This window comes from Terrapene carolina, unplaced genomic scaffold, assembly GCF_002925995.2.
Source record: "Terrapene carolina triunguis isolate 2854851 unplaced genomic scaffold, T_m_triunguis-2.0 Scaffold68, whole genome shotgun sequence".
Classification (NCBI taxonomy): Eukaryota; Metazoa; Chordata; order Testudines; family Emydidae; genus Terrapene; species Terrapene triunguis.
In genome coordinates this window covers 38,540,334-38,684,512 of record NW_020664419.1, presented here as the reverse complement: position 1 = coordinate 38,684,512, position 144,179 = coordinate 38,540,334, and the positions used below count along the sequence as shown (strand labels likewise).

General features: G+C 42.3%; 2 protein-coding genes across 5 annotated transcripts in view; one reads left to right on the top strand and one right to left on the bottom strand.

Annotated features, from left to right (window-relative positions):
- KCND2 (potassium voltage-gated channel subfamily D member 2) overlaps window positions 1–68,666 on the top strand; it is a 408,108-nt gene extending 339,442 nt beyond the window's left edge. The window contains exons 2-8 of one of the 4 annotated variants that reach the window (XM_024193701.1): window positions 29,448–29,610; window positions 51,395–51,493; window positions 52,820–52,831; window positions 53,458–53,544; window positions 55,689–55,748; window positions 60,456–60,703; window positions 68,224–68,666. In XM_024193701.1, coding sequence (XP_024049469.1) covers window positions 29,448–29,610; window positions 51,395–51,493; window positions 52,820–52,831; window positions 53,458–53,544; window positions 55,689–55,748; window positions 60,456–60,703; window positions 68,224–68,401 — 847 coding nt within the window. In that variant the 3' untranslated portion in view covers window positions 68,402–68,666. Of the gene's footprint in view, window positions 1–29,447; window positions 29,611–51,394; window positions 51,494–52,819; window positions 52,832–53,448; window positions 53,545–55,688; window positions 55,749–60,455; window positions 60,704–65,571; window positions 65,600–68,211 lie in introns of all 4 variants that reach the window. The other 3 variants (XM_024193705.1, XM_024193703.1, XM_024193702.1) reach the window with 3 other exon arrangements.
- A 7,896-nt stretch (window positions 68,667–76,562) lies between these two features.
- On the bottom strand, window positions 76,563–141,144 carry TSPAN12 (tetraspanin 12). Its single transcript, XM_024193707.2, has 8 exons — window positions 140,933–141,144; window positions 140,163–140,300; window positions 122,754–122,836; window positions 118,868–119,003; window positions 98,509–98,583; window positions 91,614–91,721; window positions 87,575–87,718; window positions 76,563–78,152 (listed from the first exon to the last, which is right to left on the bottom strand). The coding sequence occupies exons 2-8, from the start codon at window positions 140,226–140,228 to the stop codon at window positions 77,847–77,849; spliced, it is 918 nt and encodes a 305-aa protein (XP_024049475.1). The 5' UTR covers window positions 140,229–140,300; window positions 140,933–141,144; the 3' UTR covers window positions 76,563–77,846.
- Between the last annotated feature and the right edge of the window lie 3,035 nt (window positions 141,145–144,179).

The window sequence follows — 144,179 nt, the reverse complement described above, 5'->3', positions numbered from 1 at the left end:
AGTGCATACTAGTATCAAATTTGAGCATGATCTGATTTACAGATAATCCTTTGGAGTGATATCATAAAAATGTATGAGCATGTAAATTGAAAAGGAAATGGGGAAAGCATGTGTCTCTTAATAGACCAAGTACAAGAAATATTAAATTATATACCCAATTGCATAACTCAGACTAATAATAAAAATTGCAATTAATAAAACAGCGGAATATATTTAGAGTAGAAGTGACCTGTGAACTTGAATAGTAAAACCAAAGTAAAGTAATCATAACTGAAAAATTATTTCAAAGTTCATATATTAGTTTTTCCCAAATGCAGGTACCAGTCTTTTTAATAAATAATAAAGTCATTATTTATTTATTGAATTGGTAGGACAGCCAATAATAAAGTTATTTATTAGCTGTCCTACCAATCCAGTCATAGATATATAGATAGATAGATAGAGAGATAATGTGGGTATAAAATTTATTTTTGTGTATGTGTAAACATATAAATCCACATACACAAAAGTAAATCATAAAAAGAAGGGACTTCTGAAATATCACACCATTCATATTTCAGAGGAAAATACTCATTTATTCATCTCAGTATTCTGGAGCTCTGTTGAGAAGAAATGGGATTTTTATGGATGACAGGCACAGAGGTTCTGGGACCTTCTACAGTTCATCACCAAAAAGCTATTGCTGGCTGATCTTTGAGCTCCTTGAATTTTGTTGCTGGGAGGTCACGCACGTGGTCTATAAAACCCCATTCCATGCTCCCCACCCTTCTGATTAACTTACTGATACTGATGTCCACATTACAAAGAAAAATATTCAGAAATCATGAAAGCAACAGGATGTGCATTCAATCATGTTTCTTTCCATTGCTCCCCTTCGGCCCTGCCCTCTTGTCTGTATACTATCTACTTAGACTCTAAGCTCTTCCGAGCATGGCATTGTCTTCATCTCTATCTGTAGGTGCACACTGTACCATACCAATAATAAATCATCATCACCAACATTTGGCAGTGTATCTGCTATCTCTGTCCAAAGAGATATGATGCACTTTAGATGACAGAGGTTTGCTTACAGGAACAAATTCAGTCTCATTTTCTCTGGTGCTGCCCCAGTGATTTCAACAGGATTTCACTGATGTAAATTAGAGAAGAATTTAGCCTACTGTGGCTATTTAAGCCTGCTTCATATAGAGGCCTTATTTCTCTATAGTTAAGATTGCAACTAGCTTTCATTATAAAACCCTGTTTTAGCTCCCCTGTAACTTTGGCTTGGGAACTTGGTTTGAACTAATAAGTGCCAGAGTTTTATTCTGGAATCAAAGGAAAATGTTACTCCAGAGTTTGAAGAAAATTCATCAAATGGATTTTGAGATGTAGGTCATTAGAAAATTACTCTGGTATGAAATTTTGACTTTTGACTCAAAAACAGTTTCTTATGTCACTTTTCAAATATTCTCTACAGTTAAATCTCATTGAAAATTCATATGCTGATTATTTTTGAAGAAAATGGATTGTTATAGTTAGTTTTAGACCTAATCCACTGCCTGTTGATTTCAAAGGGAGTTATAGGTCTAGTTCTGCTCTCACTAATGTCACTAATGAGCAGAATCAGACTCTGTTTAAGTGTGAATATGTTGACTTTATGTGAGTGTGAGCTATTGAGATACCTTTCTCTTTTTCCTAAACTGCTCTTGTAGTCCTTCAAACACTACAGATAGGATGTGGAAGTAGGGTCTGAGGCCACATCTCACAAAACTTTGATGCAAAAGGTTCTTCTAGACTTGCTTACATCATTGTTACTCCCAACTGAGAGCTTTAAAAAATGGAAATTTGAAAATAGTTTTGATAGCAGCGTAACAGCAGGATTTCTGCTCTAAATCAGATTATTAATCTGTAGGAGAAAGAGAATGAAGTCTCCACCTCCAAGGTCATTTATCTATGATGCTCCTATGGCCCTTAGCAAAAACTATTCTGCAGCCCTGCTGTCTTTCCTGTTTAACAGCTCTGCTAGATGAAGGAACTAGATATAATATGGTACGCATTATACGCTGACCTTCCACAGCTTATGAGAATAGCTTCCAATAAATATAAAAGTAATTATTTTTGACGAGTCCAAAATATTTTTAGAAAGAAAAACAGCATTTTATAATACCTGTTATTTTATGTCACATTCTAATTTATTTTCAGAGGATACATTATATGGCTTTGTAAACTTCTTAAAGTTTTTTTCAGGGGATTAAATAAATCCTCTAAATCCTTTAGCTACAAGCTAAAATGCATAAATTACTTTGACTGTCAAAAAGTTTTGATTGTCTTCACTCTTTCTCCAGTGCAGTTCAGGACTCCTGAATTGCAGCAAACACCTGCGTCGCAGATGTATCATTCCAAGTTGTATTATAATGGTCTCCATCTTTCAGCACATCAGCATAAGTCGATTGTTTCTAAAGTAAATGTGTAATTATTATGTCAGAAGGAGAAACAATCTCCCTGTAAAACATCTGAGACACAGAGTATTAATTCCATTTTATGTAGTTGTAATAGTCTATACCAGTGTCATGTAATAGTCTATACCAGTGTCTTCAAAAAATCAAAGAATTTCTCTTTATATTATTTCCCCCAGTTGTTGCTATTCTTCAGTATCGTGAATAGGATTTAATTACACAGTTTAAGTAGTGTTGGCTCCTTACCAATAACACTAGAGAAAGCAGCAAACATACTTAGTCGTGCTGGGGGTGCTGGGATTTCCTGGGATACCTCCCTTTTTCTCATCTTTATTCCATCTATTCTTCACCCTCCCACCGTTGTTGAGTAGAGCTGTCTGTGGGTCCATGAGCACCACATCATGCATCATCAGCATGAAGAGTTCTAAGAAAGCATGCTCCAGATGTTAGAAAGTCATGAGTTTATAAGCCAAATCTTGAGAGTGAATGAATGGCCGGCTGGCCAGTTGTTGCTTCCATCGGTCAGAAGTTCTTGGATTATCAGACAGTTAGTTAAGGCTATTTGAGGTTTGGGGTAGAACAAAGTAGAGTAGTAGAAAGTAAGAAAAGGGTGAATAAAGCTGTGTTCCTGCTCTGGATACAGTATTATATTTCCTCAGACAGAGGTTGCTGTTTCATTCCTTAAGAAGCTTCCATTAATAGCTACTTATATTTTTTTTCTTGGGGAAATCCACTTCCCAGGGGAGCCGCAGTGGATTTTCCCTCTGGTCAAGTCCACCCCTCCCTTTACTGGAGCAGGGATGGCAACATATTTTCTCCCCAGTTTATTAGATAAGTGATTATTAGAGAGAATTAAAGCTGGGATTTCCTAGTTCCTAACACAAACATACCCCCTGCTTAATACTGAAGAAAGGAAGGCTTAGAGAGAGAACTTAAACAGTTCCTTTACAGATGAACATGTAATAAGGATGGGAAACTTTTAAAACACTGATGATCAAAATTTGGCCTGATTTAAATTTATTGGAATTGTATATTATTATGAATTAGCTTTGTAACACCCAAAAGTGAGCTAGTCTCTTTGCAGTACATTAAGAGACAAGGTTCCTGCCTTGAAAGTTTTACAGTCTAAGTTTAGATGTGTGATAGATGGTTCAACAAACAGCAGAGAGGGAATGGGGAAGTAAGACAAGGCCTACTCAATTTAGGTGTGTGTCCAACTAGATGGGTTGTTATCACTGTTGTTGGAACGAGTCTTAAGGCGGGATCTGAAAGAGGAGAGGATAGTGGGTGGACACACCAGAATTGGGATGGCATTCTCTGAGTAGAGAATGTGATGGTAAAAGTATTGGGAACCACTGTGGGAATCCAGGGCTGACAAGTGTCACTCATCTTGCATCTCAGTCATATATTTTTGCAATCCAGTTTGCTCCTCATGCATCCAGGAGCTGTAGTTCCTCCTCCAGCCACCAGCCCCTCCTCTCTTACTCACTGTCTGACTGCAACACTTGCTGGCTCTAGGAGCCCAAGGAAGGAAGAGAGGCAGTAGTGACAGCTGGTTGGGAGCAGCCAGTGGGAGTCTGAGAAAGGACATGGGAGAAGGCAGGACTGCCTAGGAGGCTGAGAAGGTGGGGAGAGAGTAGGACAGGAGCTGAGAGATGGAGCTGGAACAGGGAAGGGTCTGAACAGGGTGGGGGAGGCGATGCAAATTATCTCATTAAAAAACATAGAAAAGAATGAAACTTGGCATCCACAATTAGTATGTGATCCTGTCCTCTGAGCCAGACTGTGAACCCCAGATATTCACAACTGGGGAAATACTAACACAAGCAGCCCTGTTGAAGTCACTGAGCCCACTGGTGTGAGTAGAGGGTCACAGTCTGGTCCTAAATAGGCGTATACTGTAAACAATCCAACTCTTTCATGGGGAAATAAATGTTTGAAAAAACAACCCTTCTGTCAGGTATGTGAAATCTCTTCATTTCACACAGGGGCCGGGATTGCAGCAGTAGCTAACTCTCTGTTGGGCCAGCACTAGCAATTAATTAACTAACTGTGTCCCCAGAGCAGTGCTAACATTGCATTGTGGGCACAAACAAGAAGTATCCAAAATAAAAAAAGAGCCACTGGGGGGAAAAATCAATGTCTGACAAACAGAAAAGGACAAACCTGGCAACAGAAAAGGACAGACGACTTGTTATTTTAAGGTTCTAAATGGATTGTTTTAATGGAATGAAAAAGAAAATTAAAACATATAAAACAGAGGGGGGTTGACAGCCTTGATTTAATGGATGCTGTCTTGGGTCAAGAACATGTTGTCACTGAGATAAAAGAAACATGGTTTGAACCAAAACACTGAATAGAAATTTAAAACCCCGAGACAGATTGTATACTGAATAAGGTAGGCAAAATAAAGGAGGAGGACTTTCAAGTATTGATAAGGGCTCCTGATTGATTCTGACAAATGAAAAGATCAATATTTTGGTTGATAGAGCTGAAGCTTAGGCAGGTAGCGGTTGTCAGAATATTCTTGCATGGTGCTACATTCCAGGGCAGCTATAGAAAATAGTGCAGGAAGTATTCCTTCAAAGATGTGCAGATCTCTGTTCATGAAGGATTTCACTTGCTTAGTTATTATTTGGGCTATTGATTCCTCAATAATTAATGAGGGGAGAACACATTTCGGAAGTACAGTGGCCACTAGTGAAAAGTCAGCATTTACCAAGTTACCACACTATAATATCTGACATACCACAGTATTACCCTGTATTTGCTATAGCTCTTGTTTTAAAAAGGGTTATTTTTATTATCCAGAAAACTACATCTTTCAATAGTGATGCTGTAATATTTAAGGTGATTATTCTAGCATACTGCACTATTTTCTTTTACTAGAGGAAATAGTTGTGGTCTCAAAGGGTATGTCTACACTGCAATTAAACACCCACAGCTGGCCTGTGTCAAATGACGCAGGCTTGGGCTACGGGGCTGTTTAATTCTGGTGTAGATGTTTGGGCTCAGGAACCCTTCTCCCTCATGGGAGTTAAACAGCCCCATAGCCCGAGTGCTGCGAGCCCAAGTCAGCCGACACAGGTCAGCCATGTGTGTTTAATTGCAGTGTAGACATACCCTTAGATGTTGTGAAAAGTGGTGACGTTTTAATGATTATCACTATATGTATAGTATAGCTTTTCCGCTCAGGCTGCATGGTCAGAGGTGTTAGTGATCGTTAAGAAATAAACCTGGCAGGATAAGAAAAGTAGAAGTTGGGTATTATCTAGGGCTTTGAGGAATAATTAGCAATGGGCAAACCTCAGAATATCTGAGGAGCATCCATTTGTTTGGGAGCTAGATGCTCAGCTGGTGTAAATCATCATAACTCTATTGACTTTAATGGAACTATGCCTATGCAGGAGATCTGGTCCCAGATATTTATGCAACCCACTGCTAGCAAACCCAAGAAAGCGAGAATTGTTAGAGTTCTTTAGCTCAAGTTGCAGCATTTTTAGGCCTGGAGGTCTCTCTAGTTCAATCTCCGGTTATCCAACCAAGAGAATGGCCATCACATAAGTGAGGGCTTGTTTGTGTTTCATACTGTAGTGGGCCTGAGATGCTTGGGAAAGTTTCCTTTGAACAGAGGAAGTATGTAACCCACTGATGAGGTGTATTACAGAGGTCTCTCTGTGCAGATCCACAGAGGATATGAGGTATTACAGCCCCCAGAAATAGAGACTGTCATCTTTAGCTCAAGATGTAGCAGTTTATGAGTTTAGCTGTAGAAGTCCGTGGTTCAATCCATGGTGTGTCAGCCACGAGGACAGCTGTCACATTTATACACAACTTGCCCAACAGAGCCCTTAGGATACAAAACTCCCTACCATGCTCTGGATTCTGTCCATTCCCATGCAGCCCAGAGAACAATCTCCCTCCATCCCCCATTCCACACCACAAATACCCTTAAAGAAGAAGATGTTTTCTGGGATGGCCAAATGGCCCACTCCCCATCTCCACTACAGGTTAGTCTTCAGGGTGCATGCAGTTTTTTCCCTCTCCAGAAACGGATCATTCTCAGAGCAGTTTGGCATACTCAAAGGAGACTTGTTTTTCTCTTCAGTGGTGGAGGCAGGAGCTGAACAGCAAGACACAGTAGCTGACTTAAGCATGTATACAGTTCACGCTGGGACTGAGGTACTGGAAAGCCAAGAGCATGTAACACAGTCTGTGCAGTAAAGAGTTGTGTCACTGTTTGCCCTGTAACCCTGGGTGCTTCTGTCTAGTACCAACTTTCCCCAAAACCATCTCCTCTGAAGTGCTCAGCCCCTTTGACGGTAGCACTCACAAAAATGTATCAAGTTCTGCTCCTTTAAAAAGATACTACACAGCCAGGGCCGGCTCCAGGGTTTTGGCCGCCCCAAGCAGCCAGCCAAACAAAAAAAAACCAAACAAACAAAAGCCGTGATCGCGATCTGCGGCGGCAATTCGGCGGGAGGTCCTTCGCTCCGAGCAGGAGTGAGGGACCATCCGCCGAATTGCCGCCGAACAGCTGGACATGCCGCCCCTCTCCGAAGTGGCCACCCCAAGCACCTGCTTGGTAAGCTGGTGTCTGGAGCCGGCCCTGTACACAGCACCAGCTTGTTAGTTTGGCTGATAATATTACTCATTTGTAATACTGTCCTGAGATTGTTGTGCAATAAAACAAGCTTAAGTTTATTAACAGAGAACAGATATTTAAATGATAACAAGTAGAAGGAATCGGGATAGAAATGGCTACAAACAAACAAAAGCAAAACTACTCATATAAGACTAAAATCTCTCTTAACTAGAGTCTTTTGTTCAAAGTAAGTTTGATATTAGCCAGGACCAATCACAGAGCTCAAAACATTGGGTTTCTTTGTCTCCTCAGGTGAAGAATAACTTAGGGGTTCTCTCCCTCTCCCACCAAAACTGGGGCTTGGTTAGCATCTGTGTTCTTAGACTCAACAGAGAACTAACCTTACATTTCTCAAGGTGTTCCATTAAGACAGGGGTGGGCAAACTTTTTGGCCTGAGGGCCACGTCTGGGAATAGAAATTGTATGGCAGGCCATGAATGCTCGTGAAATTGGGGTTGGGGTGCAGGAAGAGGTAAGGTCTCTGGCTGGGGGTGCAGGCTCTGGGGTGGGGGTGGGGATGAGGGGTTTGGGATGCAGGAGGGTGCTCCGGGCTGGTATCAAGGGGTTCAGAGGGTGGGAGGGGAATCAGGGCTGGGGCAGGGGCTTGGGGCACGGGGAGAGGCTCAGGGATGCAGGCTCTGGGTGGCGCTTACCTCAAGCAGCTCCCGGAAGCAGCGGCCATGTTCCCACTCCAGCTCCTACGCAGAACTGCGGCCAAGCAGCTCTGCGTGCTACCCTGTCCGTAGGTGTCACCCCTGCGGGTCCAATTGGCTGCAGTTCCCAGCCAATGGGAGCTGCGGGGGAGATGCTTGGGGTAGGGGCAGCATGCAGAGCGGAGCCCCCTGGCTGCCCCTACATGTAGGAGCCAAAGCGGGGCCATGGCGCTGTTTCTGGGAGCCGCGTGGAGTGGCCCCTGACCCTCTCCCCAGCGGGAGCTCAAGGGCTGGCTTAAAACGGTTGGTGGGCCAGATACGGCCCGCGGGCCGTAGTTTGCCCACCCCTGCATTAAGAACACAATGAGAGGGCACTGAGGGAAAGCTTTCATTGGCAATGCCCATGTTACACTGGTTTTATGGGGCTTAGGTGTTGTGATGCTGAGTGTTGCAATGCCTAACTTTTAGGTGCCTAGAAAATCACAGGAACAACAATGTGATCCACAAAGACTGGGATAAAATTTAATAGTGCAAAGTGCAAGGTCATGCGCTTAGAGACAAACAACAAGAATTTTTGCTAAAAGATGGGGACTTATCAGTTGGAAGGGACAGAGGAGAAAGACCTGAGGGTATTGGTTGATCACAGGATGACTATGAACTGCCAATGTGATGCAGCCATGAAAAAGGCTAATGTAGTCCTAGGATGCATCAGGCAAGGTATTTCCAGTGGAAACAAGAAAGTTTTAGTACCATTATACAAGGTACTGGTGAGACCTCATCTGGAATACTGTGTGCAATTCTGGTCTCCCATGTTTGAGAAAGATGAATTCAAACTGGAGCAGGTGCAGAGAAGGGTTAATAGGATGATCCAAGTAATGGGAAACCTCCCTTATGAGAGGAGACTCAAAGAGCTTGGCTTGTTTAGCCTACCCAAAAGAAGTCTATGGGGAGATATGATTGCTCTCTATAAATACATCAGAGGGATAAATACCAAGCAGGGAGAGGAGTTATTTAAGTTAAGCACCAATGCTGACATAAGAACAAATGGATATAAACTGGCCATCAAGAAGTTTAGGCTTGAAATTAGGCAAACCATCTGAGGAGTGAAGTCCAGGAACAGCCTTCCAAGGGGAGCAGTGGGGGCAAAAAAACCTAACAGGCTTCAAGACTGAGCTTGATAAATTTATGGAGGAGATGGTATGATGCGACTGCCTACAGTGGCATGTAGCTGATCTGAGACTGCTAGCAGCAAATATCTCCAACAGCTGGTGATGGGACACTAGATGGGGAGGGCTCTGAGTTACTAAAGAGAATTCTTTCCCAGGTGTCTGGCTGGTGGGTCTTGCTCACATGCTCTGGATCTAAATGACTGCCATGTTTGGGGTCAGGAAGGAATTTTCCTGCGTGTCAAATTAAGATCCGGGGGGAGGGCGGAGAGAGAGGTCCTTCCTCTGCAGCATGGTTCACTTGTAGGTTTAAACTAGTGTAAATAGTGGATTCTCTGTAACTTGAAGTTTTTGAATCATGATGTGAGGACTTCAGTAATTCAGCCAGAGATTAGGGGTCTATCTCAGGAGTGGGTGGGTGAGGTTCTGTGGCCTGCAATTTGCAGGAGGTCAGACTAGATGATCATGATGGTCCCTTCTGACCTTAAAGTCTATGAGTCTATGAAACAACGTTAGGCACTTAAGCTCCCTACACAAGGAATAGGCACCTAAAAATAAGAACCACAAAAAGCCAGCACGCTACTCAGGGAGCCGCCTAAACTAGCCAATGGGAGATGCCAATGAGAGGAATGTGTCCTAAGCCTCCCCCCTTCTCACAGAGTTGGATGTGTAAGTCCAGGTTACAGGGAGACACCTATCTCCTCTGGCAATCCACAGCTGGGAACCCCTATCCTGGAGTCAGAGAAAGAGAAAGGCATCTGCCCCATTCCACACAAAGCAGCTGGCAGTGGTGGCAGCAGCCACCGTCTGACTTTCAGTCCCCAGGTTAGAATACTCACCTGGGATGTAAGCGAACCCAGGTTCTATCCCCTCTGCCTGATGGGGAGAAGAGGGGAATTGAAACCTGGGTCTCCTGCTTTGCGGGTGGGTGTCCTAAAGAGCAGGTGCCACAGGACTCTTTGCTGCTTTTACAGATCCAGACTAACACGGCTACCACTTTGATACTAAAGAGCAGGCTTATTCTTATGTGCTCCCTCTCTGGTCCAGTGACTTTTTAAGTATTTATTCAAAGTGGATCAGCTTCAGCAGGAGAAAATGAGGAAGACTCACATCACACTATCCCATAAAACAGTGGTTAGTATAACCTCCTGAGAGGTGGGAGACTCTTGTTCCACTCCTTTCTTCCCCATCACATGTGGGAGAGACTGAAACCAGGTCTCCCATATCCCAGGTGCATGCTCTAACCATTGAGCTAAAAGTTATTAGGTGGGCACCACCTCCTCCTCTGGCCAGAATTTGAATGGCACCTGCTCTGGTTGGCAGCCTCTGAGCACACCTCTTGGATTGGGCCCCTCCTGGATTGGGCCCAGCTGAGATGGGCACTTCTCTGCCAGTCTGCCGCTGTTCGTGGATTGCACTGGGATGTAGGCAGCAGATGTCTAGAGTGAGGCTGAAACTTAGGCACCAAGGGAACTTTTGCAGCAAAACATTAGGCACCAAGTAAGTTTAGGTGCTTACCGGGTTAGGTGGCAGCCAAGCAGGAGTGTTGTGGATTGCAGTGGCACCTAAAACTGGGACTTTGATACCTAAGTACCTCTGTGGAATTGGCCCTTAGTCTCCCAGTTATCAAACCAGTACTTTTTGTGAGTTTATAAATTCCTTTATTCAAAATTCCCAATTTAAAATATATACATTATTTTAAGGAGCACTCTGAGTTTGTGACAGGCTGTGTAGACCCTATCCAGCAACTGGCAGGGAGAGGGTTAACTCTCTCTCCATAAGCAGAATATATCACACAAGTGTCTGCTTTTATTACAAGGAAGGGAATGTGGCTGGGCTCAGCTGGAGTGAATTACTCTGTCAGGAGGGACTATAAAAGGATTGAGCTCAGTAGCATTCCCCCTTGTTCTTTCATGGTCTGGGAGCTGACCTAGGATGAGCGGGGAGTCTGACTGTTTAGAGCACTAGTTTGTTTTCTACCGAGTGAACTCTGGCTTTTATTTTGCTAAACATGAAGCATGTGGGTTATTTCTTCTTTCTTTGGCCCTTGGCTTATCTGACCTGGCACAGAGACTGATAAAAATAAAGAGAAGAGAATGAAAAAGATAATTAGAGCAGGGTAAAAAAAAAAAAAAAAGAAACCTGAACATTGAAGCCAAGATGCTTCCTGCAATCATAATGAAAGGTTTCTCAAATATACTCACTAAAAAGAAACATAGGGGAGAGAGGTAAGCAAACAGTTGAGGTCATGAGGCAAAATAACAATAGTCATTCTCAGAAGAAATACTGTAGTGACTGTGTCAGGAATGGAAACAAAAACAGTGGACTTCTAATGAAGTTTTACATCTGAACATAGTAAATGGGGGCAGTTTGTGCACAACAGTTTATGCAAAAGGATCCACTGGCTTAACGGGGACATTCTTAATTGTTCCCTAGATTATAACACCTGTATTGAGTGACTCCAGGGAGTTTAGTAGCTTTTATTATTTTAATTCCCTTGAATATAATGGACTTAGAATTAGTGTTAGGGAACAATTTGTTTCCTGCAAAGAGTTATTCCAGCATAAATATCACTGGCACAAACCATATTGTGTTTTGACTAGTTTTGCCTGGAGGACGAGAGAGGAAAAAAACACCCTGGAAATACTATTTTCCATTGAGAGTAGTGTTAGTAAGTGACATGTTAGAGTATTTTAATATGCCAGCTGCTCAGCTTGATCTAATATTCCATTTCAAACAATATGAAAATCTTTAAAGCAAGAACACAACAAACAAGGAAAAAGTCAATGTTTTTTACCTGGTTGTTTCTTAAAGGGTGAGGAAATTCTGCTTACTATTTCAAGATTACTGATATAGTATAATTAGAAGTTAACATATAATAAGAAAGAACAATGGTGCATAACTGGGATGCATTTATGACAGTTTGTATATGATAGTTTTTAAGAAGATAGAAGAAAACCCATACTGAAATTAGGTGCGTGTTTTGGTAATTTACCCTTTTGTAGACAGCAAAACTAATCGTTACAAATCTGTTTAGAATCATTAAGATGCAAATAGTAACAAACCTGCATGAAATCATACGTAGTTGCAGTTCCAGCCATTACAGTGCTGAAATGTCATAGTGCAAGTAGAGGCAAAATCAATTTCAAGGCCTTCAAAGGCTCTCTGAGCTTTATGCAGATTTGGGATCAGTTGGATTTGGGTCAGAAGTGAAGTAACGGGGTGATCTCAGTCCAATTTCCAACAAGTATTAGTTAATATACCACAAAACAGCACAATTATAGTTGTAAACAGCCCTGTGCATGCATAGTGCTAAAGTATGTGGTATGTGATTTTTTTTAAAAAATAATAATTTGGCCTATTTGGCAATATGTGCTCTGGAGAAGTTTAGGAGAGGAGGAAATGTGTTGACCAGATCAGAACTGAGTAGGTTTGACCTTACTACCCTGTTTAATGTAGTTTAGTATACCATACTGTACCCTAAAGGAAATCTAAGGGATCAGTTGATTAATAAATGGGTTATACATGAAATTCCCATGAATATCATTGGGCCTAGACCAGAACACTGGATGGTCCCCCTACTGAATCGAGCGAGCACATCAGAAAAGAACACCCACAAACTTTGGAGAAGTTCAGTTTGGATCTGAGTCTGGATCTGAACTTCACAACTCAGGCCCATTTTTAGTTGCTGTACTTGGGAGTTGGCCTACCCAATGCATTCCCAGCTGGGAATAGACATGTGAATGTAATATTTTTAAGGTGAACAAACAGCATATAAATAAAAAACAAAATCAATCTAGGGAAAGGTCTTTTTTTAAATGTTGTAGTAGCTTGGATTTGGGATCAGCTAGTGTATGTAACAAGCCTTATTCCATAATGGGGAGACTTAGTAAAGCCTGGAACTGGCTTCTCTTGCTGTATGACCTTGGGCAAGTCAATTAATATTGAATAGTACCCGACTCAGGACCCCACTTAGATACATCTTCCCAATTTATCAGCAAACCATTGATATCTACTCTAGAATGTTTTTTCAACCAGTTTTGCACCCACTTTATAGTAATTTCATCTATTTTTTATGAGAATATCTTGAGGTGCAAAGTCAAAAGCTTTATTAAAATTGAGATAAATCATGTCTACCTCCCTATCCCCCCTAGGTCAGGAACTCTGTGAAAGAAGGAAATTAGGTTGGTTTGGCCTAAGTTATTCTTGACAAATCCATGTTGGCTATTACTTATAGACTCATAGGCTTTAAGGTCAGAAGGGACCATAGTGATCATCTAGTCTGACCTCCTGCGCATTGCAGGCCACAGAACCTCACCCACCCATTCCTGTAATGAACCCCTAACATCTGGGGGAAATTCCTTCCTGACCCCAAATATGGCAATCAGTTAGACCTTAAGCATGTGGGCAAGATGCACCAGTCAGACACCTGGGAAAGAATTCTCTGTGGTAACTCAGAGCCCGCCCCATCTAGTGTCCCAGGTGCTTACAAATTGATTGTTTAATAATTTATTCAATATCTTTCCAGGTATCAACGTTAGGATCACTGGTCTATAATTCCCTGAGTCCTCTTTGTTCCCTTTTTACAGATAAGTGCTATGGTTGCCCTTCTCCAGTCCTCTCAGACCTCACCTGTCCTCCATGAGTTTTCATAGATAATGGCTAATGGTTCAGAGATTGTTTCTGCTAGTTCCTTAAGTACCCTAGAGTGAATTTTATCAGGCCCTGCTGACTTGAATACCTCTAATTTATGTAAATATTCTTTAATCTGTTCTTTCTCTATTTTGGCTTGTGTTCCTTCCCTCTTGTTATTACTATTAATCATGTTAAGCATCCAGTAACAATTTTTTTTTTTAGTGAAAACTGAAGCCAAATAAACATTAAACATCTCAGCCTTTGTGTCATCTGTTATCAGCTCTCCTTCCCTGCTAACTAGTGGACCTATATTTTTTTTTTGCCTTTCTCTTGCTCCTAATGTATTTATAGAACTTCTTCTTATTGCCTTTTATGTCCCGTGCTAGAAGATTGTGCTAGTCCTTTTACACTGATCCTTAGCAAATCATCCATGTTTCTGCTTTTGTAGGATTCCTTTTTGGTTTTCTAGTCACTGAAGAGCTGCTGGTGCAGTCATATTGGCCTCTTACTATTTTTCCTCTATTTCCTTTGCATCTGGATAGTTTGCTGTCGTGCCTTTAATATTATCTTTTTGAGAAACTGCTGGCTGTCCTGAACTAATTTATCCCTTAGACTTTCCTCCATGGGACCTTACTTACTAATTCTCTGAGTATGTGGAAGGCTGCTTTAACTTTAACCACCTGAATAGCTCCACTGAAGTCACTCTTTTGCTCTTGGAATCAATGGTGCTGGCCACATGCCTAAGGTTAAAAATATGCATAAGTGTTTTCAGGATCAGGGCCAACAAGACATATATTTTTATTATTATTTAGACTGTGATATCTTCCAAAATGTACTAGAAGTTTTCAATGCACAAAGGAAGAGGCAGAGCCTGCCCCAAAGCCAGGGCCTAGGGTGCTAACATTTGGGGGGCGGCGACCGCGGCGGCCGGATCTTCAGCCGCCCCGGTCATCGTCGGCATTTCGGGGCCGGGACCTTCCGCCGCCTCTGTCGGGGGCGGCATTTCGAGGGCGGGACCTTCCGCCGCCTAGGGTGGCAAAAAAGCTGGCGGCGCTCCTGCCCAAAGCACTTACAATCTAGAGTGTAGATCCTACAAATGGATCTATCTGGGAGGATCCCTGCATGGAGCCCGATAAATTTCATAGTTGCATGGATCACTCTCATGAAACAGCTTATACACCCCCCCCCCCAATGGTGTTGTGAGAATAAAATCCATTAATGACTATGAAGCAGTGAAATACTATGATGATGACTATCGCCATAAGTACCAGGTAGATAGATAACTTGCAGGACATGCGGGAAGGGGGGACCTAAATAAGAAAGTGGATATAAAGGGAAAAGTATTATGTTATTATATTATACTATAGTATTAGTCATCATGTACTACTTCCAGAATGTGTGCATATTAGAAAGCCAGGTAACAATGTCCATCTCTCTCTTTCATCCTAGTTGTTCTTTCCTCATCTAATGTAAAATGTTACCTCCTTTTTTCTTAGTTCAATTTGTCTGAGAAGGAAATTTTGTAAAAGAAAACAACCAACCAAAAAATTGGTTTCCATAGAACCAAAACTGTGCAATACTTTTACCCCTCCCCTGAAACAGTGTTACAATGATATTAAGTAGGAATACTCTTTTTATGGTGAGGCTACTCTGCACCGCACTGTTCCTGAAGCATATTTTACAGAGCTATAGTATTGTAAATATTAATTTATTATCAAATGGCATGGGAGTCACAACAAAAAAACTTTATTCTCATTGTCAGCTACTTGCCAGTGATGAGGATTTCTGAGCTGCCATTGAGTACAAGATCAATATTTCCAGTTCCAACCAGTACAATGCTGAAAATGTAGTAAGGACGTTGGTGTGAAATAAGACAATGTCATTTTTAATATGTCTTCATGCACCAATGTTGTTTAACACACCTCATGACATGTTGTGGTTTCATATAGAAACAGTAGCCCTCTGTTGCAGGGTGCCACACAAAACATATACTATCTCAAACCTTGTCCATATCTCCCTTTTCAGTTCATTTCTGTATCTTGAAAGAGCTAGACAATCTAACCCTTCTGTGCATACATGTCTGTGCTGTGTGTGTGTATGTAATACACATATATATAAAATATACCTGTTGAAAAATTGTGTAATGACCATGTAAGTAGTGACTACTATGTGCAAAGCCTTGGAATATTTTCTGTTAAAGAGATAATTAACTCAGAGTTGCCACTGAAAAGATCCAACTTGTCCTCTGATCTTTTGTCATTTTTTCTTTGACTTATTTATTGTTTGCTTAATATAACAAACTGAAAAATTAATTTTCCCCACATAGTATACACACAGTATAGAGCATCTGAGCTACAGGAGAAAAATACATTGGAAGGATTGCTAACTCTTGTACTCGTTATGTATATTCTATCAATAATTATCCAACCAGGCATTTATCCCATGCTCATCACCATGGTATCAGAAAATCTGAAAGTAAACATGATAAAGGATCTAGTTTTTGAAGTTAAAAATATATTTCATAACAATCAGATATCATTTTCTTAGTACAAATAAAGATTTTAAAAAAGAAAACATTTTCCCCTACCCTTTGTTTTGAAATGGAGGGAAAAAACTTTAATTTTATATTTAATTTTCAAATACCATAGCCCAAAATCATGCCACATTAATGTATAGTATCTTTTTATTAAAATGGAAATAGTCCCCAATGACAACTTGGTTAATTTTTAAATGGTAAACTCAAACTGTTTACCAATCCTCAAGGCAACACAGTTGAAAGGCACATGCATGCTGCTTAAACTTATCACCAATGGCATTTTAAATTATCTGCTGTAGGATGCAGTGCTGAGATAGATGACTAATTAGTGTCCACTTGCCAGTGTTTAGTCACCAAGTAGCTTGGAAGCACTAGGGAACAGCTTTATAACAATTTACTGCATCCTTCTCAGACAAGGAAACCATTTTGCAATTGTCAGATATAATTTGACATCTCTATAATATTGCTTCATGTTTGGCATTTTTGTTCTGCTGTCAAAACAATTTCAGTACTTCACTAAGGGGTTTTTTTTTTAGCTGATCTCAAAAGGAAAGTATTCAACAGTGCATCTTGCTAGCACTGGAGAATTATCCTCATCTTCTACATTAATTGGGCTGTTTAGAACTGATTTGTGAATAAATGGTATCTAGACAGCATGTTTTAGAGTTAAGGTGAATGGGGAGTTCACAGTTAGGCTCTCTGCATTTGGACAGGCATTAGTTATTCTTGGTTCATGACTTCAAGTTTGTTTTTTACATGCATAAGAGCTAGAAATACGGTGTTGTGGTTTTTTTTTTAATGAAATGTGGGAGTCTGATCCATCATATGCCTCCAGGAGATGGCACCTCAGGCATGGGCCGTTAGTGCCTTTGCCTTAATCCAGCCCTGTATATAAGGATTCTGCTAATGTTGCTATTCCCAAAGTTCTGCCAGCATTGCCAGAATTGTTATTTTTAATTATCAGAACAGCCCCCTGATGAGAGCACTTTAGAAATAAAATTACTCATAAACAAGCTAGGATTATCCATTCTTCGATGCTGATTGTGCAAGCCACTCCTCTCAGACCATTTCAGTGTCTCTGTGAATTCACATGGGCACAGGATTCCATTCTCATGAAGCAGCTTGCAGGAGTGGGGACATAGATCGTAAACTCTTCAGGAAAGGCCCACATTCCTCATATGTGTAGACAATGCCTAGCACACTGTGGGCAACCCTGTACTATAAGTAATAACGATAAGACAGACTGGTAAGTGATTTTCTATCAAAACTGTTTTTTTTTCTGTGGAAAATTGGGTTTTTGACTAAAGAAATTTATTTTGTGAAAATTTGTGTGAAAAGTGCCTGCTTTCCACAGAAAAAATAGACTTTGCATCAAAAACTAAAACTCACATTTTTGAGGGTTTCAGCTGAAAATTGAAAAATTTCACTTAAGAAATGCTGCTATAGTGCCATGGAGTAGTTGCTGTTTGACTTGTCATGCCCCCCGATCTTCTCTATAGGCTGGGTTCCCCAGCTGAACTACTCCTCCCATGATGCATCACAGCAGCTCAGCAAGTTCCAAAAAAGTCAACATTTTCCACAAGGGCAAGAGGAGGAGGACAATTTCAACTGGTTTTAGCAGTGAGGTGAATCAGAGAACTACAAATCAGGTGACCTGGGTTCTTTTCCTGACTGCCACAGACTCAGTGTATAACCTAGGTCAAATCTTTTAGCCTTTCTGTGCATAATTTTCCATCTGCGAAATCAGAATACTTATACCCACTTTTACAAGTCGCTTTAAGGTTCTAGGCTGAAAGCTCTTGTATAAGTGTAAAGAATTACTATTTTATTAGAAACTTTCTATTTGAGAAATGTTTACCTCAGCCAACCTGGCAGTCCTAGAGGCAACATAGTGCACTCCCATATGGAGATGTGAGTTTGTCTGTCTTGCATTTTAGGTTAGGAAGACCTGAGCACATCAACCCTTGAGAGGAGGGAGTGCTTTCATTGTTTGAGTGATCACTCTGGCCAATGCTTGAAGCACCATTCATGGGCTCTGGAGGGAACCATGTCCATCACTATTCAGCAGAAGAGATGGTTATTGCAACATAGGGCCTCTGAAGGCCCTATGTAAAAACAAGGAGAAAAATGGTTTACAACTCCATACAGAATCTCTCTAGGTTGGAATAAAGTTTGGGATAATGCATACAATGCTCTGGACTTCGCTTCAACAACAATCTGTTGTATTATTAGAAATTTCAAAATCATTAGGCTATTTTTAAGGTCTAGGTAAGGGTGTAGATTTATCATAGCAATTGCCAGTGTCATAGAGTCCAAGAACTACTTTTCTTGCTTCCCCCATCTGCAACTACGTGTAAGTGCATGATTGGCTGGCTGGCTAAATGAATGGTCAGATGAACAACTGTATACTCTTCACTGAGAGTCTTAAGAGAACAGCCTTTGGGGCTGTGCATGAAGCTACTATTGAACATAGAATTGGCATTAATCATGATAGGAATCACGGGAACAGTTCCATGAACTGGAGATTGGAGGAGGGAAATTGTTAGACCACTTTGGCAGCTTAGGCGAACAAATAGAGCAAGAACATCCCTTATCCACTAACATTTAGGACAGTATTTGTGAAAACTAGAGATGGTCTAATTCAAAAACTCAGATCGAAACTTTGCGGATGAGTTTAACAATCCCCAGTGAAAGAAACTTGGGCCTGAAAGGAAAAAAGGGACAGGGATAAGTATACCTCCATGTCCAAACCAAACCTGGTTTTGACAAAGGCTACAATCTACATCTGATTTTTTTTGGGGGGGGGGGGGGGGGGGGAGGGGGATTTGCCATTCTCTAGTCAGAAATTACCTTGCCTTTTCAAAGGAACACTATCAAGTTCATTTTAATGGCCTGCCATTTATTTTACTACAATCTTTGTAATGCCTTTTCATAAGTTTGAAAAAAGAAACACTACTATTCCTTTTTCAGTAAATAAGGAGGAAGTTATACAAGAAATCCCCACACAATATAGGACTTATATAGAGAATGTAAGTGAATTGGAACTGTATGTTTGTACGCAACATGTATGTAGCAATATAAAAATGACAGTTTTCTAATATCAGAGGGGTAGCCGTGTAAGTCTGTATCCACAAAAACAACGAGGAGTGTGATGGCACCTTAAAGACTAACAGATTTATTTGGGCATCTGAAGAAGTGGGTTTTTTCCCACAAAAGTGTATGCCCAAATAAATGTTAGTTTTCTAATGGTGTTTTATGCCCTCTAGTGGGTTTTGAATGTATTGCACTTATTATGCCTGAAATGCTGGTTATTTTTAACTGTTTGCTTTAACAATGTTTAGTCTGTGTAAAATGCATACACTAGATTTATTCCTAAGTAGTATACCCTACACATTTAGAAGGATGCCTATTATGCCCAGTTTAATTCTTTCTGGGTGTTTTCTATCACAGCCTAACCTTTGTTTAACATTTCCTTCTGTAGCAAACGTTATGTTCCTAAGACATATTTACAGTGTTAAGCAACCACAAAAAAGATTGCTGAGTGATAGCTGCATGCAAGTGATGTTATTGCACCAAAATAAAAAATTACACTTCTGTTGCATTTTTAAAAAAAAAGACTCTTTTGACCAGATAAATAATTGTATGTGGAATATGTGGAAGTGTCTCTCTTCTCCATTTAAAATTTTGAGCATTACCCTCTCCACTCACATCATGGAAAAATGGCAAAAATGATTTTTTGAGTTGCAATGCAGAACTATGACTTCTCCATACTCGATGTAGGGATTTCCACAGCTTCCTCCTTAGACCCATCAGAGGACCAGCCTGAGAAAACAATCTGCATTAGATTCAAAATGGGTCAAAGAATGGTGCTGTTAGCCCACGATGCCACAAATATGGACAATATTGTCTGAATATTCTTGAAATGAGGCCATGTCAGTAGAAAATATGTTCCACCCATTAGGCAGAGTAACTGATGTGCAATGACCACTACTGACAGCGCTAATAGGTATTGTAGATGGATGGATACATTGATAGACAAATACTGATCTACTAATGTAAATGTTACAGAACACACATTAATAATCCCACACATTACACCAGTTGTGGGAATTCCCTAATGCCCATGTTATCCGAGATGCCACAAATTTAGTTGTTAGCTTGTAAAAGGTACAGTCCCGGCTCCCATGTTTCTCATGCAAAACCATAGGAAATCACATCCATGTTCCTCAGACCACCACTTAGAAAGGTCCAGTGGTCTATCAGCATAAGGAGACAATCCATTAACTGGATATTATCCCTTACAATGAGGAGTCAGACATGGAACAATGGTCTGTTGTTGAACACAAGATTAAAGCTAAATTTCATCCATTTCCCAAGAGGTATTCATTTGATAATGCAGTTTTGACTTCTGGTATGATATAGCTTAATTGACACACCACAAGTGCACATCTAGTTTGTCATATCCTTTTCACTTCACTTTTTTCAATAATAAAGCAGAGCACATGTGAATAATACAGGAATCAGTGGTACTATTTTTGTTCAGTCAGCTAAAGTATACAATCTTGTGATGTCCTTTTGTTATGTTACAAAATTAGGTAGAAAGTTAATACAAATAATGAGGACCAAAGCATTGACTAAGATATGTTCCACAATAATAGGTTCATATGCGTTATATGCAATTTTGATAAAGAGACTTGCAAAAATTGCAACTGAAAAAATGTGGAGAAGGAAAATGCACTCACTATTATAATTTGTATAACAATAAGATGAGAAAGAACCAGACATTAAGGTTTTAGCTACTACCTATTTTGAAAAGTCACTGTATAAAGGGCTTCCATGTTTGTTGTATTTCAGTGACTTCAAGATCAAATTTGCTCAGTTGTCAAGTAACAAGATAGTTTTCCCACTTTATAATACAAGTTTTACAAAACTCACCCTCCCGTCTCTTCACTTCACTTGGGCTTGCAGGGACAACCCATGACTACAGATAGTGGGCTGGGGGGCAGAGTGAGGGCAGCCAACTTCAGCAGTGTTACTGAGCATGCTCAGTCCATGCCAAGGAGCAAATCTGAGAGGACATGTGACCCCGCATGCCTCCCCACACGTTGCCTCTGCGAGGTGCCCACAATTCTTCACTTCTTCTTCTGGTCCCTTGCACAGGTTTCTAGGTCATGGAGTTTCAGTCCTTTTCTCTTCAGACTCCTCTTGACAGAGCTTTCCATCATATCCTCAGTCTTCAACATCCTTTCTTGCTGTCATCTTCCTCCAAAGATTTCTTTACTGGCTGTTCTTCCATTCTCCCATTCTTTTCACATGTCCTGCCCTCCTCAAATGTGTGCTCTCCAGCCTATCTATGATTGAGAGTCCTAAAAAGAACAGGAGTACTTGCGGCACCTTAGAGACTAACAAATTTATTTGAGCATAAACTTTCATGGGCTACAGCCCACTTCATCAGATGCATAGAATGGAACATTTAGTAAGAAGATATATATATATATATATACATACAGAGAACATGAAAAAGTGGAAGAAGCTATACCAACTGTAAGAGGCTAATTAATTAAGATGAGCTATTATCAGCAGGAGAGTCCTAAATTCATCTTTCCCCTAATTTCTTCCATGCTCATTTTGTCTGTCCTCTGGTTGCCTGCCATTCTCCTCTGCTACTACCTGTATCTTCTTTTCTTCCATCTCCATAAGACTCACCATTTCCAAACCATAGAGCAGACAGGAACAAATACAAGCAGCCTACACTTTTCCTTTCAGTTTGTTACTTAACTGCCAGTCTCACAGTACTCTTGCCACCTTTTTCACTCCTACCCATGCGCATTGGGTTCTTCTTTTCAGTTCTCCAGATCTCTATCCAATGGTACTAAGTTTACTTCCCAAGTACGGTAAACAAATTCTTTTTTCTGATTCAGCTTCTCTCCTAAAACTTTGATCAACAGCTCTTCTTCCATCTTCCCTTCTTGCATAACTTCAGCTTTCTTTATATTTATCTTCAAATCATGATCTTTAAACACAGATGCCCACTTTTATACTATATTTACCAATTCCTTTTTGCTGTCAGTCAAAAGGGCCAGATCATCAGCATATGTTAGTTTTGTCTGTGTCTCCACTGGCTTTGTTTTTCTACTAATTAACTCCATACCTAGCATGAAGAGAAGTGGACTCAGCACACTATCTTGGTTCAACCCCGCCATCATCTCACAACTCTCTGAAATTCTATGTGTTGTTACCACCATAGCTCTGGACCTCCATATGGCTCCTCTATCATCTGCACTTCTTGAAGTCCCCCCTCAATCCCTCCATCTGAATACTTGAAACACCAACTCCCGCTGAACCAAGTCATATGGTTTCTCAAGATCAAAAAATGCTACATACCAGTTAACCAATCCATTTATCATTCTTTCAAACTTCTGTCTCATTGCAAATACTGTGTCTATAGCACTCCTTCCTTTCCTAAAGCCATGTTGCTGCTCTCCTATATTTTGCTACACCTTGCACCTCAACCTTGTGTCCAAAACTCTCTTAAGGACTTTGAGGTTAATTTAACAGGGCGATACCCTGATAAATATTTGGATCTTTTGCATCACCCTTACCCTTCTAGAGAGGCACAATCAATCCCATTCTCTAGTCCTCTGGTATCCTTGCTTGATACCAGCAAACTCACAGTAATCTGTGAAGTCACTTTGTTCCTGTATCTCCAACTGCCTCTATCATATCAACAGTTATTTCATCTTCATCAGCTGCTTTATCATTTTTCACCTTATTCAGTAATGTCTCTAGCTTCTCCTCTACACAGATCAATACCTATTGAGGCTTCCCCATAAGTGTTGACAGTGCTTCCATTCACAATTCCCTCTTCACATTTAACAGCCTTTGGGAATCTTTTTTCGATATCTCTATCACCTCTTTAGGGTTAGTCACCACACAGTTCCTATCCTTCACACATAAAGATTTCTTCATATCTTGTGTTTCACTGTTCCTTTTTTATGCTAACCCAAAACCCAATTTCCTGCCATCATCTTCTTCCATCTTTCTACATAATTCCTCTTCAGCCTCCATTCTTGCCTTAGTAACCATATTTTAGTCTCCTTTTTTACCTGTTTGCATGCATTTTTGATTGTCTCATTATCACAACCTGCTTCCTCAAACTCTTTGAATAATCATTTCTTTTTAATTTCACATGTACATCCGACTTCCACCATCAGCTTGTTCTCTGAAAGCATCCATCTTACCACTTGTTCTGCCACGTTACCTCCATTGACTTAATGAAACAGTCTTTTAATTTCCTTCATTCTTCCTCCAGTGACTTCATTGTTGCTGGCAAAGCATGAAAGCCTTCCTTTATTTTTTTGGCAGAACTGTTCCTTTCTCTTGACCTCCCCCACTTCCCATTTCTTCCTCAATTTCATCTTCTCTCCTGATTTCTCAGGTTGCATTTTTCTGACACATATTCACTCGGTATAACCTTTACATCTTTCACCATTTTCATATGTTCTCTTCTTATCAAAATATAGTACACCTGGGCTTTAGTTTTTCCACTATAGTATGTCACTAGGTGTGAGTCTCTTTTTTCAAACTATGTATTCGCCACTGAAAAGCCATTAAAAAACACCACTCAACCTACTTCTCTTCTTTTGCATTTATTTTACCAAAGCCAAATTAACCCACCACTCCTTCTACTGGGCTCCCTTCACCAACGTGGCAGTTTAAATCACCACTGACAGGTAACAGAGTGTTACTCTCAACCATAACCACCACTTCTGCCAGCTCATTTCTAAAGCTCTCCTTCTCTTCCATAAATCTGCCTTGCTGTGGAGCATATGCTGACATCACACATATAATCTTACTCTCTATCATCAATCCTACTGCTATCAATTGGTCTTTTCTTTCTACACTCATGATACCCTGAGCAATCTCTGGCCTTATGATGATGGCTACCCCCATTCATTTTTTTTCCTCCAGACCAAAAAAGTTGAAATCCATCTTTCAAGATTTGACTTTTGCCTCCATGCCACCTCGTTTCCTGCAGACATAGTATGCAGATTTTCCTTCTAGTCATTGCCTCAACCTCCTCTCCTAACCTACCCATAATGAACCTATATTCCAGGTCGCAATTCCCAGGTCTTTGCAAATTTGTTGCTGTTGCACAGAAGATAGCACGTTGATTGCCCCGAAAACAGTAGCATGTTTTAAATGACTCAAGTGTGAAGAATCCATGACACACAAAGGACTCAGTAGCTAAATAGCCCTCTGGCACTGCCCCATTTTGCTGATCCTGCAACATTACAAACCCTGACATTTGAAAAATCAAACTGTGCTTTCTCTGGTTCATGCATCATCACTAGTAAAAAAGGAAGTTTCTTTGGGCCAAATTATGCCCTCATTTATACACTGTGCAACTCCATTGTCTGAAGTCAGTGATGTATTACAGATATAGCAGCAGATTCACAGAGCTATAATCTAGCCACAGGTGTGTACAGAATGGACTTCCCTCTTGAACAGTCCCTTGCAAGTCTTCTTCCTTTGGCAAAAGTCAGTATGGGAGGATTGAGGCTTCTTAAATCCCTCAGAATTGCATTTTCCAACCTCATCTGTGGTGAGCTTCATGTTCTACTTCCTTTGACCTCAGCTCTATAAACCTTCTTCTGCACTTTGTACATAACCCCACGATTGCAGTCATCCTCTTCTCAACTGGTACAAGACTGCAACTTGCCAGGAACTTCTACATATCTCCTCATTTGTGACAAAATCAAACCAATGGATGTTAAGAATACGCCGTAACTTTCAACACTGAAAACTGTTTAGTTTCCTTTCCTCAGCTGTTTCTGCTCCATGTAACAGAGTTGTTATTACTACCGCATTGAATACTTGTATCTTAGTTATCACACAACATCACGCCACCCAAACAAAGTCTTTTGAAGATATTGAAATGCCATTCATGCAAGACTGGTCCGATGTGTGACTTCTTCAGATATAGAACCTTCTGCTGTCAACTGACTACCAGACAGATAAAACTATCCACTCATTCAGTGTAATTGCCATATACATGCAGCATCAGCAGGTCATTTCCATTTTATAGGAGGCATGCTTAGCTTTGGTTAATCAAAGTCCCATAGATTCTGCAGTTTTTAGCAGGTCTTCCAGTATTAACTGTAGTTGGTCAGTAGTCAGCCCAAGTAAGACAATATCCACATACTCGAGATCCTCTAACGATGAAGCTTTAAATTTCCCACCTCCTACTTTGGCCTCAATCAGCTTTGTCATCAAATAGTCTATTAGAACATTAAATAACGTAGGTGATAGAATGCATCCCTGGCATACTCCCGAGTCTACTGAAAACCAGCCTGCAAGTAACAATCATTTATCTTCATATGGCTAAATGTACCATGGTACAATTCCTCCACTAGGCACATTAAGTCCTCAGGCACACCATACGGGCATAGCAGTATCCACTGAGTCAAAAGCGGTTGGTAATCTGTAAGTGTGATGTTAACTTCCTTCTCTTGCTCTAGTCATTTTTCAGTAACGTTCCACAGAACATATATACCATGGATTGTAAATTGAGCTGTATAGAAACCACACTGAATGTGAAATTTAGGAACTTCAAAGTCTCAAATACACATTTCTGGCTATGTCTTTCGGAGGCTTTCTGAATACACTGTTCCATACCATTCCACCATTGATTATGATCATTCTCACAGGCCCTCATGACTGCTCATTCAAGACATTGCTTTTCCTCTATTGCCCATTTCCTCTTCCATTCACTGACTCGATTCTGACCTTCCAGTACATCCATTCTGCACCATCCCTCTTTTTTTCTCACTCATACTTTGATGGTATCATTTGTAATCCAATATTGCTTTTTCATTCTCTTTAGTCCCAGTTGTTCTCCAGCAATCTCTGTGATAGAATCCCAAAATAAAGCCCATTCTTCCTGGGCATTAGACAGCTGGTAATCCAATATAGAATATTTGTTGGAAATTGCTACCCATGTAACTATTAGCAATTGCTTCATCATGAAGCTTATCAACATTTAAACGTTTCAATGCAGTAGGTACCAGTCTTTGGAACTTTATTAAATGGAACATCATCATTGCTGTTAGGAGTTGATTATCAGATTCCAGAGCAAGATCAGCACTCCTAACTACACGTACATACTGTTTCCAAACTAGAATGTGATCCAAGGTTGTATTGTCACCCAATGGATATTGAAAAGTAAACTTATAGCAGTTCTTGTGCTGAAACCAGGTAGCCATTAAAAATAGTTCATGTGGGAAAGCAAATTCTAATAGATGAAAACAATTATCTAATCTCTCCTCCGGTAAACTGTGTGGTCCCAGTACTAGTTCAAATCCAGTTCTATCATGGCCAATTCTCGTGCTCATATCTTATAAGATGACGATATGAAGTCAGGGTATATACTAGATACAACGTCCTCTAACATGGTATAAAAAGCATCTTTTTCAGCATTAGGCCTTGTGTCATGTTGAGCATATCCACTAATAACTACCTACCTTCAAACTCAAAATGATGGCTATCAGGCATGGACAATAAGCCTGCCAAGTCAGTTGTGCAGATTGCGCCACAGGGACAAAATCAAAGCAACACCAGTGTGCCCTTCAGATGTGTCATTAGGCATGCAACAATTGAAAGGTCTGACTGCTACAAGTCAGAGTTGTGCAGTCAGTGTTTAAATTCCACCATGTCTCCTGCATGCCACATACAACAGTCAACTTTCCAGTTCTTCAGCCAGGAGAGTCCTCTTTCCGACCGCTGTTAATGATCAGCCATTTCGTGGTCCATCCTCAGATACTGATGTTGCTTCAGAAGGGGACATACCATCTTTATGTCAGGTGCTTCCCTCCCATTTCTGTTTATGGAAGAATCATCATCATATAGTGTGAGTCCTCTGCATGCAGTAGAAGATTTAGATGAATCCTGAAGCTTGGTTCCGTTGTGAGTAGTAGACGAAACTGCCGAAGCAGATAAAGCAGATGAAATTGCTAACGTGTGTTTTTCTTCTGCATGTCAAAGCTAGAGATGTTTTACAGGGATGTCTTGCCAAGCCATTGCCCAACCCTCCCACTTTATCTGAGCTTGAGACCAGCACTAGGAACAAAGACATTGTGGTGTGGTTATTACAGATATAACTGAATGTAAAATTTGGCCCTCCAGCTGGAACTTAGTTAACTATTTTGTTGTGGCATATACCAGAATAGAAACCAGGTCCCATAGGATAATAGACCTAAACAGACTAAATGTAGGAAAACCTTTAGTTTTGTCACAAAACTGAGCAGCTATGATTCTGACTACCCACAGGGTTGATTAAGAAGCTGTCATTTCTACATAGTCACTCTTCTGAACATAAGTGCACTTTAACATCTTCAGCACAGTGTTGATCAGCAGGAGAAAACTTAAATTAGACAAATTACTGCCATGCACAAATTACAGCTATCAATAAGGTGGAGGATATTATTAACACTAACTAAGGGCCAAATAAGATTATAGTTGGAAAATGTTTTATTGTTTTTCCTTATTCAAGTAGAAATAGGAAAGGTAGTCAGTACTGGGATACTTCATAGCTGAAGCTAAATCCAGCTCTTTACTGTCATTTAACACAACAGACACAGAGAAACATATTCACTATACAAACAATCCTAAACATTTTATTTCCAAGTTTTATATAACTCTTTGGAATACTATGGAAAAATATCATCCCGTGTCAGCCTTGGAATATATACATGGCTACTGAAGTATTGGAAGCTGACTGGCCTAGAGTCCTTGCTACCATTAACATCAAACTGCAGTAGACTTGCACAAACATACAATTATATTACCAACAGAGTGTTTTATTCCACAACAAATGCAAACAAAAACGGAGCCAGAACTGCCTTCTAACTGTCCACAATGTTCCGTTAGTGACAATGGGAGCTTTTAGTTGCTTTGCACTTTTGAAAATCAGGCTGTTTATTTAGGTGCCTAATGTGGATTTAGAAACCTAACTTTAAGCACCATCTTGAAATTTTAAGATAAGTATAAATATAAATGTATAAGTATAAATAAGTCTTTCTAAATATGTAAATATATAGTCTACCTGATGTGTTGTGTTGTACTGGGGGGAAATATAAAGACTATACCCCCCCCCCCCCAAAATGTAAGGTAGGTGCTGGGGACACCTGTATTGTGAGATACCGCTGCTAACTTAATGGAAAGTATGGGTCTCTTTCTGGCCTCTTTCCAGTCCTAAGGTATCCTGCTCCTCACACCATCCGCATTTAGTCTTTAAAAGATAGAACCCATCCTATGCTACTCTTTCTACCCATTTTTGCAGGATCAGTATTGGTGTCACTAGTTTTTAACAAATGTGATTAACAAAACTAAAACTACAGTAGGTGTTTTAGTATCTATCAGTGTAACATACCGTTTTATATGTTGTTCTGGCCAGGTCTTGTAAAGCCACTAGACAGTTCTTTTTAGATAAAATAAGTATGGTCATTATCATCATTACATAGGTTGTTCCGGGCTATAATATCACCTGCTTACTTGATTCCCTCCATTAGCACTTCATTTCTTACCCTATAAAATCAAGCCGCTTCTCCTCACCTTAAAGGCTACTGAATCTTGCCCTGACACATACCTCTGCTCTCATTTCTACTGATATCCCGTCCTGCTCCCTATGCCCTGCCCCCATCTCTGTGTTACTCGTCCCTTCATCTCCTTCTCTCATTCTTGGGTTTGGACCTGCCAAGTGCCTAAAAGAGTCTCCCTGTTTTCACCCACTTCTCTCTTATCCCTCAAATCCCTGTGTAAAACATGTTTTATTCTCATCAGAGCAACTCCCAAACATTGCCTCTCCTGCAATGTTATCCTACAGCTTGCTTTGTGTTTGGTCTTGTCCTATGTAGACTGTAAGATCTTTGGGATTCGGAGTGTGTCTTACCTATGTTGTGTAACATGCTATGCAAATTTACAGTCCTATGTAAATATTTAATAGTAATTAATAACCCAACCAAATTAAACAGCAAATGTAACTTAAGGGTATTTAGCTTATTCTTGAACTCAATAGCACTCAGTTACACATTTTGCACTACAATACAACAAACTACTGGGTGTAGAGAACAGAATCCTCTTTATAAGCTGTCAGTTGAAGTTCCGCTAGGTAATTCTTAATGTGTCGACTTAAGCACTAAATTAAAATGGAAATGATTTACGTACATACAGCACATAGACATACAGACAAATGTATATGTGTATGAAATGTTCTTTGCAAATTATAGTAAAAACAGTTTCTAGCTAGTTTGACTTTAAATCTGATACTTAAGAGTAGTTAATGTTTTTACATAGATTTTGTTTTCTTTAACCCAGGTATGGTGACATGGTGCCGAAGACAATAGCTGGGAAGATTTTTGGTTCAATTTGTTCCCTGAGTGGGGTCTTAGTCATTGCTCTGCCAGTTCCTGTAATTGTCTCCAACTTCAGTCGTATCTACCACCAGAATCAACGAGCAGACAAGCGCAGGGCACAAAAGGTGCGCTCTCACTTCCATCCCACACTCTTGATTTGGTGCGAAGTAGATAACAGATGGCTTTTTAATATGCTGTGTGTCATCCAAGGGAACATAATTTATTAATAGTAGGGCTGCTATACATTCATGATAGCAGGGGCCCTAAGGCAAATTTACTAATTTAAAAGTACATTTCACTTTTTTTTTTATGCAAAAATTGCTCCTTTCTTCTTCTTGTTAATGTCCACAGATCCACTACAATGGGTACTTTAGCCTGCTTGCAGCTTGGAGGCAGAACCAGCCCTGTCAGCCACTGGGAGTACGGAAGTACCTTGCTTCCTGATGTTCCCTCCAGGTTTCTCTGCCTCCACACTGGCCAGTGGTTCAGCCAGACCTCCCTGCAGATTTCTCAGGAAAATTCTAAATTTATTTTAAATTTTTAGACTAACAATTTGGTTCTGTCTGATTCCCAGTCATGTCCCAAGGCTGCATTTGCTTTTGGGGACATTGTCCTGTCAGCTCTCCTTCCCTTTCTGGGGCATTTACTGCAGCTGGTGCTCCTGCCAGCTTCAAGGACAGAGCTAAGCCAAGAAAAGGCAGAGGCAAAAGGAAGGGGCTGTGTCTCATGCTCCCCCACATTTTCGAGTGTCTCGTTAAAGAATTCAGCCAGCTCTGTGGGAAGAATGCGGTTTCCCTCATAGTCCTGTCTGGGCCAGATCACCTCCCCACACCCTTCCCTGGGTAGAATAGGAGCCAGGCAGGACTGGAGAGGCTGGCTGTGCTGAATAAGATGCAGCCCAGGCCCAGTGGGGATACCTTAGCCCCCTCCCCCAGCAGGAAAGGTGTCTGGCAGGATTGGACAAGAACTGGCTCCGGGGCAAGCAGACATCCCCCAGGAGGGAGTGAAGCCAGAAGGGCAGAGCACCAGATGGAAGATCGTGTCTGAGTCCCCATAGCCCGCACCACCTGCCAGTGCTTAATTTGTAATAAAAGAGGTGATGGGGCTCAAGCAATTTTTTTTTACTTTCATAACTGATGCAGCAAGCCCAAAGGTGCCGGGAATATGAACTGCCAAGCCTAGAGGTGCCAGGGCTAAGCCCTGGCACAGTTTAAGCACTGCCACTAGCTACACCTCTGACTGCAGGGCTCAGCCACCTCCTCCCCCTCTTTTTCCCAATGGGTCGCAGATGGAGGGCTCCGGACACAACATGACTGAGACCTCCAGGGGAAACACAGGCCTATCTGGCTCATGTGAATTCCATTCAACAGAGAGGAGTGGAGCTTCTGGGGAGCCCATTTTAAGCTCCAAGCCAGTACCTTCCTTGGGAGATCCAGAAAGAGCCCATGTGTGGGAGGGGAGCCAAATAAGCCTAGCCTCTTGGAGGACAGAAGTATCACTAGTCTCTTGAATATTTTCAGAGAAATCTCTGTGTCCAGTTTTACTTGAATAAGTAGCCTCTCACTATATAGGCCCTTTACAGGCATCCAAACCCAGGCAGGCATTCTCTCCGCTCCCTCCCTTGATCATGGAAACTCTGTGATCTGTTTCACACGAGTACATGGGGCTTTGGTCTTTGGGATCAGATGCTGAAACAAATCCATTCCCAGCTGTCTTGGTGATACAATGGAAAACTTTATGGAAAGACGAGGCAATTCAGTGTCATCAGAACAGTCACCTTATAGTTCTGGCTCCTACCATACTCTATAGAAAAGACTACAGAAACCCTCAGGTGACATCAGACTACACCCACTAAATAAATTAACAAATAGGGATTGTCATCGGACACCCTAAATGCCCCTCCAGGCTTTCACAAGCAATGCTAACACTGGGATGGGGAGTAGGATTCACATCTGTTTCACACAGGTACATAGGGTATTGGTATTTGGGATTAGATGCTGAGACAAATCAGTTCCCAGCTATCTTAGTGATTGTAATGAGCATTACAAACCCCATATAGAGTTGAGGCTGAAGGGAGAGGAGATCCTTCCCTGCTTACCAGTAATCATGCTGACCACACCCCCGCACCGCTCCCAGAACTGCCAGTCTTGGAGACAAGCAACCACAGCTGTGACCAATAAAGAAAATGAAGCCAGCTATAAAGGAGGGAGAACAGAGAGGGAAGGGAAGTAGAAAAGGATAGCAGAAAAGTAACAATTCTGCACCAGGCTGTCTCTAAGAAACTGACAGGGAGACAAAAGGTGTCAAGCCCTGGAATTTAAAGGCTGATAAACTCAATTTAGTAAGTTCCTAATTTCACTAAGTTCCTAAAAGAGACTTGTCTTCAAAGCATTCCCATTTTAACCCTCCTTAGACAATTCCTATATTTTGCAGAAGGATGGCAGCATTTTTCTTTTCCCAACTTCAATCATTACTGTTCATCCTGTGCTTCCAGGGTCTCTCGCCAGGATCAGCCAATAATATTGGCTTTAGGGAAGAAGGAAGTTGCTTATCTTTTGCCACACAATTTTTCTGATCCGGTTTCTGTACAGAGAGAAAGATGACAGAAAAGCACTGTATAATATGGTTCCTGGAATGTCTTGGATTCAGGACAAACACACACACATGGGATTGTCAGGGATGTCAATCGTAGACCTGAGCTAAGGATGGGTACTATCAGGTACCCCAGGTCTCGTCTCAGAAGAATGTTAGCAGAAATATCTCACTCACCATAAGACATTTTGGTAGGCTGCTGATCAACACCTTTGCATCTTGAAACAGTAAAGTACCCTATGACCTCTCTGTGTGAGGACACAGGATGCGAGTTGGTGAATGGTATCTTGCAAAGCTGGGCAATGTCACTGATATGCGTCTTACCAGCTATTACACTGTTCCCTAGGACAATAGAAAAGATAGGAATGGGAGAGTGACAGTGACAATGTTTATGCCTTTCTTGCTGTAGCGACTATGGCTCTCTGGCCTGATCAACCTAGTGTTGCATCTTTGGATGTCTCTGTCTCACAGAAGAGGTCTGCAATTGCAAGACCAGTCCTGCAACTGGGATCAGACAGGTTTAAAATGAATACTTGGATAAAGTGATTATTGCTCTCCTGGACCTCAGAAGAGAAGTCAACAAATAGAACATATTCTACTAGCTGATACAAAGACAATAGTTTAACTACCCTGTTAAATAAGTGAAACATAGCCTTGAGTTCTTCCAGGAGGATTTTACTGTGGGTGTATAAATGTCCAAGTTAAAATGTAAAGTCTCTGTAATATGTTGTCAGCATGTTCAAGAAAAAGAAGTTTTGTACAATTATCAACCCTAAACACTTTTTTTTAGAGCATCAACCTTACTCCAACGCTGCAAGGTCATAGAGCATAAGAACACTGATCCATCGAGTCCAGTGTCATGTCTTCCAATGTGGCCAGTGCCAGATGCTTCAGAGAGAATGAACAGAATAGGGCAATTATCAGTTGATTCATCCCCCATTATCCATTCCCAGCTTCTGGCAGTCAGAGGTTTAGGGTTATGTTTCTGACCATCTTGGCTAATAGCCATTGATGGACCTATCTTCCAGGAACTTATCTAACTCTTTGTTGAACCCAGTTATACTTTTGGCTTTCACAACATCTCCTGGCAATGAGTTCCACAGGTTGACTAGGTGTTGTGTGAAGAAGTACTTGTTTTAAACCAGTTGCCTAATAATTTCATTGGGTGACCCCTGGTTCTTGTGTTATGTGAACGGGTAAATAACGCTTACCCATTCGCTTTCTCCACAGCATTCATGATTTATAACTCTCTATCATATCCCCCCTTAGTCATCTCTTTTCTACACTGAACAACCCCAGTCTTTTTAATCTCTCCTCGTATAAAAGCTGTTCCATATTCCTAATCATTTTGTTGCCCTTTTCTGTACCTTTTCCATTTCTAATATATCTTTTTTGAGGTGGGGTGACCACAACTGCACGCAGTATTCAAGGTGTGGGCATGCCATGGATTTATATACTGGCACTATGATATTTTCTGTCTTATTATCTATCCCTTTCCTAATGGTTCCTAATATTCTCTTAAATGTTTTGACTGCTGCTGCTTTTTTCAGAGCAGCTGTTTTCAGAGATTTATCCACAGTGACTCCAAGATCTCTTTCTTGAGTGATAACAGCTAATTTAGACCCCAACGTTTTGTATGTATAGTTGGGATTATGTTTTCCAATGTGCATTACTTTGCATTTACCAGCATTGAATTTCATCTGCCATTTTGTTCTCCAGTCACCCGGTTTTGTGAGATCCCTTTGTAATTCTTCACAGTCAGTTTTGGATTTAACTATCTTGAGTAATTTAGTATCATCTGCAAACTTTTCCAAATTATTTATGAATATTTTGAACAGCACAGGTCCCAGTACAGAGTCTTGGGGGAACCCCACTATTTATGACTTTACATTGTGAAAACTGACCATTTATTCCTACTCTTTGTTTCCTATCTTTTAACTGATCCATGAGAGGAATTTGCTTAAGAATCTTTGTTGAGGGAGATTGTCAAAGGCTTTGTGGAAGTCACAGTACACTATATCAACTGGATCACCTTTGTCCACATGCTTGTTGACCCCCTCAAAGAATTCTAATACATTGGTGAGTTATGATTTTCCTTTAAAAAATCCATGTTGACTCTTCCCAAACACATCGTCTTCATCTATGTGTCTGATAATTCTGTTCTTTACTATAGTTTCAACCTATTTGCCTGGTTCTGAAGTTAGATTTGCCAGCCTGTAATTGCCAAGATTGCCTCTCTAGCCTTTTTTAAAAATCAACATTACATTAGCTATCCTCCAGTCATCTGGATAGCGATAGGTTATATACCACATTAGTAGTTCTGCAATTTCATATTTGAGTTCCTTCAGAACTCTTGGGTGACTACCATCTTATTCTGGTGACTTATTACTGTTTATCAATTTGTTCCAAAACCTCCTCTACTGACACCTCAATCTGGAACAGTTCCTCGGATTTGTCATTTAAAAAGAATGGTTCTGGTTTGGGAATCTCCCTCACATGCTCTGCAGTGAAGACAGATGCAAAGAATTCATTTAGATACTCCGCAACAGCCTTGTCTTCCATGATTGCTCCTTTAACACCTTGATCGTCCAGTGACCCAACTGATTGTGTGGCAGGCTTCCTGTTTCTGATGTACTTAAAACATTTTTTGCTGTTAGTTTTTGTGTCTTTTGCTGGTTGCTCTTCAAATTCCTTTTTGGACTGCCTTATTATTCTTTTACACTTGACTTGCCTAAGTTTATGCTCCTTTCTATTTTCCTCAGTAGGATTTGACTTCCAATTTTTATAAGATGCCTTTTTGCCTCTAATCATCTCTTTTAGTCTGCTGTTTAGCAATGGTGGCATTTTTTTTTTTTGTTCTTTTACTATTTTTTTATTTGGAGTGTAAAAGCATAACCTTGGAACTTCATTCTTTTCCTTATAACACTACCCAAACTGAACCCCTGCAGGAGGTGTCATTATACTTCCTATCCATTAGAGTAGGTCTCTCAATGGCTATGTTCTCCAATCAGATGAGTCTATTTTAAATGGGAACTTTCTCCAATAAGATACAGTATTGTACTTTTAATTTAGGAAGATAGTCCTCTCATACCTATCGTAGCATTCATTCCCTAAGTAAATTCAAGAAATGTTCCTCCTTTGGTTAAGCATCAAAGTCCAGTCCTTAGAAGAACTGCTAGGCTCAGGGTAGAGTAATCGTCTTCTCCTGCATTTAGATATATTAGACGGCTACATGGCCATCAATACATAAATTCACCAAATTCTGCGTATTAGTCATCCAATCGTAGCCAATGCTATTTCTTTACTTTTGACAGCAGTCTTCTCCACATTTTAGAGAGGAAAGGTAGAAGAGATATTTATATATAATCAATTTCACTTTTGATATCTACTTTAAAAGAATGATCCTGCTTCCCACCCTGAATGCACACTGCTATTAAAATCCAATTGTAGCGAGATCTGTGGACCTTAGCATGAATAACAGTAAAATGTATCCGTGCTCATATGAAAATTTCCTTTCTTCAAGTAATAAGGTCCACAGATATGACCCACCCTGGAGACCAATGTATCATCCAGAATACAGATGGAAATTGACATCTGAAGACTTGGGTTTGGTAGGCAGAATTTACCATGTTCTGCTTTAGAAGAAATTGTTGTGCTTTTTCTTCAGAGTATATTTACCGCAATATGTAATTTAGGAAAGTAGATTTGAATTATACTGGCTGTGAAATTTATCTCAACTGAAGGGAATTTCAGAAGACAGGGCATTCCCCTGCTGCCAGTGACTGACATGTATGTTTCTTCCCCCAAGCTGGAAGCAGGCTGAAGTACCCATTTTACCTGATCTGTAGACTTTATTACTTAAAGGACATTTTCTGTGAGGCACAGGTTTTCCTGTTCCGTATTTTCAGGGTATCATGGGTTGAATGTTAACAGTCATTTATAATAATATTATATGCTTCTCTTTTCTGTGGACCCAATGTTTCTTCCTAAATGCTCTCCCCATTTTCCATCCCCTCTTTTGCTTCACCTTTTGTATAGCTATCCATGAATGTACTATGTCCTCTCAGCCAAGGAATCTGAGGCCTTGTCTACACCAAAGGAAAAAGTCGATCTAAGTTACGCAATTTGGGTTACGTGAATAGCGTAACTCAAATCAACGTAGCTTAGATCTACTTACCGCGGGGTCCACACTACGCAACGTTGACGGGAGACGCTCTCCCATCAACTCCCCTTAATCTTCTCGATCAGGTGGAGTACAGGAGTCGATGGGAGAGCGATTGGTGGTTGATTTAGCAAGTCTTCACTAGACCCACTAAATCGACCACCGATGCAATGATTGCCGCAGCATCAATCTTCTGGTAAGTGTAGACAAGCCATAAGAGTAGCTCCTTCAGAGTCTATCAACACTGGTCCCTAGATATCTTGAGGAGTCCTTAATTGCCAATCTCAATGATCACTTTCTCCACAGAAGAGCTTTTCATGATTCCTTAATAACGTCCAAAGAATTAACTGGTACCATAAATTAAGTATATGGTCTTTCATCTGATCATGATCTGATAAGGCTTTTACACTTTTATATAGCAACTTTTATCCTGAAGGTTTGCTGATCTTTTATTTTACTTACTGACTGTGTACATAACATATCTATCTGTCAAGTTATGAATAACTTTACATATTACTGAAGTACAACTAGCTCTGTAAAGTGCAACAACTGCTTAATAGCACCTGGCAGCTCAGGGCAGAGCATTTCCATTAGGGCATAATGCCGGCTACCATCGTTTAAGACTTAATTGAAATGTTAACTTCACTGAGGTTACAGAGATATAACTGATGTAAGAATTCAGCCCAGATTTTTGAATGTAATAATAAAGCATGTTAAGCTTGTGCTCAGTGAGCAATTATTTATAGAACCACCATTTTTTAAATGCAGGATATATCAATTTGAATATATTATTGAAAAGAAAGGTAGTAGGACTGAAGAAATCTCTGGATCTTATTTAATTCCAGATCCACTAACTGTACAAAGTAAACAACACTTCCTTCTTCACTAAGTGTTGGTGTCATTTAAATTCTCTTCACCAATCTAAAGTAGATTATGTGCAGTTATTGGGAAACAATAAAGCAAAGCAAGAAATACTGGCCTGAGCTCTGTTAGATATAAGTGTAAATTACACTTACACCCACTGTAAGGCCCCTTTACACTACCAGAATGATGTAAAGGGCCCTTAGTGGAACTGAGAATTCAGGTCATTTAGTCCATTGTTCTTGAATCCACACGACATATTAAGGCAGTGATACTCACCCCTCAATGGTTCAGGAGCCAAATTAGCGATCAATGTTACCCCAAAGAGCCACAGTAGTGTGAATTCATTGTTTCATTTACTGTTTACAATAGATACTAATAACATAATAAAAGTATCCTGATTGGTTAATAATTAAATCACAGTGTTTTAATATCATGTGCTGCAAACAGCCGCAGGAGACACATTAAAGAGCCACTTGTAGCTCGCAAGCCTCAACTTGAGTATCACTGCATTAAGGTATTGTTCTTGTCTTTACATTAGAAGATCATGAAGGTACCGACTAAACACTAACTAGAGAATCTGTACTGTTTCTGTAGCAATAGGAAGAGAAGTAACTATCTTGGTGGCCAGCAGAATGGACACAACACTATTAATGTTGCATTTTGTGCTATTGAAAAAGATCATTAAAATGGACCAAATGTATCTCTTGGTAAATCTGGTAGAGCTAATTTCCAGTGAGGCATAAGAAGCTTCCATGTTGCAGAGTTCCTACCATGGAATAACATTAATATTACTATGTTTTGAGCTGGTGCTACATCTAAACATTTATGAAATTCGGGGGACTAATCTATAAACGTAAATTCAAAAGACAGAAGAAAAGCAAAGAGCTCAAAAGAGATGTATGGAACCTTTATCATCATGGAGAAAGAAGTTGGACACCCATAAGAATGTGAGCTGATGGTCCATTTGTTGGCAAGTTTAAGACCGAAGACTATGGTGGAATTTTACCAAAGCAACTAAAAGAGCCTTCCTAGTTCAGATATTTTGTACTTTCCCCAAAGATTGCAAAAATTCACAGAGCACTTCGACCGCATTTACAAAACGTCAGTGTCCTGGGGACTAAGGGAAGAAATGGAAAGTTTCACAGTAAGGAGGATGGTTTCCTGTGGAAGAGTTTAGTCGTCTCTCTTTTTCCAGGCACTGCTGCTCAAAAGGAGAGTTGGACGAGGTTTGTGTTGGCTGAAAAAAGGAGTATCTGACAAAACGTTCTGGTGACAGGCACTAATGAAAAAATATTGTCTTCTCTTTCTCTTGTGACGTACAGAAACCATACATTCTCCACCTGGCACCTCTCGGGGACTAAACTTATATTATACTTCTGTTAAGTTGCATCAATGCACTCTGTCAAAAGCAGCCAAATATAAACATCTCAGAACAGTTCCTTTTTGGCAGCATATTATATGATCATTGGTGCTGTGACAATTTTAAAAAGAAGCAGCAGGATTAATTACTAGAACAACCAGCAGTGTTTATTGGACACGCATTTGCTTGGAAATCCACCTGGAAATGAAGGGAGCATGTTATGAAACAAAGCTGCTCCCCGTTCCTTCAGCCTAAAACCTAGCACCAGGGATTCTCTATTCCATAGAGTGCCAGCACTAATGCCCTCTCAGTGTCGGAGGGACAAGGGAAAAATACAGAGGAGCCACTGTGTTCTCTCCTTTCTGTGAATTGAGCAGCATTGCAGACATATTTTTCTACCCTCCACACTCTATAGTAGATGGAAGTGTATGATCCCATTTTTGTGAACCACTCATTTGTGTGGCAGTCACCTCTTACTCTTCTCAGTTCCTTCTTCATGCAGAAGACATGCTGTGAACTGCCGTGCTCAGACTCTTCTCACTCAAGCTCACACTTACCAACCCAACACCACTTAGAAATCTTCTCAGATATTGGTTGGCAAACTATATCTATTTTGTTTCACATCTCCTAGGAAGATTGAGTGTGGCAGCTGGAAGGCCGTTGCCCTGACAAAGAGAGGGAACACAGATGAAGGATTAGTGTTTAACATTTTGAGCCTGCTATCTTCCCTCAAAGGTCTGAACCAAAAGATCTGAATTTTTAAAAGGTGGTTTTACATGAGATCTGACTGAATGATTTATACAAGCAATTCCCTCAAAGAACGTTGTAATAGACTTGACAAGTCTAGAAGCTATGACATTTATTATTGTTATTATTTTATTTGTATTATCTTAGCACATAGGAGCTCAAGCCATAAAGTTCCCATCAACCCCCAATGACACCCAATATTTGACAGAATTCAGAGCTACCGAAAGTGGGCATTCCCCTGCCATAGTCCATATACCCATAAACACCTTTGAATGCATCTTATTAAAAAAAAAACCCTATCATAACAAATGTATATAATTTTCCTGTCCTTGGATGTAGGGTTTTTTGTTTTTGTTTCAATAACAAAGACACTTTCTCCTATTTTTACAAAGACACAAAAGTGTGGAAGAATTTAGAGCATCAGGTTTCAGAGTGGAACTCAGATTTTATTTTGGTTTTTATCTATACTAGCAACCAGCAATTTATAGAACTGATCTTGAATAAGCATATCTTCCATTCCGATAGTTTTGCAGCCTTAACTTAGACAATTAAATTATCCAGCCTCCTCCATGAGAATTTATTGCATAATGTATAGTGCTTACAACCCTTTGGCTGGCCTAAGTCTTTATTAATTCAGTTGTGGGGAGGGTGTGAAGCCACCAGGAGCAGTGAACTAGTTATCTTTTAGGGTCTGATCCAAAGCCCATTGAATGCAATGAATGGACTCCTGTTCCCTTCAGTGGGCTCGTGATCAGGCCCCCTGCGAGGAGCATTTTCTAGAAGTTAAAACTGTGAATGAAAGTCAGGATATCTGGTTCCTGGCTCTGTCACAGATTTGCTGTGCAATCTTGGGCTCTCCAGTCTGTCTTGCCACCCACGCAAGCTGGACTTAGTGATAAATGATCACTTACACCAAAAATCACAAAATATTCAGGTTCTTCCAGTCCCAAGAGACCAGTCACTCACCCTAGATCAATTTGTACCTTAGATCTTATACCAAAGACAATGCCTGTAGCCAATCCTGTAATTAACTAAATGTTTATTAACTAGGAAAAAAGAAATAAGAGTTATTTACAGGTTAAAGCAAGCAATCATATATGCAGTCTGTGATTCAAAAGATGACAGATATGTAGTAATATGTCAGCATTGAATGTCTTTTTGGGACTTAACCCAGGTTGACCCTGGGGATCTCTGCTTCCTGTTTCTCAGTACAAGCCCTTGTAAGAATCCAAACAACAAAGATGATAAATCTTCATGTTAGATATTTGTATTTCCCTCTTCCACCATTCAAACCGATGGGATGAAGCCTTCTGTACTTCTCCATGGGTGAAAGGGGCAATCAATACAGCTTTTGTCCTGCAATGGCCCACTTAATTTTTGATAGTCCTCCCAGATGGGCAGGGAGAGCAAGTCTTCCCGTCTGAGTTCTCAAGTTCAGAGCAGGATTTTTACAATTATAAAACAAGCTTATATTTTACCTTGTATCATAGAATACAGATATTACAAGTAAGATTAATGGATGCACAAATTTACAAGCATTTCATATAGTTTAAACACTAAATACATTCTTATAAGACTAATACCTCTTTTGAACAGAACTAACATACAGGTGAGATGGTTTGGTTTTCAGCTATGAGTTTCAGTTCTTATATAATGCCTATGGCCTTGGCCACAGCTGGCACTTGGTTTACCAGCATCATATCTGTAACCATGTGTCGCATGCTGCAAGCAGAATTGTCTCCATAGTTGATTTCCACTATATTTCTCGGATTCCTTGGCTGGCTGCTGAGAAGACTCTCTCTCCCTTTGGAAGTATGAGGCAGAAAAAGAAGAATAATTTCATTCCTCAGAGCTGATCCAGATCATGATTGGAGAAGATATTTGACTAATGCAGTAACCCTGTTGTCTCTCCCCATGCGCACTATTCCAGGATCATATTATACTAGTAGGAGTGCAACAGCAAACAAATGGGTTTATTCTGTGATGCCATAGGAGTTGGAGAAGAACTATCCCCCTATTTTCTGAAAACTTCAACCTAGTAATTATTGAGAATGGAAAAAGTCATATTACCTCAAAACAAAACATCGAACTCTCTCTTCTGCTGCAGTAGCTCAAAGCTCTTCACTTGAGCTTATAGTCTACTAACGAAGTTCAAGTTTGCTAAATCATTGTTCTGCACATGGCTTTAGGAACCAGAAATCTTTGGATTGAGCATGAGGACAAAGTCAAGCTCACTTTGATATACGGGGAACCAATCATAAAAATTCCTGCAGGAATTGTACTGAGGACTCCAAACTTTCCAGGAAGCCAACAAAGCGAAGACTATTCTGCAACTTCTGCTTTCGGTATTATTGATCTTGAGAGTCTTTTCTTTAAACATAGGGTATCCCCTCCATTGTTAGCTTCCCACTGTTTAGTCTACACTATGTGACTCAATAATTCAAACTGACAATTTTACCAAACATTTCTTAGGGAAGCTCAATCATCTTCCATCCATCATCCTCCACCCACAGTCTAGCACCTCCTCTGGACAGCTACCAGAGAGTGGTCCTACTGGGTTCCAGAGAACTGGGCAGGCGTAAGCCTGCACACGACTAAAGGACCCTCCCCCAGCCTATGGAGAGGATCCACTGAGCCCGGGACTCAAATTATTGCGGGACAGGGAGAGGAACAGAAAAAATAACAAGGACATGGTGTGACGGTCAAAGGGTCAAAAGTAGGGAACTGGAAAGGGACACCAAGCAGAAAATCTTGGACAGCACCCACTGCTCCTCGAAGGTGTCAAGGGAGCCAGCGGACACCGCCCAGATGAACTCTGCCCAGATACGTGAGCAGAGAGAGGAACGGAAATAGGACCCACAATCACAGAGAACCCCTTCAGCCAACATCCTTTCCCTGGTGTTATAGATGGCCACTTTGGCCATCAGTAGGAGGAGGTTGACTTGGAGGTCCCGTGACTTTGTGGGGCCAGGGATAGGGTGTGCATATAGGAAAAGGTGGGGGGAGAAGTGCAGCCAAAAATGCAACAGTAGGTCTAGGAGGAACGGGAAAAGGGGCTGCAACCTGGTGCACTCAAGGTAGACATGCGCCAGTGTCTCCCTCATGCTGCGAAAGGGACAGGCATCAGGGACAGGGTGAGCCGTGGGACCAAGGTGGAATATAGGCTGACCCACCAGGGTTTCTCACTCTCATTAGATGGCAATAGGTCCCACTACTTAGTATCGGGGTGGGACACGTGGGTAAGGATATGGAGAGGATGGAGCATGAGTGTGTAAATATGTGCCCTTGGTGCGGTTCGAAAGTGAACCGGCTGTAGGTCCCGCAGCCGGTTCGAGGTGTGTGAGTGGAACGGCCGGGGGGACTCACAGGGAAAGGGCCCTATGAACAGATCTGGAGGGCTTGGGGTGTGGGGTGGGCGGGGAGCACCCTCCTCCAGGACCCGCTTGAGGTAAGCCTGAAAAGCGGGCGATAAAGCTGCCCTCACTGCCTGAAGTATGTACTGCGGAGTTCAAAGGGTGGAGAGCCCCATGCACTGAGCGAGTGACAGGGGATCCACCCAGGCTCCCCGGTCATAGTCCAGGAGGTCTCTGATTCTGGTGACTCCTGACAGGACCAGCTGCTGGCACACCGAGGGGGACTCCGCCACCTGCACACCAAGTTGGGGATTGTGTAGCAGGGGCTCCACGTGGAAATCTACCCCCTCAGCGGCCGTCACGGACCTGGTTGCTGATACCAGCTTCCAGGTCTGGAGGAGGTCCAGAAGCTCATAGAGGTCTCGTGGAAGACCTCTCAGATGGAGATAAAAGAGCTGCCGGTCATATCAGAGCCCTTGGAAGCAGTGGAGGAAGGCGTGCACCAACGTGCTCCACACCGGACTACCTGCACTATAAAGAAGTCTCTGCAGGGCCTGGAGGTGGAAGGCATAGATTTGAGTGCGGAGGCAGATCAGGCCCTGTACTCCTTCCTCCAGGAGGAGACGCAAGACCCTGCAGAGATCCAGTGCAGTCCTGGCCAAAAGAACTCCAGGACCACCTTCTGGAGGTAGGCCAGGAAACCTGGGACCAGGATCAGGGTGTTGAGCCGGTGCCAGAGCATGGACAGGACTAGCTGATTGAACACCACTGCCCTCCCCCACAGGGAAAGGCACCGGAGTAGTTCTGTCCACCTCCACAGCTGCTCAAACACCCTGCCCTCCAAACCTTGCCAGTTCTCCGGCGGAGAAGGATGCATGGTGGTAAGGTAAATGCCGAGATAGAGCAGCAGATCCGCACTCCACTGAATGGCCTGAAGCCCGGGTGGAAGGGTGCTCACCTGCCACTTGTCCCCAACCACCAGGTCAGAGCTCTTGACCCACTTGACCCGGGTGGAGAAGGCCATCGAGTAGATGGCCTGGCAAGCCTACACCCGTACCAGGTCACCCGGGACCTTGACCATGAGAAGCACGTCATTGGCATTCACTGATAGGATCAGCCACAACTCTGGCTCACAGAGCACCAACCCCGTCAACCTCCTACAGAGGATATGGAGGAAGGGCTCGATGGCCAGAGTGTACAGCTGGCCCGATAGCAGACACCCCTGATGCACCCCTCGCCTGAAGCTGACCAGTGCGGTCAGGGTTCAGTGGAGCTTAACCAAACACTCTGTGGAGGTGTACAGCACCTGGAGAAAACTCACAAACTGGGGTCTGAAGCCGAATGCCCACAAAGTGCCCAGGAGATACCCATGGTCCACTCTGTCGAATGCCTTCTCCTGGTTCAGGGACAGGAGGGCGAACAACAGACCATCCCTACACCTGAGCTCTAAGAGGTCCCGGACCAGATATAGATGATCAAAGATGGTGAGGCCCAGGATGGTGTAGGTCTAGCTAGGGTGGACCAGGTCCGACAGCACAGACTCCAGCCACAGTGAGATGGCTTTCACTACAGCTTTGTAATCTGTGCTGAGGAGCAAGACGGGACACCAGTTCTGAAGGTTGCGAAGGTCTCCCTTCTTTGGAAGCAAGGCGAGCACAGCCCGCCTTTATGACAGAGGGAGGACCGCGCTCCCCAAGGACTCGGTCCATACAGCGACAAGGTCCGGGCCAAGGACATCTTAGAACATGCGGTAGAACTCCACGGTCAGCCCGTCCATGCCCGGAGATTTATTAGTGGGCATGAGATGGAGGGCTTCTGACAACTTGGCCAGAGTGAGAGGTAGCTCCAGCTGGTCCTGGTCGCATGCGCTGACAATTGGGAGTCTGTCCCAAAGCACTCTGCAGGCTTCGCCGTCGGTCAGATCAGGGAGAAAAGAGTGACGTAGAAGGCCCTAGGCCTTCCATGCATCTCCTCCAGATCCATGAGGGGGGCACCGTCCCCTGCCAAAAGGCAGGTCACGTGCTTCTTAGCTCCCATCTTTTTCTCCAGGGAGTAGAAGAAGCAGGAGCCACAGTCCACCTGAAGGAGATGGATACAGGATCGAACAAACGCGCCCCAGCCCGATGGTCCTCAAGGGCTCAGAGCTTCTCCCGGCGTACTCCACAGAGGGATGGATCCCCGGGGCTGGCGACTAGACGCCTCTCCAGCACCAAGACCTCCTGCTCCAGCTGCTCTATCACCACATCCCTCTGCCAGCTGGCGCTCCAAGTGTATTCACAACAGAAGAGCCAGGCATGCACCTTTCCCACGACCACTGCGCCGAGGGAAAGGCACGTATCTGCACTCATCAGGACAGCCAAAACTCCCGGAAGGACGCCACAAAGCCCACATCCTCCAGCAGGCTATTGTTAAAGTGCCAATAGGCCGGCCCCAGCCTCTTCAAAGTCAGAGAGGCTGTCACAGCCACCAAATGGTGGTCAGAGAGCACGGGGCTGGCTGGATGCTGGAGGAGTGGACCTGCAAGAGGTGATGGTGAGATAAATAAATGCGATGTAACCAGGAGTGATGCGCCTGATCTGCTGCCACCCGGATATAAGTAAAGATAAACTCATCGGCCGAGTGGTGGTTGTGCCAGACTTCCACCAGGGAGCGATGGCCTATGATCTCCTGGAGGACGTCCGCGGTGGCCGGGCACTGCTCGGCCCCGAGCGGTCCCGCTCTTCAAGGGCGGTGTTGAAATCCCCGCCCAGGACCAGGCACTCATGAGGATCCAAGGAGCTGAGGAAGGCAGACGCCTGTTGAAAAAAAGCTCACCTGCTCCGGGCCCGATGTCAGAGCATAGACATTGACAAGGTTCAATGTCAGCCCCTCCACGTGGGCCTGGAGGTGCAGTAGGCGGCCCGGCACAACCTCAGCAACCCCCAGCACCTCGAGCCATAGGTCGGAGGAAAATAGGGTGGCCACTCCAGCAGTACGAACTGTGAGATGGCAAAATACACCCTGTCCCCCCATTCCGGCCACCAGCGAGCTTTTCAATGGCTGGATCCGTATGGGTCTCCTGCAGGAAAACCACAGAGTACCCCCCGTCCCGAAGGAAGAAGAGTACCTGGCAGCTGCGGAGACCCATCCTACTGCCCCAGGTGTTTAGTATGACGAAGGTGATTTGTGCCATAATGAAGGCTGAGGAGGATCCTCACGGGAAGGAATGCTAACGGCCTCCGTTGGACCCTGCAACAGTCTGTGACCAACCCTGAAAGCTATCGGGGAGTCACGAAAGCTGCGGGCCTGCTGGTAGGCCATAGCATCCTGCCTCCCAGTCCCTTTACCCTCCCCCAAACGGCCCTTATGGCCTGGAGGACGTGATGGAAGTCCCCGCCCCCCCCAGTGCTGGAGAGCGAGCTGCACCTTATTCCGGAAACCACAAGTGTCCAGGAGAAAGACGCGCAGCTTGTCTCACAGCACATCAGGGGCTGGGGTCGCAGAACTCTGGGCGTCATCCGGCCAGATCCCCACGGCCTACTGAGACGGGCAGGCTGGGAGCAAACCCTCAACATGGTGCCTGTTCTGCTGGTGCCACACAGTCCATCTCAGACCCCGGCATGGGAGGGGGGGATGGAGGGAAAACAGCACCCCCTAAGGGGTCGGGTGAAGGGAACACGAAAACCGTCCCCTGGGGGCTATCGAACAGAAAGGGAAACAAGATGACCCTGGAGGTGGCAATAACATGGGTGGAAGAGGAGGAAGCAGGAATGGCATCAGGGACGGGAACGGGACCAGGATCAGGGGCAGGGGCAGAGTTGAGATCGGGGGCCCTGGCAGCCAAGCTACTGGGATGCGGCACCTCTTGACCGGGCCTGTGGGTCAAGGGAACAGGAAGAGGGCCCTCAGTGATGCCAGGTTCGGGCGCCATAACAGGCTTAGCACCCGCAGCCACGCATCAGGGAGCAGGGTATCTGCAGTCGGGCCCCCGACCGGAAGGGAAGGCAGCTGCCCTGCATCGGTAGGAGGTGCACCCAGTGGATCGAGGCCTGGCCGCTCAGCACCGTCCGTCGCCTCAGTGGGTTTGGCAGCCATGAGCAGAGTGCCATCCATGGCTGGGCTGGTGGAGGAACCCAGGGGCACCCCCGAAGTAAGAGGGGTGGCAGCAGTCAGGGGGAGGGGAGAAAGGAGAAGAGGGGGCGGCGTAAAGGAACCGCTGCCTGGATCGAGGCCCGCTGGTCATTGGGGTCAGACCCAGGGCCTCGATCGCCTCAAAAATGGAGCGGAAGTCCCCACCCGCTATCCCGGGGTCCTCCCTGCTAGCGACCAAGTCAGCACTCACCTCGGTGCCGCTGGGGAGCGCAGATGACAAGGGGATGGGGGGGGCTCCATCTGAGGCCCCCACAAGAAGGGATTCCAGAAGTGGGGAGATTCTGCCCCCCATTGCTGCCACGACTTCCCCAGCTTCCTCTAGTTGTTGGGCCCTATCGGGGGCACGATGGAAGGCTCTGCAGCAGCGGCACCCCTCCGCATCAAGGGGGAGGTGCTGAGCCCGTACCTTCCGCTTGCCCCACTTCCCCTGGACAAAGACCCAGCCCTCCAAGATGTTAGCGGAGGGCTGGCAAGCAGGGGTGGGGCCAGGGGGCAAGGACGATGGTACTGGAGGTCGGAGAGGTAATGGGGGGGGCAGAGCGGGGAAGGGAAAGCTCCCCCTGGGGCAGGCCCTCTTCCATGCCCGGCCGTGGCTTTGCTGTCCTCTCCTCCGCAGACCCTGCTGAACTACATATGATGGAGGTGGGGCCCGCCTGCTCGTCTGGGTGCAACGGGGAATTACCCCCGTGGCCCGAATGGAGGCAGTGGCAGGCAGGGGAGAAGGAGGGATGACTACTGGTGCCAGGTAACTAGGGTCACTGGCGGTGACAGGGCTGGTGCCCTCCCGGGACTCGGGGGTCCCAGGAGTCCCACGGTGCCGGACCAGGGGCAGACGTGCCCCGTCGCCCAGCAGAGGTAACCCCGGGGCCTTCCCTGAAGAGTAGTACACCCGGTACCAGGACACCTGGGGGGCACCAAAAAGGACTCGTCACACGCCGGCGGCGGCAGTTGAATCTGCACCTGCCAGTATAGGCGCCAACCTCTCATGGCGCCAGAGGGTGCTCACGTCCCTCACATCCCCGGCCCTACCCCGACTCCACCCCTGCCCTGCCCCTATTCCAACCCCTTCTCCCAAAGTCCCCGCCCCAACTCCGCCCCCTCCATGCCCCTATTGGACCCCTCCCCAAATCCCCGCCCCGGCCCCGCCTCATCCCCTGAGTGCGTTGCGTTCCCCCTCCTCCCTCCCAGTACTTGCCGTGCGAAACAGCTGTTTTGCAGTTCAAGAGTTGGGAGGGAGGGGGGAAAAGCGGGCACGGGGCATGCTCGCGGAGGAGGTGGAAGCGGAGTGGAGGCGGAGGTGAGCTGGGGTGTGGCAGGGAGCTGGCAGTGGTGCAGAGCACTCACCAATTTTTCCCCGTGGGTGCTCCAGCCCCAGAGCACCCATGGAGTCGGTGCCTATGCCTGCTGGTGGAATGAGAGGACGTGACGGAGGGCGGGGTCCTTGCAGCCTAGCAGGAGAGGGCTGATCACCAACAGGGGCTTCCCCAGGGAAGAAAGGAAAGGCAAAATGGCAGCATTGGGAAAGAAGGGTGGGACAAAGGTAAAAACCACCTGTACCCCCAGGTCTTCCAAGGGCTCTAGGGGGACGTACATGCCCCCATGGCCAGGCCCTTCTCCACCACCTCCTGGGCAGTGGCCTCAGATGCCAGGAAGACGACCACCTTCCCGTACATCTTAGAGGCCGCCTCCAGGGCTGTAGGCCCCACCACCCTCACCAATGCCCGCACATAGGTCTCGACATGGGGCGAGGTGGGAAACAGGAGGCAGCGGATGCCATGCTTCCTGGTCAGGGTGGGAAAGGGTCCCCGGCTGCCAGGAATGGAACTTGAGGCAGTGGCAGGGGTAGATGACAAAGTGGCGGGCAGAGGGACTGCCACCACCTAGGCATACGCTCTGGGGGATGGGGGAGGGACGCCCCCAGAGCTGGTTGAAGGAACGGCAAGGGATAGGGCGGGGGGGCCATGGCCAACGGCAGGGCCGCAGTGGAGGGTGCAGCCCCTACTACGGAGGGGCTTGGCGTGCCGAGTGGGGCTTTTGACCTTTTTCTTCCCCTGCCCTTTCTGTCAGTCGAGGTGGGGGGGCTCCCCCAAGAACAGAGGAGATAGGAGGCAGCAACAGAATCCATACCCATGCCTGCCGCCGGTACCCTAGCGGGGGCAATGGCAAGCAGTCTGGCAGCAGCGGTCAAGAGGGAAGCCTGAGGGACAGATGGGAGAGCAGGTGGAGGGGAGGCAGCAGGGGCAACCCTGTGGGGGCCCCACCTGCCGTTTCCCCCACCATTCGCAGAGGGGACAGGGACGAGCACTGAAGAGAAGGGGGAAAAAGAGAGGGAAACGGGAAGAGGTAAAGCCAACCGCTCCTCCCCGCTAGGCTGCAGGCAGAGGAGGAGGGCGCCAAGGAGAGGGGGGGCTCAGGGACATCGATCAAGGCAGGAGGGGGGGGGGGTGCGATCACTGACACGTGGTGGAAATACCGGCTCCTCTGGCTGCACTGGGTAGGGGAGTGATCACAATATCATAAGGGGGTGCAGTGAACAAAGGGGCTCAACAGAAAATGGGAAGGGGCACAAGCGCATGGGAGGGACATGGGCGCATGGAGTGAGGGGGCTGGACAAGGGGGGGGACAACAAAAGGCGAGGGGAGAAAGGAACGGGCTAGACCGGGGCCAGGGTAGGAAACCCACTGGGACCAGCAGCAAGGGCCAGAGCAGGGCAGGCAAAACTAGCAAACACCAAGGGACTGGAGCGGGGCAGGCAAACAAACAGAAAGTGCCAGAGGACCGGGACCAGGGCCGGGAGGCAAAAATAGGCAGCAAGGGGCGGGCGGGACAGGCAACACAGGGAAAGGGGGCAAACTGCTGGGGGGAGGCCTGTGGGCAAAGCAGAGGGTGGGGGTAGCCCACCTGCCGAGAGCAGCAGAGGAAGGGAGGGCAAGTCCAAGGGGACGGGAAAGTCATGTGTGCTTGCGGTTTAAAAGCCCTTGCTCGATGCTGCAAAAGCCAGGTGGATAAAAGCCAGGCAAGCGGCAAAGTCCAGGAGCGGAGAGCAGTCAAAATGGTGAGAAGGGGTAATGGAGGGGGGTGACAGCGGTGGTGGTGAGGGTGGTAGATGGACTAGGGGGAGGGCTCCATGTCTCTCCCCCCCACCTTCCGAACAACAACAAGAATCACCACCACAGGAGTAAAGATGTTAAAGTCACTCAGTCTTGTGAAAAAAAACCTCCACAATGTCCTGCAGTAGCTCCAGGTGTACCACGCACTGCAACTCCTCTTCCTCACACCTGCAGCAAGTTCCACAGCAGCAAACAGCCAGCCGAGAGAGCCCCCACAGATGGTAGCAGGGTCCCTCACTCCCCCTCTGGGGAGCAGGCCAGCAGGACTCCCCAAGCAATAGCTGCAACCAGCTGGTGAGGTAGCGGGGAATGGGGGTCTGGCCCAGACAAAAGCTAAAGAGGGTGCTCTGGGCCCAGCAACAGCAGCTCCACTCCCACAAGAGAATGGTAGAAGACAGGCATATCAGCCCTAGAATGGTCAAGACCCTGTCCCCAGGAGCTGAAAACAGCTTATCTCAGGTCAACAAGGGACTCCCGAGTCCAATTAAGGATCTTTAAAAAACCCTTTTTCTGGTGAGAGAGAATGAGGAGAGATGGAATATAAGCTGTGGCAGGAAGAAATGGCTTCTCCTAGGTGTAAGGCGGCTCTCTTCCCTATAGGGGAAGCAACCATGCTAACAGACTGTTTGGGTAAGGACTGGCATCCAGAGGCCAGCATAATGAGGCAATACCCCCCCAGGGAAAGGTATTCTCTTTTTGTTTGGCTGAAAAGTACTTCATGGCCTACTTTTTACTTTGTAAATACTGAAGAATAAAAACTCTCCAGAGTGGGACAGATTTACTCCAGGTGTGCCCTCCCCCCCTCCCGCCCTCCCAGAGAGGGAATTGCTGAGCCTGGTGAGGTAAAGGAGGTGCTTTGCCACACTACACAAACAAGAGCTAATCTGGCCCATCCTCTCTCAACAATTTGTTGTTTACAATTTCAAGAGAATGCTCAGACTGGGACAAGTGGTGATTCGTATTAAGTACCTTTATACAGGTAGGCATAAACAAGATGTAACAAACGCCTTGCAGCAAGTAGAAGGCTTTAGAAAGGGCTATCAGGAACTCAGGAATTTAGCTTTTCTGTATACTGACGCCTTTCTCTCTCATTGTTATACATATGTTTCTCTGAAAATTAGAATGATCTGAGGAACTATGGAGGTTCTTCGTGGCTTATAGCAGTTGAAATGTTATGTTCTCTTGGACCATTGACCTTTCTTTTGAGGAACTTTTAACGGAAGGATTAGAAATGACATAGGTTGAGATGGAAGCAACATTCCTGACCTGCAAGACAGATATAGAAGTGACATGATCACTGCCACAGAAAAAGGAAAATATAACACGCCTAATATTATGAGAATATGTATAATCATTTATCCAAATCATTGTTCCAATTGGCTGATTCATGGAAAGAAACAAAAGCTGCTAGCTAATTTGCAGTTTAACCGGGAAAACACTCTTTTGATTTGTTGCCTGAATGACCATCACTTTAGCAATTATGACATTGGTATTCATAAACAGCAGATTCCAATTAGCTGCTTTCTATAAACAGACTAATGGATACAAGTAGAAGTGCCACCATTTCTTTTTGTCTCCTTCTTTGCACAGAAAGCCAGACTTGCTAGAATTCGAGCAGCAAAGAGTGGGACTGCTAATGCTTACATGCAGAGCAAACGAAATGGCTTACTGAATAACCAGCTTCACCAGGTAATATATTTATGTAATCCAGCTCCAGAATAGCTACTTAATAATAGCACAGCTGCCGTTTATTCTATTTATCATCAGGACTAGTCAATCTGACTCTATAAGTAATACTATCAATAGAAGTAGGTTAAAGAAGGACAAATTGAACTATTATTGTTTTAAGCAAGATTACAGGACTGGATGACAGTGTATAAAATAACAGAGGATGGGATGGTTCACAAACTCTGGATTCAAATACATCCCAAACTTAAACTGAAGTTTGGTTCAAATAAAAAGTCCATAGTTATCACTATCTCTCTGAGCCAAACCAAGACCCTGCATCTGGGCACCCTCAAATTTTGGAAAAATGTTGATCTAGATCTGATCTTTATGGTCTGAGAAATAAAATTTTAACTACAAATGTGCTCAAGCAACTAAATATAAATCTGGATTTTATACATCCCAAAGTTTGGAGTCTTGGGACCTAGAGGACGTTTTATGCCCATCTCTAATTTCGACATTTGATATAGTCCCATTTTCATCCCAATTTAGTTTAGTGCCCTCTAATGAATAATGATAAAAGCATTTAATAAATCAGGAAATGTTTTCTATATAATTCTTCATTCTGTGTCTGTAACATCTGCTGTACACTTTCTGAACTCAGTGGTTTGGGATTAGTCAGTGACATGATTTTTTTGTATAAAGGGTAATACCACAAATTCTTCAGCATTATTAAACAATCTCAAGAGGAAATAAGACAACTATATGCAATTTCTTTTTTTAAAAAGGCCCATACACAGGGGAAAATCTTTTACCATCAGTTAGATTTATGACCATTGAAGTGTGTGCTGATTTTACACTCAGCACCTTAACATGATGATTACATCTGTAAGTTGCATTGTTCTAACTATACACAAAAGGCCATCCAGTTCCGGGCACCACACTTTATCAATGATGTGGATAAATTGGAGAGTCTAGAGGAGAGCAACAAAAATGACAAAAAGCTTAGCAAGCCTGAGCTACGTGGAAAGGTTTTAAAAACTGGGAATGTTTAGTCTTGAGAATAGAAGACTGAAGGGGAACCTGATAACAATCTTCAAATATGTTAAGGGCTGTTATAAAGAGGACAGTGAATAATTGTTCACCACATCCACTGAAGATAGAACACAGAAGTAATGGGCTTAATCTGCACCAAAGGAGATTTAGGTTAGACAGTAGGAAAAACTTTCTAAGGCCTGGTCTACACTAACCCCCCCACTTCGGACTAAGGTACGCAAATTCAGCTACGTTAATAACGTAGCTGAATTCGAAGTACCTTAGTCCGAATTTACCACGGTCCAGACGCGGCAGGAAGGCTCCCCCGTCGATGCTGCGTACTCCGCTCGCCGAGATGGAGTACCAGCGTCGACGGCGAGCACTTCCGGGATCGATCCGGGGCACTTCCGGGATCGATCCGGGATCGATTTATCGCGTCTTAACCAGACGCGATAAATCGAACTCAGAACATCGATTGCTTACATCCGGACCCGGATGTAAGTGTAGACGTACCCTAAGGGTAGTTAAGGACTGGAATAGGCTTCCAAGGATGGTTGTGGAATCCCCGGCACTGGAGGTTTTTAAGAACAAATTGGACAAACACCTGTCAGGGATAGTCTAGGTTTACTTGGTCCTACCACAGCCCAGACCTGGACTTGATGACCTCTTGAGGCCCCTTCTAGCCCTACATTTGTATGATTCTGTGGAAATGCTGAGGTTTGAGACATTCAAGAAGGGTTGCAAGGAAAGCAGAGAAAATATTTTGATTAATAAACAAAAAAGACATCATGCGCAAACTGATTTATTTTATATCATGTAGTTTTGCCCTGATAAAGCACTGCAGATATACTGCAGTATACACCCCAAGTCTGTTTTCATCAAATATTTGGCTAAGAGACTTTTGTTCAAAAATGAAAATAATAGAGAATTCTATGTATTTACAGTCCAACAAGGAGGAAGAACAGAACTTTCTTAGCAAATCTGTCTCTTCCTTTGAAACACAGCACCACCACCTGCTTCACTGTCTGGAAAAAACCACGGTAAGAAAATGGAATCAGTGTCTTCCTGTAAACCTAATTTTGGTTTTGTAGTAGCTTATTTCTCCTAATTCCTCATGTTACAGTCCTTACCCTGGACCAAAGACTATTTTATAGATTGGGCTGATTTAGAAATTTTCTAGTTTATTTTCATGCAATGTACATAGTAACATTTAAAGATCATAAGTCAGATCCTCAACTGACATAAGGACATTAACCTTAATGGGACACCCCAATAGGCTCCAGCTGAGGATCTGGATTTATATATATTTATAAAGAGAAAGAGTTAATTTATGATTTGCATATTTACACACTGTGCTACAGTAAAGTTTCTAGGGATTCCATCCTCCAGTCCTTACCCATGCAAAATTCCCAATTCAGGCAATGCACGGATTGAAGTTCTGGGTCCTTAGGTTCAATCTTATGAGTTGCTGAGCACTTCCTGTATGTGAGCACTCAACTCCAATTTAAGTGAGTGCAAGTTGAGAGTACTCACCATCTTAATCTGCAACTTCATCCTCTGAATTGAGATGCAGGTGCAGCGCTACTGAATCGTTTAGCCCAGGGGCGGGCAAACTTTTTGGCCTGAGAGCCACATCGGTTTCCAAAATGGTATGGAGGGCTGGTTAGGGGAGGCTGTGTCTCCCCAAACAGCCAGGTGTGGCCCGGCCCCTGCCCCCTATCTGACCCTCCCCCCCGCTTCTCACCCCCTGACGGCCTTCTACCCCATCCAACCCCCCGTTCCCTGTCCCCTGACGGTCCCCCGGGACCCCTGCCCCATCCACCCCCTCCCTGTCCCCTGACTACCCCTGAACCCAGGCCCCGGACTGCCCCCCACCGCCCCATCAACCCCCCCCTCAAATTTCTGACTGCCCCCTGGACTCCTGCCCCATCCAACCACCCCTTCTCCTTGACTGCCCCCAGAACCCCTGCCCCTGACTGCCCCCTGCTGCCCCATCCAACCCCCCTCTCCTTCCTGACTGCCTCCTGGGACCCCTGCACCCATTCAACCCCCCTGTTTTCCCTCTGACCCCCCCAACCCCTATCCACACCCCCGCCTCCTGACCACCACCCCGAACTCCCCTGCCCTCTATCCAACCTCCCCGCTCCTTGCCCCCTTATCGCGCTGCCTGGAGCACCGGTGGCTGGCGGCGCTACAGCCGCACCGCCCAGAGCACCAGGGCAGGTATCCGTGCCGCACAGCTGGAGCCAGCCACGCTACCGCGCAGCACAGAGCACCGGGTCAGGCTGCGGCTCTGCAGCTGCGCTGCCTGGCAAGAGCTCACAGCCCTGCCGCCCAGAGCATTGCGCCGGCGGCGCAGTGAACTGAGGCTGTGGGGGAGGGGTAACAGCAGGAGAGGGGCCAGGGGCGAGCCTCCCGGGCCAGGAGCTCAGGGGCCGGGCAGGAGGGTCCCGCGGGCTGGATGTGGCCCACAGGCCATAGTTTGCCCACCTCTGGTTTAGCCTCAGCTCTGACAGCCCCTTACAGGAATAACTGATATAATTCACAACCACCAAAACACACCTGCTTTGGTTAAAAACTTCCAAGCAGTCAAAACTAGATGATGGAGCGCATGTGTCTACTGTTTAATATCTGGATAACTATACAGCCATCATGAATGTTAAATTAAAACATAATTACACTTCAGTAATATTAATAAGAATGAGGTGTGGGCACCAAGTGGTTAAGGCGCTTGACTGCAATCCTGTAGGTTGTGGGTTGGAGTCTCACTTGATCTCACACTGAGAGATCACCTGAGGTTCACCCAGCTGCAAAGTGGGTACCTGATCCATAGAAGATAGGGAAGTCCAACCGGTTGGATATGATGCTAGCCATACCACTCCCTTGTTTATCTTAAAGGTGTGTTGCCTGATGAGCCATATTGACTTTGAATATTAACAAGCCATATGTCTCATTCACAGATAAAATATTTCTGGTCAGAAATGTCACAGAGGCATTTCTGTTATCCTGATCATTATTGTTTTTACATCATTTCCTGTTTATTATTTCCTAAGAAACCTAAGGACATGAAGAATAATTACATTGAGTGTAACCTATGTAAATGTAATAATTTCACATTGGGAAATGGTAAAATAATCTATATTTGTCCTTGTATTTTCTCTCCTGTCACCATATTGCCATGTAGGGTTTATCTTATGTTGTGGATGATCCCATCTTATCAATAAGCTGTTCAACACCATTTAAGGTACAATTTACAAATTTAGCTCTGATTTTATCAAATGTAGATGCACCCAACAAATTATCTGGTAGTGACCATCAGTATGTACAATACTTTGCCATTTCCTGACAAAGAGTTTAGATCATGTTGACCAGAGATGGGCCCAAATTCCAGATTCAAACACTCAAATTTTAAGTGCTAGAAATCAGAATTGGGATCTGAATTTTGTGGCTGGTGCCCATCTCCGTGGTTGACATGTTACAAGCTAATTGTATGAAGGTGCATTACAGCAGAAAAAAATCAGAGATTGTCTATATGTGCACAGGCATCATGTCTCATCATTTGGAAATTTAGCAAACTATGTTAAATTTTCCTCATACATTGCTCAATGCTCATCATATTCATGGAATCACAAGGTTAGAGAATCATGCATTTGATTTTCATGAATCAAAGGTTTCCAAAAAAAATTTGGGGTCCATTTTCCCCCCAAAAATGTAATATGTTACAACATATGTGGGTGAGTTTCAAGATGAAAAATTGCCAAGTGGCATTTTCTAGTCATTGTATAACTTCTCTGTGAGGTTTGCACATATAGCACAAAGTTTTGATGTTTTGTCTTAGTTTTATTGTTTAATGTTGGACTTTTATGCACTGCATCTGCTGTATTCAAAACAGAAAGTATATGCAGAAGCTTTTTTTATTGCTCCTGTTCAAGTGAGAGCATAATAACAATTTCTCCATTACACACGTTATTAAATTAAAATACAACTTATGTACGTGTATAACTTCATATTTTTATTTTCACAGCCTGTTTATTCAATTGCCTTGTAATTAACATGGTCCAGTTGTTGTTTGTCATTTAGTTACTTATGTGTCATCTTTCAGGTGCTTATGCTTTTTACATGCTGTCTTTTTTAATATTCATTTCTGATTTAACGTACAGTATAGCACAAACTGTCTGGCTTTAAATGTATATTACAAAGGACTTGCCTGACAACCTATCTCCCCTACTACAGTTTTATCCTTTTGGAACACTTTTGAGGCATACCATAGTAGAACTATGGGCATGTCTATACTACAGCCTAAGTTGATCTAACTTACATCCCTATGGGGTGTGAAAAAGCCTCCCCTCCCCCAAGCGATCCAAGTTTCACGCTGGCAACACCGGCGCTATGTTTGCAGGAGATGCTCTCCTGCTGATATAGCGTACGCTTCTCACCAAGGTGTAGTAATTATGCTGACAGGAAAGCACTCTCCCGTCGGCACAGCATATCTTCACCTGAGGGGCTACAGTAGCATAGCTTCATCAGTGCAGCTACACCAACGTAGCGCTGTAGTGTAGACTTGCCCTCAGTCATAGACGTCTGCTTTGGACATTGCTTTCCGCTTGAACTTTACAAATGAATTCACAAACTTTCACCTTAGCAACAGGCCTGGTCCAACTCTCAGAAAACTGAATAGAAAGACTCCCATTCACTTGGATGGGACTTGAATCAGGCCCAGAAGCTTTTCCATCTCCCCAAGTTATTAATAATGGAAAACTTGATCCTTTTTTTTTCTCTTTTAACAATGGCTCTTCAAAAAATGTATAGTAAAAGCCTGATCTTATTTTATGGAATATACATGATATTTGTTTGCTTTTCAACAATTTTCTTGAGAGATAAGGTGGGTGAGGTAATATCTTTTATTGGACCAACTTCTGTTGGTGAGACAGACAAGCTTTCAAGCTTACACAAAGCTTTTCTTCAGAACTGGGAAACTAACTCAGTGTCACTGCTAAATACAAGGTTTGAAAAGATATGCTAAACAATCTGTTCAAACCTTGTATTTAGCAGTAACACTGAGTTTTTTCCCCCCAGACCTGAAGAAGAGCTCTGTGTAAACTCGAAAGCTTGTCTCACCCACAGAAGTGGGTCCAATCACCCACCTTCTCTCACTAATATCCTGGGACCAATATGGCTACAATAACACTGCATACAACAATTTTCTTGGCTGTTGAGTCCTACCTCCCAGATATGTGCACACCCACAACACACGCAGGTAATTGCTTAGGAGCAAGGGTATGTATTCTATTTGTAACTGATCAATTGATAAAGTCAGATGGCCAGATCATGCCTTCCCAAAAGTTAAGTGAGAAAATGCAAGTTTGGGAATATTCATCTTATGGGGTGAGGAGTGTTTGTTTATTCAGGGTGGAGATAAAACTAGCCACACACCTTCTAAGCCTCCCTTCCTTCTTTGAAGACAGTGGATACTAGCTACAAGGGGGTTTATGCAGAAGGACTTCTTCAGCATCCAACAGAGGCCACTTTGGCTCCTCTACCCTCTTTCCAACATTTTTAGGCCATTGAGCCTTTCATCTCTTTTCATCTTCTCTGAGAAGTGCAGTGGATGGCAAGTTATGGCCTGTAGCTTTCTTCTTTGAAATTACTTTTGTAATGGCAACACTTGTATTCAGAGAGGTATTTTTTACAGGATATCTTTTCAGCTAATATTTAACAGTTAATTTACAGCTCACAGAAGAAATCTGGACTTCTTACATTTTAATTATTTTAGGCTTGAATTCCTAAATGCATATTTTAAATCCAATATGTCAAAGTTCATTGTATGACAGTAAATTAATATATCCCATATGCTGGAAACTTGACATGTATAATTCAATATATTTGTTTGAGCCATTATATAATTTCAAAATATCTCCAGTCTATATTAAAAGTTCACTCAGCATCACTCTTTAATAGACTATGCTGATTGAATTCTGTTTGATAGCTCCATAATAGCTTTAGGAAGCACAAAACTGTTTTCTATTGGAAAACTACCAGAGATCTTGGCAAACATACTGGAAGCCCCTATAACTTGAAGACAGTTATTAAGTAATTTCTCTCTGTGTCCCATATCCAGACGCTAATTGCATTTGAAGTCTTGTTTATGAACATTAACTGTGTAAAGTCAATTTCCAAGGAAGTTACACAAGCAGTTCTTTCTCCTTGTGTCACTTGAAATCATTATTCTTCTACACCATTTCCTTCCACACAAGATGACACCTGACTATTATATGGGTCAGGGAAGGTATGAGGGAGAGCAAATAGCAATGGCATGCTGAACAAGTTATTTCCAGTTCTACCAAACATTCAGCTGCCTTAGGAAATTACTGTGCTGGTGCTCACTTTGCTGATGAATATGTACTTACTTTCTTCTACTTATGCTATGTTTCTTTTGGACAACATGAATGTATTCACAGAGTACCTATTGGCATCTGAATGACATTCCATGTTAGTAGATCCTTCTTTAGGGAAGGAAATAGTTTTCCTTATCCTGGGGCTTGTACACACTAGCGCTTACTTTGGTATAACTTAAGTTGCTCGGGGTGTGGAAAAGCCTCCCCCCGAGTGACACAAATTACAACGACCTAAGCGCCGGTATGGACAGCGTTTTATCAGCGGGAGATGCTCTCCTGATGACATAGCTACCGCTGCTCGGGGAAATGGAGTAATTATCGCGATGGAAGAGCTCTCTCCCAGCAGCATAGAGTATCTGCCCTAGCAGCGCTACAGCAGCACAGCTACATTGGTACAACTATGCCACTGGAGCGATTCCAGTGTAGGCTAGCCCCTAGTAAATGGAAATGCAGAGAACCAACCCAATTGAAGTAAATGGGATTATGTGGAGTGTAAACCAGTGTTTCCCAACTCAGTGTCAAAGCATCTGCTGTTGGGAATGTGGAAACAGAAGTTGTCTCAAACAATCCAAAATAATGGGATTATAAGCATCAGCATCCTGTTATCCATTTCGTTTTGGGATTCTACCTTAATTCTATGGCATATATTCTTACAATGTAAAACCACGCCACCAGTTTACCCTTCTTAGTGTGCAGGTAAACTGTGGCAGTCGCAATTTTGTGAGTCGAGCTTCATAATCACATACGAAGAGTCAAAGTACAATGGTTATTACTGTACTTGGAATTTCCAGAGGCCACCCACTATGATGTGCCTTAGGATTTCTGTCTATGTTGGGATTAAGCAAAGATCCTGTGAATAAATACTATTTCACTGAATTAAAGGCTTTGTCTTATGAACTAATTTAGATATATTAAGCTATTATAACTAGAAATAGTAACCTCTGTAGAGAATGTTTGGTATTTATTTTAGCTTCTTTCCAATGGACACTACAGTTAAGGTTGCATTTTACTTTTTGATAAATACAGGCTTATTCCTGGATTGTGTAATGTATTGTTTCAAGTCATGATTTCACACCTTTATTTTAAGATGACATTTTACAGACTGAGTCAAAAATTAAAGTCAGTATTATTTTACTATATTTAAACATAATCATGGATGCTGTTACTCCCATTTAGAGCATTTATATAAACAGGATTGAAAAAGCCTGGAAAATGTTTCAAATTTTTTTTATAGATTACACAATAGCCCCTAGTAAGAATATCTGAGTAATGTTTTGCCATCCTACAAAAAATTTTGCATTAACTTTTTGAAAACTGAAGTTAACAGTTTGGTAATTTTGACTCTGTATTGACACTTTTAATATATTCAACCCATCCTGATATGGGTTGAAAATTGCAATCCTTGTCATTTTCCCAGACTCTGGTTGTGTAAAATTAAGCCATTAAGCAGGCCCTAATACAGTGGATTTTGACAATCAGCATCATGAATGTTTTCAATTATAATCCTATCTTTTTGTGTGTGTGCTTTTACCATGTTTTTGATTGCTCTGGACCAGAATCACGAGTTTGTGGATGAACATGTCTATGAAGACAGCTGCATGGAGGTATCCACAGTCAATCGATCCTCAAGCGACAGCCCCTCTCTCTCTTCCCAACAAGGCGTTACCAGCACTTGTTGCTCACGACGACATAAAAAGACTTTCCGCATTCCAAACACCAATATAACTGGCAGCCGCCCAGGCAGCATACAAGAACTTAGTACCATTCAGATCAGATGTGTGGAGAGAACATCTCTATCTAACAGGTATTTATTTTAGTTTTAACAGCAATCTGAGATGCAATGCTATGGCAAACCTTTGCTCAGTAAGGAAGAGATCTAGATTGTAGTCTAAATGGGAAGGTGTTATTTGATGCAAATTCAAAATAAGTAAGCCGCATTCCTTAGTATTAATGGGCTGCCCATTCAAACGAGCATTTATTTTCTTGAGTCTTATTGGGTAGGGGTTCCTAAGCCACACAAGTCTTGAAATGGCAGATCAAGGTAAATAATATGGGCCCAGAGCCTGAGAGGCTTTGCACCTCCAACTGCTATTGGGATTTAGTCTTTGTTTAGCAAATGCTTATGCAAGTCACAGAAAAAATATTGTAATATTTATTATTTGTATTGCAATAGCACCTAGAGACCCCAGCTGAAATTGGGACCCAGGTGTTCCAGCTCTTATACAAACACATAAGAGACAGTCTCTACCTGGAAGAGTGCACAATTCAATTATACAAGACTGAAAAAGGGGAGAGTATTATTATTCCTATTCTTAGATGCGGTACAGAGACACAAGAAGATTGTGACATTGTGAAATTCACACAGAAAGTTTGTGACAAAGCTGAGACTTGAAACGAGATCTCCTGAATCCCAGTCCAGTTCCCTAGTCTTCAGACCATCCTTCCTCTCTAAAAATATATAATGAATGAGAAAACTATAAACGCTGGCTAGGGAAGTTATTGGAAAATTAGAAAAAATGTAGCTCTAGAGGCTAGGGAGCAAGAATTTCCTTATCTTCTCTGCACCCTCATGTATCAAGTACTTGGTTTTGATATTTATGTGTATGGATACAGTCTTTGAAAACACCAGGAAAGTCATGCTAGACTTAAAAGTGTTTGTATGTTGAACTGAAATATACCTTCATTTAAAAAGCATCATTTTCAGCACAGGTTGCTATAGAGATTGATCTTAAGTGAAATTTTGAATAGCTGGCAGGTAAGAAATTCACTGCCATGAGCAACCCAGAAGCTCCTTGACTTGCAGCTGAGGTAATTTTTTCTGCCATTACTCAAGGGTGGTGGAAGGGAACATATTCCTGGAGGTTTAATCATGACCTAACATTTAATTAAAGATTAATCTTTAATTCCCGGAGGGCTGGCAACCATATGTGGAACCAGCATCCACAGCCTAGGTATTTCATGAATAATTCTGTCTGGCTCTGACCTGTCTTCTGCTGGGTGACTTTCCAGCACACCCTTCCCTCACAGCACAAACACAGAAGAATTAAAAACAACAATACATATATACAGATAGGAGTAAATCTCACAATCCAATGAATTTAGATTTTAACTGTCTCTTACTGCTTGTCCCCCAAGAACAAATATACAGTCCACCCAGCAGCTCAGTGTGCACATGAACCCACCCTCAGGTGCATGGCTAAACTGATAATTGTGAATACAAAATACTGTGAGTCACTGCTCATGTGATTACAGATAGTTCAGTAGCTCACAAAGTCTGGAGCAAAGAGCAAGGGACTGCTCTGTTACTGACTTGCTGTGTAACTTTAGATAAGTCACTTAACCTTGCCAGGTGTCACTTTCCCTCTACTGTGGCCCAGATATACCTCCACCCCACCCCGACCTCCTTGGTGGACAAAGAAAGCTCTAAATGCACTGGAACTGTTACTTTCTAGTGTGGAAGAAGGGGAAGGGAGGAAGCAGGGGCTTGCACAAAGCTTAAGGTGGGGAGTACAGTGCAGATTGGAAAAGGAGGGTATGGAGCACAGGAGAGGAAGGCTAAAGGCATGCCCAATGGAGCAACTACTACACAGCTAGTGAGCACTAAGCTAGAAAGTGTGCAGGACCCTAGCTGTTGTTACATCCCATGGGGCTGTAATGGTGGCTTTGCAGCTGCTCTGCATGAGGTCCCTGAGGTGGACAGATTTCTTCATCCCAGTCCTTCCCCATCATCTATCTTACCATTCATATTTGTGAGCTAGCTATTGTTAGTTGGCCCATATTGTTCCAGTCAAGTGACCAGTTACTGGCTGCCATGTTGAAGCACCATCTGAGCTAATGAATGTCACCTTCTCCTACTCCGCCCAGACAGGGCAGAAAACTTGCATTCGTCTGCCCTACCTGAACCTGGTTTCCTTCCACCCTCACCACTCTTCCTTAGACACAGAGCTGGTGAGTCACAATTGTGCCCATCAGCATGAAAGCACTGCTGGTTGTACCTCTTGAAGCAATAATAGGTGGCAGTGGTTGGGGCATAGGCACCAGAGACGGTTGGGGGAGGGGTGCAAAGGGCTATTGCCCTCCCTTACTTTTCAAGACCTGGTTGAGAGGATGCATGCTGCAGCCTGGCCCAGCTGGCCAGCCAACACCAAGGTCCCACTCGATGTTGTGCCAGTAGCTGGGCCCTCACCTGCCAAAACTGCAGCTCCTCTTGGTGCCAGGGACTGGCTGGATGCAGGCAGTGGGATGGCACCTTCATCCAGGGGTCTTGGTCAGGCCAGCAGGGAGTGTAAGATTAGGAGAGGGGGAGCCAGGGGCTCCAGGATGGATGGGCTGGTGGGGGGGTGGGAGGGCTTGGCCCCCACACTTTTGCAGTCTTTCCAGCACCCGTGGGTTGGTGTGACAAACTAGATCAGCCATCTACACTGCAAAGAAAAACCTGTAGCTGGCCCCTGCCACCTGACTCAAGCTCATGGGGCTCGGGCTGTTGGGCTCTTTTGTTGCGGTGTAGACTTCCAGGCTCAGATTGCTACCTGAGCTGTGGGATCCTCCCAGCTCACAGGGTCCTCAAGTCTGGGCCCCAGCAGAGCCCAGAAATCTACGCTGCAATGAAACAGCCCCACAGCCTGTGTCAGCTGGCACGAGCCAGCCACGGGTGTCTAACTACAGTGTAGACATACGTAGGGAGTGAGCATAGGCCAGTGGATAGGGTTGGGAGTCAGGCGAGGCTATTTTTAGGACTACATTTGAAATTGCTGATGTCTGTCTTTTATGAAACGGCAATGTGGTGTCAAGGCCTTGCAGGTAGGTCAGTGCACCTAGCAAGAGTAACGCTATTGGTAACACCTAATGTGCGTCTCGTTTGTAAAGGTTTGGGGGGCACAAAGCTACTGTTCTTTTGGCAGCATAGGAAGGCAAGTCGGGAAGGGTGTCAGTGAGGGATGGAGGATTTCTATGGTAATGGGGGACCTTGCTGGATTCCTCCTGTTCACTTTCAGTTACCGTGACCCAGGGCCGGCCCACAACATTTTGGCACCTGAGGCGGGGAGCTCCAAAGACGCCCCCATGCCTCCTCGCTTGGGCCAAAACTTTGAAAGGTCTCAATTCTGCCTTCTTCCTGTTCTACTCCTCTCATGGTACTGCTCTGCTACCTACCCCAATAAAGGAGAACTAACAACTTAAAATGCCTTGTTCAAAAATTTTAAGTAACACTTAACTTTCAAATGCCTGAACAGCAAATGTAACTTTTCTTGTCTGCATAGTAAACATTGGCATTTTTATCTGTTTGAATACTCAAAGTGGTGCTTTCCGTGCCTTCTTGGTTGCAAAGATTTGAACTGCTTCCTGAAGATCCACAGTCTGGGCCAGCTCATGTTCTATTGAGATGGTTGCATGGCCAACCAGCCTCTCCTGTGTCATTGTGGAGCGTAGATGTGTTTTTATTAACTTCAGCTTGGAGAAGCTGCGTTCTCCACTGGCAACTGTTGCAGGAAGTGTTAGTAGTATGCGCAGAGCAACAAAAGTATTTGGAAAGAGGATGGTCATTTTATTTGTGCACATATATTCCAGAACAGCCTTTGGAGTTGATCCTGCTGAAATGTATCTTGAAAGGGCTTTCAGTTCATCACCTAAATCACTCGCATCAATATCGTACATGTCAGCATGTGTCAACACTGTCTCTAGTGCCCTGCATTGCTGGTGTAGGTCTTCTTCAGGTACAGTATGATATTCCAAAACTCCTCACAACATCCCAAATATACTGCTGTGTTCCTTGAGCTGCATGAAACGTTCTTCAACTGACTGTATTGCACAATCTAGCACCTGGTTAAAGAATTCAGCTTTCAATTGTTGTTTGGGGTCTCTTATGGGATTATCCCGTGCCTCGTAATCAAAATGTCTTCTTCTTCGGTGACTCTTGTATTCTTGAATGGGTGGGAAAATAGCTTTAGTGTGAAGTTCCTCTGCCAACTTCTGTGCAGTCTTCAGAAATCCCTCATCTGACCAGTAAGACTGCAGGTATGACTTTGCTTTGTCCAGTTGTTCCATTGCTCCAGATATATCAAGGTCAACACCTTGGAGTCTCTTGCTTACAACATTTATTTCAGTATGTCATGCCACAACACTAAGCCACACAGAAATTTGAAATTGGGTATGTTTCTGGTGATTCCATTTCCCTCTGCCACTGTTCTCCCATGAACAGTTCCTGTCGTAGCATTATCCTCCATAATGGCAACTATGGCATCATCTATCTTCCCAATTTGGTGTTTGATAGGCTTTATCACCTCCACTTGACTTTCCCATCATGTGGCACTCAGTGGTTTCAGTGTCAGAGAGGATGTTCCCAGATGTTGCTTCAAAATTTGCCATCGATGAGTTGACACAGAGAAAAATACATAGATGCTTTGAATTACATTAAAAAATTCAGAAGCCTCACTAGAAGCTGATGCTGTATCACTGACCACCAAGCTCAATGAATAAGAACTGCATGGGACAAAAAAAGCTCCAGGGTTTAACTCTCGGATCCGTGTCTGCACTCCTCTGTTCTTTCCTCTCATGTTGGCACCATTATCATAGCCCTGACCTCTCATGTCAGCTATCGCAATTCCTGTATCTTCCAGCTTTTTAAGAAGCCACATTGGGTTCTACAGGAACAAAGGACTGGAAAAATCTGGCTAGAAATCTGGCATGGCATGAGAAGGCAGCAAATCAACAGAGAGTATTCCATAGGTGGAAAGAGCTTGAGATGAGACTAAGATTAAAGGCCACCATAGATGATCAGCATCAAGAGAAGATTGCATCAGAGTCTCTTTACTGGCAAAATGTTCTGAAAAGGCTCATTGCCATTGTGAGAATGCTTGCTACCCAAAACCTAGCACTGTGTGGCAATTCAGATCAGCTGTATGTGCCAAACAATGGAAACTTCCTTAAAATTGTAGAGCTGATGGCTGAGTTTGATGCTGTAGTCCAGGAGCATCTAAGAAGCGTCACCACCCAAGAAATGTACACACACCACTACCTTGGAAAAACAATTCAAAATAAGATCATACAGTTACTGGCAACAAAAGTCAAACAGAAGATTGTGTCAGATCTGAAGTCAGCAAGATATTACTCTGTTATTCTAGACTGCACACCTGACATCAGCCATATGGAACAAATGACTTTAATGGTGTGTTTTGTAACAACACAGAACCTAGTGAAAATGTCCCTGCAATGGTGACTGTCAGAGAGCATTTTCTAGAATTTATTGCTCCTGTGGTATCATCAATGTCAATGATTTGCTGTCTTCTCATGGCATGCCAGATTTCTAGCCAGATTTTTCCAGTCTTTTGTTCCTGTAGAACCCAATGTGGCTGGAACAAAACAGTATGCAGCATTCTGGGTTTTTGAGTACGTAAGCCATGACCTCTCCACTTTGTCACCGTTGGGGATTTCATGCCAGTAATGTTTGGATGGAAACTTCTATTTTCATTGTCTTTGGGGAACTTGAAGTTTTTCACTTGCTGTGATCCATGCAGTACAAGGAAGTCCCTCAGGTTACTGCTCAAGTGGGTCCACAGTCCTGGATCATCTAGACTTAAGGAACTAAACTCAGCAGCAGCTGTTTCTTGTGCCTCCACCACACTCTTCTCTGATCTACACTTTTCTTCAGGAATGTGCATGGTTACATCCATTTGAGATGGAGATATGGATGCTGCAGTAGCTGGCAGGTCACCTGCACTCTGACTAACTGGAAGATCAGGCATCTCCTCACCACTCACATCCTCACTGGGGCCGGAAGTCTCACCGTGAACATTTGTGTCTATGTATCTCAGGAGAGCTCCTTCCTGCTTAGATAGAAAAGCTTCCTTTGCTTTCTTTCTTTTTCTGAATGCTGCCCCAGAGGGGCATTTTCTTCTTTCACTCATGACTGCTGTTCTGTGCCAGCTATAGTGGCTCTCAACACTCAGTTGAAGGGGACAAATAAGCAGGCTGGTAGCAGGGCCTGAGGGAAGATATCAGCGTCTTAAGGGCCTAACTGTCTCCTACTACTTCAGTTGACTGCCTGTTCTCCTCAAGTGGATTCAGGGAAGCAGCAGGAAACAGGAAGCTCCCTGAGAAGCTGGTGTTAATCAGTCCAGGCTCCTGGGGTATTAGAAAGGGACATAAGAGGCTCCTCCTCCTCTCTCTCTCTGCAGCTCCTGCTGCTTTCTGTTACTCCCTCTCACCTTTTCTCCTGCCTGCCTGTTATGTCTCTTGTGCCCTCCTTCCTCCAGCACAGCACTCCACCATCTCTGTGCATCTAGAGCAGAGAGCATACATATGCACCAGCAGCAGACACAATTTTCTACACTCTGGGTCCTAGTGGCGCCCCCCCACACAGTCTGACACCTGCTCCCTCCCTTGTTTAAAGGGGTAGAATTTGTGTAAGGAAAGAATGACCGCCTTGTAACTAGAATTCAGGTCAGCTTCATTTTGCTTCTTTGGGCGCTGGCCCTCTTAATGTCCTGTCCAAAGTGTCCTATCTCCCTAAAACTGGGGTGCAGGTCTTCCTCTCACTTTCCTACACTTACATTCCATTTAAACGCTGCTCCACAAAACCACCATCCTTCACACTGATCTATGATCATGTCCTACTGCCACTTTCAGCCGTGGATTCTCTGCAGCCAGGTCTCCTGCTCTCTGTCACAGACTGTTGTGGAAGACTAGGAGTTTGGGTAAATTATAGTAGACAAGAGTTTCTCAGCAGTTGAATCTTTATTCATCCTGTAATTTACTCAGCCCATCTCTCGCCTCCTTTTGTACATTTCAAGATTTTCCTGAAATGCACCCACAAAAAGGGGGCCTTTGCCCCAGAGAGCTAAAACTCAGAATAAAACCTCATGATTGTTAAGATCAATTCCTGGTTTGTTGTGTCTGACTGAACCACCTAATGTTGGCAAAACTGCAAATAAGAAAATAATACAATGGACCTACAATAACCAAAAAGAAAGTGTCTGGATAATTGTACATGTGGAGATAAATTTATGAACAGGTTTATATGATGGGGTTGTCTGTGATAGCCAGGGACTGTACTCAATAACCCAGGAAGTCCCTTTCCGTCTTGTATTTCTGTGAAAAACACCAAGAGAGCTAAGTATTTTAATAGGAGTCACATATCTTTCTTCCTCGGCTACATGCTGCACATTCAATGACCAAAGGAGCAGAGGCCGTGTTTGCAGTGTATCTGTGTTTCTCCTACCTGATAACAAAACAGACTTTAAGCTAGTTGGCTGGGATAATGGAATTGAATAAGCAGAGAAGTTTATAACAATGTAAACATTTACATCATTGATTTTTTTCCCCCTTTAGCCGATCCAGTTTAAATGCCAAAATGGAAGAGTGTGTTAAACTAAACTGTGAGCAGCCTTACGTCACAACAGCAATAATCAGCATCCCAACACCCCCAGTGACCACACCCGAAGGGGATAATAGGCCAGAATCTCCCCCATATTCAGGTGCAAATATTGTCAGAGTATCTGCTTTATAAAACAATTAGAATAAAGACCACTTGCCAGCTGAGCTCTAGCAATGAGAAGAGTTCTGGAGAAGGAGAGAGCTGGAAAAGACAATACCCCCTTGGTCAGTGTTACCGCAGCCACAGATTGAGGGGGTCAGAAGAATTAAAACATTTTGGGTTTCAGTGTTGTACCGCGTGAAGCAGGCAACCAAACAGAGTTTCTACACAGCGTCTGAACGGTTATACAGCGCAATCTTCTGTGACCATTTTGACTTACTATATGAGCACAATGAAATGTCCCCCATTGATGCTTCTTATTACCATGGGAACTTTTTAAAAAAAATAAACAAACAAAACAAACAAAAAATACCCCACGTTTGGACATTATGTTCCGGCTGAATGCAAAACAACAATGAAAAACATTTTGATAACGTCATTTTTTCCTGTTGATAAACCATGAACTTGTTGACAAACTCCCTATTGTTAAAAAAAGAAGAAAAAAAAGGGGGGAAAACAAAATGCTCATAGGAAATATGTTTGTACTGACTGGCAGAAATACAACCATAGTGCATGCTGAAATTCTTTGGAGCTGTGATCTCAGTTTACTTATGTTGTTTTTCAGATTAGGCATGATAAAATATTACTGTAGAAAGGGGCATTTCTGTGCACTTACTGCTGATTGTTAATGTTCCATGGTAGTTGTACAAATAACTTACCTTTGGAAAATGCAGTATTTCTTACTCAAACACTCATTAGTGAACTCAAGGTGTTGTTAGTTCAATATTTATTATTGTTTTATCTTGCTTCCTTGGTACTGCTACAACTGCAATAATTCATTGTATATCTGTTGTATCAGGAATCAGGATTAATTTGTTTAACTATTTTGCACAACTTCATCTACACCATGAACCCCGTGGATAGAAAATATTTTCTCTAATGTGGAGAAGTTTTAAATAACCATATAATCAAAACTGTGTCTCACAAATGTACTTTTCAGTCATACTTCTTTTTGTCCACTGTAATCTCTATTTTCATGATGCAGCACATTTATCTGATCTAATGTTGCTTTCTTCTTTGGGATTCCAAGACTCTTCATGAAGTGGCTTAATCTTTTGTTCTGCAAACATTTGCCTACCTTTGTATTTCCTGAACCAGTCTTCTAGTGTGGTGTTACAGTGTCAATCCCATTTGAAATGAAATTAAGGGGTTTTGTGACAAACTAACACTTAGCTCTAAACCTCTTTGTTTTTCTGCAGTATCCAGAATATTATCTATGTTGAGCATTGGAAGACATTTAGTGAAAACAGTTTGCTAAAACTTTCCTTGTAGTTATCTGTAAACCAGCATCCAAAAATTTATTTGGGGCTTCATATCTTGTAAGACTATACCCAAGAAACACTGATAAACTAGAGATTTGAGATTTTCTGCAAAATTATGATTGACTCCAATGGGAATTTAGCTGTAGGATCAGGGCCATAAATGGACATTAAGACTTTACTATTTAAAAATGCCTTTTTTGCTTCATTGTCTTATGGAAATCTACATTTTCTTACCAAAAGATTTCTGCTAACTGCAGTTTTATTTACTAGAAGACAAGAATGTTAAGAGGTTTGTCATCTTGAAAATGCTGTGCACATGAAATAGTAGGTGTTTATAGCAGAAATACTGTATCAGCAGAAATTACCGCATGGCTCCATATAAATATATATATATGCCAATCAAAAAGCTCTATGCATTAGAAGACATTACCACAAGTGAAAAACATAGTTATTTAAATAGTTTGAATGTTGTATGTTTCATACTTTATGGTACCAATTACTAACTACTCCCTTGACTGAGCTTAACATTTATATTAAGAGGAAATACACTATGAAAGTAGAACCTTGCTAATTTACACCCTTTTTACTCCACACAACTAGTTGGTGGTCTTGCCTTATCTATAAGCAAAGATTTAAAAACAGATGCTGTAATGAAGGCTGAGATTTTATTTTTACAAAGTATGCTACAGAATATTCACTACTATGATATTGTCATAAATTAAAACTAAATTACACCTGACAAAAGAAGAGAGTATATTTTGCAATGGGTGATCCTTGTTTTCTTAATGTTTGTTCACTTATTCACAAACTTGGTTAATTTGCTATGTAGTTCCCATTCATTTGTGCAAATTAGCAAGTTTCTACTGTTTATATAAATGGAATCAAAACTTGAATTTCTTTTAAGAAACCAACAAACTGATTTTTCACTGACTAACAGTGAACATGTCAAGTAATTCCATTGAAATCAATTATTTTGATCTCCTCTCTTACAGTGTTGGAAAACTGGGTTCACTACATTAGTTTTTACTTGCTTCCTACGTCTACTCATAATTTCTCATGGAAAAAAGACTGGCTTTGTTCCTAGCATTTGCTGAAACAGTTACTGATATGAAAACTGCCCTGATATTAACAATCTATTACAGCTTCTTCTTTCTCACATGGTGCTTCTTAATTAATTACATCTGGAAACTAATATAAGATGGCAGTTGCTGAAAACCATTTGGGACAAGCCCTGAACTGAGTTAGGCCTTGTGCAATCCCATTGACTCCACTGAGATCACACAGGGTTTAAGAATTTGGCCTCTTAATTTTATTTTTCATATGGACTAAAGAAACTGCAATACAGCAATATTTGCATAGCGGTTACATCCCCGATTACAAGTTTTATCTTCTTTTTTAAAGTACAGGTTAAGAAATAATTTGGCAAGATTTTTCAGAATGCCATTCTTGTCTATTTCCATATCACTTATGCAAAATGATTAATTTATTTTGAATTTGGAAAATAAACATTCTTTTGGTGTTCTAGGTGATTTAAATGCTGTTTTGGTAGTGAATGACTGTTGATGACTGTGTAAAATGCATCTGTGCTGTAAATGAAATGTAATTATTTCTGTGTATCATACAAAGAAACCAAGGTTGTTGTTTTTGACAATTTTGTTTGAAATTCATTTAACGTATTTCAGAAGACAGCATAATACATGTGTTATGCTGAATGAATAGACAGCAGAGGAATATTTAAATAAAAGATCTGCATGCTTGAACGGGACAACCTGGTTTTTCAGTAACTTATTATTCATGGAGAACATTTTCCTGTCCAGATTCAAGGAACAGCCAACATGTGTGCAACAAACTTATATGCAAGGTGTACACAAATTTACTATAGAGACAACGGGCCCAGTGATTCTTCGGTACAAAGAGCTACACATAGGGACTCCCTTGCCACCCCCTTTGCCAGCAAACAGCCCAGGGGAGTGGCCAGGTGGAAAGAGGTATGTGGGCAATGTATTCCTTGGCTGCTACACGGCCATGTGGAAGGTCAGATAGTCAGGTGGGCCATAGAATTGGGACCATTAAATTACTGCCAACAAGGTGAGCTCTCTCTTACCTATTTTTAAAACCACCCTTTAAAATGACAATTTTTGAAAACATCTTGGGCAAGAACAATTCTGCTGAACCTGCCCGGATACCACATTATTTCAGTGCCGGCATCAAGTTCTATTCTTACAATCTTCTTGCTAAAATGGTCAAATTCTTTTTTAGTGTAATAGCAGATGGCAGATTGTACAGTTCTCTTCTAAAAGAAAATAACCAAATGTAAATAATTCCCTCTTATTAACCATTCATATGGTAGTATTGATGTGCATGCCATTTTACTGGTTCAAAGGATTTAACAGTCTCTTCTAGACTGCTCCCCTAAAGAAAAGCCCTTAGAATTTAACCATCGCATAAATTGAATAGACTGATTGTCCTGCTATTTAAAAAACCCCTATTGAAAGCATAGCACTCTCTTAGATTCTATGCATTTGTAGAGTCATTTCCACAGAAACATTAAATTCCTGAGGACTTTCCCACATATAACACAATGAAAAGGACATATGTATGGGAGGGGAAGAATCTTGTAGGTTGGTGAGTTGGGGGGAGATGAGTAAATAGCAAAAATATGGATCTTGGGGTCAGTATTTATTTGTTTTTCTATGGCATGTAGACTATTTTTCAGAACACATACACCTATTTCCCTCCAATAATATACATTTTGCATACAGCAGCCATAGTTACTGAAGCAAACCTCTACTCATACAACTGATCAGATAGCCAATAGCAGTATATTTTGAATAATTTCTCCTGGAGCAGCAACCGAATGCAACTACTGAAGGGAACTGACACTAGATCTTTAAATGTAGTCATTGGACATGAGTAGACCAGAGAGGGGACTGGGTGATACAAGTGCCTACATATCTAGAATTGATATAGATTGAAAGATATACTTGGTTACCTATCTAGCTTACTTAGTTACCATCTGTCTGTCTATCTTGGTTATTTATCTATCTATTTTTAAAGCACCCATCTTTGTCACATCTAGGCATGGATATCTAAGGAAGATTTGTGTCACAGGAATTGTGTCCAAAGTGAATAGATGGGTGTGAAATGTCTGAAGTATTTAAGACATTCCAAATCATCTAAAGAAACTCACTCAATCAGAAGCAAGATTTGCAGTGCTATATTAAATATCTCATTTCATCAACAGCGCTTCACATACATTTTAATATTCCAATGGTCAAAACATCAAAAGTGGTATCAGGATTCTGGTCTATATAAGACATTTAATTGTATAGTGACCTATGACCAAAGGCCTGTTGTTGTTACTGCTTATTACCTAAAATGTATGTGGCACTTTACAAAATGAGTTAGCTATGTTTACTGTAGGCAGAGTTTATAATTATCCTCCCTACAGCAAAAAGACTAAAATACATAAACCTTGGCCAATACATATGGCCAAAAACCTAAGGCTTTGGCAGAGCCCTGGGGAAAGTAAATTCCGGAGTCAAGGGCTGCCTCATGAAAATACCCTGCCTTTATCACTATTTATATTCCAGTAGAACCCAGATACTACAATTGCGATAAAGGTTCCCATTATGCTACCTGCTGTACAAATACAGGGCCTGCTCCTGGCTCCTGTGTAAATTTACCCATGTGAGTGGTTTCTTCAGTGTCCCACTTGAAGCACCTCTACAACTTAAGGTCATCACTGCATCTTTCAGACATTTATGCACTACTTACTGTCACATGTGAACATGTGTCACATGTCCACTGACTTCCCATGGAGGTATTTGTGTGTGTTGCTTGCATACGTAGGGGCTGTGGAACTTTGGGGAGTAGCACGGCACTGGGGAGATGTAGAGGACAGAATGCAGGAAAGACGAGGGGTTGGCACGCAGAAGAAGGAAGGGTTGGCTGAGTGTGGGAGGAAGAATATTACCAGTCAGTATTTGCCAAGAGTCCAAAAACTGAAGGTATAAAGGTCAAACTGCTGGCTCTGACATCAGGAGTCACTTAAAGTGCGTGCACCTCCTTCCTCCCCTCCTTGCCGCTGTTCGGCTTCCAGGAGGGCTGGGATGTTAAAGCTTCATTCTTGGGAGCCTGATGCTGGGGCCAGTAGTGGCTGCATGGCTGTGCGGTGTCTCTGAGTGGGTTCCCTGATGCTCTGATAAGGGAGCAGGCCAGGGAGGGCATAGATGGCCAGATGCCCCTCCCCACTTCCCTCTATCACTGCTACTCCCACCACTGGGTAGCTTCCATCACAGCCACTTTCAAATATAGAAAATATCAGCAAATCCCAATATGGGGACTAACAGCTCATCTCCATTGGCAATGGTGTACAGGGAGAGAGGTGGTCCCTCCATTAGCATGGATTTAATTGATGTAGGGTTTTGATATAGATCAACACCCTCCCCCTGTAATTAGGATAAGGAATCAGTGAAGTCTATAAAGCACAGGTGTAATGTCCTACACATGGAAAGATCCTGGAGCAGATGACCATTATATGCACTAATTGATGCTTCTGAGGAGCTGCTGAGGGTAGCCCACCTGCCACTGCACAATTTGGAGACTATGCACATGGATAATTATAGTAAAGTACACACCTGAGAAGAAAGATATTGCATGCCTAATCCCCCCGGCTACTGTTGCTGCTTTGGGATGGAGAAGCTGGTGGTCCGAAAGGACTCCCAAGACTGTGACCCTCACTGAAAAAAGAGGAGAGAGCAGCTATCACCCCAGTAAACTCCTCTGAACCCTTCCCCTGAAAACAGGTCTCTCCTCCAGCATATGTATTTATTACACACAAAACACTGTGTTAAAAGAACATTAAGGCTGCAAAGTCAGAAGTTAGGAATTGCCCAGAATTAAGGTTGCCTGATCAAACTTACTCTGACCCATGTGTGTGTTTGCATTATGATACAGACTTCACATACTACTTTTTCCACAGATACCAAAGCCGACTGAAACAGAACAACAGACAAACTGACACAGCCAACTGACAAACAGAATCCTTACTGATCAGGGCCAAATCTGGTTATGGGACAGAGACCTCTCTTGTTCTATTGGCAATGATCTACCCACAATGAATTAAGATGAGGTGTGCATGCCAATATTAGCTCTACCAGCTGCCTTAGGGTACATGCACACTACAATAAAAAACCCACAGCACCAAGCCTTAGAGCTTTGGTCAATTGACTTGGGCTCACAGGGCTCAGGCTGCAGGGTTAAAAAAAAAGCAGTATAGATGTTCGGGCTTGAGCTGGAGTCCAGACTCTCAGACCCAACCCCATCATGGCATTTCAGACCCCAGGCTCCAGCCTGAGCCCAAAATGTCTACACTGCAATTTTTAGCACCGCAGCCCAAGCCCTGGGAACCCAAATTAGCTGGCCTGGGCCAGCTGCAGCAATGTAGTGGTACTCTTAGGGCTGGTCTACACTTACCGGGTAGTTCGACGGCTGGCAATCGAAGTTCCGGGTTCGATTTATCGCGTCTGGTCTGGACGCGATAAATCGAACCAGGAAGTGCTCGCCGTCGACTGCGGTACTCCAGCTCAACGAGAGGAGTACCGCGGAGTCGACGGGGAGCCTGCCTGCCACGTGTGGACCGCGTCTGAACCGCGGTAAGTTCGAAGTAAGGTATGTCGAATTCAGCTACGTTATTCACGTAGCTGAATTTGCGTACCTTACTTCGACTTGGGGGGTAAGTGTAGACCAAGCCTTAGATACAATCACAATCACCCAAGAGCCATAGCAAGAATATAAGGCACCACCCTTTGATGGCTTCATTCTTTTCTGTCAGAACCAACCCAGAGGGCATTTTCTGGCAGTAGTTCTTCAGCCCTGCAGATCCACTTGTGTGGGGTGCCACTGGGTGCTTTTCTTACACCAGCCCCTGTTCAATGTGTATATGAGATCACTAGGAGAGTTAGAGAGACACTCTGAACTAAAGGGTGTTCTTTATGTGGATTTCTCACCTATTCAAAGGCATGTATTTATTCTACTTACAGACTTCCCTAAGGTGTCCATCTGAGTGCCTCAAACATTAATAAATAAATCCTCATAACACACCTGGGAAGGAGAGAAGCATTAACTTCAGCGGGACTAAGCCTGATAGAAAGTGTTTGCAGGATCAGGTTCTAAATTGGCGGGGGGGGGGGGAAGGGGAAGAAACCTAACAGGAAATGACAGAGGGAATGGGGCAAGGGAAATAGAGAATACAAAACTGAGGAAAAGGGAAAACTGCTCTTAAGAAAGCATCATTTCTTGGACAACTTTGATCTCAGTCATCCCCTTGCCAGGAGCTGCAGAGCAGTCTTCCATGGCCCTTAGTAACAGTGGACTGCTGCAGAAGAAACCTTGACTGATGTGGTGGGACTGGGGGGAGTGGGCTCAATAACGTCCTTGCCATCACAGTGGCATTCCAAAACCCACTTATTTCCCCCCAGCACTATCTCCCGATATAAACATGATCACTCTGAAGGTGGAGTCCAAAAGCTACACTGTAATTTGGCTTGGGACAGCCCATAGCAGGAGCTTCACCTCAGAGAGGGATGCCTGCAGAGGATTTAAGCACACACACAGATCACTGAAGAAAGGTTAAACTTTGAACTGGCTCCCTAGCTTCCCATTCACTTGAAACTTTTATGAAAAGGTCAAAAAACAATGAAATTCACAGCTAATGTCTACATTTAACATGTGTGTGTTTAACATTAAATACACAATAGTGACAAACTGACAGCAGTAAGGACATTTAACGTGGAGCTTTTTAAAGTTAAATTACTAGGATAAAAGCACCCACTCTCTTTAACTTTAACAACAAAGAAGCCATCACAACATTCTGGACAGTAGTGATTTTATTAGCTGCCATAGGGCACCTTATTGTTTTTCTACACAGTTCCAAAACAAGTGGAAAAAAACTTTAAAATTTCAATACTGTGTAAAAACCCCACTTGTCACAAAGCACTGGTATTGGAATAAACACAATTTTCAAGAGCTTGACTGTAAAAAATAATCCTATGAAATAAACATTTACATAAAAATACAGTAAAATGCACTTTTCCCACCTCAATAAATAGATTGTAACTCTGTTGCCATTTGGCAATTTGAGTCAACAGAGAACTTTCAATGAAGAAAAGGCTAGAGTGAATTTTCTCCTTTACTCTTACATTACATTTATTGCAATTGCATCCAGAACAATAAACCAGTAAATCACTGTTTTCCTTATAGTCTTTCATTTTTATCTGGAGGGGAGAAAGGAGGAGTAGGAGAAAGAGGGGTCCATCTATAAAGATTTGCTAATCTTATACTGATCCCTGTTTGGAAAGAAAATATATTTTATTTATACTAAATAAATCCAGTCCAAAGAACATACTGTTTTGAAAAACAATCACTTTCTACAAATTAGGTCACATTTAGAATAATAAAGTATACTGATCATATTCATGGTTTTTAAAACCTCTGTTTAATGTGTTTTAATTTAAAAATTAAACAATCATCTTAGGATAAAAATAGAGGTTTTTAGATTATCTTTAAATGAAACAGCTAAAATAAAAGTGCTGTTAAAAAAAAGAAAAAGAAAAAAAACTTACTCTTTTTACAGATGTTGCAATTTTTAAACCCAAGCATTTACTTGAATTGTAGCTCTACTATATATACACACACACAAAAAACCATTTATATCCACATGTATCCCTGAACATTTTCCCAATGGTTTAGTAGAAATGTGTTCAAAAGTCCATTTTGTTTGCCTCTCAAATATAGGCATTTCTATGGAAGACAGTTATCTTTCTACTTTCTATGATGCTTTCTTTTTTTAAAGTGTCATTAGTAGTGTCTATCTACTTATGTAGATATCAGTGTCTTATATGCTGTACATCTTATGGATAAATATTACTGCATCCAGTAAATGGTGCTTTCTATGCAAAACAATTGTTTCATAGCTCTAAGAAGCTGAGAGACAGATCTTTGATCAGCTGTCCTTCCATGGAGGTATCTCCATTTCTGTTCATTAGCCATTTTCTGAAACAGAATGGTATACTTAAAAATGCAGGAGACAGAACAGGGGGGAAACAAAACAAAAGCCCCATAACTTTGTGACTTCACACATTCATTTGTATCACCTACAATTCCTCCATTTCAAAGTGTGTGTTAAAGCTGTTTGCCATGGAGGTATGTTCCAAGATCCTTGTCAGGCTGGGTTTCAGCAGCTCTACTGAATGACATGACAGGTGTTGTGAGGTGTCATTCTTCAAGGACATCATTTGATCTGTCCCAGGATCCCTTCTGTCATAATATAGAGCCCACAGTAAAGTAATAGTGAGGATCATAGCCAGAATCTGTGTAACTCCGATAGAGATTCCTAGAAATCGCAGCACTTGCAATTGTTTCGTTCCTCTCAAGAAAGTGTACATTTTTTTACCACAACCCTATAGAACAAAACAGATAACAAAAAAGTCAGTCAACATTATTTGGATCTACCTCAGAGTTCCAAATGCTTATTTTTAAACAGATATAGTATCTACTGTTGGCCTTTTGGCCCATCAAGGGTCACATTTCCATTCTTAAAACCATGCTTTGTCAAATTGCTTTGCTTGCTTCTTTTCCCTTTCCACAATCTTGTCTCAAAATCCTTTCATGGATCTAATTTAAACCTCCCAGAGATCTGTTTGTTCCATATTTCTCTCAACTCATGACCTCTGCTCATCTAATCTGTGATCCTATCAACCTTGTTTACTTTGAAAAAAACTCAAGTAATTATTTTTTCCAGTATTTAAGACAGTTCCATCAAATCTTTTCTTACTCATCTTTTTTCTAAACTACAGACTTTAGACTTTTTAAGCCTGTTGCTATAAAGCTTTTTTTAAGCTGTTACTATTAAGCTTTTAAATCATGAGATCAACTTTTTTAACTCCTTTTTGATTTTTCCAAACAGAACATATTTTTATAACACCATCAATAGAAATTAAACCAATATCCTAAGCAAAGATTTTCCAAACTGTATAACCTCATCATGGCTTTTCCCAGACTCAAGGGTTTTAGCTACATACACTATGTATCATCTTCTAATTCTGAGCTCCTGACTTCTGTAGAAAGAGCCTAGACAGTGGTCTTTCTGACTGTGGAAACAACTGAAGGGAGGCAGCCTTTACAGAAGGATTCTTGATCAGTTTCTCCAAAGTATTAGATACAAGTAGTTTTCCTTACTCACAAAGTACATTTTTACTATTCCAGCTCTTCGTTCTTCAACGAACAGCCTCTGTTCATTGCAAAAAACCCACCCATGTATGTTTTATACTTAGGGCAACTCACCAGGGCTATACTTTAAAACTAACCAGACTTTGGGCTCATTTGTACATAGAAGCTTCTTTGTGATTTTTAAATTGTGAAACCTTTAGGTCATGGACTGTTTTTATTCCTGTATCTTATATTGGGCTGAGCATCTTATTGCTACATACAGTATAGTAACATATTCAACCTATTTGAAAACATTGTTCTTGGGTAATAGAACGTTTAACACAAACTATCAGTTACTGTAACTAAAAAACAGCAACGAGAGCAATATTGTGAAAATTTGCACTGATGAAGTTTACCAGTCCATAACAAAGTAGCTTCCCTACACACAGACAGCACTGTCATTCATCCTCCCCAAAAATCACTCTTCTTCCTCAGCAAACTGGTCTGAATGCCTCCGTGCTGTTCTGTCAATAAGAATTATTTTAACGTTTTATACTGAAGGCCACATCACCTTCTTATTTATTATATCTATTACCATAACACCCAATAGCCCCAGTCATGACCAGGAGCCCATTGTGGAAGGTACTGTTCAAACACAGAACAAAAGATGGTCCCTGTCAAAAAGAACTGCAATCTAAGGCCTTGTCTACACTAACGAAGTAAATCTATCTAAGTTACGCTAGTTAAGTTACACAAGTTGCGTAAAAGAAGTCGACATAGCTTAAATCAACTTACAGTGGTGTCTACGCCGCGCTATATCGATGGGCGAGCGCTCTTCCATCGACTTATTGCATCTTCACCAGACCTGCTAAATCGATGCTGCAGCGTCGATTGCAGCAGCGTCGATTTAGCTATACTGAAGACAAGCCCTTAGCATCTTATTAAGGTGATCACTCCATGCAGCTCCTCTCCTCCCATTCATGATCATATAATATCCCAGCATGCAGCTACAGCCATTCCTGACATGGAAAAGTACTATTAAGAAAGTACTGCATTTCAGCTGTTTTTAAAATGTAAAATCAAGGCAGAGTGAGGACCACATGACCACCCAGCTCTCTGCACACCATCACCAAGTGCTCCTTGGACCACAGTTTGATAACTGCTGATGCAGACAATAATTTTACAGGAAAACACCCAAACCAAAATATCCAAGGCTGACTGTCTTCTCCCTACAGAAAACATCTAAGGAGCCTTGCACAGTCTTCCTTGAACCAGTCTCTCTTGAGAAAGAGAAGTTTTGGGGAGGCGGGGTGTAGAGGAGCGGACTCACCCCTGCGGTGCCTCCTGCTGGTGACTTCTGGGAATTAGCTCGATCCAGCTGTCGGAGCGCCCTTTGCAGGCCGGTGATCTGCCTGTCCTCTGGCCCCCGTGTCCCTCCCTGGACCCCGGTGCCCTTTTACCTGGGGTGCTGCCCCCTGGCAGTAACCCCTCAGTTTTAGGGTCTCCCCTCCCCGGGGAACCCCCACCCAGTGTTCCCACCTCGCCTCAGTATAAGGCTACTGCCAATCATTGTCTAGCCCCACACCCTGGGGCAGACTGCAGTATCCGCCTACTCATCACTGGCAAGGTTGGGTTTGGACCTGCTGCCTTGGCCTACCCCGGGCTGCCCTCTGCAACCACCAGTACCTTTTAGCCCAATGCTAGGCCGCAGCCTAGGGCTTTACAGGCTGGAGCTCCCCAGCTCCTTTCCCCGGCCCTGCTCCACTCAGGTACCCTATCTCTAGCTTCCTGCAGCCAGGCCCTTCTCCCTCTACAGGCAGAGGGAGACTTCTTCTGGGCCTCTGGCTCACAGCCTTTTATAGGGACCAGCTGGGCCTGATTGGGGCATAGCCCAGCTGTGGCTACTTCCCCAATCAGCCTAGCTTTTCCCTGCCACAGCCCTCTCCCTGGCTGTTTTAAGCCCTTCGGGGCAGGAGCGGGGTAACCACCCCGCTACAGGGGGACACAGATTTTTACGCCCAGACATCCAGTCCCCCGTCCTGGCCATGCATCTCATGGATCTGTGGGAAAGGGAGGCCCTTTCACCCTAGCAGGATGTGTCCAGGAAGAGCCACAGCCAGGGCCCCTCTGCAGCCGCTCAGTAATAACTGTACATGGGGAACCAGTAGGAGGTAATACAACTGCAAATTATATTTCATCCCCACCCAGATTTCCACATTAAAATCAATCCCAAGGGAAAGTGCTGTGGAGAGCGGCACTTCAGCTCCTTCCGCCCAACCCAGCTCTATCCCACCCCTGAACTCCATAGAGATTTAAAGGTGGGTCTTCTGCACAGGGCAAGCGAGGGGAAATTCACAGAGACACAGGTCTGCACAGGATAGTGTGATGTAAACACACAGTCACTAGTACCAATAGGACACTTCAATAAGCCATCGGGTTGGTCATGTTATTTTCAAAATGTTGTTTCTGTGATTATGACCCTACTAATCTATTCCACATAGTCTTATGACAAATAAGTAACTGGCCAAAATAACAGGCTTTTAACACTGAGCATGACCACGTTAGTATTCCAGTCATCTTAAATGCTTCCAGAAACCAATATTTATTTCAAATGCCACAATCATAGATGCCGGTTTACATGACTAACAGCCTGATTCTACAAGTGCTTCACATGCAGACTCCCACTGAAGTCAACAGGTCCCTTACTTAGATCTGAAATGAATGAACTATTCCCATGTATTCTGAAAACATTATGCCAGAATACATTAAAGGACTTTGACATCTTTCCAGTATTAACCACAGTAATACAACACAGACTTTCAACAGTTTCATTCTGTCAATGCTCTAACACAGGTGAGACTCAGAGCAGAACAAAAAACAAATTTGGGCTTCTATGAAATTTTAAAACAAAAATCTTTGCAGCAAAAGACCTTTAATTCAAACTGATACAGAACAAGAAAGTCACTTGGGCATGTTTTCCTAAGCAAAATACATTGTTTCAATTATGCTGCTCCAAATTTGTTTTTAACTGTGAAGAAACTAGCTGCATTTAATATTTTCTGATAACTTATGAGGAACTAAAGTGCATGCTGGTCACAGTTAAAAAATGCTTACCCACAGCAGTACTCAAATTCAGTTCATCTGCTGCCTAGAGGAAACATCAGCATCAGAGAGCAACAGCATTAATCCCTACAGCTCCTGCAGTACAGACATGTAACTAAGACAAATTATACCAGATCTCTCTAGGCTGCCTCCTTCCACTTAATGATGCTCTTACATTTCTGCTCTGGTTCACATTCAAAATCAGTTTCCAAAACTAGAACTATCCAGCCATTCCCATTATCCCCAATTTATACATTTTATTTATGCATATTCTATATACTCAGAGTTGGTAAATTGCAATTAAAGGACATATAAATATACTCTCCTAGACTGAAGTAAAAATCTATGTCAAGAACAGCTCTTACATTAGTGACAACTCAATACCAACTATAACGATTTGTAATGATCATTCAGTATAGTATTACTTTCTCAAGCTTGCAAAGTTATAGATTTAGGTCCTTATTCTCATTTATACTATGGCCATTTTACACTGCTGGCAGTGTAAAGGGGTCTTAAAGTAGGCAAAAAATACTTTTACACCCACTTTAAAACTCAGTGTTGAAAAGTGGCTGCAGTGTAAATGAAAATCAGATTAGAAAAGTTTAGTTCTACACTGAAAGTAACTACATACAAATGACATCAACTTAGTTAACAGATCTGCTTCCTATATGTAATCAGAGTCCATCAGATTATAAAAGGGAAGGATACTTACCTGTAATTTTGCTTCTCTGAAGATAACATCTTTCAGGATTCTTATGCCTAGGCCTTAGCTTATCTTTAGAACAGCTGAACTCTCCTACCTCTCAAGATTATATTTTTTTAATCTATTGAAGGCAGGTAGCGAGCACACCAAGCCCACAACTGTGGTCTTACATCACCCTCTGATTACTGCTGATCTTCAAATGTTCCAGTCTATTCTTTCAATTGCACAGGAAGTGAAGCTCCCAAAAAGAAAACCAATTCACAAAGATCAACATATGCAAAAAATAATAGCTCAGAAGGCAAAAAAAGTGTAAGAGGAAAAACAACTCCGAAAAAGGTTACTTCCAAAATCTGCAGCGCAGTAGGTGGGGAGGCAGGATTCCGGCAAGACGATCTCTTCCATACATCAGCGTTACAGGTAACTCATCTTCCTTTCATTAACAATGCCATCTGTGCAGGATTCTGACTCTTCGAGAATAAGATGCTCAGGAGATATCTCAAAAGAAAATTATAGCACAGCTGTGTTGAGCAGCAGTTATGTCAATGCCCAACATCAATCCAAACACAGACTTTTTTTCATCATAAAAAAGACTATTAAGTTACCTCTCAAAACACAGCATCAGGTGTTAAAGTACAGCCTGCTGAATGAACCCAAAACTAGAGGATCAAACTCATGGGGAAAATGTTTTTGCCAACTGAAAATATGGTGCCACTTAACATGAAGCAAAAATATTTTTTGTGGTGGAAGAGAAGAAGCATGGCCTGCCTTAACTTGGAACCAATTCTGCAGCAAAGAATCCAAAATAGGATTCCTTCCTGGAAGATGAATTAATCCAATAACGCTTTGGGAATGGGGGTGGAGGGAGAACCATGTAGCTGCCTTTCAGATGTCTGATGGAGACATCCACAAGCCAAGCAGTCTTGCCTTGGCATATCCTGTAAGGTTCAGATCACAAAGGTCATTGCAATAGAAAATTAGTTGCCCTATCTAAGGATGTTAGTCTGCTCCAAGTGAAACCAAAAAGACTGTGGACATCAAGCACAGGGAGAAAGGATTCACTGGAATGAGGACGTGGGAGTGGAAAGAACGTTGGCAGAACAATAGGCCATGGATGTTGACTTCTGACCCCACCTCAGAGAGGAGTCCTGGATGAATCCTTAGCACCATCTGATTCTTCTTAATTGGGTATAACAAGGTGGATCAGGCTCTAGGGCCTCAAGCACTCTCATTTTATGGGGCAACATATTCCAGTGTACAGGACAATGGGTTAAGAGTCAGGAGACCTGGGTTGTATCCTGTTTCTGTCACTGACCTGCTATTTGACTTGGACAAGACATTTCACCTTTCTGTGCTGTATTTTCCCAGTCAGTAAAATGGAGATAATGATACATAGCTTTCCTTTCTAACATGATGTGAGATCCACAGTTGAAAATCTCTACATAATACCGATGTATTGATTCTTTAAATCAAGACTGGGTGTCTTTCTAAAAGATACATCTAGTTCGACCATCAGTTACTGTGCGTGATGTCAAATGACATTCTTTGCCTTGTGCTATGGAGGAGGTTGGACTAAATGACTATTATGTTTCCTTCTGGCCTTCCACCGAGGAATTCATGAACTGAACTCACTATCTCCAGGAAAATGACCTTCCATGTCTTAGGAACTCAGCTCCTAGGAACTGAGTGGTTCGAAAGGAGATTTCATCAGGGTTGCATTAAAAGTGTTAAGCTCCAAATGAACCAAAAGGCCAAAACATACTGCAATTAAATAAACCTAGTCAAATAAAACAAGAAGGTGGTACTCAAACAGTTTTTGTACCAGGCAGATAAAGAGGTCCATTGAGATCTGATTCCACCACATGATAAACCTTTTCCACTCAGAGAAGAAAGTCCTTCTGGTAAATTGCTTCTAAGATGGCTGAAGGACAAGAGCCAGCTATCTACTCAGAGACACCATAATTAAAGGCTCAACTTTGTTAGGAGCCAAGCTGTAATAAACTGGGATGGGGTAATGTGCCCTGATTCTGAGTGATGGTCTGAAGCCAGATTTTCAGCCTGATGGGATCAGCATGAAAGCCAAGTCTGGGCTATACCTATCTGGGCTAGGATGACATTCTTAGAATCAATATAACTTTTGACTCATGAGCTTTGTTCAAAACCTTTGATATCAGAAGGACTCATTGAAAAGCATACAGAGACCTTTTCCCCAGTGAGTGGAGAAAGCTCCTCCTTGCTAATGCAGTCTTTTCTCGGTGACATGAGCTTCCTGAAGCTGCTCTAACTTACATCAGTTACACTTGAACATCTTACACCATTCCCATTTCTGAACTGAGTGTAGCCTGAGAGGAATGGAAAATTTAATGCTAGATATTTTCAGTTCACCAATGTCACTAAATTAAACAACAAACAAAAAGAGGCAAAACTTTATGTAGGACAGACAATGGTTTGTAGCCTGCTCTGCTACAGTCAACGAAGGAAACGTAAGTTAACTAATCAATCCTAGTTTCAGAAGAGTCTTAATATTATTGATGATGATGCTAAAGAGAAGGAAGTAGCCAAAACAGAGACCATATAGCTTCAGACCCACTGAAGCACAACATGCACATTGGGGGGAAATGATTGACAGCTGAGATAAAGTGTTTGCCAAATAGCAAAACTGCACTTTTAAATTTCTAAAAAGTCTGTTGTATATAATGGAGTTTTTAAAAACCATGATTTTAAAAAGTGCTTGGCAAATGTTTCTTCATCATCCTCAAAGTGGAAAGAATCTGATTTCACACCTTTTCCAAAGGAGAATATATTTAACTACTCATTTATTCAGATTTAAAAGTGCTTTAACTTCAATGTCCTGGCCAATAAATATATTCACTTTACAGGGTTTGTTTTCCCCCCTCTTCCACTCACAGAAATAGTAAAAGACCTCTCGAAAGATGACTAGTCTTGCTACATATTATTAATATTAGCCTTGGTTAAACCTTATAAAAATGCAAAGGCAGGTCTGTTTCATGCAACATTTATAGTATTATTTTAATATGCATAATCCTTGCTCAAACTCTCCAAATGTCCAAAGTGAGCAAACAGAAGTAAAGTGCCAAAAGAATGCAACATCACCATAAATTCCTGAGTAGTAAATTGCAAAGTTATTGCTATAATGTTATGTCTTAAGTGTAAAGTTAAAAGCTATTCTGACTCTTAGGTTTTTTGTTTTGTTTTTAAGCAATGAAAAATACTAAGTTATCAACAAAATAAAACTTGTACATGCTTTTAATATTTGGTTGTTTTTCACACTGAATATGATTGTTATGTTCAAGTAGAAACTACAACCGTTCCAAGATACTGTCTGTTCTAAGAAATTCAAGTGATCTAAGTTTTGAAACAGGATCAAATGCTATTCCTGATTACCACAAACTCAAACTTATTTCACATACCTAACATACACACGGAGGCAAATGTACATTTGCTCTCCTCTCAAAGTCCTTTTTCACATTTAAATACTGTATACTATGTTCCTGATGCCTTCATCTTGGAGACATCAATCATAGTACTATTGAGAGCACAACTAATGATGTTCAGCTTTCTGCCAGCGTAAGTGATAATGCCTGCAAAAACAGCATACTTTGATGAGGCAGGCTCAAGAGCAAGTCTGCATGAGAAGAGATAAGAGCATCAATAATGAAAGTGTTTTCTTAGTTTTAACATATTTTGATCCTGCACACACTGATTGTTTGTTCAAGTGATGCTATCAATCTCTTGAGGCTCAAATGTATTCCCTCTCATTATCAATTTTCTTATTCTTTTTTAAAAAAATATTATATACAACTCAGCAATAATAGTGTAGACCATGGGAAACAATTGCTTTGGCATAAGGTCTCCATGTATATTCATATTGGAGTGACTGTGTTATTTGTCTGTGTGCATGATCCCTGCTGACTGAGGCATCAACAGAGCTCTTGGATTTTCAAAGGACTTGCCAGAGGCATCTTCCTGTCTAGGTACTTATGTGGTCATCATTATCGTAGTATCTGAGGACCTTCACAATCCTAAAATCTCTCTCCATCCTGGTGAGTTGGAGAAACGGAATTTATGAATTAGTGTGTGGTCTTCTATGTCCACAGCCATTCGGAGGTTCAGTAATCAGCTTGCCAAAACTGGAAGACTCATGTGACTATATTATTCAATGTAAAATAGCTATTTCAGGGCTTAGACGTGTGCAAGGTGCTAACTGCATTGCTAATGCCTTATCTCATTTCTAGGTGAACAGATTTTTGAAAGCTTCAATTGAAGGCAGGCCACAAATCCACTGATTCTGTATATCTGCTATGGGCATAGCCCCATTTAACAATGGAAGACTTCTCTATTACCTCAGTAACCAAAAAGAGGAGGCCATATTCTTAATCTTTAAGATGATGGTACCACCCTTGAAGGTTCAATTGAGTTATACCAGGAATGAATATGGCCCACTATATAAAATCTCCCCCTCCATTTCCACCCACCAACAGATCTTTCTGCTTACCACAGACTTTCATGAGAAGCATGACAACAGATCCATCTTTCAGAATCCATTTGTCAATATATGCTCATATATTTGGAATGCACACCTTCAGAGTAGGAGGAGTTTCCAAAATATACAGAAGTGGGAATGGGGTGAATGTTTGAGGGCAGGGGAGAGGGAAGAGAGACAAGCTTTGGGAAGACATCTCTCCCTATGGTGGGAGATCCTTGCCAAAAAAGAAGGGAATATTCCAAAGAACTCAGCACGAACGCCAAACATTTTTCAGACTTACATGTTATGAGTTTGGAAGTCACAGGAACATGTAAGTACACACCCTTCTGAAATATTTAAGTGTAATGCTATTTTTTCCACCCTACCTCTTGATAAAGATCACTAAGGTCCTCGTGATGTGCCTGCTTGGAGCATCCCGGGAACTCTCTAACACAACAGGAGTCAGGAGGCCAGTCCATCTCTGTCATTTCCAGCCAATCAGTGAAGTACACCACTCCACAGCACTTAAACTGCAAAGGAAAAGTTAGCCAAGATCAGTGACTGCAGTGTGATGCTCCCTGGTCATAAAAGCTAAAAACTGAACAAACTTTTAAAACATGTATATAGCGCCAGACATATGCAGGCTATTGTTTTTAGATATTGTTTCCGGCTGCTCCTGTACAGAGCCTCATTTTATGGATGCCTCTGCTGTGCCTGGACATAACCAAGCCAAAAATCAGCCAATTACATTGATATGTGATCTGTCCTTTCCCTCCCCACCAATCCCCTAGGTCAGTGGTTTTCAGCCTTTTTTCATTTGCAGACCCCTAAAAAATTTTAAATGGAGGTGCAGACCTCTTTAGAAATCTTAGACATAGTCCATGGACCCCCAGTGGTCCGCGAACCATAGGTTGAAAACCACTGTTCTATGGTAACAACCACCTTTCGTGGACCATATGTTGAAAACCACTGCCCTACTTAGTGTTTCACAGAAATTGCCCAAGCCTGCAATACTGCTGTCCTCATTATGGGGGTAGCCAAGAGAAGTTTAATAGGAGGAGACACTAGTGGAATGGAGAATCCCTATAAAGCTGGAGCAGATTGGAGGCAAATCTGGGGGGGGGGGAGCGGGAGGAATGCACAGGAAGAGATGTGTCAGAGCAGGGAAAGGGACAGAAATAAGGGAAAAGAAAGAAAATGAGAAAAAAGTGAAGACAATAAAAAAGAGCTAAGAAAAATACTGAAATGGAAAAGGAAAATAGGAGGAAGGAAATTTGGGGGGAAATAAAGTATCACAGGAGAATATAATCTGTATAAGAATCAGAATAGTAGGAACTCTGATCACAAGACACGCCATAATAGATCATAAAAATCACAGTAACAAGCTTATAACATAGTGATGGGATTTCATTTTCTAGTCTGCATTCACAACAAAGAGGGCTGATGCAATGGCTACATATTTACTTGGTGCAATCCCCTGTCCTCTGTCCATTGCCTGGACACCAACTCACACATTCCCTCCCACCATACCTTGGCATGGCTGCCACCCACCTCTCTTTTCCTGTTAATTTTAAATTTTCTCTTCCCCTCTATCTTCTGCGTCTCATCAGAGTCCCAATACTAAATTCTTACTTGGTTTTCAACCTACCTTTTCATTCAGGCCAAAGTCTTACTGAATTGCTGGGGAGTTTTGCCTGACTGAAGACTTCAAGCTTTGGCTCCTCATGTTACCTTCTTTGGGCTTTTTTCCCCATCTGTTTTCACTTTCATTCTTCTGCTTCCCCACTGTCCTCTTCCCAGCCCCAATTCTCCCTCTCTCTACCTTCCTAGCCACAAGGTCACCCTTTCTGGTTATTGGATCAGCAATTTGCTCTTAAAAAATATAATGGTGTGGTTAAGAAAAACAGATTTCACATCTCTCCCAAAAAGTTATAAAATGCAGAAGACAGAGCTCACAGCTGATAAAAAACGGATCCTTTACGAACTAAGAAGTTTGCACTCCAACTTCATAAAAATGGCCCAATACACCAATGTTCATTCATGCAGAAAATAAGTACATCCAATACCTGAGTTGAGAGCAGACAAAAAGAATTAACATAGGCCCAGATTTTGAAAGATATTTAGGCCCTTAACTTCCATTGATTTCCTTCTTTTAAAAATCTGGCGCAAAATGCTCAAAATATGAGAACGCATCAGTTAGCGAGGCAGTGTGCTGTACTGCTGAAACAGTTTGTCCAATTAACCTCAAACTTTCCAAAAATCATTTCCTCTGGCTATGGACTAAACACAAGAAATTTCTATTACAAAGGGCTTTTTTTTTCTTTTTTCCCCAGAGAGTCAGGGTTTGTTCTTTGGCAGGGAAGTTGATTTTTCATTTATTTAAAAATCAGCCTTTCCAGAGGAAGAGTCATTTAGGACTTACAGGGTCATTGCTGTGACACTATGATAACCAATACATAAAGGCATCTTTTTTATCTAACCAACACATACATTTAAACCAAGATATCATAAAGCAGTGTGCATGGAAATCAAGAATTGTTTATATTGTTTCAGGTAGAGACTATAGACAGATTCTCTCAATCTACCTAAACATGAAGAACTACTGTGTTTCTGGTAGCATTTGAAAAGCTTTAGCAGAAAATATCTTAAACTCTTCTAATCCTTTATTTATTCTTTCTTTCAGGTTCTAACACAAATACAGACTAATCAAGTGTAGTCAGGAAATGTTTAAATAAACAGGAAATCTGCAACAATGATAGATTTCAGCATTTTAACAAAGGCAACACAATGACAAGCATTTAAAGAGTGTTTTTCCTGCACGTGAACATGTATCTGGAGCTAATGGTTTTTACCTTGTACATGTCCCTGTTTCTGTGACATAATAGTTCTTTCTTTAAAATGAATACAGTTCTGTATTTCAGAAGGCTATAGAGCAAATATGTCAATGTTCAAGCCATGTTTTTTTTCCCTGGTGACAGGACATAAAACTGACCACTTTAATGGAACTGCAACCCAAGAGACAGTATTGGCAACTGCTTAGAAACAGCCTTTCATACTCCTTTCCAACCAATATAATGTTTCAAAGATGGCAAATCCATAGAAAGGACACTACAAATCAAAGCATGCAGTAAGAGGGGAGGACAATAATACTAAAATACCATATAGGATGTTCACTTTACTGTATACGCAGTGAATCAATTTTTAATTCTTCATACTTGTATTCTTCACTGAAATAGGCCTAGGTGCTCCCATCTTTGGCAGAGGAGAAGTAGTTAACTGAAGGTATTATTTAAATTCAGGAACGTTCTTATTTTTGTATTATTAGTGGTATATATATACAGTAAAAGCTTTAACACACACTGGCACAGATTTTTAATTAGGCCTCAAATATTGCATCCACAATTAAAGGAGCCTGCAATTGTACCGTTTTTAGACACCTATCTGATCTGCAGGTGCAATCAGGTAGCTACATTTCTAAATCAATGCAACTGCACTCACAGTACTGGAGGTGGTTTTTTATGTTGCAAGTCAGCGGTTCTCAAACTGTGGGTCAGGAACCCAAAGTGGGTCACCACCTCATGTTAATGGGGTTGCCAAGGATGGCTTAGACTTGCTGGGGCCCGGGACTGAAGCTGAAGCGTGAGCACCACCGCCTGGGGACAAAGCCTGAGGGCTTTACCCCTGGGCATCGGGACTCAGATTACAGGCCCCTGCTTGGGACTGAAGCCTTGGGGCTTCAGCTTTGCCCCCTCCTCCGGGGGCTCCAGTTGGTTCAGGCTTCGGTCCCCCGTCTTGGGGTCATGTTGTAATTTTTACTGTTGAAAGGGGTCGCAATGCAATGAAGTTTGAGAATCCCTGTTGTAAGTCAGTGGTTTTCAACCTTTTTTTCATTTGTGGACCCCTAAAAAATTTCATATGGAAGTGCAGACCCTATTGGAAATCTTAGACAGTCTGTGGACCCCCAGGGAACTGCAGACCACAGGTTGAAAACCACTGATGTATGGTAACAATAACCTTTCGTGGACCCCTTAGACATCGTCTGCAGACCCCAGGGGGTCCAAGGACTACAGGGTGAAAACCACTGTTGTAAGTCTTTGTCGGTCCATTTAATGAAATATGATCTGTATATAGAACTAATGCAGCTATAGTGCATCCTTGGAATTATATATAAATAATGTAAGTTACAAGAAGAAGGGAGGTGAAATTATGAAAATACACAATTCCAGTGTATTTGTCTAGAACTTACAAGAATTTGAGAGGTTGTATGCCAATAGCTTTCAAGGACTACACCAAAATATAAGTCCTCAGTTAGCTTGCAGAAAAAGCCTCACCTTTTTATTTCTAACTAAACCTTTTCCATCAAACAGATAAGGAGCACTTCGTGCACACGCATCATTACATTTCATGAACTGATTATCTTCTTACCTCCCTCTGAAAGAAATTCCAAGCATGAGTAAGCCACTGGTATCTAGGTAAGCCATAGTTGGTCATCCTGGCTTTTAAAGTGACCATATCTGACCATTGTACTGGGACCTGAAAAGAAGAGACAAAGTGTTTCAAATGACAGAGAGATTGAGAGTTCTCTAATAAATCAATCATCTTGTACCTATAGAACCAAAGTTTTCGTCTATCCTGAGGTTCTAAATGCAAGTTACTTTGGATGTGCCATCTCAGTAAAAAAAAGGAAAATAAATGTTTTGATTTTAAACATACAGCTTTAGTTGTATTAATAGAAATAGTGAGAAAAATATTGTTTTTGTCACTTGCTTGTTTAGAAATACGTGTATGGCAATAGGGGATCTAGATATCAATAAATAAAAATAATATATTTTAGAGCATTTCCAAGGGTTATGTGTAAATTTCAATTAAATGATTATTAACTTGTATCTCACAAAAGTCCAGTGAAGTCAGTGAAGCCCAATGAAGTCAAAAGGCAGCAGATTTAAAACAAACGTAAGGAAGTACTTCTTCACACAATGCACAGACAACCTATGGAACTCGATCTTGGGAAGGCCAAAAGTATAACGGGGTTCAAAAAAGAGTTAGATAAGTTCATGGAGGATAGGTCTATCAATGACTACTAGCCAAGATCATCAAGGATGCAACCCCATGCTCTCTGGGTGTCACTAAAACTCTGACTGTTGGAAACTAGGACTGGATGACAGGAAATGGATCACTCAATAAATTGCCCTGTTCTGTTCATTCCCTTTGAAGCATCTAGCACCAGCCATTGTCAGAAGACAGGATACTGGGCTAGATGGACTATTGGTCTGACTCAATATGGCCATTCTCCCATTCTCCTTCCATTGACATCAAAGAGTTTTGAATCAAGTCCAGCGTGTACAAGTTTGAGTGTATACTGCTTCAAGAAATTCAAGAGTAACTTTTGTTCAGTAAGCCTTTTTTTTCCATTTTTTGGAAATGTTTTCTTTTCAAACAAGTTATTGGGAAAGCATTTAATTTTTTTTTTTAATTGGAGTATTTTAATTGCATGTCTTGCTTTCTCTTTTATTTAAGACCCAGACACCAGGAACATTGTGAGAATAACAAAGTAAGCAAAGGTTGTTATAGTTGACATAAAAGTAGTCAGGGTTAAGATTAGAAATTGACTTTTGTTTCAGCTGGACCACTTTTATTGTACACCAACCTAACAAAGGAGTTGAGTACTTTAGTGTAGTCCTTCAGATACACATACTGTTCATGTTATTTTTAGCTTGCTCACATTAGATTTAATGGTTGCATTTAAACAAGTCACAGTTTCAAAGTGAGCTTTATTTTCACATATTTTGTGAAAAAATATCCAGCTATTCTAAAGCCATTAATGGTAACTGCTAGGATTTAGTTATCTTTTTTCAATTCATGCTTCCAGTAACAGTTTTCTGTGAAATTTTACATGGCCTAAATTATCATTTATTACTTATATCATAGTAGCTCCCAAAGGAGATCCTCGTTGTGCTTGGTGCTGTACAAACATAAAACAAGAGATTCTCATTGCCTGAACGACCTCAGTCCAAAAATAGGGTGTTTTGTTAAATAATATGTGTTATATCTGGATTAGTTATAACTGCAATTTCCATCTATTAGGAAATTAGCTTGTCTTCACATTTCCACTTATTAGCTTGTCTTCACATGTCATTTCACAAATAAAATGTCTCAGAAAAACAACAATGCATTTGACACACTGGGGATTCTATTAGCTGTTTTTTGTTGTTGTTGTTCTCAGGGGCTATGATCTCAAGAGGTTTGCAAATGTCCAAATTAAAAATACATCTTAGCAGCAGAGTGCTAAAACAAGCACTTACAAAAGCAGGAATGTCCCAGAGATGCAACTCATACTTCAAACATTTATGCTGGTCACTAGAATAAATTAATTCACTTTTGCACTCAACACATTTTTCTTTATATTAAATTAGAAATCAGGTCTTTGCTTTCTTTGGATAACACTTGATACCACTGCAGTTCAGATCACGCTTCTTAGAGTTTTTTTTATTATCTTATTTTAGTTGAATCTAGTCCAAGGTTATGCACGTAATACAAGGCATCCAACTTTTTTGAAGACAATGAAAAGCAGACACAAATTAATGCAAAAAAGTGAGAGAAGGAAATTAAAAAGTAAAACAAAACCAACTTACAAGGCAGTTATGACTGAGCTAAGAAGGGATTTTAGAATCTATACCTTTGTCACCTTGACATTCCAGAGTCCAAACTAAGCCTATCTACTAACAACTAACTAAATCCTGAATAACCAATTTACTTAGTAGTACATATACCATCTGTTCATGAAAATCATTTGCGTGGCTTCGTTCCTTGAGAAGCACTTTCCTGTATGGTGTAGGTAAACTAGAATTCAAGTTTATGATTTGATTTTTGAGCATGAAAGTTCTCTATGGTCTTGTCTGCTGTTTAATTTTCGCTTGCATTAATATGTTACTATTTTTCTAACAAGTATCAAGCCTTGACTGAAGTTCAAGTAAACTGAGAACCTGCTCTGGCTTTTCAATCTTGTGGATGGAAGAAATTAGTCATAAGGCACTTTTCATTCTGAGAGCTATCATAAGCTGGAAGCAAAACTATTTATACAGGGATGCTTTTAGCAGACTAATATACATGCCAAACAGGACTCAAACTGGGATAGTATTGGGGTTATGCCTCACTGACACTTTTTAACAGCATCACACACACCCCTATACTAATGCGAACTAATTCTCGAACCTCACCAAGGGCTCCTATGATTTCATTATAAAATGAATCCAACCTGGCAGCAGGGCTCCCCCAAGGAGTTCTAGGGAGTCTCTTCGCTGCCCAGTGTGGAAGACGAAGGGCCTGCATGCTCTGCATTCTTTGGATTGGCCAGCCCCTGGAAGTGACCTGTAGGTATTGTAAAACCATGCTGAAGAACATTCTGGGTTCTGAAGTGCTTTGCTTCAGTGGGCTTGGTCTCAGAGCCTGACAGGGAGTAGAGGGCCTGGAAGACTTGTGTTCCTGGCCCACCCCACAGTGTGAGCAGTAGTAGGATGAGGGCAAATGGGGGCAGGAGGATCACAACGACTGAAGACAGAGGAACAAACAATGGGGCATATGGGGAGAGAAGAAAAGAGAGCAATAAGAGAGTAACCAGGAAGGAAAAGAAACAAAATGGTAAGAGCACAGAAGGGGGTGGGGGGGAGAGAGAGAGAGATCAAGACTCACAGATTTTAAGGTCAGAAGGGACCATCATGATCATCTAGTCTGACCTCCTGAACATCGCAGGCCACAGAACCTTACCCACCCACTCCTGTAATAGACCCCTAATCGCTGGCTAAGTTACTGAAGTCCTCAGATCATGGTTTAAAGACTTCAAGTTACAGAAAATCCACCATTTACACTAGTTTAAACCTGCAAGTGACCCATGCCCAATGCTGCAGAGGAAGGCAAAAAAAAAACCGGAGGGGAAATTCTTTCCCAACCCCACATATGGCGATCAGTTAGACCTTGCGCATGTCAGCAAGACCCACCAGCCAGACACCTGTGAAAGATTCTCTGTAGTAATTCAAAGCCCTCCCCAACTAATGTCCAATCACCAGCCATTGGAGATATTTGCTGCTAGCAGTTGCAGATCGGCTACATGCCTTTTTTTTTTTTTTTTTTTTTTTTTGAGATTTAATAAGAGTTTTATTAAAATAAGCTTGTAGGGAAGTAGAGTATGTTAAACTCTTACTTTGCATTTAAAAATCTGAATATATAATGCCAAGTGTACACTAAGCAATTGTAGTCACTTGTTAACCTTGTCCAGAGGAGGCAGCTTGGATGAGGATAGTCCAGACAGTTCTTCCTGGAGGTTGGGATCTGCCATTCAGCTGTCCACAAAGCTAGCAGATAGTCTTGGTTACAGCTGACCCATGCCAGGTCCTTGCTGCTGTGGAGCTGGCGGTACACCAAGTCCTTGCTGCCCCAGCAGCCTGTTCTCTTGTACTTCCTGTATGTGTCTGTGGATTTCATGGATCTTCTCAGTTAGTAGATGGTGGTATTCCTCCCTGCTGTTTGCTTGTTCAGATGACTCCCCTTCCACTCTCCGAGCAAATGATACCAGCCTCTCCATGCGCTCATCTCCTAATACAGCATGTTCAGGATTGGGATAAATCATTTGGACTATCCTCTGTACATCATGCTCACGCTGTGCCAGACTCACTGATTCTTGCCACTGGTTATTCCTGCCAGTGCTGGAGGATTGTGGTGCTCTTGGCAAAGGACCTAAGCTGGCAACAGCTGCCATTTCACCCATCACTGGGTTGTCAAAGTTTATACCCAAAGGAAAAACGGATTCAGGCAGTCTCATCATACCATCCCCTCCATAAACTGATCAAACTCAGTCTTGAAGCCAGTTAGGTTTTTTTGCCCCCACTGTTCCCCTTGGAAACCTATTCCAGAACTTCACTCCTCTGATGGTCAGAAACCTTTGTCTAATTTCATGCCTAAACTTGTTGCTGGCCAGTTTATATCCATTTGTTCTTGTGTCCACATTGGTGCTTAACTTAAATAACTCCTCTCCCTTCCTCATATTTATGCCTCTGATGTATTTATGGAGAGCAATCATATCTCCCCTCGGCCTTCTTTTGGTGAGGCTAAACAAGCCAAGCTCTGAGTCTCCTCTCATATCATCCTAGTATTCCTTCTCTGGACCTATTTCAGTTTGAATTCATCTTTCTTAAACATGGGAGACCAGAATTGCACACAGTATTCCAAATGAGATCTCACCAATATAATGGTACTAACATTTTCCTGTCTCTACTGGAAATACCCCACTTGATGCATCCTAGGACAGCATTAGCCTTTTTCACAACTGCAACACATTGGTGGCTCACAGTCATCCTATGATCAATCAATACACTCCGGTCTTTCTCCTCCTCTGTCACTTCCAACTGATACGTCCCCAGCTTATAACAGAAATTCCTGTTAGTCCCTAAATGCATGACCTTGCACTTTGCACTGTTGAATTTCATCCCATTTCTAATACTCCAGTTTTCAAGGTCATCCAGATCTTCTTGTATGATATTCTGGTCCTCCTCTGTATTGTCAATCCCTCCCAACTTTGTGCCACCTACAAATTTTATTAGCACACTTCCACTTTTTGTGCCAAGGTCAGTAATAAAAATGTTAAATAAGACTGGTCCGAAGACCGATCCCTGAGGAGCTCCACTAGTAACCTCCCTCCAGCTTGACAGTTCACCTTTCAGTATGACCTGTTGTAGTCTCCTCTTTAACCAGTTCGAACATTCAACAATAAGATTAGAAATTTAGTTCTATTTATTCGTATGCTAACAGTCCACATTACTGAATTTCCCTGGCAGATGTGGAAGAACTTGGGGGTGGTGAATCTTTGGACTGGTTCTGGCCTGGTTAGGGAATGGGACAAGGCAGATGGACAAAATTCCCTAGAGGTTGATGGATCTATCACTTCTTATTTTTGTTTTTTAAGTCACTGATGCCATAACCTATGGTAGCTTCTGCTAGTGTATTCCAGGGTTATGGGTCCCACTAGTAGAATATCTGTCTGGAGGAATGAGGTCACAATGGGCCAAAGTGCCCACAACCCAGATCCAGCAGGGGGCCTGGCCCATCTAGGGTATCCTGAAATATGGATGGTTTTGGCTGGGGTGGAGGGTGTAGCTGGTGAACTTGAAGGATGCTCAGTTCAATGCCTCCTAGAGGCAGCTTCTACTGATAAGACTCCTATAGAGCCATGGATGTTAGTTATAACTGTCGCCCCTGGCAGAACCCCTGAGGATGGTGGCTGTGGCCAGGGGATGAGTCATACCTATGATCTACCTTCCCAATTTAAAAAATGTATGATATCAATGCAACCTGACATTTAAGCAAAGTGATATATTTAAATGATGTTATATTAGGAGCATAAAACACCGCTCTGGAATCTGTATAGCAAGGGAATGAGTTCTGATACAAAATGCTGCCACATAATTTCAGAGTGCAGATCTGCCAGAAATTCCTTTGGTTCCAGTACTGTACAAATACCAAATGAGCTCCCTCCCTTTTTACTGCAGTATAATTGCTACACACTGACTGCTATTGACAAGACCAGTGTCATGAGCATATGTTGGCAGCTTGGAGGAAATTTGTCACTCTGCTGATAAATAGGTATCAAACTGAAAATGAGACAAGACGATATAGGAGCAAGCAGGATAATATGATAGTTTGTTTTCTGTTCAGTACTTAGCCATTTCCCTTCATAATGGATACAAGTCTCCAGTTTGAAAATTAAAGGCTGGTGCAGTTATAAATACTAGTTGGAGATAAAACCTCCTTAGAAGTTTACAGAAATTGGTTTTATAGCTGAGACATGTTTCACGTTAAAACACAGGCATTTATAGTTTAAGGAGACATTACTAACGACCTTAGCAAGCAGTAAGTCATTTATGGAATGAATGCACTGTCTGTTTACAATATAGCACAGCAAGATTTAGCCAAAGTGAAAGAGTCTTGGACCAACCCCCTCCCAGATCCCCTCAAAATACAGAACCTAAGCCTGCAATCCTTACGGAATCAAAACTCCCACTTGACTTCAGTGGGAACGTGTCTAAGCAATAAATAAAACAGGCCCTAAGGATCTGATCCTCACAGGGAGAAAATTTCAGACTGGACCCTTTTAGAAAGAACTGGTTTCCCAGAATTCCCTATATTAACACAAACTGAAATGCCTGAAGTTAATACTAGACTGACAGAAAGCCATAACCAAAGATGCACACTACAGCAGTTGGGGAATAGCTAGCTAATGAAAATCTTTGTTTTCTTCTATTTAATAATGTATCCTCCTTTTCTGACTCACCGTAATTTCCTGCTCATAGGTCCAAACACCGCAGGCCAGTTCAACACAGAATATCACAAGCAAACTTCCAAAATACTGTGGAACACAGAAAAATCTTAGTTATATTTTTACGATGAAATTAACACTGTGAAAAAAGTTATTAAGTAAGTAATTTTAAAACATTTCAAAACAACATTAATTTTTCATATAACTAAGACAGTGAAAACCAAAGTATTAAGGCATGATGATTCATGAAATAAACCTGAAGTTTACCTTTTGCTATAAACATGTTTAAATAATGTGACAAGGTGAAATAAATGTGGTTTATTTCTAATTGACTTAATATGAAATATGTCAAGCGTTGCCACGGGGATATGAATTAATTTCCAAGTTACCTCATGGAACAAGACTATCATGACATTTTACACAGAAACAATTCCAAAGAGGCTAATATTTTTGTTCCCCACACACACACACACACACCAAAACTTATCATTTTCCACTGTTCCTTATTTAGAATAACTACAGAAGTTGCAATCAAAACCCAAGTAGAGCTAACAACATGAACATGATAGATGGAAAAAATCTTCAAAATGTTTGTAGCAAGAAGGAAATTCTATAGGTCTATGTAGTTAACAAAATATTAAGAAAAACTGTATGCAATATCAAATAAACCACTGAACTTGTGGGATGAAGCTGCACAGAAGGCAAGACTCTGCATGATATGCAATTGCTGTAAATCTAAAAGTTAGTTCAGTTTGCTTTTATTTGAAGTGTACCTTTCATCCACTCTTGTGTGGTACCACTTCCTTCCATGTAGATGGGCTGAGTCCCTCCCTGTCCGCCATAGAGCAGAAAGACTCCATTTCCAAACTCACACCCTTTCTAGGAGTTGGCTTTATTTGGAACTCAAAAACAATTAACACAACACAAACCTCCCACTAAGTTTTCCCCCTGAGCTTGCCTGTTCTTAGGACTTCCTTTCCCCACTTCTTCCCTCCTAGCTCCTTAGATCCTTGTCTCCCAAGGGCCATTCCCACCTGCCTATTTTCTAGGGTGGAGTTAAAAATCCACTGCTTTGTGACACGATGACCTAGAAAACCATGCCCACACCACACCAATTCCTCCTGCTTCTTTCCAATAGGTCTTCAGGTTCTATTTCCTTCTCAGAGAAACACAGACCCAATAAGGGTTTGTCTATATGTCTACTTTTACAGGACATTAGGAGTGGAAGGGACCTGCTGGGTCATCAAGTCCAGTCCCCTGCTAGCACAGACAACCCTGTCATATAATCCATTCATAAATATATCAAGCTCCATCTTAAAGCTAATTAGGTTGTTTGTCTCCACTACTCTGGAGTGATTGGAAGGCTGTTCCAGAATCTCATTCTTCTGATTGTTAGAAACTGTCTTCTAATTGCCAACCTAAGTTTATTCATACCTATTTGTCCTTCTTTACTGCTAGGGAAACCCACTTTATACCCATTTGTTCTTCCACCAACATTGTCCTTTAGCTTAAATTGCTCTTCTCCCTCCCTGCTGTTTACCCCTTAATGTATTTATAGAGAGAAATCCTATCCCTTCTCAGCCTTCATTTTCCTAGGCTAAACATGCCAAGCTTATTCCAGAATAAGAATGCTTTAACTGCCCACTTTGAAAGTGGGGTAAACTAAACAGAAACAAGACACTCTTGTTCTAGAGTAAGTGAGTCTACACATGGAGTTAATCAGCAACAACTCCATGTGTAGATAAGCTCTAAGAAATAGAATAAAAACACTGTGGAACTAATAAGACACATGCCAAACGCCACCACTCAGTCATCTCGCAATCTCCCATTTCCTGCTTGTTTTCATATCTGATCTGCTTGGACTGTAAGCACTCTTTGCAGGGAACCATTTCTTCTTACCTTCTCTGCACAATGTTATAAACTTCAGTTGTGAGACATGTTCTCTGTTGTGCAGACATAAAGCCAAGAAAATAAATACAATTAAAAATGACGACCAAGTATAAACTATATGAACTTCTCAAGTTGTCTCATAGCCAGTAGGAAAGTGGGGGGGGGAGTGGGTGCTAAACCAGCGGTGTTGGACCTGTAGCTCATTCTCATAATTTAGGACAGGTGGTGGAGAGGATTTACACCATGACATGCCAAATTCCATTAAAGAAAGTATCAGAAGCCACTAAAGAAAGTAAATGGAAGCTAGAAATGACACATTTGGATTAAGATTTACTACAGGCACTCAGCATCTTTCAGAATCAATCCTTTTGACTCTCTCTTAAGAAAAGTCCTCTGGTCACAAAGGTGAGAGAAGAAAAGAAGAGACACAATATGTGCAGACTTAATTTGCAAAATAACTATACTGCAATAATTAACTACTGCAATGATATTAAAGTATCTCTACAACCACAGATGTGCTTCAATTTCTTCCTCCTATTTTGGGGGAATCTTATAACTCTCCCTGAATTCAGTGAGTTCCAAAACAAAAAATTCATACAGAAGTTGTGTGAAAAGCTCCTGTAATTATTATTTAAATTTACTTCCCATAATTTTCATCTTCCAAGCCACACAGATCGTTGCTGGCCACAATTCTGACCTCTTCGTTCCCAAACAAATTCCCAGAAGAGTCTGAATTCCAAAATAAATGCAGCTTCTCACAAGAAGCAAAAACTCTTGCTTTTGTCAGTCACAAGAATCTGGTTTCCACAACAAAGGTTTAATTAATTCTTTCCTGCTATTGTGGGTTGAGTGGCTGAGTTCTGGGGGGGGAAAAGCTCTTATTCCCCTGATAGAAAAGATGATGCCACTTTCTATGCCACTCTCAAACTCTTGCATATGATATTCCCACAATTCTAGTTCCTACATTGCTCTCTATAATATTTGGTTCCTTCCAAGGTTTTTTCTGCTCTTCTGCAAAGACCATCCTCTATATCGATAATCAATAGTTCAAAGCATCCAATACTCACAGAATCAGAAACCTCTGAACTAGCAAGTATCCCAAAAACTGACATTTCTCTCTCCTATATGGTTGGTAACCAGTTTTCTCCCTATTAGAGTTGTGTGAAATCTCCATAAAATTCACATGGTTTGTAACCTTGAAACTGGCCCAAGAGCTGTGTTTGTAACTCCATGAGGTTTCCATCATCAGATCTGAGGGGGAAAAAACTCTGTTTTCTTGACAGAAGCTGAAAGACTAAAATATTGGAAGAAAGTACTCTGTTTAAGGTAATACGACATAAAGAAAGGGATACAATGTGTGCTGCTGTACCAGGCATGAGTGCCTAAACCTCAGCCCCCATGAAGTACTGCATGAATGCTAACAAGCAGCAGTACTTTGTTCTTCTGTTACTCCTGTCCTGAGCTGTTAATGCAGACTGGCCACAGGCAGATGCAGCAGCTAAGCAGAGAAACTGCCTCTCAACAGAAGGAAGCCCTGACAATACCTGGACACAGCACATGTAGCTGGATGGTTTGTGCAGCAATGGATGGATGTGTGCACTCAACTCCTCCCCATCCACTCAGGATAGGCAGCTGCAGTGAAAGTGCCCTGTGGAGGTTTAAAGAATCCTGCCTTTTCAGTATTGCAGCCCTGGGGATGGGGGGATACATACAGAGGGAAAGAACTGAGGACTCAAGAGTTCTGAAGAGACTGCTTTCTGCTCACTTTCAGTGCACAAAGCAAGTTGGGGTGGGGGGGGGGCGATGAAGAGAAAAGGAGTATTGCAGCTGAGGGGAAAGAGAAAGTCATCATTGGGAGCTCCAGACTAACAGAGATGGGGAGAGATACAAAAGGAGGAGACATTAGGACAAATCTTCTGGAGGCACAAAAGCAACAGAAATTTCCTGTAACTACCCTGCTGGGGATACCAGCAGATGTAAAAAATTAGGGCTGTGAAGCAATTAAAAAAATTAATGGCAATTAATCACACTGTTAAACAATAATAGAATACCATTTATTTAAATATTTTTGGATGTTTTCTACATTTTCAAATATATTGATTTCAATAACAACAGAGAATACAAAATGTAGAGTGCTCATTTTATATTTATTTTTTATTACAAATATTTGCACTGTAAAAAACAGTAGTATTTTTCAATTCACCTAATACAAGTACTGTAGTGCAATCTCTTTATTGTGAAAGTTGAACGTACAAATTTAGAATTATGTACAAAAAAATAACTGCATTCAAAAATAAAACATTGTAAAACTTTAGAGCCCACACGTCCACTCAGTCCTAGTTCTTGTTCAGCCAATCACTCAGACAAACAAGTTTGTTTAAAGTTGCAGGAGATAATGCTGCCCGCTTCTTGTTTGCAATGTCACCTGAAGGTGAGAACAGGGGTTCACATGGCACTGTTGTAGCCAGCGTCGCAAGATTTTTACGTGCCAGAGGCGCTAAAAAGATTCATATGTCCCTTCATGCTTCAACCACTATTCCAGAGGACATACGTCCATGCTGATGATGGGTTCTACTCGATAACGATCCCAAGCAGTGCGGATGATGCATGTTCATTTTCATCATCTGAGTCAGATGCCACCAGCACAAGGTTGATTTTCTTTTTTGGTGGTTCCAGTTCTGTTGTTTCTGCATCGGAGTGTTGCTCTTTTAAGACTTCTGAAAGCATGCTCCACACCTCGTCACTCTCAGATATCAAAAGGCACTTCAGATTCTTAAACCTTGGGTCGAGTGCTGTATCTATCTTTAGAAATCTCACATACAAATGTTTAGCATATTTGGCACATAAATACCTTGCATTGCCAGATACAAAAGTATCATGCGAATGCCTGTTCTCACTTTCAGGTGACATTGTAAATAAGAAGCGGGCAGCATTATCTCCCGTAAATGTAAACAAACATAATTGTCTTAGCGATTGGCTGAACAAGAAGTAGAATTTAATGGATTTGTAGGCTCTAAAGTTTTACATTGTTTTGTTTTTGAGTACAGTTACGTAAGGAAAAAAAATCTAAGTCGCACTTTCACAAAAAAGAGATTGCACTACAGTACTTGAGTGAGATGAATTGAAAAATACTATGTTTTATCATTTTTACAGTGCAAATATTTGTAATAAAAAATAATAATATAAAGTGAGCACTGTACACTTTGTATTCTGTGCTGTAACTTAAATCAATATATCTGAAAATGTAGGAAAATATCCAAAAATATTTAAATTTTAAATGGTATTCTATTGTTTAACAGTGCGATTAAAACTGCAATTAATCATGATTAATTCTTTTAATCATGATTAATTTTGAGTTAATCGCGTGAGTTAACTGCGATTAAATCGACAGCCCTAGTAAAAATCAGCATAGCCAACTGCTACACCTCCCTCCCCACAATCTCTGGTTCAGGTGGTGTATCAGGAAAGTGTCCAGAGCACAATGCACTTCAGCTATCCCAAGCCCATAGGAGACCATATTCAGCTAGTGCAAGTTACAGCAGCCCTCAAGGTGCCCTAAACTTTACCAGGGCCAGAGCACAGAATCAGAGAGTTAGGCTAGGTCTACACTACAGCGGGGGGTCGACCTAAGATACACAACTTCAGCTACGTGAATAGCGTAGCTGAAGTGGCGTACTTTAGGTCGACTTACCTGGCTGTGAGGACAGCGGCAAGTCGACCGCTGCCACGCCGCCGTCGACTCCACTACCGCCTCTTGCCGCGGTGGATTTCCGGAGTCGACGGTAGAGCCATCAAGGATCGATTTTATCGCGTCTTCACTAGACGCGGTAAGTCGATCCCCGATAGACCGATTGCTACCCGCCGGATCGGCGGGTAGTGAAGACATGCCCTTAGAAGCAAAAGCTGAGCAGAGCAGAGAAACTGGCCAGTATAATATATAACAGGCCAGAGAAAAATATGGACTGGAGAGAAGACGACAATGAAACTGGGACATAGATGAGGAGAAAAAGAAAATAAATAATAGAAAAAGAGAGAAAAGAAGTACAACATGAAAGGTGGTAGTAAATTTGCTTTGTTTATGCTAATTCAGATGCCCTACATTTTGTTTTTGCTATAAGGCTGGTGGAGTATCAGGGAGGAGAATGGGAATCAGTGTAAAGATCACAAATTTTCACTGTGCACACATAACGGTCACTGCAGTTAATTGAAAACTACTGCTAGAAAAACCTTTCTGGTGTTATTCTTAAACACAACTCACCATGGCCCCAAACATATGCCTTCCTGTTTTTCCCTTTTGCCTCCATGTAATGTTAAAAATAGGGCAATGCAACTAATTTCTCATTAGCTGTGATGTGCCATGATTTTTGCTTCCTTTTACTAACCTAAATTAATAAGCAACAAGCATGGAATACATTGTGGGAACAGGTGTTTTCTTAGTCATAATAATCATTCAGTTGCAAATGCAAGAATAGTGCTGGCAAGCAAAAATCACTGTCCCGTGCACCGAATCTCAGACATTTTGTATCACTTTAAAGGGGCTTGTGCCAGCTCTTCCCATTTTGCTCAGCCAGTAACTAATGCTGAATGTGTCACACTTGAAGTACCTCGCAATATAAAATCATTCTCCCACTGCTTTTGGTCCTACAGAGATAGGGCTTTTTCATGCTGTAATTGAGCGCAATTGCAGAAGAGGATATAAAGTATTGATACAAAATAAGAAACACAATAAAAATGTTTTATTCAGAGGAGGCATCACAGAATATATCCTTCATACTTCTACAGATTTCTACTTGTCTTGGACATTCCCCACGATGCTCGTAATGAACAGGATCATCAATACCAGGATTTTTGTTTATGCTTTTCTCGCAACAGGTAGAAACCCTGGTGACTAAACTTATCTCTCCATTTCTGAAGTATGTCAGGCAGGATTGTGGAGGGAGATGGTGGGAGGGAGAAAGAGATTTCATTTTATTAAAAAAAAAAAAAACCACACAACAACTGAATGGGTTTTTGTTGAATTGCTACAGATTATTTTTCTTATTTTGAACCATGTCTCTGAACCATTTACATGAATATAACATATTTGAAAGATTGTTGATATAGAAATATTAAGATCTAATTTCAACCTGTGAATAAAAAACTAACTAAAGAGTTTAAAGGGAAGTGTCATGGGGTAGTCTCCCTCAGTAAAAGGGCGAGAGACATGTAAACAGCTTCTCAAATCCTTCTCTTCTGCCAGGGGACAAGTTCCCCAGCACAGGTACTGAGTAAGACAGCCATCAGACTGACTTCTGAGGACCCCCACTCACAAACCATGGAGGAGGGGTGGTGCCAGGTTGGGCTGGGAATGGGAAGAGAAACCCATAGAGACTGCCATGATTTAGGGTATGTCTTCACTGTGGAGTTAGCCTGGGTGACCGGTGCCTCAGTCTGAACAGTGGGGTTAGCCTAGCCTGGGTGTTAGCAGCCACACTGCTCACCACTGTGTCCTCCAGGACATTCCCCATGTGTGTCGCTATATCCCATGGTTCTTTCTGCTGCAGTAAGCTGAGCCATTTACTTGGAGGACTATCAGCACTCCAGTGACTTACCCTGTGTCCTCACTGCAAAGTGGGCATGTTACCAGCCAAAGTGAAAACAGAACCTGGGCTCTAGACTATACCCCCAGTCATGCCAGCTGGACAGGTTGAATGCACCTCCCAACGTGGATGACAGAATTTTGTGCGTGAAAAGAGGAGGCATTAAAGAAAACACCTGGGTAAGAGCGAGGGCTAGCTGTATGGTGAAAACACCCCCTTATACAGGCCCCCAGGGCTGTCTAAATCACACCAGGAGCCACAGAACAGCCCAAGATTAAATGGTCACACAAAGGTGGCTTAAATTCACTTACCCTTCTCCCCTTATACCTGGGCGGCAAGTTCTGTTCTGTGCCTCTTATAGTGCAGGTCAGAATCTCACCCCATCTACAATCTTAACTCCTGCCTTGCAAGACAGAATCACAAGGCTTACAATCTGGCCTCCTACACAAATGATTAGTGTATCCCATCACATGAAATGATGAGAAAAAGAAACCTGTCCATTAGCAAACTATAAGAAAACTAGAGAACTATCTAGATTCCTAGAGGTAATGGGGAATGGATGGAGTCACGGGTGATTGAAGAGGGAGTGTGCTAATGAATGGAGTCAGCTGTCAGTGGGTGTTGAAGAGAGGGGAGAACAGGTGGTATCTTGAAAAAGCTTTCCATTTTGGGGTAATATGTGCCTTTTTATTTGAGGAATAAGTATGTTTATTAGTGAATCACACTGTGTTTTGTGTTTCATTTAATAAAATCTGCTGTTTTTACTATTTTTTTTTTATTTTCCCAAGTGGTTTTTTCCACCAGAAGAGAGACACCAGGTTTTTCAGGCTTCAGAAAAATTACAACCTTAACACTAGAAAGACTGAAGGAGCTAATCAGCATAGCTGACCTCCTCAAAGGCTCTGCCTTGTTTACAGCACCTTTTTGGGCAATGTGTTCCACATGGAAGCAATGACAAGAAAGAGCTGAGAAAGGAGGACAAGGGCTGAGAGGAGATTCCAAGGGTAAGCAGCTGCAGAATGAAACCTTAAGGGAAACTTTCAAAGACTGGTGTACATGGTATGTGAAACAGATGCCAAAACATTCTAAGAGGTTATGTGTAGTATTTCCCAATGGCTAACAGCCTGAAAGCGTCAGCCTCATTCTGCAAGCCATCCAGACATCTGTCTGCGTCATTTGACTACCAACAAAATATGTTTGATTACCAATGGGAACCAGGCCCCTTCCGTGAAAAGTCTAGTAAAAAAACCTTGCAGTCATTGTTACTTTGTTATAGTTTGGAACTAATTAGCCATGGAGGCTATTGAAAGGATTCACCCAGGTACAATTTTCAGACATTGATTTATTACTTGTAAAAGGAGTCAGACTAACAGCTAAGGAAACTGAAGTCCTTTGTTTATCTATTCCTGCAGTGAAAGCTTCTCCCATGCTGCCCCAGCTATGTCCTCAACCCAGTTTTGAGGGGATTAATAGTTAATTTATCATTCTAATTCAAACACTGGGTGACAATGGCAATGTTTTGCATGGGTGATGTGGACACATATCAACAAGGAAGTGGACTGAAACTACTAATTCACAGGTTTAGGAGTGGTAGCCGTGTTAGTCTGTATCAGCAAAAACAACGAGGAGTCCTTGTAGCACCTTAGAGACTAACAAATTTATTTGGGCATAAGCTTTCGTGGGCTAAAACCCACTTCATCGGATGCATGGAGTGAAAAATACAGTAAGCAGAATATATATTATAGCACATGAAAAGATGGCAGTTAGCACTGACCCCCACTTGGTAAGGCAACTCCCAGCTTTTCACGTGCTAGAATATATATTCTACTTACTATCTTCACTCCATGCATCTGATAAAATGGGTTTTAGCCCTTGAAAGCTTATGCCCAAATAAATGTTAGTTTCTAAGGGTATGTCTACACCCAGCCGCTAGTTCGGCGGCTGGGAATCGAAGTTCTGGGTTCGACTTATCGCGTCTTGTCTGGACGCGATAAGTCGAACCAGGAAGTGATCGCCGTCGACTGCGGTACTCCAGCTAGACGAGAGGAGTACCGCGGCATCGACGGGGGAGCCTGCCTGCCGCGTGTGGACCAAGGTAAGTTCGAACTAAGGTACTTCGACTTCAGCTACGTTATTCACGTAGCTGAAGTTGCGTACCTTAGTTCGAATTGGGGGGTAAGTGTAGACCAGGCCTAAAGGTACGTCTACACTACCCGCCGGATCGGTGGGTAGTAATCAATCTATCGGGGATTGATTTATCGCGTTTACGCGATAAATCGATCCCCGATCGCTCTGCCGTCGACACTGGAACTCCACCACGGTGAGAGGCGGAAGCGGAGTCGACGGGGGAGCGGCGGCCGTCAATCCCGCGCTGCGAAGACGTGAAGTAAGTGATTCTAAGTCGATCTAAGATATGTCGACTTCAGCTACGCTATTCTCATAGCTGAAGTTGCGTATCTTAGATGGATCCCCCCGCACAGTGTAGACCAGACCTAAGGTGCCACAAGGACTCCTCGTTGTTTTTACTAATTCACAACGTAGGCCACTGAGTGCCATCCTGTCCTTCAAAATTAATACTCTCCACAGCCAAATTATCTGATATCTGCAGAATTTAGATGTCTCAGTTTACCAAGTTCTATCAGTATGCACAAATAATCATTTAAAGCTTGTGTCCTTTTCAAAACCACCTGATTCTACACAAGAATTGTAGTTGTTGGTTTTTTTTCAATTTTTCACAACTCCATTACACTATTACCATTCGTTTTCTTATAATCCAGAACTACTTTTCTGTAGTTAGATCAGTATCCCTGTGTTTTTAATTTTCAAATATATTTGTCCAAGTTCTTTTTCTGATTAGTCCTTTTGCCATTATTATTGAGTGTCTTTTTCTAATTAGACCAACACAAAATTCATTATAAAGAGTAAAAGCTCCCCCCATTCATATTCTCCTATGAGACATCAGTTTGTTCTGTTACCAACATTTACTTTACCTTCTCTCCTTTATGGTAAGGAAGAAATTAATAAACACTTAGGAATTAGATTAATGCCTTCAAACAATTATTATTATTCACTAGCTAAGGCTCAGATACTGTAAAAGTCAATGGAGCTTCATGCAGGCACAAGTGTCCCTGCAAGATCAGGTTTAAGAATTCAACAAGACATAGTTGAACACAGTCCCCCTGCCCTGAGGAAATTACAGAATAATGTCTCTTTCCCTTTCAGTATCATAGGATCTGTATTAAAAACTAATAATCTTTTTTTTGCACAATCCAATGAATCAAATTATTCTTTTCAATAGGTTTTTCCTTTTTCACACAAAGGCAATTCATACAAAATGCTTCTTTGAGCAACAAAAGCCTCTTTCCCCTGATTAACAGCCCAATTCAGTATTGATATAGGGTGCCCTTTGCCCATGCACTTCAAAGGTTCTTGAAATGTTCCTTGATTCCAGGCAAGTCTCCCAGAAAGAAGTGAACTAAATGCTGTTCCACAATCAGCACAGGGTTGCAGAACCAGCTCTGCAGTCCCTGTGTGCTCAAAGGTGTGTCTTTCTGTGCAACTGGTGGAAAAGGCAAGGCTAGGCAGGAAAAAGGGTGTGGCCAGCCTGAGGGGACATCACTCCACATTCCATACTTGCCAAAAGGAATGCATAGTTAGAGCAGTGGAGCTAGCTTCACTCCAGCCTTAGAGTTGTACTAACAATAGAGCTGGGTGACATTTTTTGACCGAAACTTTTTTGGCACAAAATACCGATTCAGTGATACGGAAACATTCAACTGAGTTCATGTTGGTTTTATCAAAAATTGTTTTGGTCAGAAAAAAAAACAAAGAATTTTCCAAAAATCAAAATATTTCAAATTTTCAATTTGAAACAACGTTGATTCTAAAATGTCCTTCAGTTTTATTTTAAAAAATTAAAAAGTTTAAAAATGCTCAAAAGTCTAAACAAAACGTTTTGCTTGGGGTTGAACTAAATGTGTCATTTGACTTAAAACCTTTTCTTAGACTTTTTGATGCACCAAAAATTTTGGACATTTTTGTTTTCAGGTCAACCCAAAATATATATCTTTTTAATTTTCAGCAAACCAAAAAAATTAATCAGTTATTCGCTCCGCTCTAATTACCAGGCTAGACACAGACCTAGACCCTGAGTCCTTCTAAATCTACTGTTACAGGGGACGATAAGCATATCACATAGGGCAGACAAAATATCCCCACTCACCTGGCTTTTATGGGTCCACGGCCACAGTTTACAAATAGTTGTCACAGTGACTCAAAGCATCCAAAGCTAGAACCATATTATACACTGTTGATAGAAAAACAAGGTGGAAAGTGCAGCCATTTCCAATACCAACAGACAGGTGTGTGGCTGGTTGCTACTGCACAGATGTGCTGAAAAGTCCAGTGCGATGTACAATAACTGCCACTATGCTGGTGGCCATATCACACTGTCATCCCTGCTGCCATAGTTAGGAGCCATTTTCCTGCTTAGCCATCTGGCTAGGAGTGGTTGCTGGACGGCTCTTCCCTCTCTGACAGTCTGGGCAATAGGGTCCTGAACTAGAGCATCTGCTCTGCCCAGGCACTGTGTAACAGAGTGCTCAAGACTGATGTTAGTTGCAAGAGGTGGGACGAACAGAGCATATGCACTTGCATAGATCCCGATCACTTGCAGGAGGATTTGGGCACTCCCGCCAGCTGCACGCCTGCCCCTCTGGAGGGGGTGGGAGATGTGCCACTAGAATACGCAGTTCCTTATGTTAGCTGCTTATTCTTACTGACCGAGGGGCAGGAGTTATGTCAACAGCACAGCATAGTCAGAGCTCTGTGCAGAAAAGCAATCCCTACCTCTCCATACAGTTACTTTTCCAGTGCTACAGGATGCTGAGCATCCTCAGTCCCCAGCTTCAATGGGTATTGAGAGGGAGGTACTGAGCTCCCTTTCAGAATTGAGTCCCACTGTATCTACTGTCCTTTATATCTTTAAACTAACCTAACCCAGATATTTCCGTTGCTGGCACCCGGATGTCTCCATCTGGTTTAGCCAATTTTCTCACATGGTTCTGGCAATGAAGTCTTTGTGGCTGCCCCCTGACGTTTTGGGCCCCACGCTACAAGAAGGATGTGGAAAAATTGGAAAGAGTCCAGCGGAGGGCAACAAAAATGATTAGGGGGCTGGAGCACATCACTTATGAGGAGAGGCTGAGGGAACTGGGATGGTTTAATCTGCAGAAGAGAAGAATGAGGGGGGATTTGATAGCTGCTTTCAACTACCTGAAAGGGGGTTCCAAAGAGGATGGATCTAGACTGTTCTCAGTGGTAGCAGATGACAGAACAAGGAGTAATGGTCTCAAGTTGCAGTGGGAGAGGTTTAGGTTGGATATTAGGAAAAACTTTTTCACTAGGAGAGTGGTGAAGTACTGGAATGGGTTACCTAGGGAGGTGGTGGAATCTCCTTCCTTAGAGGTTTTTTAAGGTCAGGTTTGACAAAGCCCTGGCTGGGATGATTTAGTTGGGGATTGGTCCTGCTTTGAGCAGGGGGTTGGACTAGATGACCTCCTGAGGTCCCTTCTAACCCTGAAATTCTATGATCCAGATGCAGTTCTCTTTGGATGGTTCCATTTGCAGTTGCTGTGATTCCCAGTAGCTCCCAGATGCTCAACACTTTCTACCATTTGTGATACATGAATGTGCATGCGCACGCACACACACGCACGTTATTATGTGTTTATGAAGGCAAGGACAAAGAAATGTGCCTTGCACTTAGAGCAGAAGGTAGTGGCGTTTGTGATGGTCCTTAGCTCCCGTGGTAATTCATCCCACAGTCTCAGGCCAGCCCCTGAGAAAGCTCGATCTCCTGGACAGATGAGCTTTACCCTGTGGTGAGGTTGTGCAATGAGGTCACTTTAATGTTGCTGTTTAACTTGTCAAAGTCCACCCATGTGAGTTATTTGAATGAAAAACACTGGTCAGAACAGGAAATAGATTAACTCTCCACCCTATTCTAACACAAAAATATCTAAACTCTATTCGCTCAAACATCGCCTCAAAAACTTCATCTTAGAGATGAGGCCTCATATGGAAAATGTTAGCCCAAAAAGAATTGTTTCAGAAAGTAACAAGTATCTAACAACAGGGGTTTAAAATGAAAACTATGTTGCAAACTTTTAGGGAAAAAATTAGTAAAAGAAAAGTCAGACTTAAAAAATCCAAAACCAGTAAAAGCTACATATATATATTCTCAAATACAAATAACTCTTATTTTAATCTGAATTTAAATTTAGGGGCAGATCTGGCTTCCCATAAACATTATACTACAACATTCAAAAACACTTAAATCCATCTTTCAAAAAGATAGGCCAACCAGCATGAGAAATGTACAATGCATTAACCACAAAAGTAATTTTATAGTTTAAAACACTGGAGAATACATTTTGAGAGACATTCACAAAATTGTATGCCCCTTACTTCCCCAGCTACACATTAGGCACCATGAGTTTTAACAAACAACAAGCTGATGAAAGCCATGGTATCAGAAAATGATGAACTCCAGTCTCTGTCCTGTCTAATGCTAAACTCTACAGACCCAATGCTAAGTACCTCTGTCAGCTATTTATTTTTTCTCTTTCACTGGTTGGTTAATAATAATGAAATCCTCGGAGTTTGTAAATAACAAAATTCCTGTGCCAAATATTTGTACTAGGTAATGGAGCAGCTGTGATTTTGTTAGTACTGTACTTGGGTCACAATGGATTCCTCTATTACCACAGCAATACCTGCTACCACAAGACAGACTCAAGTTCAATTATCAAGAGGCTGACTCTCTCACTAACCCATGCTGGCAGGAGCAAGGAGAGCTGCAAAGAGCCAGGTGTTGCTATAGATTTCTGTAACTAGTATTCCATAGAGAACAAGATTTCCATCCAGAGAAAGCCACATTTATCGTTATAGTGGACTTCTTACATTGTAATAAACAGCCAAATTCAATCCTCTGTAACACCGAGGCATCCCAACTGATTTAAATGGAATTGTATGGATATAAAAGAATCTGTTCCAAAGTAAGCAACATAAAACACTGGTTCATACTCCGGTTGTGTTTGTCAGGTCATGGCTACAATTTCTCTTAAGCTGCTAAGGGCTCAGATACTACAGTGGTAAGTATGGTATAAAAACCAATATAGAATACAATTCTACTGAGAAATATAAATCCTTTGAGCTTATCTGCTATCATGGCACATTTGGCTGCATCTACACAACAACTTAGTTTAACAATGGTTAAACTCATTTGTGGTTGAACCCAGTTCTTACACAACTTGGTCTGGCTGGTGTGGATAGGGGCAAAACAGATTATATCCTGGTTCTATCATAACTGAGTTAAAAACATGCTGTTAAACAAGTGTTTTGTCTGCACAGAGAATGTCTTAATAAATATTGTTTGGAGGATAAACATAGTTTCCCACCATGTTTGTGACAAATGCTATCAGCAAACAGATTAACCCAATATCTATCAAAATGTTTCCAACAGCTTTTCCTTTTATTAATTTAGTAAGGCTTTTGACACAGTCCCACATGACATTCTCATAAACAAACTAGGGAAAAGTAGTCTAGATAAAATTACTATACACTGGGTACACAACTGGTTGCAAGACTGAGCTCAAAGAGTAGTTATCAATGGTTTGCTGTTAAACTGGGAGGGCATATCTAGTGGGGTCCCACAGGAGTCAATCCTGGGTTTGATACTATTCAATATTTTCATTAATGACTTGGATAATGGAGTAGAGAGTAAGCTTATAAAATTTGCAAATGACACCAAGCTGGGAGGAACTGCAAGTACTCTGGAGGACAGGATTAGAATTCAAAACAACCTTGACAAAATGGAGAATTGGTCTGAAATCAACAAGATTAAATTCAATACTGATAAATGCAAAGTATTTCAATTAGGGAAGGACAAATTGGAGAGAGTCTAGAGAAGAATAACAAAAAAGGACAGGGGACTGAACCAGATCTCCAGAGCCCTAGGCTAGCTCCCTACCCATAGGACCATCCTGCAAAACAATAGGTAATGGAGCGAGTCATTATACTGGAAAATATATTCCCTGTACTCAAGAAAAAAAATATAAAAGATGACCTGCATGCTTGATATTAAGGGGAAACCCATTTATACTGTTTTAACTGAAAAATAAAAAATATTTTAATTTTTATATGTAAAGATTTTGCCACTGCTATCCAAATTGATGACCTTGCATGATAAGTTTCAGAGTAGCAGCAGATGCATTAATTAAATTTGCCTGTTAAGTTTTCCCACTTATAAATCTAGTAGCTTATATGCAGTATTCCCCTTTCTTTATCCCTCCTCCCCTTTAAAAAAAAATTTAAAAAACCCACAATTCAGGCTCCATCATTTCAGAGGGTGATTTTCCAGGCAAAAGGGCAGTTAGGTGAAAGCCATGGGGAGTTAGGCACCCAAATGCTTTTTGTGCCTTTGAAAATCTCCTTCTCAGTGTAGGTCATATGGAAGAGAAATAGAAGATTTTCATTTTTAACTTAAACACAAAAGTAATTCTTACATGAGACGCGAGTTAGTTTAGAAGACCTGTAAGGTTGAAAAATGAAAAATTAGTGAAATCTATGTGCCTTACACATACTGTAGCATACTGATAGTCTCCTCCCATGAATTTATCAACTTGAGTATTTTTTTAAATCATATGCCTTTCAAGTGTTTTTTCATAACCAGATCCAGCAAGAGTGTAATTCAGACCTAAATCTTTAAATGCCAGCATCTTTCATTCTACATTACGCAGGAAACTAGTCTGCTCCCCTATGGGCTACTCTAGTAAGCGATCAGTGCTTCAATTCCCATGGGCACCAATAAAAGTTGAAGTCACACTGTATCCTTCAGGATTGGGGCCCTAAATTGTTAACATTGTTTCTCATTTGCCTTTACTTCTTACGTTCGCTCCTTTACTGAAATTACAAAGGAAACAGGCTATACAACAAAGTTGTATTGCACTAAATTGTGAATGACTGGTCTTACTTGCTTAGTAACAATATCTGTTTAATTTTAGAATGGCACTGATTTAAATTCATAGTATAAAAGGTTGTTCTTTCATTGTGCCAAGGCTTCCATTATAGGACTAGTGCTGTTAAACTGCATCAGCTGAATGCTATATAGTAAATAACTGGCTGTTTCATCTTATGGGCAGCAATCAGACCTAACTGAAATTAATTTAGTAGTCTCATCTCACTGCCTAGTGGTAAACAGGCCATTCTACAAAAACCACACAGATACTATCACAACAGGCAATCTCTGATCTGGAGAAATCCTCAAGAGAGGTGATAGAAAGCCTGATTCCTTAAAGTATTCATCTCCAATTCAGGGCTTTGGTCATTTTTAACAGAGAGCAAAGAAATTCACATTACAGCTGCTCATAATGCACATGGTGTCTTTATTACAGACATCTTCAGTCACACAGTCTACTAATTTTCATGAATATAAATACTAAAGACAATTTAAATTAAAAAATAAAAAGTACATCTACATAACAGTCAGATCAACAAGAGATACTAGAGACTGTAAGCAAATGTATATAGTATATACACAGAGAGAGAGAGCAGAGATTGCCATATGTATTTGTAAACATATAAACTCTTAATAGAGCAAATCTACATAAACAGACCAAACTCCATTTTAACCAAATTAAAGTTTTCGCAGTTTAGATCACTGTCAAGTGATCATATGTAAGCTACAGATGATGATAAATTATGATCTTCTGGTTACATTCTGTTGTTATTAAGCAGGATAAACATGTCAGTTCAGTTTATGTGTATAGCTCATTTTAAGCTGAAAAGCTTTCAAATATTTAACTACAAATAGAATTTGAAGAACAAATGACTGCAATTTGCTCAGAGTGGTACAAATTTACTAATGATTGCTAGATTGGCTCTTCATTAAAAAGTTTTCCTTATTCAGTTGTATTATTCTATTCATGTTTTGGGGAATCTAAGTATTAAGATTCTTAAATGTTATATTTTTTAAAACATTCAATTAAACACGGTGCCTAAGAATTTCAGACTTTGGTTCCAAACATTTTTGGGTTTAGTCATTTTAACTGTTTGTGTATCTCAAAAGGAAAAATAAAAGCATGACAGAGAAGGCTGTTAATATTTTACACCTGGTTTCTTTCCTTATCTTTCAGTGAATCTGGTTCTGCAAAAGCTTGTGCTGTTGATGCATCACCTTTCTGATTAGTTTGATGAATGGAGTATTGACTTATGGCTTCACATCTCTGCAGTACAACAGCACTCTGCTTATTTACCAATTAGTCAAAGAGTGTGGCATACTTAAGAAGATATCATTTATTTTTTGCTTATCAGTCTGGTCAGCAAGAACCAGTTCTCAGGCTCTCAAGAGTGAAATATTGCAAGTTAAGCTGTAGGAATGTTTTGTTTTGTTTTAATGTGACTTGACTGCTTAATACACATTAAATTAATTTATTTCCAGATTGTATTAAAAACTATAACCATTTCTTCTTCTCAGTTGGCATTTTAAATAAAATGCTGCACCTCCTAGGTTGCCAGGTTTTTTTTTTTTTTAATTCTGAAAAAATGAAAAGGATTTTTTTCAAATTTTCAGCCAAATATAAAATGTATTGTTAGGACGTAATTAACAGGGCTTCATAGTGTATTTACCTTCATTCTTGTCTTAAAATCATAGCAATTAGTGATTTTTTCAAACAATAAAAGTGTTTTATAAAAAAAAAAAATCTTAAAAACTCTGGCAAAAGTATAGTTTGACAATGTAATAAAAATCTAAAGGGTCTCATGATGTCAACAACTTTTCTCTTTACATAAAATAAAAATGCTTTACCCCTTTATGTTAAAAATTCACCTAATGCAATAACTAATGTTTGAGAGTTAGCTCGGCCTAGAAAAAGTTACAAAAGACTGTGTCTCCCCATGTAAATAATATAATTCACAAAATAATTGTACAGTCAGGAATTACAGAAATCTCTTTTTATCATTTTCCTGCCAGAACTAGTAAATCTGTAATGTATGTCTTGGAACCTGCTCCCATTGACTTCGATGGTGCAAGATCAAGCCTGGAAATAGTATTTTTTTTTAAATGTATTCCTATTCTAGTACTGTAGGCTAAAATGAGCATTTCTCTTAAAATATGGAATCATGAAACAATAATCCCAATATTAAGGTTTTAAGAAATACACCAGAGGACAAATAGTGCTTGCTACTGTTGCAACTAGCAGAACACAATAATAATTAGTGCTACAGAACTTTCAATGATAATGTCAAATAACACTCAAAGTCAGCCCTCTTAAACAAGCCTCTCTGATATGAAGCCCTCATAACTCTTTTTTGACTGTATCGCATACTATAACTGTATCTTCTATTAAATAAAGTGGATCAAAATGATGTAGGGTGAATCACACATTCTTTCAGCTTTTCTTCCTCATTTTTCACAAAAATTGAGAAAATTAGGCTGGAATAGACATATGCATAAAATGCAGCTTTAGAAACTTTCAGAGACACCTGACATGCCCTGGAGTCACCAGCTCCATTACTATATGGCTGCTCCTGGGTAGTTCCTACATGCTAAAGGATTTTACTTCTTTGCTTATGTAACCCACACACCTCCTGGGTGTAGTGTTCTGTCCCAGCTAGCGGCACCGAGACCACTTAAAGAGAGAGATAAAATGAATCTGCTCTCAGCCAGTTAGCTTTTAGCTCATGCTTTAAGCTCCAGAGGTCCCAGGTTCGATCCCGACGATGACCGGGGTACTGTCGGTGTTACACTTACTCCCGCTGGAATTACAGTGATCACCACAAGTTTTATAAATCTGTCTCATTCCAGTACAATAGTCCCCATACAAGGTTGTGGACTGCTTGGGTTCCACTTAATCCCCACATTAAAGGATTAAAGCCCAATCTTCACCACCACTGCATTCCAGCTGGAGTTGAAGACACTCAGCACCTTGCAAGGTCAGGCCCTAATCAGGCTTAAGTTGTGCATACAGCCTTGCGCAAGGGAGAATTTGACTCTCCAAGTCTGTTGCTGGCTTGAAGTTTTATAGCCTCCAAGGGAAGGAGAAAGTTGGCAACTTGAAATTGAGTTTTTAATTACCCCCAACCAACTGCAAAATTCCAGATGCAAATAATAGAATTCAAACTTCACAGTCGCAAATCAGCTAGTTAGACACATAAATGCTGTTATTTGTGCCTACAACTGATTGTGGGTATAGAAGTAGAAGCCAGGTTAATTAAAAAGTTAGTTACTAAAAGTCAGGCCTATAATAAAAGGGTTTGTTTCAGATCACACAGACTCATTCTCCTGCACTGATTAGTACTAGAATTGTTCTGAATGATTCCTCCACTACTGACATCAACTAGGTTTTTGCAATTCACATTGCTTGCCTTTCAATAATAACTTAGTGTACCCTGGGGGCTTGTCTTCACTACGGGGGTAAATCGACCTAAGTTACGCTACTCCAGCTACGTACCTTAGGTCGATTTACCCCAATGTCTTCACTGCGCTGCGTCAACAGGAGACGTTCTCCGATTGACTTACCTTATTCTTCTTGGAGAGCTGGAGTACTGGAGTCGACTGGAGAGCGCTCTGCCGTCGATTTAGCAAGTCTTCACTAGACCCGCTAAATTGACACCCGCTGCATCGATTGCAGCAGCGTCGATCTCCCCGGTAGTGAAAAAAAGCCCTGGTATGATGCATTTTTTCCTACAGTGCGTTTTGCAATTATAATACAACACTGACATAACTAAACAAGATAAAAAAATAATCACAAGATAGGATGTTCATATGGGGCAGGGATTGCAAACATTTTTCTTCCTTGCTTAAATGAAATAGAAGTTAATTGTTTTTGAAGGTGAAAACATACCCATACAAGAAGCAAGAGGCTTCTTTTCACTGTTCCACAGTACCCCAACATCCCCACAATGATAAGAAAACAGCAGACTGCAATCATGACTGGATGGACCACAGGAAAATAAGTCAAAATGACAGCCTCCTCCACTCTGAAAACAAATACAACCCAGAATTAAAATAATAAAGTACTACCCCAAAATCAAAGCACCTAAACATAAAATAATAATATTACAGTCTAAAAAACAAATAGCATTAACTATTTGCTACATAATTTAAAATGTGTTACAGTCTGGGATCATGGAAATGATTTAAATGGTGTTTTTAAAGTCCTATGTTTCTTCCAAGTTATGGAAGATTGGATACTTAGATTGCTGCTCTTTGGGGCAGAGATTTTTTGTTCTGTGTTTGTACAGCACCTAGCTCTTGGGTCCTGATTCCTGACTGGGGCTTCCAGGTGCTACAGTAATAAAATATATTATTAATACTTTGTGTTATTATTATTAATAATAATAATAATTCTGAATTCACTAAGACTGAGTGAAGCAGTCAAAATATACTCTAGTTTAATATACTTGCAGGGTAGGTAGCCCAAACCAGCAATAAAGAGATGCAGAGAGATCAAAAAAGGGACTAGGTAAGGGTGGAATTACTTAACAGGTCTTTTCCCATCTGTCACAAGGTGACTGGCCCCTTTAAGAGGGAGCGGGGTCCAGTGCATCTGTGGCTGATTGCCTGCTGCCCAATTTGGCTTAAGGGAAGGCACATGGGCCTTATAAAGAGGAAACAGGAAGAGGAAGGTTGGGGATAGAATGAAGCTGCAGAGAAATGCTGCTCAAAATGCTCAGGAAGGAAGCAGCTGAGGAAGCTGCTGGAGGAATGGCCCAAAAGTTCAGCCAACTGTCCAGGAACCAAACCAGATGCAGGGGCCTCAAATGATTCTGCAGAAAATCCCAGTGAGATGCTCTGAGTGACAGCAGAATTCCCTGACTGGGGTTGTCAAAGAAAGGGTGGAATTTGTTGCTAAGGATCTGAAAGTTTAGGAAAATGCTGTTAACCAGATCCCTGATACAAGCACCAATTACCTCTACAAACTATAGAACCAGATGAAGGCTCTGGCAGAAACTGGATGACAGGATGAAGGTTCGTGAGGCTCAGATCCAGGAAATAAGACAGAGGTGTTCCCAAGCTATGGATAGGTTGGCTAAGCAATGGAGTGAACCAAGCAACTAGAGGGAGTCCTTAAAAAGGTGAGAAGCTTTTACAAGCTAAAGGCATCAATGCTTTGGATCTGAGATCCCTACTTCAAGAAGCAGCACACCAAGAGCCAGTCCAAAACACTGTGCTTGGGTATAATGGGGCTTGGATACCCTGTGGTACAAACACAGAAGAAAGTGCCAGATAGAAGCTATAGTTGGAGAAGGCTACAATAGACACCAAGGAGAAGTCTAAGAGTCTCACTAAACTCAAGAACGGGCACAAAGCCATGATCATAACTCTGGTAAGTGCCTGCTTCATGGAAAAAAGCAGATGCCAGAGTTGGAGATAACTTGTGGAAAGCTTGAGGGGAACTCCACCAAGCTGCATAACCGGAGTGCTGAGCTGCAGCCTCTGATCACAGAACTCAAGAGACAACTGGCTGAGAAAGAAGAGGAACTAAAAGGAGCCTTGACTAAGGTGGCAGAAGGAGCAGCCCAGAAGAACATTGGCCAGCAGGAAATCCACAAGCTGGAATCTCAGGTCACTGAACTTCAGGGAGACCTTGAGTCAGAGCAAGTAGCCAGAAATAAAACAGAACTCCCTCAGGTCCTGCTTCTAGGTGAGCTGGAGGCACTGAAAACAGAGCCAAAAGACACAACAAACTCCACAACTGCACATCGGGAACTCAGGTCAAAGCAGGAACCGGAACCGACTTTTCTGAAGATGACCCTAGATCAGTGGTTCTCAAAGCCAGTCCGTCGTTTGTTCAGGGAAAGCCCCTGGCAAGCAGGGCCGGTTTGTTTACCTGCCACGTCCGCGTCCACTGGCCGCGGTTCGCCGCTCTAAACCAATGGGGGCTGCGGGAAGGGCGGCCAGAACATCCCTCGGCCCGCGCCGCTTCCCGCAGCCCCCATTGGCCTGGAGTGGCGAACTGCAGCCAGTGGGAGCTGCAATCGGCCGAACCTGCGGAAGCGGCAGGTAAACAAACCGGCCCGGCCCGCCAGGGGCTTTCCCTGAACAAGTGGCGGACCGACTTTGAGAACCACTGCCCTAGATGATGAGGTGAAGACCCAGGAGGCACAAATCCAGAAGCTGAGGTAGAAACATTCACAAGCTGTGAAGAAGCTCGTAGAGCATCTGAAACAAACTGAGCAGGTGAAAATGAACCATGAGGAGGCAAAGTAGGTTCTGGAGAGCAAGCAAGTGGAACTGTCCAAAGAGGTGAAGATGCTTCTGCAGGACAAAGGGGAATCAGAGCACAAGCAGAGGAAAGTAGAAGTCCAGCTCCAAAAGCTGCAGGTAAAATTTATGGGAGGTGAAAGAGAGCGAACAGAGCTGGATTAGAAAGTCAGCAAACTGTAGGAGGAAATGCACCAGAAGATGAGTGTCAGCACTAAGCTGAGATAGATAGAAGATGAGAGGAATGGCCTCAAAGGACAGGGAAAAGAAGGAGGATTCAGCCAGGAGGTCCATCTGTTGACTGAAGGTCCAAGTTGCCCCGCTCTGGAAATGAAAGAGCAAATCTTTGAGGAAGAGGAGATGGGGAAAGGAAACCAGTGACTTGACTGGGGAAAACATAAAACATTAACAAAACAATGTGGGTGGAGGAAGAACAGAAGTGGGTTCAGTTAAGAAGAATCCTAAAAGCCTCAGGTAAGTCTGTCAAAACACTAGTTATTGGAAACCCCAAGAGGAAGCTCGATATTATTATGGACTTTCCCAAAGGTGAAAGAGGCACATGTGTGTACATTCAGGGATGCTCCTCCCAAAAAGGTCATGAAACAGCATTACATAAAAGTAACCAGGGTAACAGCCTGACTTTCTTGACTATTCCACAGATAGCCCAAAGACTGGACATTCAGAATGTCTGGCATGTTATAAATTATGAGATGCCAAGAATTCTTGGCAACTACATGAGTCGTATAAAGTGGATTGGGCATAGCGCTAGACAACCTTTGGTTATATTGTTTGTGAGCAGAAAAACTAAGGGTATCAACAAAGATTTTCCAGACTTTCTGATAACTGCAGAAAAAGTAGTGCCTGCTTGTTTGGACAATTTGACCAAAAGATGAACACTTTGGGCATAGGAAGGCTTGGGAGAGAGAGGGGGACTGGCCCCTTAAAGAGGGAGCAGGGTCCAGTGCACATGTGACTGGTTATCTGCTGCCCCGTTGGGCATTAAGGGAAGTCATGTTGGCTTTATAAAGAGGGAAACAGAAAGAGGAAGCTGGGGAGCAGAGTGAAGCTGCAGATCCTAGGAAGAGCTGATAACTGAGCCCAGTGTATGGCTTAGAGCCAGTCAGACCTAAGGAAGAGGGGGCTGTGCCCAGTGGGAGATGAGGGGAAAGAGATCAAAGAGACTTTGCTTTGGGTTTCATTTCATGTTAATAAACTCGCTTCCTGGGGTGTGGTTTGTTATTAGACATAAGCCGCTGTGGATCATGCCTGAGAACCTATGAAGGGGAAATGGAGACAGGATGCCAGAGAATTTGGCCAGAAGGGGGCACTACAGGTAGATGTGCCCTTTGACGCCATCTCTGATTCCAGTGATTCAAAAAATATCACATTGTATGCTACAATGTGTATTAACTGAGGGGTTCCCTTCCCATAGAAAATTTAATTAGGAAACCCTGTTATATTTGATAAACTGTAGCACCATCATTCAGGTACATGGTTAATTAGGTTTAAGAAAAAAAGTTTACCTTGTTTCTGCAGTTAAAGTGAGGACATTATTCAGGTAGTCCCTCATCCAAGCAGAAACACCCAACACACTGATGGACATCAACTAAAAGAAAAAATAGTGTTATTTATCAAGCATTTAAAAATTCATGCAGGATCAATTGTCAAAAATATCTACTGTATCATTTATTCGAACAATATTTTCCCCATGCTGTGCTTACACGTGTTTGGAGCTGGTTATCTAAGTATTTAGAGAGGCAGTTTTAATTATCATCTCCCTTCCAGTTTGTATAACTGATACCTAGGAAGGCCTGCTCTTTGCTCTTCTGTCAAAAGGTGTAATTTTAACATTGGCTGACACACACACACCCTAGGTCTCCCCAGTAGTAGACCCTAAGGAGGGCAGAAGCCATGGAGGGGAGTTACTACTGTTTCTAGCATCAATAACTCTTTCAAAGATTTCCCATCAAAACTCCAGTGGTTATCATGAAACAGATGAAGCCAGCAACTTGTGAGGCATGATCCCAGAGGGGACACAAGTATTAATCAAATCAACTTATTAAGATTATTTTATTAGAGAAGGACGGTGATCACTCTGCAGTTAAACGCATAAGACTTGGTTTCAATTTCTCACTCTGACACAAACTCACTGTGTGGCCTTGGACAAGTCACTTAATCTCCTTGCCTGTTTCCCCATCTGTCACATGGGGCTAACAATCCTTTGTTTAGATTGTGAGCTTTATAGCTCTTTGCTGCTTACTCTGTATCAACAGCACCAACCACAACAGATCTCAGATGCAGCCATTAACCCAATACTGTAATGCAAATAATTAATTCTGAATAGCTCTCCAATCACCACTGATCCCCTGCAAGCCCCCATGGCAACTTTGTGCAGTTGGGGTGCCACACATTAAGAGGGAGGACTGTCAAGGGAAGAGCCATGGAGCAGTAATTGCCCCACAGCATGCTCTGCTCCTAGCCAGTGGGTTTCTGCTAGGAAATCTCTAAAGTATGCATGCTAGCCAGTGGGCTGCCATGGCCCTCCACCCCGCCTTTCCCTACACATGGGTTCAGGAAGGGAGTGCCAGACCCAGCAATGCTTCTACTGAGTGGTGTATCTATGATGCTCTCACTAGTAATAGTGTCTCCTTTTGAGGAGTCCCAGATTTTCCCTTATCTAGTTCAGTGCTGGCATCATGTGTGCCCTGACAGTGAACAAAAATACTTATGAGGAACTAGTCAACTGGTACAAAACTAATGCATTTTAATAGTTTCTCTGTGTCTTTATTACATTCTTGGGATTCTTTGCCTGCAGCACATGTATAGCCGGCTATTTCTGCCTTTAAAATTTCATGTGAAGTCCCAGTGGTTACTTCATCCCTTCTTTTCAAAATCACTGCACCTAATAGAGAATGCAGTCCTGGTTCTAAGCAACATCAGCAGGAACCTCAGGTGTTCTGTATGCAGTGTGCATATTCCTTAAACGTCAGTGCATGTTAAAATTCTACTGCATGTCACTGCACATTTTCTTAAAGCTCGGTGGCAGATCTATTTTGGTTGGGGAAATGGAGAGTAGAGAGCATTTTCTTCTACTGTTTAGACCTGCCATTCAGGAAGCTATTAGCAAAGTAAAAAGAAGAAAAGAATTGGGATCAGTTCTAAGCCAAACTCCAGGAAATCCTGCCTGGGAAAAAGAGACAAGTGACACAAAATGTTGAACAAGCAACAGACCTCTTGTTTCTAGCATTTGACTAAAAGTATTTACAAAAGCCACAAGACTATTGTACACTTGTACAAAAAAAAAAAAAAAAAAAAAAGGGTCCCTGGCATTTCTGACATTATGAATGAACCATTTTCCTATGATATGATCAACAGGCAAATGAAAATAGTTTTAAACCCCTTTTGATAAAGTGTTTGTAAATATTACTATCTGGTTTAAAGTATAGTAGAACTACTGAGAGTGGGATGCATTTGGCTCATTCTGTATTATTGGAAAGGCCTACAAAAGTGCTCAATAGAAGTGGAGAAAACCATCAAATCCTTACTCCTCAACAACTTCCAGATGAAGTTAAACAGGTACTGCAGAGGAAACAGCAACAGAAAGGAATTCCCATTTGCTAAACAATGCAGTGCTTTCTTCAGCACTAGACTAAGGGAAGTGTTTGGTTTTATACCATGTGGACATTTGTTTACTATGCATTGGAAGAAAACTACCAATTCCTTTTACTTACAACTGATAACCTGTACCAACAACCGTATCACTGCTAATACTAACCAGACTCATAAGAACAACCTACATATGAAAGATTTCAGATCTCATTCATAATCCCATGAGCCATCCAGTTCCCCTTTGCTGCTCTCCTTTAATGTGTATCTTTAATGGCAAAGCTAACATACCTTTTGCATGACATACACTAAATATAAGAAATTCCTCTTCTTAAATTTGCATCAGACAGTGGATATTACACACAGAGGAAATGCCTTTTTTTTTTTGGCAGGCCCACTCTAAATTGCCTTGTCAGATTGACATTACATTAAGAATTGGGCAGATCCTCTTCTCTCATTCCTGTAATGATGAAATACTGACACAGACACATTCCCCATATAAAGAACAGATATCATGGAAGGAATTCTTCTAGCTTCAGTTTCACACTCCAAAGTCCAATACCAAATATACTGATGGAAAACTTTGATCATAATTCTGTGATAAAAATCTAGAATTATGACAATGACGGTCCTTGAATCAGCATGTTCACCTATACAGAATAAAATATTCCTTGTATATTTCATTTCCAAACAAACAAATTCAATTCACATATCTCCAGATTTTTTGCAGAAAGGAATTGCAAGAGGGCACAGACAATGTCAAGCCTAGAACTGTACTAATTTCTTCTCCCTCTCTAGCCACCTACAAAGAATATTTTTTGATAGGTCTCAAAGATTCACTAAAAAGACCATTGCCCTTAAAAAACACAAAACACTTTAATGTCAATAATTATGGATGGCAAAGCTATGAGTACACAATACTTTGCATAGTGACTCCCATTCGGAAACAAAACCCTGTCTATTTCCCTACAAAAAAAGTGAAGGGGAGGGAGGGAAACAGGGGATTATAAGTGGAAGCCATCTGGCAGCTAGATTATGTATATAAATATAATGTGAACTTTTGGCTTTTTGACTCTAGGAAAAAAAACCATCAACCCACACAGCATCTGTGCTTATAATGTAATTTGTTCTCCTCAGCACCTCCTCCTCCTCCTGAATTCTGAAGATTTCCAGATCAACTATCTTTGTCTGTATCTATGGACTTGAATATGGTGCACTCTACTGTTACACAGAAGTAATTTTAATTTAGTATATCAAAAAAAAAAAAATTCTTCTAGTCATGGTTCCTCCATCTCTTCAATATAACATGCAAATTTTAAATCTATGCACCATAGAAAAAATGTAAATATTTTCCCACTATTTTATACACACAGGCTATGCCTACTCTACTAGCTAGGGGTGTGACTCCCCTCTTCATGCACAGCTAGTTCAAGTCCATATAGCAGAGGCAGCTGAGCCTTGCCGAGTACAAACGCACCTGAAATCAGAAGGTATGTATACGGCAAGGCTCAGCCACCCATGCTGCCTGACCTGCACTGCTACTTATACTCATGCTAGCTCAACGAGAGCTAGCGCAAGTACGCGTACACAGGCAGGGTAATCACACCTCTAATTTGCAGTGTAGGCATAGTCAGAGAGAGAGACACTCCATAACATTCTAACTTGGAAGTAGGAGGCTGTTGTTCAGCATAGGCCTGATCCTGCAAAGTTCCCAACTTAAGTCAGTGGAACTGAGAGCACTTAGCACCAAACCCTGGGCCAGATCCTGAGTTGGTATAACCTAGCATCAGTGGCATTACACCAATTGAAACCAGCTGAAGATCTGGCCTCACGTGTTCGCAATCTCCTCGGGAAGGAGCCACAGCAGCCACCAAAAAAAAAAAGAAATCTTGAGGTGCAAATGAGCCTTATGGGGCAAGCAATGGCAGTCATATCCCAATAGCCTGCTGCAATCCAATTTCCAAGGAGAAGTCGTAAGAGGCAACCTGATGGGTTTTGTTTTGTTTCTGGAGGGAGGCCAAAAGGAACTAAAATTGGCAGATCCTATTTCAGCCAATTGTTTACATTACTAATTTAGCACTGAAATATCAATCAGCAAGGAAGCTATACCAGATAGAATTTGACTATCAAAGGGCACAGTATAATGGGGGGGTGGGGAGAAAGCATCAAAAATAATTTCCACCACATTAGTAATAATATCAGTGCATCAATAAGTTTTTATCGACCATTTCTCTGTGGACCCCACTCTGTGTCATAAGCATAACAGTACGCTTTTTAATATCTATTTGTTACAAATGGCTGTAGAATTCACAATACATTACGTATTCATCAACATGAAACTGAGTTTATAAAATTTACTATCATATTAAATTTATTTTCATCTTGATTAAATAAAGATAATAAATAATGTTGTTTTCAAATATGATCATCAAAATAAATGTTTATCACATATTGACATTTAACTTTCAAACTAGTTTTATTCATTTTGAAGTTTGACTGTATCCCATTCAAACAACTAAGAAACTGGATGTACAAGAACATATTCAGAGAGCTAGGAATGGCCATGTACAAGTTACATCTTAAATTATTGTTAAGAGGCTTTATATAAATTGGATATTACATGGCTTAAAAGAAAATATCAAAAGGTATTTTTATTCATTAAGCATGCCTGCAGAACTTCGCTCATGGCTCTGCTTCTTATGATGTCTGAAAGGTCATGGCTAATTTGGAAAAATAAATTTGATATTTTCAGTTAAGCTATGTACATACGTTTATATAAAGAGAGGGGGAAGAGCACTGACCCTTGTAACTAAGGTTGCATACGTTTCCATTCTTAGCAACTTTTTTGGTCATAACCTAAAAATTACTTGTTGGGCTGAAATTTGCCATCTGCTTGAAGGAGATTTTCTTATTAATTATTATTTTATTTTGAAAATTTGAGCAAAAACATTTAATCCACTTGGAAGTATGTGGAGAAGGCAGGAAACAATTTTCTACATTATTAAAAAAACAATGTGTTTTAAAAAACAAAACAAAAACAAAAAACCTCTTGCATCAAAACAAATGGATGAGGTAAAAATTTTAGTGTCAGATTCTGATTCCCTTACTCATGCTGCGTAGCATTTTACTCCACACACAAAAAATGACTGTAACTTCAATGGGTTTACTTGCACAGTAAGATACCATTCAGCCTGAGTAAAGGTATCAGAATCTGGGCTTTAATTTTAGTATACAAATAACCCTCACTAAGAAATCCTTGAGTGGTCCAATGAAAATTGGCTTGGGTTTGACTAAGCTGCAACTTGGTGAAAAATCACTTAGTGCACACACAGAACATTCTGGCATAGGCTTTCACCACTAAACTCACAGCTCAGACGCACAGCATAGCTGTAGCTAATTTAGCTATTTACGGTTTCTTATTTTCCTGAAATACTCAGGGACCAATTTGCCCCCTACATTCCAACACTATTGTCCTTTCACATAAGATAATGTAGAGAGAGGACTGAGTCCTCAGTTTTGTACCCATCTCCTCCATGACTACTTTCAACACCTCTACCTCTTATTAAATAAAGCCTCATACTGCTCCTCCAGGAAGCAAGAAAATATTATTTCCATTATACAACAGATGTAACGGAGATCCAGAGAGGTTAAGTGACTTGCTCGAAGTCACATAGGAACGTTGTAGCAAAGCAGGGATTTCTGATGTGAAAGACTCATGTCTTATGCCCTAGACAACGCCACTTATCAGAAAAATTGCTTCCAATTGACAATGTATTTTGTTATGCTGTCTAAACTACTAATGTGTGCCCAGAGACCTTTGTCTAGTGCCATTAGAACTACAGATAATGGGCAAAATATTATTAGGCCAATTTTATAGATAAAAAGGAAATAGTGAATAACTTTCTGGGCAGTAGTGGGGGTTAGGCCTTACCTGTGAGCCAACAGACTTAGACATGACAATTTGCTGTGACCTTCACAACATCAGTTAACCTCCCTGTTTCTCACCTGTAAAATGGGGTTATCAATAGGTGCATATACTACTTGTGAGGGTTAATAAGAAATGCTGTGCAATTCTTTTAAATAATAATAATAAATATTTACACAGAGATATATTATTGGAGCCAGGGCCGGCTCCTGGGTTTTTGCAGCCCCAAGCAGCAAAAAGAAAAAAAAGCTGCGATCGCGATCTGCGGCATTTCGGCGGCAGCTCTACCGCCGCCGCTTCAGTCTTTGGCGGCAATTCGGCGGCTGGTCCTTCGCTCAAAGAGGGAGTGAGGGACCCGCCGCGGAATTACCGCCGAAGAGCCAGACGTGCCACCCTTCTCCATTGGCCACCCCAAGCACCTGCTTGCTGGGCTAGTGCCTGGAGCCGGCCCTGATTGGAGCTTGGAGGAGTAGAAAGCTACAGAGGAGAAATACAGGTATTCTTCTTTATAGCCTATGTCTGCTGCCTTCCACAGAGCCTTGAGTCAATGAGAAATTCTCAGGCTATAGCAACAGAGAAGGGATTGGGGAGTATTGGCAAAAACATTTTCTGTAAAGAGAAATGTCAATTTAAAAAGAAAATGAGAGAAAGTACCCACAAGAGCAATGGACCATTCAAGCTGTTGGACATCATGGCTTAGCGTTCTAAACATCTAGTTTGAAATATTTACTCTCCCTGGAGCCATCAGTCCAAATATAGACAGAGCTGGCTCACACCTTCATCCTCAAGGTGGATGCACTGAACTTCATGCAGTTAACTGTGTGGATTTTCCAAATCAGGCCTTAAAAGCTATACTTCCCTTGGCTGTCCATGGCCAGTAAGAAGCCGAGCGCCTTTGCTAACAGGAACTTCTCCCCAGTGTCACTGTCAAAATTCCCTCTCCCCACCAACACCATTTTGCAGAGGCTGAGATATTGGTCAATTGCTGTAATTCCATGGTGCTAGACATATATAACGCATAAAGAGATTTGGGATGAGGTGATACACACATTTACATTATGAGTGTCATCCCAATATTCAGTGAGACACAGTATATTGGGATCACTGTCAGAGCATTCCTGTCTCCTTTCATTTCCAAAATGAAGGCAGAGACACCAACCCAGAGCATCAAGCTCAGTAGTCTCCCCTTCCTCCTCAGTTCCCTTCTCCCTTTACCCACTCACCTCTTATTCTGACAGCCCCTGCCTCTCCCCCATATAAATCCAAATGCCCCAAAAAGAGACCCAGGACTATCTTTCTACAGTATGTGTTTGTACACCCCCTAATCAGAGCCCTGAACCTGACAGAGGCCTTTATGCACTACAACAATCTAAAAATATTAGATAACTGATATAACCTAAAGATTCCTTCTTAACTGGGAAAACATTAGCACAAGTATAGCTATTAAATAATACACTCCTGTCCCTTTAAAATCCTGGCTTGCAGTGATTTCCTGCTCTGCAGGATGAAGTCCACTGAATAACCCTGAGTTCTGTAGAAAGATGTTCCCTTCCTACAGCTCTGCTGGAATATTCTCTTCATATATGGGAGCTGAGAAAAGTCTCTTCAAGAGAACAGTCCTTATCTAAAGCCAAAGGACTGAATCCATAGGTGCTCCAACTCCCTGCAACTCCCAATGAAGTCATTTGATGCTAGAGAGCAGTGGAAACAGCTTCTCTCAGGATTTGACTCTAATGGAAAGAGGATAAACTGGATTGTTATGATAGCAAAATCAATGTAAGTATAAAAGAAACCAAAGTTACAAGATACTACATGTGTATTTATTATGGTAACTTCACTGGATTTTATTTTGAATCTCACCTTAAATATGCAAGGAGATATCAGGTTAAATGCCATAAGAGTCTGGCTTGTCTTTAGCTTAAGCACCAATCCGCAATTACAATAGTACACGTATGTGCACCAACCTCAGCAGCACTCAAGGAAGAAATTGACTGATTTTATAATAATCTACAGAAAACAATACAAGAAATTTCATGACATATTGGTGATGGGAGATTTTAATGCAAAAGTAGTATCGGATTGGAATTCTGATTCGATGGCAGATTCAGACTCGGTGAAGAAAACAGAAGAGGAGAAAGGTTACTAAATTTCTGCCTAAGCAACAACTTGGTGATAATAAACATGTTATTTCACCAAAGAAAGCCATAGAAGAAATGGACTTGGATATCACCAGATGGGCAAACGAAGAACGTGATGGACTTTGTACTTGTGAATCGCAGATGAAAATCACATGTGTTATCATGTAGGTCACTTGCAGCTGATATTGGATTAGTACAGGCATCAATGAGGTTGCAGCTGAGTGCCGAGAACAAAGATTTGTGTGTCACAGTTTCAGGGTAACTGAGTCTGTATTCTTCCACTCCGTGGTCTACTCCAGGAGTTCCCACTGTGACAGATGAAAGTCCTAGGACGTGTAAGCAGTTCAAAAGACTATACTGAGATATGCCTGGCATAACAGGCATCAGATATGACAGACATGGACTTTTGGGGCAATAAGTGTTAAGTGGGGTAATCCCTGGGAAGTGGTTAATGCAAATTCCATAACTGTGGATTATGCAAAAATCCAGATTTTGAAGCTATACACTGAGGAGAGGGCCATTGACTAATGATTACCTGTTCCTGGAGACTAGCAATCAAAGGCACAAGCTGTCAAAAGGAAACAGCTGAACTGCCCAGTCAGGGTTTCTGGTTCCTGATCTAAAAACTGACAATCTTATAACCCAGGGGGCAAATGCCGTTGATGGGGTTTGAAAGACTGATGCCTACCAGAGCCTTATGTTGGAGTTGGAGGTAATACCTGGTAAGCTTTTTAGCATGACTGTAGATTATTTTTATATGTTTTTTCTGCTATGCTTTTCACCTTAAGAATAAATGTACCTTACTTTGTGACGGTTGGTTGGCGAGTGGCGTACACTGTTATAGCCCCTGTGGAGATTTCAACCAGAGGTGCTGGACCCCAGTCAGACCTACTGGGGAAACCACAGAGAGATGCAGAGAGACTGTAAGGCTAAACTTCCAGTCTGGAAGGAGAGAGATGTGGGTCTCCGCCCAAAAGAGGTGACTGCTGGGAGCCAGAAACCTTAAGAGGATGACCTCAAGGAAGACTGGGGTGGGAGGAGGTGGGGGAGGGTCAAAGGTGCAGTTAATACTGAAATTGACACAACAATGTGGACAAATTGAATGAGACAGATAGCAGGAAAAAATACAATAAAGTTGTGAGGAAAAAATATCATGTCTCTGGTGAAAGAAAAAATGAACACTGAAGAGACCTGGAATAGTGTAAAAGATAAGATTACAAAAGCAACTGAACAAGTGTTGGGCTACAAGGCCACAACAAAGAAACCAAGGTAGATAACCTAGGTTGACCAGAGAGATAAAACAGGATGTGAAGAGACACTAACATCTGGATAAGTGAAAAATATAAAGAAACAAAAGAATACGCAAAGAGAAATGACACAGGGATTATACTGAAAGATAAAGGAACTGGGTGGGACATACAAGTTGAAGATGCAGCAGTAAAAGAAAATCATAGGCAAATAACTTTGGACAAACAAGCAAAGAATAAGTGATAGAAAGAATATTTTGAAGAGCTGTACAATGTGCAGAACACAGTACATGAAATGGTCTTGGAGAAGCTTCCCAGTACAAACAAGGGAGAGCAGATATTGGAATTCTTACAAGTAGTAAAGACCTTGATAGGAAGTTTGAAAAAGATGCTGGGCAGTGACAACATAACTAAAACGCTGCTGCAGGCAAGCAAGGAACACATGGTACAGACAATGCACAGGGCTTTCAACTAGATTTACAAACAAAAACAAGTGCCAAGAGAATGAGGGAAAGCAATAATAGTACAGTATTGAAAAGGAGATCAGAGTGAATGCAAGAACTACAGAGGAATCAGCTTATTGAGCATGCTGGGGAAAGCATTCAGCAAGACATGTTAGAGGAGAAATGAAGAGGTACATGGAAGTGGCACTTGCAGAGGAACAAGCCAAATTTATACCAGGATGAAGTACAACAGATCACCTATGTGTGATAAGACCGATATTGGAGAAGTGCACAGAACACAACTGAATCTGCTACTACAACTTTATAGACTTCAAACGGGCTTGTGATAGCAGTTGGCAGGAAGGGTTATGGCAAGTTTTGAGAATGTATGGGATTCTCAAGAAACTGATCAAGCTGATAGAACACAACTACAGCAAATCAATGAGGGCAGAGAGTAGACAAGAAGCGAATGGAATGGTTCAGGACAACTATAGGTGTCAGACAAGGATGCATGTTGTCACCAGATTTGTTCACCTTGGTAGTGGAAGCAGTTATGGCTGTAGCACTGAGAGATGAAACGGGAGGAGTCATGTTACACGGGAGAACAGTGAATAATCTTAGATTCACAGATAATGTTGACTTCATAGCATTGACCCCTGAGCAACACAGTTATATGGACTGTAGCGGGGTGGTCACTCGCTCCTGCCTTAAAAGGCTTAAAACAACCCAGGGAGAGGGCTGTGGCAGGGAAGGAAAAGCGGGGCTGATTGGGGAAAGCAGCCTCAGTTGGGGGCCACGCCCCAATCAGGCCGAGGCTGGCTTAATGAGGGCCCAGCTGGCCCTTATAAGAGGGCTGGGGCCAGAAGCCAGACACAGACTCTCTCTAGCTTTGAGAGGGGAGGGACCTGGCTGCAGGGAGCTGAGAGAAGGTACCCGAGGTGGAGCAGGGCTGGGGGAAAGCCAGTGGAGCTGGGGAGCTCCGGCCTGGAAACCCCCCAGGCTGTGGCCTAGTGGAAGGCCAATTAGGTACTGGGGATGGAGGGGGCAGCCCACGGGTAGGCAGAGGCAGCAGGTCCAAACCCCCCTTGCCTATGATGAGTGGCTTTTACACTGCAGTGTGCCCCAGTGAGCGGGGGCTAGATGGTGACTGGCAATAGCCCAAGACTGAGGCAAGGTGGGGATAGTGGGTGGGGGTTCCCCTGGGTGGGGAGACCCAGAGACTGTGGGGGTATTGCCAGGGGGCAACACCCCAAAGACAAGGGGCACTGGGTCCTGGGAGGGACATGGGGGCCAGTGGCAGTGGGACACTGGCCTGCAGAGGGTGTGCCGGAGGCTGGAGATGCTAATTCCCTGAGAGGACCAGCAGGAGGCACCGCAGTGGTGAGTCGCACACCACGACACCGACCTAACGCCCAGTGTAGACAGCACTATGTCAACGGGAGGGCTTCTCCTGTCAACATAGCTATTACCTCTCACAGAGGTCTTCACTGAAGCACTATATCAGTGCAGCTGTGCCGCTGCAGTGTTTTAAGTATAGACCTGCCTGAAGACTCTGTTATTGAGCAGGCAGAGAAGCAGCTGTAACAGCACCCCAATTGCTTCTACTAAGCTCCTACAACCAGATTAATGAGTTATGACCCAGCTGACCCTGAGTGAAAGTTATTAAATGGGACAGCAAGTATCATCAGGCCTACCACCACATTACTGTTTAGTGCTACAGTGACTAAGGTACTGGCAGTAGATTTACTCCCATCTCACATATAAAAGGAAAGGCCTTTCAGAATCTGAGGGAGGTTGCAGCTACATGTTAGCAAGTGCAACATCATTCCCATCCTCCTCCCTTACTAAGACTTCCTCAGAACTTTCTGAAGCAGCAAAGGCAAAAAAAATCAATCATTCTTTTGGTCAGCTGAGAGAGCTTGATGGTATACCTCACTACAGACTTGTGGAGCAATAGGCCATTTACAGACTGCTTAAGTGTTATGGCCAGTAGGTCAGCAGTGGCAGAAACAGCTGCCTCTATCAGAATTCCTCAACACAGTTCTTTTATTGGCTTTAGTGCCTGGTCTTTTTTCAAGCACAAAGCATTAAACTGTACACTAGGGAAAAGCTACAAGTGATCATAGCAAAGTAGCTGACAAGCTCCTTTCTCTCCCCCTGCATTTGAGGTCCCTGACAGCAGCCAAAATGTGAAAATGACCGTGTCTAAAAGCAACTTTCCACATTTGCAGTTTCCCAATAAGACCTGTGGTTACTTTAGCCGGTTCTACCAGGCATGACATCTTCTTAAAGAGCTCCACATGCACAATGGGCTTCCCTGTGAGAAGATATAGCTGCTGATGGCAATGTCGTAGAATTCCATGCTACACATGCTGGTATGGCTGCATGGATGGCACATAGCATAACAACATTTTTGTGTTTGCTCCTCCCAGACCCAGGCCATCAGCCTGCACCTAGCATGGAGGATGTAGGCAATCTCACGTCCATTTGATGATGTCTCAAATGTAGAATTCAGGAATAATGATGCTATCATCTTCCTACAGGAGAAAAAATACTTATCTCCATAGTGTAATCTGCCTGCTCAAATAGATACAAGGTAGTCCCATCACCAGCCTACAGCCAAACAGCAACTCAGTGAAATAGAGAGAGAATATCACTAAATCCTGGCTAGGTCCCTCAAACCATGATTTAAAAAAATATAATTGCTGTATTACTTAGTTATTTCAAGCAAACCTTGATGGACCTTATAGCTGGGCACATTAAGGACAGGCTTCTCCTAGTCCAGGGGTTCTCAACCTTTTTCTTTCAGAGCCCCCATGCAAATATGCTATAAATCTCCAAGGCTCACCTGTGCCACAACAACTGTTTTTTCTGCATATCCAGTAGATTAAAAGCCAGGGCCAGCATTAGGGGGTAGCAAGCAGGGCAACTGCCTGGGGCCCTACATCACAGGGGGCCCTGCAAAGCTAAGTTACTTGGGCTTCAGCTTCAGCCCCGGGTGGTGGGGCTCAGGCTTCAGTTTTCTGCCCTGCGCCCCAGCGAGTCTAACGCCGGCCCTGCTCTCTGGTTTATTTTGGAGGACCCCCTGAAACCTGCTTGCGGCCCCAGACTCCTGGTTGAGAACCACTGTCCTAGACCACTAGTCATGAAGCTATTTGGTAGCAGCATCAGCATTTGTAAGGGACACCAGTTCCAAAGCAGCCAGAGTGAAAAGTCCCTTTAGGATTGCTTGGAGGAATTCAGACCTGTATATCCCAGAGCTTAAGGTTTCTGCAAAACATTAGAGCTATACAGATGGCAGAAAATTATCTTTAAGACACCTCTATTGTGTCTGCCAGTACAGAACTGCTACTGTATTAACAGCTCCAAAGTAATGTGTGCCCTGCACATTTACAATAAGCTGATCTTGTCTAAGCTTCCTGCCATCCCATGCTTACTCTGAGCTGGTGTTTATTATAACTGTGACCAACCAGCAAAAAAAGACCCTCCACAGATACGAGATCCCCCACTCCATCTTTATTCAAGTGAACATTGACTTCAATGTGTGTGTGTGTTCAAACCCTTAGAGACAAGGGCATGGGGAGACTCACAGAACAGTACCGTAACAATATCCACTACATGCACTGTACCAAACATCAGCAAGCAATTTGCTTTCAAAAGACATTTTGTTAAAATTGACTTAGTTATCAAATGTAAATGTGGTCAGGGAAGAGAGGGGAGCAGAGCATGGCTGTCCACAAAAAAAGAAAGTATGAGTATAATTTTAATGCACACCTACAGCCCATTTACATCTACCCCTGCCTCCAGCCATACAACTCTGACTTTCATCTTCTTTTTGCTTTGAGTTGCTGAACAGTTGTACTCATCTGCTTCTTTATACATGAAGAATCACCACCACCAAATGGGCTGGACAATTTTTTATTTTAGTTCTAACTATTTTAATTTTATATATGGCACACATGATTTGTTGTAGAAAACTGCTTCAGTCTCTGAAACATCTGTGGTACACTCCTGCAACTCATCTGCTGATGCTGGCAACGTCTATTATTTGATTATACATTCACATGCTATTATTTTATCATGTGACTGCTTGAGTGCAGTGCCCAGGCCTCGTGCAGCAAGCTTTGGTAACACACGTTATTGTTAACAGTGGGAAGGATTCTTGTTCTGAAGATCAGGCTGGGCAGTTAGTTTCTAAAGCTCATTGTTATACCATAGCAGTCTTGGAAAATCCCACATCCCTAGGGTGAGCAGAAAGATTTCCCAGTCAAGTCTAGCTTACACCATCCATTCCCAAATAAACTAACCTTGTTTAAAAAAAATAATTCTAGCCCTTAATGTTGTGAAGAAAATCTTAACACATGAATGGAGTATAAAATAGGACTGCTGTTACACTGCCAGGCCTGTAGTGTACTGCCTCAGTTCAGCAGCAGATCCAGTAAAAAACCTGCAGTGAAAAGAGCTGCACTGGCTCCCAATGAATCTTCTAGCTTCCAGTCTGACCAACCCCAAGCATTCAAAAATCAGGAGTCAGCCCCCCCCCCCCCCCCCATTTATGAGATTGACTTTCCAGTCACAAAATTTAAGAAGAATGCTGCTTTCTTTTCATTGTTCTTTTTGACTTCTGGTGTTGGAGACTTGAGGGTTGACATTTTCAAGCTGCAGATAAAGGGGCTAGAAATTTCCCTTTTTTTTTTTTTTTTTTTGGTGGTGGTGGTAAAAATGAAAGCAGAGATTCTGAGGTGATAACAGGACTTCAGCTGTTGGGTCGGCAGCAACACTGTGACAGCCAATCCCCCCAGGCCTGCTTCCTCTCTTCTCCTCAGAACACTCAGGCTCAGCCACCCTGTGGCCTTCTCCTTTGAACAGCCCCAGCCTCCACTTAATGTCGCTTGTCAGCTTTCCAGGCCCATGGACCAGAATAAATGACACCAAGCTTGTTAGCCGCCTCCATGGATACCAGCAGGATTTCATAAGCAAGCAAAGAAGCCCAGGACTAAGGCAGAGGCATTATGAATGCAGCAGTCAGCATGAGAGGCAAGACATCCACCATCAGGAAAAGATTCACAGTCAAACGTGAAGTATGGGAGGTACCTAGTTGGCTGCTGCAGCTTTCAAAAATTGTTGCTGAGGTAATAGATTTGGTAGGACTGGGAAGAGAATGGATACATTTGGGGAGGGGAGAAGAGACAAGAGTGGATTAAGTTGGTGAGAAGAGATAAATTGAGGTGTGAATGGGGACTCAGCAAGTGGGGGGATTCATAAGTTAGGGGATGAACCAGTAGCTGTAGAGTGAGGTGTATGAGCAGTGAGTGAATGGCAGAATGGGGCCACGTCCAATACATGTATGTAAGAGCTGTCCATCTACTCAAGTGTGATGCTGAATGCAGAAGGGGGGGTTCTTATATTTCACGTTCAAACTACTACTTTCTAGGACCTTAAAGGAAATAACACATAGTATTGTAGCAAGCTCAACAGCACAGTGCTCCAGAATCTCACTATTTAAAATAAATAAATAAAGCTCTGTGAAACCGGAATCTCTCAAATGCGTCAAACAGTATGCACACCCAAAAAATTCAAACAATGTAACATAGGAATTAGCCCAATGGTTCAACCAGTCCACTACAGTGCCCAGTACCAAAGAAGTGAAAGAAACCCAGTAATGGAATAACCTGTACATTTGGGAAATTTCTTACTAACTTCTATTAGTTAATGAGAGACATGTCCACAAGCACCTATTTAGGTGTCTATGGTATATGGCCCTCAACACCACAGTATCTGAGCACCTCTCAAACATTAACAAACTTATTCTCACAACATTGTTGTGAGGAAGCAGAAATGAAGTGCCAAGATTTAAGTGACTTCCCCAGTGTCACATGGGAAGTCTATGCCAGAGCTGGTCTTGAATATAGCTCTCCCAAGTCCTGTGCCTTAACCACAAGACTATCCTGCCTCTTGACCATGAGGATTTTTGTTCGTTATAAATTCTCGCTCATAGATTATTCTGTGCAATGTGTTCATGATATGAGAGGATAGGAGTAGGGTGCCAGAAGTAATTGCATGTGCTTAAAAAAAAAAAGTTTCCTCATCGAGTTACATGGGTTTATTTTTTAAACACACAGCCCATAAAATAAAGTGGGAATGAACACTTATGAAAATGGTGCAAACTCATTATCAAACAAAACCGATACCAACAGATAGCGTTTGGCTAGCATCACGCTCAGGCACCCTGAGAGCACTCCATCATGTCAAAGAATGTACCACTTTGCACCAAATACTACCTAACAATTTCCTATCCCACTCCAAACCCAGAATGGCTCCCAGCTTAACTGTCAGCCATCTCAGGACAGCTCTAAATTATGTCATTTAGCTTGTGCACACTTCCTGCATGCCTGGTGAGTCTCCACACCAACTCCTCATAGGCCAGCACAGTGGGCATGAATGAGGCTGGGATGAGCCAGTAACACATAAACATTGTTTATGTAGATCCAATGGGTGTATTTTGCCTTTAACCCTTCTATACTTAATCCGTGTAAAGCCCAATTATGGGGATGAGGTGCATTTCAATCTGAGAGAGTGACTGAAGACTGAGGAATCTACATCAGGGCAACCTCTGGCACACGTGCCGAAGGCGGCACACGAGCTGATTTTCAGTGGCACTCACACTGCCCGGTTCCTGGCCACCGGTCTGGGGGGCTTTGCATTTTAATTTAATTTTAAATGAAGCTTCTTAAACATTTTAAAAACCTTATTTACTTTACATACAACAATAGTTTAGTTATATATTATAGACTTATAGAAAGAGACCTTCTAAAAACATTAAAATGTATGACTGGCACGCATAGAGTGAATAAATGAAGACTCCGCACACCACTTCTGAAAGGTTGCTGACCCCTGATCTACATCATGCACTATGCGCAGCAAAAGCTTCTGGGGCCAGTGCTGATCACACCCCCTTGTGGGGGGAGTTTCAGAAACCATGATGCCTCTATAAATAGAGCTTAGACTAAAAATCTGTAAACAAACAAAAGCAACAACAAAACAATCACCCCACCCCTTATGTGATAAGGTAATACACTATAGATTGTCTGAGCCATAGCCCATTGAAGAGAAGGGAAGGACTCCCAGGACTTTGGATCAAACCCTCATAGAGTAAATAATGTGGATGTGTTTGGGACAACCAGGAGTCAACTCATTCATGTGATGTTATGAAACTCATGAAATCCAGCATTAGCCCATCACTGGATATTTCCCTTCTCTGTCTATAGACACATATGCACACACATGCACTTATTTATATCCCCAGGTTAAAATCAAGTCCAATTTTATTTGCAACTAGTTTCCAGGGTCTTTAATCACCCTGCTTCCCCGATCGGGGGTGACTGGCTGGTGGCCTAGACCAGAGGATCCCAGAAGGGCAATTTGTACCCTGCTCTGAATGGAGGCGTGCTGCCGCTCCGTTAATGCGTGCTCGGCTGTGCCCCCTGGCGCACTAGCGGCTGGCTGGGGCTGTAACTCTAGCCGGACGTTGCCACCTGCTTGGCTGAGCTGGGGCCGGCTCATCCCGACTCACCCAAAAGAGCAGATTGAGGGCGTAGAGCAGGCAGCGCAGGCACTTCACCGAGTCCTCCCTGGCCATGGTGAGCCGCCGGCGGCAGAACGCCCCATCCTCTCACCACATCCTCCCACCCGAGGCGCGGCCGCCAGCCACCTGCAGGAGAAGGGAGAGAAGAGCACCGCGGTCCGTCGGCGACCGAGCACAGGCAGCCGGAGGGGCAGCGGAGCGGGCACGCCCAGGTGCGCGGCCGGCTCTCGCTGCCCCCCAGGCCAGCCTCGGAAGAATTGGTGGGGGGAGAGGAGAGAGGAGGGAGAGGTCCCTCGCTCGCTCGCTGCCGATTGTCAGGGCTGGAGACGGCCCCGAAGGGAGGTAGCCAAAGTTCCAGGTAAGTCCCCGGTCTGCTTCTGTCCCGCCCAGCCCCGCTCGGCCAGTCCCTGCGGGGGAGACGAGGCGGAGCGCCCCGGCCCGAGGGCTGGCAGCCCCAGCGAGCGGTGCCCTGCAGGCAGTCGGGGCCGCGCCGCCGGGGTAGGGCAGAGCGCGGACACGGAGTCAGTCACCCTCCCCGCCCCCTCCGGAGATGCTGCTCAGCGCGCCCCGCTTGCCTCGTCCCAGAGCGGCCGCCCCCAGCTCCCCTGCCCCGGTGCCCGCTGCGGGCGGAGAGGCAGGGGCTCGGGAGCGCAGGCTGGCTCCAGCGAGGAGTTTAGCGCGCGGCTCGGAAGCGTCCTCAGTCCCCTCCCAGGGAAAGAGGCGCTCGCCGTGGGGAGGAGAGGCGGAGAGTCACTTACCGCGTGGGCTGGGAGCAGCCCTGTGCGCCCCACTCGCTGGCTGGCACTCAGCGGGGCAGGGAAGGGCGGCACCAAGTCAAGACCTTCATCTCCGGGGAGCGCGACACGCTGCCTGCGAGCAGGGAAAGTGCTGGGCACTTACTGGAAAGTCTGTTCCACTCCCTCCCCCTTTCTCAGCCCTCCGCGGCTCTGCAGGACAAGGCAGCCGCCGCCGCCAGCTGCACACACACTGCCACGCATGCTCCAGAGCCTGCTCCGGGCGCTTGTTGGGTCCTAGAGGCCACTCAGCTGAGCTTCCCTCTCTTCCACCCCCGGGGTCACGGTTAGCTCAGCGTCCCTGTGACCCTAGTGGGGTGAGGAAACTTGTTAGCCACTGGCACCGCGCACCATGGCTTCTTTTGGTGCTGTGCAGAAAAGATCATTTTGATGGTGAATTCAATTCTTAAAGAGTTGGGAACTCAGAATCACCGTCACCACTCCATGCAAACACAATAAAAACACAACGCGGTCCATTGCCAGGCGATGCATGTACTAGAGGTTCTCCATCGTGCAAAGACAGCGGCTTAATTTATGCCCTGCCATGAGTTCAAATGAGAACAAGTTGCTTAAAGTTGTGTGTGTCCCTGAGATACCCTATGCAGATTGCAGGCTATGTGTGCCTATTGTTAGGGAAGGGAGTAAAGGATATCTGAAATGATGATGATGATGATGATTATTATATTTATTATGTATTTAAGTTAGATATGGGCCAAAAAGGAAACCCTAATTCTGAACCTTTTCAAATTTCAGTGGGTAAGAGTTTGGATTCTACTCCCCAGATCTGAATCTGCTTGTATGGTTTTGGTTCTGAGTCAGATCCAAAACCTAAAGTGCTCTTTCTTTACTGGTTCTGCCTTGGATGCAGTTGAAATCTCAGGTGAAAAGCTGTTTTTGTGACATTGTGGCCCAGAGTGGCAAAAATCTCACAAGAATAGATGTTCTTGCAAGATTGACTGAAATGTCACAAGATTTCATCATTATTGAATCTGAACATGAACCCTAGTCTAAAACTAGCCCAGATCTGGTTTCAAAGAGCCTAACACCATCTCCTCCAACCATCTCTAATTAATAGAAAGGAAGATCTTCAAGATTCAGAAATTAAATCCCCCCTTACAGTCAGCAGTAAACCCAGCTGAAATCCTCAGACAATGCAGAGGAAATTATTTTGGGTGAGTTGGCTCACTTACTGAATGCCAAGTAAGTCTGAATGCAGAAGATTCATTTCATTTGTGGTGAAAGAGGAAAGTAGCAACTTAGAAATGGGACAAAATTTATTTAAGAAAGGGACCAAATCATGCAGTCATTACTCAGGTAAAACTCCCATTGACTTGGCCCATAAGCGTAAGTGTATTTTTTAACTCCACAATGGAGTATCAGTGTAAAAAAAAAAAAAAAGGTACTTGTCAAAACGGTAAGGTTCTGTGCCCAATCCAGCAGCCTGAACGCAGATAAATCTTCCATTGATGTCAATAGAGTATTTTCAACATTTTATATATTAATTTTCATATTTCAGAAATGAAAAATTATTATATAAGAAATATTTGAGATACCCAAGAATTGTTCACTAAACACTTATAAAGATGTTCAGATACTATAGTGATAAATGCAATATAAAAATCTGAATACAATAGAACAGAATAAGAAAGAGAACAATAAAATAAAGTTTTCAGACAAAAAAGATAAGAAGAGACATTTACTACATTTATTTTACTAGGAGGAGAAAATGATCTTCAAAATGTATTATGCAAAGATAGAAACTTCTGCTGCTGATTATACAACTGCTAGTGAAAGACTACAGAGAAAAAGACAACATGTAATGAGTTAAATCTCAGCTCTAATGGGGCCTGTGATGGGGTGTGTACCCCCTACAAGGCTTGATTAGGTAAAAAGGGCCAATTAACCTTGTGACAGGCTGCACCCCGAGAAGAGTCAGGGCAGATGAGGCCTAATGGCTGATGAAGCCCACCTGGGAGAGGAGCTGGGCTAGGCTTAAAAAAAAAAGGGGGCAGGGGAATAAGAGTAGGCTGTAGGAAAGAACCCTATAGTCATTCCCTAGAGAGGAAGGGTATTGGTAAGAGACAAGGAGGAGCCCTCCCAAGTGGAGAGTAAACCCTGGGATCGTACCTTGGAATATAGACTCTGGCAAGAACCTGAGGAGGTGAAGTAGCCACAGGAATCAGAGAAGGCTTCAGTGGTATCCCAGATGGGGGGGCCAGAAGTGAGGGAAGAAGGGTAGGAAGGAGCCCAGAACAGCAACAGGATCTGAGATTGTGTAGACCATGTGTAGATCCCTAGACATAGGGTCCTTGGAATAGAAACCTGGAGTAGAGGGCAGGCCTACGTTCCCCTACCAGCCATGGGGGAAGTGGCACAGTCTGGGCAGTGGATTGGAAGACTGTCTGAGACATTTTGTCCAGAGAGACTTTGATACTCTGGAAGGGGAAAACTACAGTGGGCTGGTTGGAGGGCATGAAGAGGGAGCACCCCTGAGTCATGAGGAGAGTAACCTGGCTCTAGAGAAAGAGATTGCAGCATGAGCAACCAAAGGCAGAGGTGTCAGACTGGTGAAGATCTAATCACCAGTTGGTCCCTAAGGAGCTGCCCCAACAATAAGTAAGCACTGTGGCAGGGCCAAAGAGAAGTCTACCACTGACTGCACTGGAAACATGACCTGAACAAATATACAAACCCCAGATGTTTAAATGACAGCTACTGTGGCTGCTCATTAAGCTATCCTCAGATACGTCCACAGTTTCACCTGATGAGAAGCAGTAGCAAAGGTTCAGGGGTCTGATGCTTCACACTCACTTACGCCTGTGCAAAGTGAGTGCAGAATGGCTCTATGCTCACTTTATACAGGTGTAAAGGGTTATGCAAGTGCAGGGCATTGGTGAATTGGGCACATTGCTATCTAAAAGTTATCGTTTGTATTGCAGTCTAGGAATAGATGAGATACTTTACTGCAAGTCTAGGCCTTTTGGAAACCAAGGGCCTCCCCTTTCAAGGTGAAGAGCGCCTTCAGGAAGGTGCTGCAAGTTTTTAATTTGCATCCTCAGTAGATGTTGCTGATTGTATACCATATATAGAGAAGGAAAACTGCAAGAAGCATGGTATTATTTAGGGTTACCATATTAAAACATTTTAAAAAGAGGACACTCCACAGGCCCCGGCCCCGCCCCTTCCCCGGCCCCGCCCCAACTCCGCCCCC

What these genes read in the sequence shown, in the direction of transcription:
- TSPAN12 (XM_024193707.2), bottom strand. Translation starts at nt 140,228, where the DNA reads ATGGCCAGGGAGGACTCGGTGAAGTGCCTGCGCTGCCTGCTCTACGCC. An exon ending in GCCTCTTGCTTCTTGTATGG is followed by an intron (nt 98,584 to 118,867) that starts GTATGTTTTCAC and finishes TGTGTTCCACAG; the next exon opens with TATTTTGGAAGTTTGCTTGT. An exon ending in GGAATTTCTTTCAGAGGGAG is followed by an intron (nt 87,719 to 91,613) that starts GTAAGAAGATAA and finishes TTTCCTTTGCAG; the next exon opens with TTTAAGTGCTGTGGAGTGGT.